This window comes from Amblyomma americanum, chromosome 10 (assembly GCF_052857255.1).
Source record: "Amblyomma americanum isolate KBUSLIRL-KWMA chromosome 10, ASM5285725v1, whole genome shotgun sequence".
Taxonomy (NCBI): domain Eukaryota; kingdom Metazoa; phylum Arthropoda; class Arachnida; order Ixodida; family Ixodidae; genus Amblyomma; species Amblyomma americanum.
Window position 1 is genome coordinate 69,366,237 of NC_135506.1, and position 133,465 is coordinate 69,499,701.

The window sequence follows — 133,465 nt, forward strand, 5'->3', positions numbered from 1 at the left end:
CCTGCAGCATACAACAACTCAACCCAACTTAAGTTGAGTCAGCCAGAAGAGTCAAGAGTTGCTGACCAAACGAAGCGGCTCTCGGAAAACTGATTTGAGCTGCGCCTGAGTGTTTCCTGAGTACATAAACAGTCGCCAAGGCAGCTGTGCTACTGCTGCCACCGAGGATGTCTGCACCACTACAGCTCACTGTATCATTATTCATTTTCACTTTTTCATATTTCTGTCTTTTCCCCTTCCCCTATATATGAATATGAAAATATTCTGAATATGAAAAATTCCCCAAGCTCTCTCTCTCTCGAACGCTAGAGACACTGCTTCGTCCACTGGCGTGGGCACTTTCGATGGAAGACTTGGGATGACAATGCAGCATAAGATATCTTCGTATTATGGTAAGGGGTGGTCCTGCTGACGCTTCTTCTCTGTAGAGAGAAAAACGGTGATATTTTATTACAACTCATACCCGAGTCGCGTTTATCTGCTGTCCACCCAATACAGAGCGCAGTGCGCATTGAGCAAAGTAGTGACTTTGAGCTACTCTCTGAAGCCAGCGTAGTGAGGCTGGACCTGGTAGGGTCTGAGGCATAACTTCACCAGCGAATGTACGAGACCCAAGGAGAAGAAAAAACACGGGACAGCTGGTAATCCAGCGTTGTCCTGTGTTTTTCTTCTCCTGGGGTCTCGTACTTTCGCTGGTGAAGTTATGCCTGAAATACACCAACTAGCCCACATGGTTACCTTGTTGCTGGTAGAGTCTATATTCTTCTAGGCAGAAGCAATTGTACAAGGAACCTTTGAGACGCCTGCAGCTGTAACGGAAGGTAATGGGCTGCTTATTCGGTCTCGAGTCCAATATATATTGGCTGATAGAAGATATGGGCTTTTATGGGAGCTCCCGCAAGAACAGAGGGAAGGCGCGGTAATCTGTCACCAGTGGAAAAAGCAACCAGTGAGAATAAATTCCCCCGCAGCCGGACAAAACGTTTCTATGATGTATTCGCAAGTTGTTTTACTCGAGAACTTGCACGAGTTAGCTTCCACGCCGTGTGTGCAGGCGCGAAAATGCCCTCGTGGCGCCAAACAAGTAAAAACAGCGGCCGCTCGGTCGTGAGCCACCGCCACTGCCGAGCGCTCTGTTCAGCGAGCCGTTTCCCACCGCCGACGTGGCCCCCAAACACAGGCGTAATGGAGAGGCCAAGCTAGAAACGACGAGGTGGCGGCGCCTAGTTTTGGCGGGTCCAGGGAGAAAGGGGCGGAGGGCGATGAATGATTACCGGCGCGGCAAAATACGCAGCTCGCAAAGCAAACAGCTACACCATCCGCAAAAGCCCGCGCGGTTCCAGGAACTGCCGGCGCCGCTTTTCATTGGAGTTGTAGCGCCCTCTCGCTTTCACGTTCGTAACCGCGCTTTGCCTTGCCCGTCCTCCGGGAGTTCGTGTGGTAAACGTCTCGGAGGCTACACTATGCCAAGCCACGACTCTTCCTATTAACAAGTCGAGTATGCGACGATATGTATGATCCCGAAAGAGTTCAAAAGATGGACACGGGATGTCGCGGCGGTATGTTGGCATCTTTCTGGGCGCTAAACTTTTTTGGGTTTTGTATTTGGGACTTGCTCACGTTAGCTTATGCAATATTATTGACGGTTTCCGGGAATGTCGACTCGCTTCTGCGAATTCGAGGGCTTTTGAGGCATCTGCCAGTATTAAAAGGCGCGCAGCGGCAGTGCGCATCTTTAGAGGTTAACAGGCGCCGAAACTTCTTTGCAGGAACACTGCACACTATTCTTTTTGTCGCAGTGTTGTTCGGCGCTTTAATAAAAAGAGAGGAAAAAAAACTTTGCCATTGAGAACATGGGAAAACCCAACTAAAGCTAAGCTAATAATAACAATAAATCAATCTTTATTTCCTTTTTAATACAAGAAAAGGGACCCCAGGCGAAAAGCTGCAAAGCAGAAAATATATTGGACTGTTACATTGGACAAGCTTTTCGCATTGGACAAGAAGGGGGGGGGGGGGGGGAACCACTACCCCTAACCGATAAATTTTTATAGGAAAAATCACTTCAACTCCATTTTTTTTCGACAAAAGGAGTCCAAGAAATATATACTTCACCCCCCGCTTCATCCGCCCGTTCAAAAAGTGACTCATAAAACTGCTCCGCGGATCTAGCCACGGATAGTAGGTATATAACAGGCAAAATTTCATCACCTCAACCGCAGACAGTGAGGCTCCGTTGAAGCTAACAATCGTGAGGCTGCGCGCACTATAACTATGCTTCCCTGATCTTACACCCATACCGTTGCTTCAGGAAAGCGCTCAACTTAACATACTCAGTGAACTCACCGATCAGCAGGAGGCAAACAGAGCTCGCAAACTATTTCTTCAACTTCATCGTGTAAAGGTGCTTTCTCTGTGGTGGTACTGTAAGCTTACTGAGGACGTTCTATAGTTACCCAGCCGGCAACAGCCTCGCATACATCTCACCGAAGCATAATAACGCTGCACTGCACACATCCCAACGGCGAGTTATCGCTGTCTATAGAGTCTCTCCCATCCTTACCTTAACTCTCGCATCACATATAGCGTGTATACATGCACCCGTCTGGCATTAGAACTTCAAGCGATTTATAGCAACATTGCTTCACTACCGCTCATTCCCACATTCTATATAGTTCACCTATTCAGCGATCCCTCGCCACCCTTAAAAAGCTCAGGCCTGTTGGTCTCCCATTAAAAATCCCACAATCCATTCTTCAGCTCTGCACAAAGTTCCTTTGTCATGTGCGCGCCCACAGGATTCGCGCTGATGCTCACGATCCGCATAATATTCAGCTGGATACCACGACACAACATGACACATCAGGATACACGCCACATTCCCCTCTTCCTTCTGACCCGTCCCTGCCCTACGTATCCGAGTAACAAGTTCTGCGCTACCTGTCCTCCGTACCCTTATTAGGGAGGAGGAGGTATCCGCACGCCAAACTCGGCCGGGGCTGGCCCTGAACCTTTTTGTACGTCTCCAGTGGCGTATCCTTCCGTACGTCATCAAACTACTGCCTGCGGCTGACAAGTGCCCTCATTGTGACGCTTTACCAGATCTGAGTGATGTGCGACATATGTGGACCTGGCCAGCCATGGCTTCTATGCGACAAGGCTTCCTCAGGGAGGTGAGCCTGCGGTGGAACCGCGAATGTGGCGAAAAGTAGATCATGGACAATCGCTTCACTGGCAAACTTTGAGAGTATCTGAGCAAAACTGGCCTTCACTCCTTCTTCTAACTTCCTCCTGCAGTCTCTTCCTTCTTTCTCACTATGCCCTATGGCACACTTTTCGCATAAAAAAAAAACAAGCCTCTGGCTGCTTGGATAGAACTATCAATACTGGAAGAAGATTCCTTCTGAAAGTACGGAACGGGGTTTAGGCATGTGTGAAGAAGCAGCTGCGGCATCGCGAGCCGGTTCCTTCACGTAAATCTGACAAGTGGAGACAGGAATTAATGTTTTTAACCTCTCAGCTCCAAAGAATGATTGATCTGACCGACAGGCGTCTTGGCATCCTGGCCCGAATACTGGGGACGTCTGTTTGATAACATGAGAAATTTGTGGTACTTGGCGACCAGTTTGAGAGAAAGGCTGGCTGGACCTTAAAGCACCGAGAGCCATACCAGAGAATTTAGAAGAAAGTGCTCGGAAGAAAACGTACACCTCTGGGCTTCCTGATTACATCTGTTTTGCGAAAATAGTGAGCCAACAGTTGGGACACACTTCAGCCTGTTTCGCAGTTAGCGAAACAGGCGTATAGTCCTGCAGTGCATCAGGACGATATGGTAACGCGGCGTAATAGCTAGGCGATGGCACACGTCCACACAGGGTAAAGAAGGGGAGAGTCACGTGGTAACCTGTATAGGAGTGTTATATGCATACGCAACAAAGGGTAGACCCTCATACCTGGTTCCAGGTGGTGTATATGGACGGCATATAACCAAGCGTGCGATTGAAGCGCTCGGTGAGGCCGTTGGTTTGGCCGTGGGAAGCGCTTGTGGTGCAGCGGAGGGCGTTGGAAGTAGTCAGGATCAACTGAAGACCCTCGGATAGGAAGGCTCGCCTTCTATCGCTCAGATTTTCAAGATGGTCGCCATGACGCAAAACGAAACGTCGTAGAACAAAGGAGGCAAATTTGCTGGCTGCAACGCCTGTAAATGCTGCGGTTTCGACGAGGCGAGTCAGATGGTCGACGGCCGCAAATATACAACGATTCCCAGCAGTTGTGTGTGGAATCAGACCATAAAGATCAATGCCAACATGATCGCAAGGTTGAAACGTTGCTCGGGAACGCAGTAGACGAGACTCCCGCCTTTGGTAGTTGGCACGAGCGAAAGAAACCATGAGTCTTTCTTTGTGCTGCTCTGAAGGCATGTCCTTGATGGACAATGACGACCGCATAGCGTTGTAGGCAGGTGTTGACAGACCGTCAGGTGGTATCGGTGACTGAGGTAAAGCGTCGGCGCTGGAATCCTTGCGTCTAGACGTGCATGTCCCACGGATGTTATACACTGGAAGGTGGGACGACCAGCGAACTGTATAGACAGCCGTATGGGTCTTTGAGGGAAGATAGCCAGCAAAGGGCGTGGTGGTCCGTAACGAAATCGAAGGTGCTGCCGTAAAAGTAAGTACGAAACTTCAGAAGCTCTCAGACGTTGCCCAAAGATCGCTTTTCAGGGACCGAATACTTGGCCTCTGTTTTAGTTAACGTCCTCCTTGTAAAAGCGGTGACGTTCTCGTTCGCTACACATTTGCGCTGCGTGGGCACAGCGCCGATGCCGGCATCACTGGAGTCTGTGAGCATTTCTCTAGGCGCATTCAGGTCAGAATGACGTCATATTGGAGATGAGGAGTGAATTCTGCATAATTTTGCAAACTCTTCATTACAAGCAGCTGACCAAGCAGGCAGATCATTACAACCGAGCATACAGCGCGTAATTTTTATTGTTGTGATGGCGTACTAAATGGAAGAATTACTACGAAAGTGTGATTTCAGACACGTTTATTAATACAAACGCTATATATGAACATGTAATGAGAATATATTTTGCGTAGCTAGGTACTCCTTCCAGGTTAGAAAAGCACCTACAGAGTGTTTCGCATCTATTCTATCTTGAGCCATTTCACAGGTCTGAACACCCTCCTAATTTTAGACAGTGTAGAGCTAAATATATCGCAATGAATCATGGCGTAATCCACATATCCATCGTATTTAATCTCCCTTTCTGCATCTTCGTGTCAGTGCCGGATGCTCGGTACAAAAATTGAGGTAAAAACTGCTTAAAACCGACAGCAAGGTTCATATTTCGTCTGAGTGTTTTCAAGGCCATTTTTACCTTAGCTAGCCATGACGCGTGCAATGAGCCTCACCTGCAAATTCGATTACAGGCTCATCTACTGCTTTTACGTTCCTCGATATGCGCCATGTCATGGAGGCTTCAGCAAGAGTGAAAGCCGAGAAAGACCCGGCATTAAAGGATACTCAGGGCTGGTCCATGCAAAAATTGTTTTCAGTAAAAAATTATTCCTTGGCAGTGCTTGAGTATGATGACGTCTTTCCGGCCGCAAAAAGTCATTTAACGAAAAAAAAATAAGATTTAAAGATTTTGCCGCCAATGGATTGAGTGACGTCTTTACCAAAAAGGAGTGGTTGCCACTGCATTGGAGTGAATGGCGATGTAGCGTAGCCTTTGATGCCCGCTCTAAGATCGATGTCGAAGCATGCATTTTACTTCCAAAATCGGCCGCTAGTGGCGACATCTACGTTTCTTTCTTTTAAATATTTTGTAGCATATAAAACCTCGGCTTACGGTGAGGGTGGTCTGTTTGTGAATAGAACGTGGTACCCCAACGGTGCAGGCTAACTTTAATTTGTCCTCAGTGTTCCTTTAAGTAAAAAATAAACATGAAGAAAGAGTGGCAGATCAAATGAAAGGAACACTTGAAAGGATGAACGTAAAAGTAGAAATGTGACCCGCACATCGCGCTGCACAATCCGGAACGTTGTGCTGAGCGGCAGATGCGTGGAAGACCCACTGAATGACAGTCGGGGACAAAAGTCTCTGGACCGCGTGTTCCTCAAACGAAGCTCATAGCTCTGCTATTAGTCGGCAGGTGGAGACCACACTGGTGGAGATGAAACAACAAAAGATTGCCTTTCACCTCCACAAGTGTGATCTCCAGCCGCAGGATAACAGCAGAGCTTTGGGCTTCGTTGAGAAACACGTGGTCAGGAGACTTTTGACCCCGACTGTACATGCAGCGAAGCCACTGACAAGTCAGCGATAAACACGGAGATAAGCTGAACTCTTTGGTTCCACCGCGTACGTCTTGAGCGTCAGCCACGGGAGGTTCGCAGGCGCTGCCTACAAGTACGGTTTGAAGAACTTCACGAAGACACGCTCGACAGTGTCGGCATCGTGGCCGCTGTCAATGTAGACGGCCCCCGCGACGGATTGGACAAAGTTGTGCAAGAAGCTGCTCTGCCTGCTGTCCGACGAGCTGTGAAGTGGTGCCTGTAAAATAAGAACAGTGTGAGGAAATGTCTTCGGCATCCCTACATGTGATAGCAATAATAATTATCATCATCCTATTCAACGAGCATATTGTGTGGAGTGCAGTGTCAGAGCCACTCCCCTTTCTCTTCAACAGGGTTTTGCCCCAACCATCCTCTGAACTGAACTCTCCTCGAGGTGGTGATTCCTTACGGTTAGTATGAAAAAAAACAAAACATCGAGGATGATTCCTTACGGTTAATATGAAAAAAACATCGAGGATGGTTCTCCAACATGCCTATGCCTTCATACCGGCGGGAGCGCCGCTTGATGCAAGTCCAATTATACCCATAATTTACTGGCAACGTAGGAGGCAATTGTGTATATCCTTGAGGTGACGCGGGCTGCCCGGTGATGCCCTCACGCTTCCAAGCAGTTGAGCTCCTCATGACAGTCATGGTTAGATAACAGATTTCTATCGACGCGCAGTGACTATTAAAATGACATGCTGATAGTTTACGAGGAGAGAACACTAAGAAAGAAGTCTGTGTTGGGTGCTATCAATGCTGCGTTTCACCCCTGGCAATGTGGGCACTTAAGAAATCGAAAATGATAGCTCAGAGGTGTGCGAATTTTAGAAATTTTGAAATAGCGAATTGAACATCCTCTTTCTCGATTCTCTGAACGAATTAAATTATCTGAGTTCAAGAATTATTAGAAAGGAATCGAATATGCTCTGAAGTTCTCGATTAATTGTGACGAAGTTCTAGTAAGGCACGTTGTAGTTTTCTTGGACGGCTCTTTGTTACAAATGGTTAACTCCGACGCCTCATAGCATACTGACGCAATCGGACTGCACGGTATGGATTGTTCAGCATTGCAACGCGGTCAATTCGTGTGGTGGCAGCCGTAATCTTTATATGTGTTCATCAAGATTGAGTGACACGGCAGCACTCATGTAGGTTTAACAAACCATGTTTTCACGCCACATCTTGGAGGTCATGCACCAACCGTAGGTCTCTCCCCTTTCATTTACTGAGTTGTGGTGCTGGTTTATTCGTTGTGGTGTTCATTAGTAAATGATTACTTTTCTGTACGTATGACAAGAGGGTTAGAAGTTATAACGTGAGTTAACTTTACGAAGCCATTAATCGAGATCAGCTTTGTGTCTTTTGACAGACAACTCTTGATTTACCTCGATGTTTTATAGAACTAAACCGCAGCGCCACTGCTAGATCTACTCAGTTTGGCGCGATTCTTCATTTTGTACGAGTATTCTCACGAGTATCTAATATTCGTAAAAATATTCCAGCGTTATTCGCCGCCAGCTCCTCTGTCCAACAGCACTGCCTCACCTGGGACCTCGCTCGATTGGCGAACTGCGTCATGGACAGCTTCTCTGGACCGTCGTTGACGAAGACGTACTTGTCCAGGTCGTTCAGCGCTGCCACGTGGGACAGCGTCTCCTGGCGAAGGAGCCGCGTCTTGGCCTCGTGCATTTCCTTGTTGGTCTTCAGCGTGCCGTTCTTCAGCATGTGCCTTCGAGGAGAGAAGACCCCGTAAGGAGGTGACGCTGACTTCTCTAGAGAATCTTAGAGCACAGACTAAGGATCAGCACTGCTTAGCCTCAATCATTTTCGACGTTTTCTATCCGCACACATCGAGTTGCCCCTTATCTGTGCTGCTATACTTTCACGCCTGTACTGGCCGAAACTGCCTGAACTGAACAGATTATACAATTCGACGACCTTCAGGAATTGAAACACCTGAATGAATGAATAAATAAACAAAAGTTTTCAGAATGTGGTTCTTAAGGATGAAATGCCTAATCCGTCGATAAAATGTCTTTGATGATGACTATGTATTTTTATGACGCAAGGGCATGCATGGCTGAAGAGCGCCACGGCGCAAGGTACTTTCGATTACTCAAGGTGGGGTCAAAGGACAATTTTCCAAGCATTTCGCCCCTGATAAGCCGAGGCCAGGGGAAAGCTTGTACCCATTGTATCACCGGTCGGTACACGGCGGCAGTGTGGGATCGAACCCCGCACCTCCCTCATTCGAGGCGGATGTTCAACCACTAGGCCACCGCAGCGGTGATAAAATGTTTTGCAGACTCCAAAAGATACTAGGTGCATAGCCGAAGTGTGCTTTACAGAAATGGGCAATCAGAATACTGAAATATTTTCTCTAGGACAGCGGCATCATTTTGAGTTATTAGATATGTAACTTGAGCAGATCCTGCACTCATTTGTCTTGGCGCGTGCTCTCAGTGCAATTGCTTGTATGTTACGCGACCACGGGTACCATGAAAATCAATTATTCATCACTGCCATGTCTCTGGCACATTATGCTCTTAGTGTTATTGTTGTTGCTTATTGTTTCTCTTTCATTTATTATACATAGGGAATCGGTATCATTTACTGTGATTAAGATATCGTGCGTGGAATATATGTTCTATGTTACGTTAGCGATTCTGACGTGTGAATTGTATTATCTGCATTGTGAAGGGTTTGCATTGTGACTGTGTTTTGTGGAGCTCTATGTCGCCAGTTGTACTGTGGTTTTCCCCTTATGTGAAAAGGAGTAGGCGACGCCTCTATCAGGCGCCAGCATCTTCTTTTGTGTCCTTGTCAATATTTTCACGTAATGGTGACGGCAGTCGAAGGAGCAATGAAGACTGACAAAGGTTCTTCCGTCCGCCGCGGTGGCTGAGTGGTTGTGGCACTCGGCTGCTGGCCCGAAAGACGCGGGTTCGATCCCGGCCGCGGTGGTCGAATTTCGATGGAGGCGAAATTCTAGAGGCCCGTGTGCTGTGCGATGTCAGTGCACGTTAAAGAACCCCAGGTGGTCGAAATTTCCGGAGCCCTTCACTACGGCGTCTCTCATAGCCTGAGTCGCTTTGGGACGTTAAACAACCATAAACCAAACCATAAAGGTTCTTCCGAAAGAAAACTCTTTATTTGGGCCGACTGGCGCCCACAATGGACTGAATCGCTCGGCGGTGGCGAAGCGACAAGCGTGCTCGGCGGTCGTCGAACAGAATGCCCGCCGCTGTCGGCCGTGCTCAGTTTAAAGCTGACAGCGAACTTTCGAGATAAAGCGTGCCAAGTTACTCGAACATTTCGGAACAACGCACAATCAGCTCTGCCTGGCTGCGATCAATCGAGATAAATCTGGTCGCGTCTTGCATCACAAACAAATCGATAAAGCAGCGTGGCGGCAGATTTGATGAATGAACAAACACTGCAAAGATTCGCGGCAATACACGTCATCAACATGGCGGGCAAGATGGGCGTGTGCGGAACCTGCTCCGCTCCTTTTCGAGGTAAGCAGCAGTTTATTGAGTGTTCATGCGGGTGTACGAGGCGTTTTCATCTTAAATGTGTGAATATCAATGCCGGGGAATATGCGCTGCTTATGGACAACGAAAAAAGTACGTAAAGTCGTGCGCAAAAGTGGTATACAACAGGCAGCCGGTGGCAGAGCTCGGGAAAACTGCGCCGAAACGCCATCTAGCGACAGCGACAGGGACCGGGACAGCTCGAGGGGGACCCATCTTATCTGCAGGCATGCCAGTTGGTTCCTTTCGGTGTGTCGCGCTACTGTTCGGTGAAATATGGAGCGTTTCCGCAGCAAAACCGTACCTGCTAATGTTGAGTTAAAATTGCACGCCACAGACACGGCCTTTTGTTCGTCGACTTAGCGTCACGCGAACGACCATTACGCTAGCGATATCGCAGCGCGGCCAGAGCCGGCCATGTGCCGCCGGATGGCTTGTCGTATTTCCACCATGCAGTGAAAACAAAACTGCGAAGAAAAGAAAAACGCCACCCACGCGCCTTTTATTGCGTCGGAGCATTTAGGCGAGAAGAAGCGCGACGCATCGAGCCGAGCTAGCAGACGTGCTTGTCGATAAAATGGGACACCGCCACGATTGTCTCGATCCGAGATAGCTGCTGCTAGATGGCATTGCAATGCAGTTTCCCCGAGCTCCGCCACCGGCTGCGTGTTGTGTACCACTTTTGCTGACGACTGTATATACAAGACAACGAAGGTAGGCCTATCACCCGCAGTTGTGCAACATCAGGCGAAGACAACGCAAACAGCTCGACAGCTATAGTGAAAACGATGCTGTCCATTTAATCCGCCAACCAATGCTCAAGACTGAGGCTCTGGATGCTATGGTTGAATCGGAAGGAATTGCTACCACCGTGTTGCAAGGCGATAACAGAAAACATAACGCCAACACTTTCCGACTTGCATCGACGCTTCCACTCATTCAGTGGCCCAAGCTCACGGGCCTCCCACCATCCATACGGGAACAACCAACTTGGCAACGTTGTTTGAACAATCGAGAATATCTGCTGGGGTACAAAAATCTACCCTTCAAGCTGCGAACCGCCCACCGTTAGAAGTGCTGCCACCTGTGAAAAAAATTACAAAGCGGAATAACGTAGGCAAAGACGGGTTTCAGGAATTCGCCGCAAACGCCCTGCAGCCAGGTTCGGCACCAGGAAATCGTCGGACTTCGCAATTACGCCACCACCTAGGAAGGCTCTATTGCTTGGAAGATTTCATCCAGACACAATACGACACACTAGTGAGTGAACGACTGCAAACTATGCTCGATAAAAACGCGTTTTGTTGCACATAACTGAAGAGGAAATTTGCTGCTTATGCTTCTTTTTGTGTTGAATTGTATGCTTATAGGTATGAAGAAATCAACAACACCGAGATATGGCCTGATGGATGTCTTTTCCGCCCCTTTTTTCGCTTCTTTGCGAGACAGTGTGAGGCTGGCAAGGCCGAGTGAAAGCAAATACAGAAGAAATGAATAAATGTCACAATACATTAAGCCTCTATACTACCAAAGCGTCCGCGATTTAAAGGGGAAAGCAAATGTTTTGTCGTGAAATGTCACGGCTTGCGATTACGACTGAGACGTGGCTGACATCCCAAGTTGGGAATACTTTGTCTCAATATCACGTTCATCGCAAGGACAAATTATAAGACCTGTAACTACATATATGGGGGCGGTGTTCTTAGCGCCGTTCGTAGATCAATTAGGTCGTTCAGGTGGACGGTCTTCGAATGTCAAGCGGAGTGTGCCTGTGTAGAATTCTTTGTTCAAGGCGGGAGAAAGCATCTACTTGGGAGCTGTTATTTGGATTCCAGACTTCAGCCGTGTCGCGCTTAGAAGCTGTCTAAACCACCTCTACGACAGTGTCGATTTTAACAAATACCAAGTACTAATTGTTGGTATGTTTTTAATTTAACGGTAATCGAGTGACCATGTGGTAACAGTTTCTCTAGCGTTGCAGAAGTGTGAGAAAAAGCGAGAGATTTGCTCGAATTTGCTAGCTTTGCACAGATGAAGCAAAAGCTTACTAAATAATAGAGGTAACCTCTTAGATCTAGTCTTGGCCAACGGCTGTGAATGCGTTATTTCTAAGCCAAAGCTAGCGCTTGTGGGCATGACACCTGCCACCGTCCCTTAATTTGAGGCAGAGTTGTCTACTTGTGTTGCTTTGAAGAAAGAAAAGCCAGCTATCGCACGCTACGATTATAGTAAAGGCGACTATTTAGTTCTTTATCGGCATCTTGAAGCTGTCGACTGGCCGAGCCTACTTTGGCGAAAACTTGCGCCAGCAAGGCGTCACAAACAATCACAAACATTATCGAAACTAGAATACAAAAATCTGTGCCGAAAACGATTCTCAAAACGACTACCTATCCGCACTGGCTCTCGAACGAACTTAGAAAGGCGCTGCATAAGAAACTGCGCTATCACAGACGATCTCCTACAACGCAACTGTCATCGTGGTACGAAAAATACCGCGCATGTAGGAAGAAATGTAAACGCCTTTGCCCCCGTGACCCCATTAATTACACACACACTGTAGAAGAAAAACGTATGTGCCTCGGCTCCCTCATTTGGACAATTTTACCCTCCTTTCATCAAGTAAGGAACTCCTCCGGCGCCGCACACGTGCTCTCATCCCTCCGTGTGCGGTAACCTTGCCCCGCGGTCTTACCCGTGCAGAGGAGGTTGCGCTTAGGAGGATCCGGGTCGGGGTTGCCCTCACACCAGCCGTCACTCGGAAGTGGCCTCAGTACCAAGATTTGTTTCCTCGGCCAGGGTGTCCGATATGTAAATACGAGGACACTGAGGCCGACATTCATCACTTACTGTGGGACTGCCCAGATCTCAAGCCTAAAAGGATTCGGCACCTGATGGTAGCGGGTGTTTCACCAAGCAACCCTGATTCATACATTGCCTGGACGCAGGCAGCGTACCACAGTTCTCTACTGGACTTAATCAAATCAGCCAACCGTTTTCCGTTCTTTTAATCTCTACTACTTCATTAATCACACCTTCAACCATCATTGATGCCCTGGGGCAATAAATTTCGCTTGAGAAAAAAACGTATGCACTCTCCTAATGCAGTTTGGAGCTTTTCAGTGTTTGGACGTCAGTGGATCAAAGGGATCTAGCTTTATCAAAAGTTCTTGATGAAATCTTCGATCCCGAGGCAGTATGCAATGCGCTCGCCGAGCACTTCGCCTCAGCAAGTCCAACCGTTCAAACCACTGCCACTGCCTCCCCTCTTGTCGCTTATATGATTCTTTCCTGAACATGCCAGCCTTTGAAGCTTCCGAGGTAGCGGCAGAGCTATTCGTGCAGTACCACTCAAAAAGAGCTTCGGTGCGAACGAAATTCTAATGTTCGTAATCAAGGGTTGTGCTAATTTACTCACACCTATCTCGACACACGTTTTTAACTTGTCTATACCTATGAAAACGTCTCCATCCCACCGAAAACTATCCCTGATAGTACCAGAGCGCAAAAAATGTGTCAGGACTGACGTCAGAAACTATAACCGATCTCGCTACTGTTATCTCTAACAAAAATTTGCGAGCGTGTATTGAGCATCAATGTTCTCTATTATCTAAAAAATGAAATTAACTATGAACAACATGGCTTCTTTCCTGGCCGTTGTGGCGAGAAAAACCTCTGCTAGCTTTTGAAAGTTTGTTCCCCCAATGAGATGATCTGCTGTTGCGCAAATTGCGGCGATATGGATTCTCACCATCTCTGTTAGAATGGTTTGCAAGTTACCTTTGCGACCACGTAAATATTGTCATGTATACGGTGGATGGCTCTCGTCTGCATATGCGCATAAAACTGGTGTGCCACAGGGGTATAATTTATCGCCTTTACTTTTCATTCTTTTTATTAATGATATTGTAGACTGCGCCAAATACACTGAGATACTACAGTTTGCTGATGGCCTAAAAAAATTCGTTCTGTGGACGCCATAACAGACTACCAAATTACAGTTATGTGAATTCACTATGCGAATGGAGCACACGAGATGGTGTAATGCTCAATGGTAACAACACAGTAGCTATTTCCTTCACTAGATGGAAGCAACAGCATTGTATAACTAAAGTGTAGATGGTAATCTTGTACGCCGTGTTGATGCTGTCCGCAACTTGGGTGTACCCATAGATTCCCAGCTGAAATTTAACGGCCAGGTTAACAACGTCACAAGCTCGATTTTCCGCGTTTTACGCATCATAACACGTGTTACAAGGAATTTCAGGTTGAAAGAGTGCATCTTCCTCCTGTACAAATCGCTTATCTTGTTAAGGTTTGATTTCTACAGTTTAGTACAGAGCTCTCTGACAATGACGCACAGATATGCAGAATACTGCGCTCAATAAAAAGACATGCGTGCAATTAATATTAACAATTCTTCTTTTGAAGCCTTGTAAATGAAGCAGCATCCGCACATTCTTCATCATTATTCAGTTGACTAAATTTGTACCGTCCTGCGAAGTGCTGCAGCTGTGATTGTTGCCGCAGCTGCGAGTGCTGCAGCGCAGTGATGCAGCTGAGAGCTGTTCTGAAAACAAGGAGTATGGTAAATGCTGATTTAAATGGCGGTTTTGCCTGTAGCACACACTAACCATGGAAAAGTCACAAATTTTTATGGGTATGGAGGCGGGAGTGGGACTGTGCAAACTTCTAGAGTGAAGGCAAGGAGGTGGAGGAAACCTTGCTGCATGTAGTACATGACGGATATAATGAATCGGCCATAATTATGCGGAATGAAGGATTTGCTTCTTAATTTCATTTTGCAAGAGAATTATTCCTAAATGATTGACAACTGGCTGTGGACGAAAAGGTATGATTTTAGCTTCAGAGAGTCCATGTTCTTATGGAAATAAAAAAAGAAAGGAAATTTTCCTAAACATGGACAGATCAGATGGAAAAGCCGAAATGTATACACTAAAGTCCCCTTTATCTGGCATATTGGCAAAAAAGAAACAGGCACTTCACCCTTTACTTTTCACATTGCTTTCATTGCAGGAGTTCAATTCACAGTATTCTAGTCATTTCTTTTTCCAAGAAGATTATGGCGGGTTTTCAAGAGAAAAAAAAGCTGTCTGACATCGCCTTTATTCGTCGCCCTCCGTGAATGCGATTTTCTCAGTTTATCGCTTTACTTGTGGAAGGCAAGGATCACTGCGCAGTTACCTTATATAACTACTTACTGGTAACTTTACACCTGCCTCTTCTGCACTATGGTTATGCAATACCTTAATCACTGCGGATGTTTCGACTGAAGCAAACGTTTTCTCGTAATATGTGAAGGATATGACCTATATAAGGGTTGGTTTTAGTGTGTGCATTTGTTTACTACTTGGTTCATGGTGCGAATATATCACCCTTTCCGAAAGCCGGCCTGGTCATTTGGTCGACTGAAGTTCTAAGTTTTAAGTCTAAAACTCAACGAAGCAGCGATAGTGTAGAGGCGGAGTATCCACCTCGCGTGCAAGAGGATCGCAGTTTAATACCCGTCCCGCACAGTTTTCCAAGGGATTAAGAAAAACTGTGTCGATGGATTTGAATAACCAGGCCTAGGGTGCGGTCTCACCCCGGCGACCAGAGCCGACAACACACCTTCTCGCTAGAACAGGACTTGGCTCCCCTGGTGAAGTAATTAGACACAGTCTCCGATATGAATGCACTAACTAACCATCGGTCCTTAGTCGTCAGTCCCCAGTGGCTGCGGCAGTGGTCGAACTTATGACGCAGTGGGGGCTCCTAAGGGTCTCTGGCTCATGACAGGCTGCCATTGAAAAGTGACTTTGACATCACTTAACGTGGGAACCCTATCCGGTGAAGCTAGTCTGATAGTGATGCTCTAGAAACAGGTGAACATTAAATGAGATTTCGTAGGGCTTAGTAAGGTTAGGAGGACGGATGAAACGTACACAGTGCTAATGGGCGGGTACGTATCCTATCGTGGTGTAGCGGACAGAGAATTAGGTGTGGGTTTCGTGATCAATAAGGATATAGCTGGAAGCATGGAAGAACTCTGCAGCATTAACCAGATGGTGGCAATTATTGTAAGCAAGCTTAATAAGAGGCAAAAATTAAAGGTTGCGCAGGCCTACGCGCCCACATCCAGTTATGATGACCAGATAGTCGCACATTTATATGAAGACGAGGAATTGGACCACAGTATACTGTACTGTGTTTTTACTTTACTCACTGCCGATTCCTTCCTCGTCTTCATAGACAGGAGACTTCAATGTCGAGTTTGGCAAGAAGCAGGCTGAAGTCCAAGGAGTGGGTGGCTATGGTAAAGCTTCTAGGAATTGCAGGGGGGGAGTTATTAGTAGAGTTCGAAAAACGATGCAGTTCATGGATCAATACGTTATACCGGAAACGGGAGAAGCGGAAGTGGGCATGGAAGAGCCCGATAGGCGACACTGAAAATGAAACGGACTTCGTATTGGGCGCGCATTCTGGAATCGCGCAGGATATTGAGCTGGTGAGCAAAAATAGATATAGTGAACGTTTGATGGTAAGGTCTCGAATTATACCTATACTTAAGAACGGAGGAGGTTAATAAGGAAGAAGCCCACCAACGAGTTAGCGGTAAGAGGGAAAGTAGAGGCATTCAGGACCTCGCTGCGGAACAGATATTCGGCCATAAATGAGGACGACAACCACAGTGTTAAAGCAATAAACGATAGTCTCACATAGGTTAGTATGCAGTGTTCAATGAAATTACGAGTGAGATTAGCTTGACATGTTAACGGTAAGCTCTCTCAGGAGGCGAAAAATCTGATCAACAAAGCCAAAGCATAAAAACTTCTCATCCCATAGATAGAATAGAACTGGCAGAGCTGACACAGTTAATCAGTAAGCATGTGGTGACCGACAGAAGGAATGATAACATGGAGTAAAGCAGAAATTTGGGCAAGTTGGTACGTATCCATTTTGAAACAGCGCAACAAAGACGGGACGTGGAAACTGAGGTGTAAAGACAAACAAGCGCTGACTAACAACTGGGTTTATTGAAAAAAACACGCAAAATATATACAGAGTTAGGAAAGACTAATCGCCACCATAGTCAACTCATGCCACATGTGACGCCAGATATCCAATCTCCCCTTCGGAAAGGGCGACCGATGGGCAACTAATGCACGTTGCGCCTTTCTCACGTATAAGAAAAGCTTCAAAAACTTCTCGCGTCATCTTATCACAATGGCGAAACACGATATTAGTGTTCTTATAGTCGGGGGTACATTTGCATTTCTTGCAACGGAATGCACCTTTAGTGAGAGGGTCTCCTTCTGTTTTTCTTTTTTCGTACTCTTTTTCGTGTTTACATTTGCACCTTCTGCAGTGGACCGCCACGTGTGACAGGGGGTCTTTTTTTCTGGTGTTCTCATGTTCCATGAGTCGCTTGTTTATGCATCTTCCTGTTTGGCCAATATATGTGGCGCCACACGAGAAGGGAATTTGGTACACTTGTACACTTGTCAGGTGCGCCATGTTTCCCCTTATGTACCTTGCGAGGTAGGGGTAGTGTACCAAATTCCCTTCTCGTGTGGCGCCACATATATTGGCCAAACAGGAAGATGCATAAACAAGCGACTCATGGAACATGAGAACACCAGAAAAAAAGACCCCCTGTCACACGTGGCGGTCCACTGCAGAAGGTGCAAATGTAAACACGAAAAAGAGTACGAAAAAAGAAAAACAGAAGGAGACCCTCTCACTAAAGGTGCATTCCGTTGCAAGAAATGCAAATGTACCCCCGACTATAAGAACACTAATATCGTGTTTCGCCATTGTGATAAGATGACGCGAGAAGTTTTTGAAGCTTTTCTTATACGTGAGAAAGGCGCAACGTGCATTAGTTGCCCATCGGTCGCCCTTTCCGAAGGGGAGATTGGATATCTGGCGTCACATGTGGCATGAGTTGACTATGGTGGCGATTAGTCTTTCCTAACTCTGTATATATTTTGCGTGTTTTTTTCAATAAACCCAGTTGTTAGTCAGCGCTTGTTTGTCTTTACACCTCAGTTTCCACGTCCCGTCTTTGTTGCGCTGTTTCAAAATGATAACATGGAGACGACCGAGCATACCCTAAAGAATGGAGGCAGCCTAAAAGCTATCAGGAGGAAAATAGGCATAGGGTGAAATAAGATGTGTGCGCTACAGACAAGGAGGGCAACGCCTTAACGAATATGGATAAGATAAGGCAGCCGAGGAGGTATACACGGGTCTATACAGTAAACGAAATATTCGGGGCGATAATGGCGGTGGCAGCGGTGCAGAAGAATTCTTCATCCCCCAAGCTACAAAAGAAGATGTAAAGAATACTTGCACGCAAAGCAAAGGTGCACGCAAACTTGCACGCAAAGACTTCCACGAAAAGACTTGCACGCAAAGCAGCTGGTGAGGATGAGGGAGCTGCAGATATGTTGAAGGACGGCGGGGAGATTGTGCTGGAAAAGCTGGCCACTCTGTATATGCAATACCTCATAGCCTGGAGCGTACCGGAATCTTGGAAGAACGCAAAGATAATCTTAATCTATAATAAAGAGGACATCGGGGACTTCAAAAATTAGAGTGATCAGCTTACTATCCGTCGCCTACAATGCATTTACTAAATCAATCGCTAATAAAATCAGAGCAACTTTAGACTTCAATCAACCAAAGCACCAGGCTGGCTTTCATAAAGGCTACTCGACGGTAAACTTTTATATATATATACATTCACACGAACATTCAGGAGGTAGAGAAACGCGCAGAACACAACCGACCCCTATACCACGTGTTTAAGGGAAGCCCGCCCCTATTTCTTTAAAAACAGATTTTCAGGTAAAGCGAAGCTTTAATACAAGCTTTCATTGTAATACCAATATCGACGGACGTCAGAACACAGGCGAATCATGCTAACTTGAAAAGTGACGAACTTAATTTTATTAGTTAACATTCTAAATAATTCTGATAGGCGCCTCATTGCGATTTGAATTATGTAGCCAGGAATTAGTAAATGTAATATAAATTTGTAAAAATTTGCAAACTCGATTAGCCTAGCCGTGTGGCTCAACACATTTGCACCATTTCTCGAGGCATTCGAAAAACGCGGGCCTGCAGAGAGCGCACAGCGACGTCCATGAAATCGCGTCCCTCTGCGGCGCACATATCGCGTCACAATGTCCGTACCGCCCACGCTGCGGTGCTCCCCGCTCCTTGCCAATTCACCGCTCCAGCGATATTGTAGGGTACGGTATTATAGGTCTGGTGCGCTGTGGTATATGGCATATAGGTCCGCTATTTTATGCTATGACATGGTGTAGTATGGTATGATACTGTATTGTATGTAAAGGGGCGCTCACATTAGCGGGAAAACGCGCAACGCCGGGCGTTTCCCGCGTGCTGCTTCCCGCCCAAGCCGGTTTTTCTCCCGCGGACAGCCTGCTCTGCCGTCCCGCGGAGCGATGGGTTCGGTACCTATTTTTCCCGTGCCGGTGACAGAACAGCCAATGGGCGCCGACCGTGAACCGTGACGTCGGTCCCAGTTCAGTGACCCCGTCGGCGGAGGCGGAGGCTGCGCGCGTCCGGCCGGGGCACTCGGCGGCTGCTTTGCCAGGGCGACGGGAGGGGAGCTAGCAGGGTGCGCTTTCCAGTCTTCTCTAGTGTCACGTGACTATCCCTTTCTGCTCGTTCGGGTCCTCCCTCAGCGCCTCCTCTCTCCACATTCCAAGACAACCGCAGCGAGAAAACGCGCGTAGTGTGAGCGTCATTCCGAGGAGCTGCGAGGCAGCGTCGACGTTGACGCTGTGCCGGCGCGGGAAGCTTCCCGCTAGTGTGAGCGCGCCTTTATACCACGGCATGGTCTGGGCGTTTACCGTCCCCGAGCCGCATATGGGTTATACGAGACCCAATAGAGGATGACTCCGAATTAATTTCAACCACGTGGGGTTTCTTTAAGACGTATAGACACCTAACTCGGATTACACCTAACTGTTGGGTGCGGGTATGTTTGTTTGCAATGATGCGTAAGGCATTAATATACATGGATTACCACCTGGTATTCTCCTACGACCGCTAAATAATTTATAATCAAATTTCTTTCACGTGCTGTTCCGGTTTCGGTTTCAACAACCGATTGAGGACTGTGACGTCAACGCGTGCTTACAGGTAACGTGAGACATGAACAAAATGCAATATAATCGCTGCTTCTACATTCGTTGTCATTCCGGCTCTTGGGGAAGGCTGCCTTCTGCACTGCAGTGAAATAAAACGATGAAGCAGTGATTATATGGACGTTTTACATGCTTCACGTGACATAAAAGTACCCTTTGACGTCCTAGCCATCGTTCGGCGGTTGAAACCGAAACATGACAGAAAAAATTCGAATATAAATTATTTAGCGGTCTTATGTGAATATCATATGGTGATTCATACGTAGCAGTGTCTTCCGCATCACTGTAGAGAAGAAAACATACCACCAAAATTAGGCGTCTCTACTCCTGTAACGTGCACTGACATCGCACAGCACACGTGATTTTCCGCATTGCGCGTCCGTCAAAATGTGACTCTGGATTTGATACGACGACGCTGGGCTCGTGATGATTAACGTCTCTTCCTTGGTGGAAGAACCTGAATCAATCGTTTCGCGTGGAATGTACCGTTTCCTTACCGTAAGAGGACGTACTCGAGTGCGAATTGTCCCACGTAGTCCAGAGGGCGATACGAGACAGTCGAGTTGATTTGACGCGCCTTGGACGGATGCAGCAGGGCGCGCAAGAGCAAGTCGCGGTTGCGGAACGAGTACCCCGACAGCTTTTCGTCCACGAAGCGCTGTGGAAACCGCAAGGCCCTGGCAGCCGCGTCCAGGCCTGCGGTGTCACAAGACGGAGAGAGGGTTTGCGGATAAGGATGCTGAGTCGGGTTAGCTGGTAGGCCTGTAGCTCATGGAGAGGGCACCAGGACGAGACACGAGCACAAGAAACATTGATTAAGGATGGAGAGAGGAGATGGAACTACCCGGCCAAGAAATACGACTGGGTGGTATCAGAGCATCTCAGTGTGGCCAACAGAACACGTTACGGGACAATAACTATATAAAAACGAACGCAGCGGTGTCAACCAATATGTTCATAATCCTTCCTGCACTGCCGGATGCAGGTAGAACGGAAAGAAGACAACTTTCTAAGGGGAGGTTTTTGTTTTCTGGAGGCCATTGTTGCAGATCATAATACATGTTGTGAATAACCTGGTATAGGTTATCGGTTGTGAAGGAAGGAAGGACATAGGATACTTCATTTCTCATTTTCGAGCCGCATTGTTCGAATTCCCTGGTTTCTAGGACATATAGAGTGCTGGCAATGCCATTGTCATCAACACAGGTGGTGGTCACGCCTGTGAAGACTCGAAATCACCCTTACAAAAATGGTCTGTAGAAAGTCTATAGACTTTTATAGACTATTATAGATATTTCTTTTTCTCGGTTCAAAGTCTATAGACTGTCTATAGACAAAGGTCTATTAACTGTGTATGGCCATAAATCTATAGATTGTCTGTAGACTGTCTATAGGATTTGTATTGCCTATAGAAAGTTTTTTAGGGTTTGTCTATGCATATTCCATAGACTTTATAGACAGAAGTCTATGAACAGTCTACAGCCTGTCTAAAGAAATTTTTGTAAGGGCAGTCACGGAAGATGGCCATTTCTTCAAGCTCAGTTCAGGAACTGGCATGATCAAAAATTTGTTTTAGCTAATGGTTGTAGGGTTACATGGACGGGGTACGAACCTAGTGAATCATCCGGGCCAGTAGAGGACCGTGGCTCTTGCTGTGAAAAAGAAAGACATGAATGCAGTACATTTGCTTACTCGGGAACCAATTAATTTTAACGCTGCCTCACTACCAATTCCCTGGAATTGATACCCTCACATAGCATGATTTTTAAGGGATAGACCTCCATGACTTAGCCGAAATAATTTTTTTCCTGGACATCCGTATTCCGTGAAGTTTTGCTACCGAGTTCACACCTAAAAAAGGAGGTAAGGATAAATAGCGCATCAACAATGTGCTGTTAGGACATATATTAAAATTGGAATGTTGAAAGATAACATTACTCCCACGCCATATGGACGTAATGTGCAAATGGGATACCTTGCCTTACCCCCCCCCCCCCCCCCCCCCATAAAACAAGTAACTTCTTTCCTCTGTGCCTTTAATTTATAAGTACTACCCTTTCAGTGCAACATATGGTGAACGAGTTTTCTTTCATATGCGCATGTTGGCAACCGCTGCTATGTCTGCCGATCATGTGTAAACAGCTGCTGTGTAAACAGTTTATGCCAAGAAACTGCGCTTAGCTTCGCATTGTCACTCGAGTGATGAGTATTTCCGGCAAAAACAATGAGCAATAATTTTAGAGGTCCCTAACCTTTCCTCGTTTCATTCGTGCCACCAAGCATTGAGACAGTGGCCTGGAGAGTATTCACGCGAAGTAATAGCTTAATTAGGTACCCTTTGTGTTCGCTGCGGAATTGTCCAACCAGGTCTCTTGAAGCCAACGATCTTCAGTGTGCTCCTTGTTGAAGATGCCGCGGATGACCTTTACACGACGAATGAATGAATGGATCAATCAATCAATCAATCAATCAATCAATCAATCAATCAATCAATCAATCAATACACTGTAACGAAACAGCCCCAGTAGAAAAAAAAACAGTTGATACAGCAAGCTAGAGGCTATCTTTTTACAGTTCTTGCCGCGACCAGGAGTTTAGACGTGCAGTGCCCCTTTCAGGCAGGAGTAACTGCAATGTACACAGCTCTACTCAGTGCATGCGATGACGAGCAGCTAACGGAAACGGGAAGCATGTATGAAGCGATCACACAGCCTGCATGACACTGCGAGTACAATGATCACCGTGATGGCTCGTCTACCGCTAATAAGCAGTGTGGGACACCAAAAGCAGCATACGTAGATGACCACATCAACCCCGTTTTCTGCGTTCGTCACTACTGAGAAACACGCCCAGCCAGTCGAAAAACACAAAGAAATTGTCGTCACACAAGATATTCTTGTGGCATTTTAGCACTCCTCGCAACTTCTCCCAACAGTCGGAACAACCGTGGCTTATGAAACTCTCTGCCGGCAGAAGGTGAGCAATGATACAGAATATTCTGTCCCTACGAAAGAACGCCATAAGCCGCCGCGGTGGCTCAGTGTTTATGGCGCTCGGCTGCTGACCCAAAGACGCGGGTTCGATCCTGGCCGGGCGTTTTCGATGGAGGCGAAATTCTAGAGGCCCGTGTACTGTGCGATGTCAGTGCGCGTTAAAGAACCCCAGGTGGTCGAACCTCATATTAGCTTAGACTTGAAGAAGGAACGGATGAAGCTAGTGAAGAGGAAGACTATTAACGAGTTAGCCGTAAGAGGGAAAGCACAGGAGTTTAGGATAGAGCTGCAAAACAGACATTCGGCTTTAACTGAGGAAGACGATCTTGATGTTCATACAGTGCACGATAATCTGACGTCAATAATTACGGAGTGCGCAGTAGAAGTAGGCGGTAGGACAGTTCGACAGGATACCGGAAAGCTATCTCAGGTGACGAAAGATCTGATTAAGAAGCGCCAAAACATGAAGGCATCTAACACTACCGATAGAATAGAACTAACGGAGCTATCAAAGTTAATAAATAAGCGCAAGGTAGCCGACATAAGGAAGTTTAATATGGAGAGAATCGAGCATGCTCTAAAGAGCGGAGGTAGCCTAAACACAGTGAAGAGGAAACTAGGCATAGGTAAAAACCAGATGTATGCATTAAGAGACAAGCAGGGCAATGTCATTAGCAATATGGATAAGATAGTTAACGTATATAGCCGAAGAGTTCTACACAGACCTGTACAGTAGCCAATGTAATCAGAGCGTTAATGAGAAAGACAGCAGTGCACAGCAATGCGTCACCCAGCCAGTAACGAAAGATGAAGTAAAGAAAGCCTTAGAAGCAATGAAAAGGGGGAAAGCAGCTGGGGAGGATCAGGTAACAGCAAATCTGTTGAAGGATTTAGAGGACATCATGCTAGAAAAACTGGCCACCCCGTTTACGCAATACCTTATGACCTCGACTGTACCAGAAGCTTGGAAGAATGCAAATATTATCTTAATTCATAAGAAAGGAGATGCCAAGGACTTGAAAAATTACAGGCCGATCAGCTTACTATTCGTTGCCCACAAAGTATTTACTAAGGTAATCGCTAATAGAGTCAGCGCAACATTAGACTTTAATCAACCAAATGATCAGGCAGGCTTTCGTAAAGGATATTCGACAATAGATCATATTCACACTATCAATCAGGTGATAGAGAAATGCGCAGAATATAACCAACCTCTATATATAGCTTTCATCGATTACGAGAAAGCATTCGACTCAGTGGAAACCTCAGCATTCATACAGGCATTGCGTAATCGGTGGGTAGAAGAGCCTTATGTAAAAATACTGGAAGATATATATAGCAACTGCACAGCTACTATAGTCCCCCATAAAGTCAGCAATAAAATTCCAATAAGGAAGGCCGTCAGGCAAGGAGACATGATCTCGCCAATGCTGTTCACCGCATGTTTACAGGAGGTATTCCGAGGCCTGCATTGGGAACAGTTTGGAATAAGAATAAATGAAGAATACCTAAATAATCTGCGATTCGCTGATGACATTGCCTTGCTGAGTCACTCAGGAGGTGAACTGCAAATCATGATCAACGAGTTAGACAGGCAGAGCAGATCGATGGGTCTAAAAATTAACATGCAGAAAACCAAGGTAATGTTCAACAGCCTAGCAAGAGAACAACAGTTCACAATTGGCAGCGAGAGCCTAGAATTTGTGCCGGAATACGTCTACTTAGGGCAGGTAGTGACAGCTGATCCGGATCATGAGAGGGAGATAACTAGAAGGATAAGAATGGGGTGGAGCGCATATGGCAGGTTCTATCAGATCATGAATGGCAGTTTACCAACATGCCTCAAGAGAGAAGTGCACAACAGCTGTATCTTGCCGGTACTCACCTACGGGGCAGAAACCTGGAGGCTAACGAAAAGAGTTCAGCTTAAGTTAGGAACAACGCAGTGAGCCATGGAAAAAAAATGATAGGTGTAACGTTAAGAGGCCGGAAGTGGGCAGAGTGGGCGAGGAAACAAACGCGTGTTAATGACATCCTAGTCGAAATCAAGAGGAAGTAGGCTTGAGCAGGGCATGTAATGCGAAGACAAGATAACCGCTGGTCCTTAAGGGTAACGGAGTGGATTCCAAGAGAAAGTAAGCGTAGCAGGGGGCGGCATAAGGTTAGGTGGGCGGATGAGATTAAGGAGTTTGCAGGCAAAGGGTGCATGCAGCTGGCAAAGGACACAATTAATTGGAGAGACATGGGAGAGGCCTTTGCCCCGCAGTGGGTGTAGTAAGGCTGCTGATGATGATATTATCGAAATTTCCGAAGCCCTTGACTACGGCGTCCCTCATAGCCTGAGTCGCTTTGGGACGTTAAACCCTCATAAACCAAACCGAAAGAAGGGCAGAAAATTTAAGTCTTGGTTTGAGACCAAGTCTTTCGTCAGTTTGGACCGGGCAGTGTGGCGAAGAATACGCTTTCACGGTGGCGCTTATAGGGTGAGCGAATGCTGCCAACGCACCCGACCACGTCAGCGTCCAGAGTCGCTCCGGAAAAGAGGTCTGAGGCGTTGTCGGCCACGATCAGGCTGAGGTCGCTCAGCGCCAGAGAGTGGCTCTGCAGGGCTCGTGCCAGGGCTGCGCTAGTGGTGAGCGTAGCGCCCCTGGCGGCCAGGGTCCGGACGTTCAACGAATCCAGAGTCGGGACCACAGTGAGTGTCTGGTAGGCACGCCGGAAGTAGTCTTCGTACTGCTGGGCCATTGGTGCTGGGCATCAACAGGGATACAAATAAGGGGCTTGGGGTATCGAGCGTGTGCCGAGCTCTTGCTGCGATGTGAGCACAGCAACAGATTAGCAATTACTAGAAGTTAGATAATGAGCACTCATTATGCACACCTCCGGGAATGGACAGCTGTCCGGGAATGGACAGCTGCATATGTCGCGCCCTCCACGGCCGTACCGCATACCGAGCGTGTCAGGAAAAATGACGGATAATTTAGCGTGGTTGCGCCAGATACGAATTAGGTGCGCTAACACTTCGGTTTTAACTTCGGTCTTGTTTCTAGGCTAGGTTTTCAAGGTCAAGCAGGCTTCAGGCAAAGGTCAGGATTAAGACAAATTGATCAGGTGGCCCACAACCCGATGGGCAGACAAAGATAGTGCTAGCCCACTGAAACGTTATGCGCTGCACGACAGTTTTTTTAGCTCAATTTAACCACGAGACGCACACTTATTACTTGGGTTCATAATTGCAAGTTTATTAAAGAGGAGCTGAGGACAACTGCATATGATTTATGGCTGAGAGAACTGAATTTAAAATTTTTCCTGCCACTCAATTCAAAACTCGTGTCGCCCACCCTGAGGAGACGTTACCGCCGTTTTAGAAGAAAGCTTAGAAAACATAGGACCCCAACTTTGGTGCCCACGCTCCTGTTAATCTGGGCTGTACCACACTATGTTCTTTTCGAAGTATTCCGTAATCTGGAAGATTTCCTACCTGTTCGTTTGTTTGGTCGAAACAGAGTATATAGGGACACGTTACCAAGGTTTAATTATGATCAGCGCAAGTACGTGCCCTAATATATAGGAGCCACGATTTTTATAGGACAATGAGTTTCCTAACCCATTTTCCCCATACACATTTCTGTTATATATTCGTCATCATCATCATCACCATAATCAGCCTGACTACTCCCACTGCAGGGCAAAGGCCTCTCCCATAACTCTGCAACTAACCCTGTCCTTTGCCAGCTGCGGCTACCGTATCCCCGCAAACTTCTGAATCTCATCCGCCCACCTCACTTTCTGGCACCTCCTGCTACGCTTGCCTTCTCTTGGAATCCACTCCGTTACCCTTAAGGACCAGCGCTTACCTTGCCTTCGCATTAGATGCCCTAATAATAATAATAATAATAATAATAATAATAATAATAATAATAATAATAATAATAATAATAATAATAATAATAATAATAATAATAATTGGTTTTGGGGAAAGGAAATGGCGCAGTATCTGTCATATATCGTTGGGCACCTGAGCCGAGCCGTAAGAGAAGGGATAAAGGAGGGAGTGAAAGAAGAAAGGAAGAAAGAGGTGCCGCAGTGGAGGGCTCCGGAATAATTTCAACCACCTGGGGATCTTTAACGTGCACTGACATCGCACAACACACGGGCGCCTTAGCGTTTTGCCTCCATAAAAACGTAGCAGCCGCAGTGGGGTTCGAAGCCGGGCACTCCGGATCAGTAGCCGAGCGCCCCAACCACTGAGCCACCGCGGCGGGTTTAGATGCCCTGCCAAAGCCCCTTTCTTCCTCTTGATTTATTCCCTCCCCCACACTGCCCGCTTCCGGTCTCGTAACGTTACACTTATCATTTTTCTTTCCATGGCTCGCTGTGTTGTCCTTAACTTAAGCTGAACTCTTTTCGTTAGCCTCCACGTTTCTGCCCCTTAGGTGAGTACCGGTAAGATAAAGCTGTTGTACACCTTTCTCTTGAGAGATATTGCTAACCTGCGATTCATGATCTGAGAGAACCTGCCATATGCGCTCCACCTCATTTTTATACTCCTAGTTATTTCCCTCTCATGATCCGGATTAGCTGTCACTACCTGCCCTAAGTAGACTTATTCCCTTGCCACGTCCAGCACCTCGCTGCCAATTGTGAACTGCTGTTCACGGAAAACAGAGAATGCAATACATTTATTATTTCTTGCTCTTCCGATAAAACAATGCAGATAAAGCATGGTATGACTAGAAAACAATGCATTCCAAGTGTTTGGTTTCCAAGCATAACACAGAGATAGGAAGAGGAACAGTAGGAAGGTTAACAAGGACAGTGTTCGGGTGGCCAGCATATATATATATATATATATATATATATATATATATATATATATATATATATATATATATATATATATATATATATATATATATATATATATATATATATATATATATATATATATATATTGGAAGAAAGAAAGAATATATATATATATATTTCTTTCTTCCAATATATATATATATATATATATATATATATATATATATATATATATATATATATATATATATATATATATATATATATATATATATATATATAGGAAGAAAGAAATGGGAGGTGTAAAGAGAGAAACGATTAATGATTCAACGGCTGTAGGTAAGGAAGTGCGTGCTACAATGCTACATCGTCATTAACCTGTCCCGCAAGAACAACGCCTCCAGGAACCAGAACAGCGCCTTGCAAGGCTTCGGGGCTGACCACTGATCTGGTCACCATCCGGGTGTCTCGTTCTCCAGTAACACGCGTAGAGTGAGACAGTCTTGAGTACGGCGCAGTGTTTGTCCTTCAGCTCTGAACACAGGACATTCACAAAGCAAGTCCTCTACTGATATTCAGATAAACCTAGTTGCTGATTTCGCGCAACAGCTGCAATAAAGAGTCCAAAGCAAGGCGCAGCTATAAATTTTTTTAGCGGTTGTGATTTAAAAACTGTTTCTATTGTTCAGGTATACCCATGTCGCTTAGTGTGTAAGCAAGCAAGCGTATTTAATGCACTTGTCTTTTACCTCGGCTGTTTCCATTTTATTAGTACAGACCGCTACACTACACCGCCTGAGCTTGTGTAGCACTGCATGAATTCTGCAGCCATAAAACAATTACATATTTCGACAGGGAACAAATTCAGGCGCTCGATAACTTTTAATGAAATCTGCGCATCTTTGCGGAATCGCGCGCACCAGCTGGTGCCCACTGAGCGTTCGAAGTTCTCACCTCGCCGTCCAGAGGGCGGCAGGTACGATATAGCTTACCTAGATCTCCGCATCAGTGCCTCGTCTCCTTACTTGGCGTATTGTTATGTTCTTGGCTGCTCGGTCAAACGAGCCTAGCGACACCTGTCGCTCAGTAGTTCAGACCAGTTCGCAGTTTCGTAACCATACTGCCCCAGGCAAGCTGTATCTTGGACAAGAGGCGCCGTGGTTGCGTAAGAAACGCCCAACCTGCGCGACCGAGTGACGAGGGAGTCATCTTTTGTAACGACGTCCCAGCAACGAGGAGCTGTGCCACTGGAAATATCGCAGAGAATCTAGGAAAGCTCCGTCCAGAAGACTTCGGTAAGAACGTCTACGTATACGTGTCTCACTTCATCCCTTTCATTTCGCTAACCCTTTTGCGCACCTCTGATTTGGTCAATTCCGTTCGGTGACGAGGCAACAGCGCTCACTTATTTCTTGTTGCCGTGAAAGGGCAGAGCAGACGCTCAGCTTAGTGATAGCCTCTGGCGCAACGGCTCTGTCGCAAGCCACAGTCGTAAGAGGTGCCGACTAATGTCATTTCCTTACTGACCAGAGCGATGACGTGACCTGTTGCAGGCATGTCTAGGCCGAAAATTGCGGGTCAGTTCGATGGCGTGTTACTCTGCACCAAGAGCACAATGTAAAAACTGGATGTAAAGGCACGCACCTTTCGACAGAGATGTAATAAGAGCGTATGTACAAACATACTCTTAGAATTTCCTTTAATCTCTCAACTTACTGGTTATGTCTCTTAAAACAGATAGTCGCGTCAGCGCAGTCATGTTTCCGGAATTCCTCTCGTGGTTTGCCTCAGCATAAGCGTGTTGGCAGCACTGACTGAGAACAGCATTTCAAAGGCTGCCGGTTACGATGCAAAGCAAATGTCGGCGTGTGCTAAACGCGGTGGGAGACTGTGGTTTAATCGAAGCCTCTCATTCGGTTTGTGAGTTTTCCTTCTTCAATGTGACCGAGGGAGGAGGAAAACATTGAGCGTCAAGAAAACAGGCTAGGCGTAAACGTAAACAGAGGCAAGCGCTCTCTACATCCCGTTTACGTCCAATCTACGTCCTATCTACGTCCTGTATTTGTTGGCGCTGTCGACGCACACCAACTCGCCAAAATTTCAGCTTTAATCAAGGAATCAAATGAGAGGGAGGGGGGCGCGTCTTTTGATAGTTAGGAAAATGCCGCAAAATTTTACCCGGCCCTTCTGTCAGCTACACACTTGTAAAAGAAGTAGCATGCCAGGGTAAGTTCACTCACCTACAGTTAAATCTGAGCAGCTCCCGCAAGAAGTTCGTGCCAAACTATTTCAACCAGCTCCCGCTTGAAAGGCAGTATCGCAGGGAACCACTAGGGGGTATAAGGCGCCCAGAGTATGTTAGACCTCACACCGCATCAATATACGCCGCGGCCAGTGTCGATTCTCGGGACTTGCAAGAAGAAAAGGATGAGCAGCCCTTTACGGTTTATCGTGAACTCTGCTACCGGGTCCGACACCTTTTGAAGCTAAAGGCTTGACTACGCTAGTTGAAGCAGTCTTCGGGTAGGCAGCACAATAACCTTCAACTACCTTCAGTCCAAGCAAGGATAGCCGTGTATGACCATATGTGGTACAGTTATGGTGTCGAACCCCTGACCCTTGACATTGACCCATGACGTTCAGTTGACCTTTGACCTTAAGAATATCCGATGGTGTGATGTCAATCCACGGGATGACATCCGATGTGGGTGTCCTAAGATCATGCAATACCACGTCATAGCCACGTGATCGTGTGGATATACATAGAACGGCTGTAGCGAGCGTGTAGCGGAGCTGCCATGGACGAGCCTCAGACGCTTAGCAAGCGTGCATGCTTTTCGCTGAATTCCAAGGTTAGCCAAGTTAAGCCACTGACAATTTTTTACAACTTTCAGCGATAGGACAGAAGTCGCTGGCGCCGCTCATCGAACGAGGTGTGATAGAAGGCAGGAAAAGAGCGGAGCTTGGTAATATAGAAAAGAGAGAGAGAGAGAAAGAGAGAGAGAAACGCTTCCATTTTTTCCAATTAGCGCTCCTCACTCCTTAATGAGAAAAGCGTCGCGAGCTCGAGGCCCGACAGCCGACGGGTCCAAACAGCAATCGCTAACGCGCGGTATAGCTTGGCCAGAGACACGCCGCGCTCGTTGGCGGCAATCAAAGGTTGAACGCGCATGAAAAAAAAAAAAGAAACGTCGCAAGAAAGAGTGAAATAACAAACGAAGTAGTAATAAAAGAGAAAGCTGGACGAAACAAACCTCCTCGCCGGCTTCAAATATGCAAGCCGCAAAGCGCGTCTTCCGGCCCTGCGCCAATAGATCAGCATCACATGCCGCACCGCTCTCTCCTTCGGGTCCAAACAAGCGAGCGCACACAATCACACATTCAGGGCATGCAGGCACGTACACAAGAAGAAGTCAGGGCGCGAGTGATGCAAGATTGAAGGGACGTTGGCTCCCGGCAGTGTTGCGTTGAAGTGCCAGTAGTGTTGCGGGGGAAGGAAAGAGGCGGGAGAGGGGGGGGGGGGCGCAAACACACTCACTGTCGGCGACGAGCACCAGGATGCCCCTGGGAGCCGGCGTCCGCTGTTGCAGCGTCTGTCGAATCAGCGTCGCCGTTCGCAGCATCCTCTGCTCGCTCTCAGGCACCTCCAGGAGGTCTATGCCGGAGCCCTCTTCCGATCTGCCGGCCGCCGCCTGCTCCGAGGATGCGAAGAGAGGGAGGAGATGAGCCGTAAACAGCTACAGAAACACGTGTTTGGTCCACGATGACCGCGGCTCTGCTGCCACAGCAATGATTACACTCTAAACAGAAATGAGCAAAAAGGGAGTAAGCTGTCGTTTACCACATTCCGCTTTATAAAAAGGAGAACTCCCTTTTATACGCCTATATGGGCGTAGAAAGCGAGTGAGCTGTCCTCTAGCGCCCCCACTTTTATAAAACGAAACACTCTAAACACGAATACGGCGGTATGGGAGTGAAAGAAGATAGGAAGAATGAGGTCCCGTAGTGGAGGGCTCCGGAATAATTTCGGCCACCTGGGGATCTTTAACGTGCACTGACATCGCACAGCACACGGGCGCCTTAGCGTTTTTCCTCCATAAAGACCGCGGCGGCTGCGTTTTTATGGAGGAAAAACGCTAAGGCGCCCGTGTGCTGTGCGATGTCAGTGCACGTTAAAGATCCCCAGGTGGTCGAAATTATTCCGGAGCCCTCCACTACGGGACCTCATTCTTCCTATCTTCTTTCACTCCCTCCTTTGTCCCTTCCCTTACGGCGCGGTTCCGGGGTCCAACGATATATGAGACAGATACTGCGCCATTTCCTTTCCACCTAAAACCAATTATTATTATTATTATTATTATTATTATTATTATTATTATTATTATTATTATTATTATTATTATTATGGGAGTAGAAAGGGAGCAAGCTGCCCACTAGTGCGCTAGGGGACAGCCTACTCCATTCCTACTCCCATATAGGCGTGTTTGCGTTCAGAGTGTACGGAGGGTCAGAGACAATACGATGGACAAGTTGGAGTTTTGTTTTTCAATCATGATGTGGCAGCGATCATGATCAGCGGCAGCTGCGGCGACCCGGTTCCGCGAGGTTTCAGCTGCGTGTGCGCAGATCGCCCCAATAAGCATGTACGGGAGCACACGTGCTACTACGCAGGCGCAGTTTGCTCCCTTCGTAAGTGGATCAAGGTAGCTGAGTGCGGATAGCCCTATACCTATACTAAACCTTTGTTGTATTGAAGTCCTCGAGTATGCGGGGACTAAACAGTTTATAAGTGTTTTCTGCACACATACACAAGAGAGGAACTCTCGAAGAGCCTGACGTTTCCAAAGAAAGGCACATAAGTGTATGTTGCTCCTTTTTAGAGCGTTATCTCTACTGGTCGCGTATCGGGTCTCTGAATTATGCTGATTCCATGGATAAAATCCAAGACGCAGCCTTCAAGTGGTTGCCATGGTAAACGAGGTGGTAACATAATGGAATAAAATAATAACAGGCGGCAGCGTGATGCCCGAAAACTACAATTCGAAACAAAGCAATGTTGATTCGGTATATATATCCCTGCCTGGCAGGTGCCGAGCCTTTTTAGTCCTGCAATTCGTGTAAAATTTGCGGGCCAACTGTTTGCCGCAGAATGTTCCGGATGGTGCTATACGATTCAGCGTTTCGCGCAGCATAAGCTTATTTGTTAATTTAGAGCCTAGCTCGCGGCACGGATTCGAACCGGCGACCTATGCTAGGTGTGTTAACGCTCGATATTCGATCGCTGCCTTAGCGTCGGCTCATTTTTTTTTCTTATACTTCTAGACCAGAGTTCTAATTCAGCTTACCTGCTATGCTTGTTTAGCAGGGGCCGTGAAAACTAACAAACTATCGAAGACGATAGAATAGTAGTCCTAACAACGCGCAGCGCCTACGAGGGACGTATGCAGCAGGCATACCACGAGTTCACTACACAAAAAGAAACGAGTTCTCACTCAAAGCCTTATGCCGGCGCCGTTAAAAGAAGCAGGACGTGAATAATAAGGCAGCCAGGCGCGCGTACGGCTAAACGAACTCATCAAAGCAAAGAATACAGGCCCCCTAATGCCGTCGTCGAACTTCCATTACTGCTGGTCGGAAGGACATCCTCCGCCGTATCCGTACACGTGTCCCATGCACCGTCGCTGCGGACGTCGTTCGCATTTTTTCTTCGTCTTTCTCGTCGGGGACGAAGAGTCCTCTTCTGCCAAGACAGGAGAATACGTCGGCATCGATCCGTGATGGCAGCAGCCATCGGGAAGTGTGTCACGAACGCAGCGCGCAATTTCTCTTCATATCCGTCGCCGCGGCGCCACCACTACTGGATTTCCGAGATGTTAGCAGCTAATAGTCCACGGTCCCTTCGCTTCTGCTCAGCCCGACGCCCTGCTCATAATAGAATTTTGAGCAATTCATTCTTCTCTGAGGAAGTGGTGTCATAAGTGCTCGCTGTTGAAGGTACAGAATGGAGTGCAGTGGTAAAATGAGGCCGACCTAATCAACGTCACTGTCATTTTTATACTTCTTTCTTTTCTTCACGGGCTTCTCGATATTCATTTCCCCGCCCGACGCCTGCCGGTGATGGCAAAATGGTAAATCAAGCGGCCATGAACAAGCTACTAGACGAGGGAAAATTTTGCCGAAACGCCCAGCGGCGCGCAATATTGGCAAACTTGTCGTCGATTAATTTCATTCAGCGGTTGGTCGCCCACGTGACACAAAGAGACAAGCACGTTAGACGCTTTTGATGTTTATATTTTAGGCTTTTGCAATCAATCAATCAATCAATCAATCAATCAATCAATCAATCAATCAATCAATCAATCAATCAATCAATCCATGTATCAGCCAATCAATCAATCGATCGATCGACCATTGGATCAGTATATAGGTGAGGGCTGTAGTAGTGCGAGACAAATTAGTGTACACAAGACTGATTATGAGATAATGGGTGGCCGACTGTGAACAATAAAGGCTTCAGAAAAAAAAAAAAGCATCGCGTATGTAGCGCGCATTCTGCCTTTTCTACAATAGCAGTGCTGTCTGAATTGTCTGTGGCTGCTATTCTTAATATGTCCACGCCTGTTATGTCAGAATAAAACAAAATGAACAATAATAGGCGCTTGCTATTATTAAAATAAAAACAAAGTAAACACACAAACGCTTGCCTGGGCGCATCAGTGCATCGATATTGTGCGCCGTCATCTGCACTGCGCCGTGTTTCTCTAGTGTGCGGCAGTGTCCAGGCAGGCACAACATTTACGTACCTTAACTCAGCAACTCAAGACGCTTTGCGTTAAATATTTCTCATGTGCAAAGGAGCTGGAACGGTATTGCGGTCGGCTGCTTCAAAGAGATACTAACGCGAAACCTTTCGCAGAGCCTCACTGAAACCACGGGATGCCATTGGGCTTAGTCTCCTTTCCCAACTATTTTTGCGGATTGCCGTAATGGACATTTCTTATTTGTTATCTGCAGCTCTTGTCCTATAGTGTTCGAAGAAGGAATCATGACGTCGATGCAGTCAATTTCATCTATGGAGAGCAGTTTAAATTCATAACGGAGACTCTGGAAATGTCACCACCGCTCTTCTTATTTTCCTGCCTTCATTGTACGGGTGCTTTCTAATAGTTACAGTGCGTGCCCGGCGATTGCGGCTGATTCCCCAATTGGAACCGAGCACGAAACGCAATGGTGCTGCAACCGGGACACCTGACCTTTTAGTCCTTGTCAAGGCCTCTGGCTTGAGTTTTTATTCATGAGAGGCCCACAGGTACATTGTCAGCTAATTTTAAAACTTTCGAAAGCGCTGCTACAGGGGACACCAAGAGAAAGAAAACGAAGGACAAGCGCTACTATCAAGTGAAGTTTATTGGAAAAAACACACAAGGTTAAATAGCTCACGCAAGGCAGCCAGCAGCGCATGAGCCTACCCCCAGAATGACAAAACAAATCACTCTGTTGAATTAAGATACCGAATTTCACATTCATGGATGACAACAGATAGTGTGCTGACGCACATGTCGGAGTTTCTGTGAATATGAAATGCCTCAGATAATTCCCTTGTTAGCTGATTGGAATGCCTATACAGAATTTTTGTACTATTGAACAGAGGTACACATGCATTTTTTTCCAACGGGTTAAAATTGTTAAGTTCGCAGTCTCTGTAATGCAGGGTCAAATTAGAGGAAGGAGCCCCCTTTAAAGACGAATTATGTTGGCGTAGCCGTGTGTTTATACATTTACCAGTTATTGTCAGCTAAACGCCACGTACTCACGCTACCCAGCCTCTAAATTTGCCATCTCTTATTTTGTGGAAGAGTGGTGTCTTGTCCAGGGACCACTGTTCAAGATTTGAGAGTAAAGGTCACAGTTGATTCGTGTCAACAGTCCTCCGAAAACTTCAGTACAAACAATCTACGCGTACAAGTAATATCCTTTAACTGAAACTACGATTGTAATAGTATGTGGCTAAGCAAAGAAAGTAGAGCGCGGTGCACGTCTGTCCACTGGCACCAACAGGATCACTATCGCAACCCCGTGCCGATAGAAGGCGACGATGGCTGCGCGGAAGACAGGTACCGTTTGCCCAAGAGTCCCGAAACTACTAACAGAAACCCGTTTTTACAGGAGAAAAATAGCATGAAATAAACATGGGAAAGGACGCATATTCCACTTATTGTTATGTGCGTTCCAGGATCGAAAGATTACTAATACCACACAAGACTTAAGGAAACCTTTAGGAAACGAAGAACGGCGTGAAACCCACCCTTAATAATGAATGATGTTGCGAGGAACCGTAAATATGGCCTAGAACGGATTAAATTAAACATACCGCGTGCACTTATCGCCCAATGCCTCACTTCGAAGAACGGCGCTTTAGCCCGCGTCACGTTTGAAGTCTTCGGGGCTCCCGCGATTCAGTATTGCCCGGCGGACTTTTCAGGCGCGCGAAGCCCACGTAAATCTCGACCCTCGCCGTCGACCGCCGCGTTGAATTCTCCTCGAAGACCTACGAGAATAAGACCGGCGAGCGCACGAATACGGCTCCCATGCCGGCCATCCATCGTTGTGCGCCGCACGGTCTGCTGAACGGCTCCCGGCGCCGCCTCGAGAAACACCGGGCACCAGTTAACGATAAGGAGGGGCCGCGGTGGCCACGGCTTGGCTTGGCTCGCCTTGGATCGGCGCGGCCGCCATTGCGCGACTCGGGGGCTCGAGAAGGGACGGAGGGGAGTAGGTGGAGGGAAATAGGGAGGGAAGGGTTAGAGGGGGCGCTCGCCCAGCAGCGGAGTCAGTGAGGCGAATATTCTCCGGGGAGATTAGTAACGCCTGAGCAGGGTCCGGAGAAATACTCGATGAAAAGGGAAGCTGCGCCGTGGGAAACAAGAGTTGCGTGCAACGAGGGACGAAGGTGCGGTGTGCAAACGGGAAAGGTAAAGGCCTGTTCAGCGGGGACTCGACGCGGGGGCTTCGCGTTCTATCGATGTCGTTTAATCAATGCTTCCTTAATAAAAACGTGCTCGTCTCTGCAATGGCAGCCAACAGACAGCGAGGATCGGTTTTTCGGAACATAAGACTTGATTCCGGGCCACAGGGGACACTAAGTCCCAGGCAAAGCTATTATTCGTAACTGAGGCGAGAAACTTCATATGAAAATCGAAGTATCTCTGTATATGCCACAAAGAGAAGAGCATATGAAAGTCTTTAAAATACCGAAGTTGCGCGTTCAGTTTCTTGTTGTAGCTGGCCTCAATTCAATTTGCGTCTGGTCGTAAAACGTTGCACGGTGTCTTGAAAACAGGTTTTGATGTTTTTCATCTTCCTCTTTCTGGTCTCGCATGCGCTGATACACCTAGGCATACATGCATACATGGCCTTGTTGTTACTTGTGAACGTCTCATAAAACACTTTATTTATTTATTTATTTATTTATTTATTTATTTATTTATTTATTTATACATCCTGCAGCCTCTGGCGAGGCTATTGCAGGAGTGGGGTAGAATACAGAAAGCTGCAGGTACTATGTTGTTGCAAAGATCAAACGAGACGGTATCTTAAAGGAAAAGTAAATAGTGAAGGAACACATGAATGTCCGTGGAGATCATGTGTTATTAAGGAAAGAGATGCTTGGACTGCGGAATAAGCCTTCACCACATCGACAAAAAAAAAAATCAAGAAATGCGGATAAAAAAAAAACTAAAGCCTTTCGCGACCATTGACCTCCGTCCGGAAGGTTGCAGTTTGGTTCTTAACTATTAAGGTTCTCAGCGTTGTGGACACGCATGCGCAAGATGCCTCCCTTCGTGTTCCGGAGTCCGCTTCTTCTCTTCGTTTTGTACTCAGGGCGCGTAGAAGTACCTATAATAACGCTTTTCATGTCGAGATCTGTGGTCACGACTGCTGCAATTTAGTCCTAGCTGTGTAGAATTCAACTACCACAGTGTTGTATATGATTGTGAACATTGCTTTACTCTTCCAGGCATTGTTCCTGATTACATTACTTAATTTGCGCCTTTTACTATTGCATGTCGTGCAGTATGCTGCATAGCGAATAAACCGGCGCACCGATAATAGATGGCAGCACTTTGAGTGTACTTGTAACTGCTGTGTAGAGAAAAGTATACAACATCTGTATCTTCTGAACACTGTAGCTCTGGCAGACGACGCACGAAGGGAGGACGAGACACACAGTGCGCTGAACTAACAGCTTTAATTTCAAAGGTGGGCGATCCGCACGTCTTAATACAGTTACCCATGACAAGATTAAGCACTGATTGTAGGGTTCATGCGCAAATCAAAGGATAAAATACAGGAAAAAAGAAACAGGGGAAGCGCGCAAGGGCATTTTTAACTCACACTACGGAGACGCAAAAAGTACCATTCTGGGCAGTTGACCCAATCTGGTCGGCCAGGTATAAAGCGCGCCCCTAAGTACACTAATATCAAGAAGCGGCAGTGAAGGGGAGAGGGGGAAATGAACATAATAACAACTCTTAGTAAAAAGAAAATCTACACGTGCTGGCAGTCCCGTGTGGCTTGGCTATGACAGATATAAAGATAAAAACAATAAAAGGCAAAAGGCAAAGACGCGAAAGGCAAAAATTAAAATCTAGGAGAACGGCGCGAAGATGCAAATAAAGAGAATGAATCAGAATTGACATCTGAGCTAGTTGGTTTTCCCTTTTCAAAAATTATATAAATCGCATTTAGGACAACAGACAACGGAGTGTTGTTTGGTCTCCCTTGTCTGTTGTCCTAAGTGCGCTTTGTATAATTTTTGAAAATAAAGAGAATGAAGCGAAAGGGTAGTTAGAGTGGGGGAACAATTCACAACCTAAAAGCAAGCGATGAAAGCCAACCAGGTACACGGTCTAAAATGATGCGGTGCTAGCCAACAATCAACACGGCCAAAAATGGGGCGATGAGGGCTAACCACGAAACCGACCGAAAATAACAATGATGGCTAAAGCTAAGAGAGCAATGAAAACTTGAATGATGATGAAATAACTTTATTTTAACCCGTCAAGGATTCAGAGGGCGGTGAAAACTTGCATAAAAGAATAGAAGTAGCGTCCCAACAATGTTTACAAAGAGAATTGGCGAATGGGCTGGGGTTGTAAAGCGGGCAGAGTGGGTGAGAGAACAAACGCGGGTTAATGACATCCTAGTCGAAATCAAGAGGAAGAAATGGGCTTGGGCAGGGCATGTAATGCGAAGGGAAGATAACCGCTGGTCCTTAAGGGTAACGAAGTGGATTCCAAGAGAAGGCAAGCGTAGCAGGGGTCGGCGGAAGGTTAGGTGGGCGTATGAGATTAATAAGTTTGCAGGCAAAGGGTGGATGCAGCTGGCACAGGACAGGGTTAATTGGTGAGACATGGGAGAGGCCTTAGCCCTGCAGTGGGCGTACTTAGGCTGATGACGATGGTGATTGCCCACCGCTCTGACAGGAGGAGAAGGTATCACCATCATTCGAGAGTCGAGTGTGTACCTATACTTGCAAATTATACTTTATACCAGCAGGCACACTGTCGCAATAAAAAAATGTTCATAGTGATCTTGTATGCCAGGCACATTATTCTAACAAGCTGTACGCAAATGGGAATGGCTCAAGTCATTATCATGTACTTCGCACTTTATGCCCGGTACATCCGTTCTGCTTGCAGCAGCACGACGAGTCGAGGGCTAGTAAGCGTCTTACAGACAGGGGACGCTACGTTTGTTTAACTACGGAGCAAAGAAACTAGGAGGAACCCTCGGCCAACTTGCTAAGTAATGTTCTGCGAGAGCCGTCCTGGCGATATTTGCCGTCGCATTTACCAAAGTGAGCTTGACGCGTGTGTCCGTGCCGGGTGTAGCAGTGTTACATACAGCTCATTTTACGAAACTGACGTCGCTAAATCTTCTCGGACTCTGGAGTCCTCACTGGTGTTGCAACCCATTGTTAATCTGCTTGCATTCGTGCGACATTGCTATACTTTCCAGTTCATCCTTCAGTCAGCGAACACGCTTAACCCAAGCCATTCTGTGTATACTGACTTCCTTCAACGCGAGGAGCGGGTTTAATTTTACTAATGCGTTAGCATCGGAGGCCCCAGTTAGGAAAAGTGTCCGTTGTTCTCTGAAGGTTCCACCTGCCATGGCTGGCAGGTGGAAAAAGGGGAGAGCGCAAAATCTCCCTCTACACATGTAAGGGAGATGAGGGACAGGTCGAGAGGTGGTTTCCATGGGAAGAATCCAGGGATTGACTGCCGTGGACGGAGCAGGTTCTTATGTGGCGGCCACTTTTCCATTGAAGTGGTTGAATGCGAGCTTCCCTTGACGGCGCTGTGTGGTACTTGTGAGCGGGTCTTACGGAAGCGGGACCTTCAATGAGCAGCTTACAAAGCGTCGACGACGTGTGGAGAGACCGGCAAGCCGATCAGAAGCTCCCTTGGAGAGCGCGCCAGCAAAAGACAGGAGATTTACTCTTGGGGGGGGGGTGGGGGGGGGAGGGGGGGGAAGGTAGAAGCATTTAACTTCAAAGAAGTACAAAGTGCGCAGTAACAGTATGTAAAAAAATATTGTGAAATGTCATGCCATTCAAAAAGGAATGAAAGTCTAATGCTACGCATTTACGTCTGATTGTCCAACCGATCACCTGTCACTGTTGTCGTCACCCTGAGGCAGGCGTCTTTCCTCTTGTTCATTTAAGTACCGGATCGTGCCCTTGCGCAGTTATTTTGCGCTATCGCGGTGCTGCCCCGCATTGTGCTGCATTACAGTGCCCCGTACTGGCTTCGAACTTTGACATGGGTTGACTTTTGCACTCCAGCTGAAGTCCCTGTAACTGGTTTCCACCAATACGTAGAAACTTCTTGTCACACTGCCGCAGGTTATGCGAGACTCAGCGTCACTTTATAAGGCTCCAGGCGGCATTGCGGTATGGGTCGCATGTGAAGCCTTTACAAGTCCTATCACTTTTCTGCTGCTGCTGCGGCTGAAGGAAGACTGAAGAGGAAAATGCGCGGGCCTGTCGACTGGCTCCAGCTGGGCGTTTTTTGAGGAATTTAAATGGATCAGTGCTGTCTCACTTTTCAATGGACACCTCAACCACGTCTTGAGGGATGGGAGGAATGTGGGAGTGACTGAAGAAAGGAAGAAAGAGACGCCGTAGTGGAGGGCTCTGGAATAATTTCGACCGCCTGTGGACCTATCCCGTGAACTGATATCGCACAGCATACGGGCGCCTCTTGCGTTTCGCCTTCCTCGAAACGGGGCCGCCGTGGCTGGGTTCTAACCCGGGTAGTAACCTTGTGATATCAAAGTGTAAATGCACACTAAATATAATAATTTGTTGTTTCAAATATGTTGGCGTTTCTTGTGGTTTGCTGCATGCTTGTGATATGGTGCTTCCAAGCTCATGTTTAATGCTGGTGATGAATGACTGAGGTAAAATGATGGGGGTAGAAAGTGGGAAGGCATAAGGCAGGTCAGAGTTGGACGGGTTCATGTCGAGGCAGCACCGCCGGTCTTTCTTAGCTGCACGCCAGCGGCCTCCTCAGCTGCCCGGATGCCGGCTCTTCCTGTATGGTGTGCGGGTGCCCAGTGGATGCGTACCGAGACCTGGGAGGTCTCCTGCAGGTAGTCGCAGTGCTGTTTGATGTGGTATGCCAGTGATGTCTCGTAAGAACGGCCGCTGGGCGACTTGACCGCCTCCTGACTGTCCGTGTAAATGTGGATGGAAGTACATGGTTATGCGCTGCACAGGTGAGGAGCCTCGTCGATGGCTGTTAGCTTAACCAAGCACTGCATAGAAGCCTGAACACCGACGCTCCTGTATTCGGCGATTACGTCACCATTTCAAACGCTAGCGCCAAAAGATTTCCCATACTTTACCGGCAAGTTTCGCACATTCGGCTCCATTAAACTCTTCGAATTCCAAAACCTCTTCAGCTGCCCTTTAATTTCGATGGTAGACCAGCACGCGCGACCATTGCGGTTAGTGACGTGGAGTGGAAAGTCCTCCTGGTAGCAGCAGGCGATAGCTACAAAGCTGGTGTCTGGGTCGTCTTCGGCATAAATGCGCAGGTCCTCTGTGACAAGTAGCTGACGCTGACAGTGGTCTCTGCCAAACCAATTGGTGTTCGTAGTGAAGGATTTGGGATTAGTTACCCTGGTCTCCTCCCATGGTTCTGTAATGCGATCGATTACGGGCAGGTGAATATGTGGCTCATTAAAGCGAATAAGAAGGCGATGTCCATTGGGGGTGCGTCGCAGGGGAGCTTCATGGATGACCCGATGCGCAGCGATTTGTGCATCCACGAGTGGGAGCTGGGCGATTGAGTGAAGTTCAGTGATGCGCGTGTGCACTTGTATGCCGTTTTTCACCATCAAGGCAGAATTGTAAAATGCGCCGAGCGGGCGCCGTAGCAGAGCTTAGCGAGCAGGACAGCGACGGTTAGGCTTCGAGCCACCTTAGTACATATAGTATGGTGGAGCTGCCATAAAAAGAATGTAAACCAATAAGCTCCTGCCTGCACCACTGACGTATAACAGGCTTGACCCAATCGTAAAATAAATGAAAAGGCCCGAAGGCAATCCATCGTTTTGCCACCCGTAGGTGGAAAAATAAAAGAAAGGGGGGGGGGGGGGGGAATGCTACAAGCGACCCATCGCCGGGGGAACGGGCCCCGGGGAGACTCCCCTGATCTCCCCTAGGACGTAGCGGAGGGGGTGAGATGTAGGGTATGGGAAATTGGAATTGGGAAAGGGTTATGGGAATTGGGATGGGAATGGGGACATCGAGATTTTGCTCTGATCCTTCATTTGACATCGACTCCATTTCTGGCCTGCCTGGCCATGACAGGTAGGGCATCGAGCTTTTCCAATGGTGCGGCTCCTCCACGGGATCCACGACCACCCACTGGCTCCGACCGTCGCAGACAGCAAAGAGAGAAAAAAAAAATTCCTAACTTGGGGTCCGCAGCCACCTGCTCCTCCACGATTTTAAGGGTTGGATCGGACCGGCCGGTTACTAGCCGTCGACTGTGTTTCGCGGTTTTTCAGACTCCGGAAGTGTGTGTGGTGTGGTCCGGCCAACAGAGGCCCAGGTCGTCAGCCTATCGGCGTTTGGCCCTCGGCAGCATAACCCGGTAACCGTGGGGGACCCACCTGTGCTACCTTCCAACCACCATGCACTTATTTCCTCCCCTTGCTTGCTCCACCCCTACTGAGGAGGGAGTATTCAAGGCCGGGCGCTCGGGCCACGAACCAAGAGTCGGGCATAGGGTGAGATAAGCCGGGCCTACTCCACCGGTACTCCACACATCGACGGTTTTCGCACTGGTCCTACTGCACACCCTCTACCTCGGCGTCCCCGGTGGTCCCCAAGGCCGGGTCAGCCTCGGCGTCCGCAATATGCCACCCATCATAAGCGATCCGCAATGAGACTGCTTCCCCGAGGACATCGATTCCGAGGAGCTCGGGCTGTCGGAACCCCCGCGCGGACCTGGCCTCTATGTAGCGAGAAACCGTGCGTCGGCACGCTACCGCGCGGACCTGACCTCTTCGTAGCCAGAAACCGAGCATTAGTAGCCGTGCACGTTCCCGTGAGCGGAGGTTTTTGACTTTTGACATTCCTTTACCGGATTTCGTGGGTCCAACCTGGTCTGCCTCCAGGCCTGCCTCCGCACAGACAACGGACCTCACGATTCGGCTGGCCCTCAAAGCCGTGGGAGTCGCTGCAGCTCCCAAGAGGATGGGCCCCGGACAACCCATCCCCACCGCTGGCGTTGCACCGGAACAAAGCCTAGTAGCCGAAACTACACCGGCCCGTATCCGGCGGCAGGGGGGGGGGGGGGGGGGCACGGGCAGGCCGCACAGTCGGATTTCCCCCCCAGCTACCTTAGTACAGTCGCCATCACTCTTATTAGTAAGCCATGTGATCAGGTGGAGCTTTGGTTTCCGCTTAGATTTAACTATAGAGTCAAAGTTTTAGCCGTTGTTATGAACGGGATGCACACCAGCCGAAGTGGATTAAGGCGCAGACACTCTCGACCGGAGTGACCACGGTGACGGCGACAGCAGCGGCTACTTCGACGGCGTCAAGTGGCCGACAACCCCAAAGAGGGTGCCTCGCTAGGAAAGAGCCTGCGGATTTTTTCTCACGCATCGCTTGATGAAAATTACCTTCCCTTTGCTGCATTCCGGTAAAGAACGCCTGGATGAGGCGACGGACGACGGAAAGACGACAGTGGAATAATAGGAAGGGCGCCGTCAAGTATTAGCCGTATACGTCAGCAGCTGGCCCGACCGGAGAGAGCTCGCCGTGGTTGAGGCCATGGCGTCGCAAGGACCAGATGTGTTTCGATGGGCACGTTGCCGCTTTGAATACTGTTGCACACCTGTAGGAAATAGCAGCGGACTTGCGATTACTCCTCGCCCGTTCCCACGGGTTGACTCTACAACGAGTTACTCTGGTTGCTACGGTGCTGTGAAACTTTTCTCATCTTAGAGAAATGTGCCTCGTGTTGGATTGGCCACAGCCTGATGAAGGGGCGGAATCTTAGGGGATTTAAGAAGCGTGCCGAGTGAGAAAGGACGTTCTTGGCCCTGGCGACAAGGCTCATCCAGTCACTCGACGCATGAAGTCTTAAATTTTGACTGTTAGCTCTTTTTTAAAAATGTAAATAAGTTTCACCAAAGTGCTATTGAACTCGCCTGTTTTCGTTTTCGCAAACTTGAAGTTCCATCTTTCCTCAGCCCGGAGGCTCTGAAACGCTACCCAACGAAGCCCGGGTTCGGTTAGCCTGTGCGCTACGACATCGTACCTAGTCGGTTGATGGGAACATCGAGTGTAAGGAGAAGACCTTTGGGTGATTGGTTGATGTGTTGCCCGCCGTATGAAGATTGACGTCCACTCCACTGGACGGTGAATGGGCGAGCGCAAAGTTTGTCTTTTGAAGACATGGGCATACGCCCGTACAGCGAAGCTCGTTGTCGATTATGTCTGATGCCGTTTCCACCGTTTCCCGTGATTTGCTGCATGCTTGGGAGGTGGCGCTTCCAAGAGCCCTTTTCTGTCTTGAGAAAAACAGGCACGTGTCCAAATTTTGTGTGGCGCCGTATGTGTTTCCGCCAGTCCGGCTGTCACCTTGTCGCACACAGCAACAGCTGTCTGCAGAGCAAGTTTAGCGCACGTGTTTTCTTCATGTTCTTCCTCGTTTGCATGCACTAAATGTTTCGGCATGAATGAAGCATGATGACGGCGACGGCATCCGAAGCACAGCGCGAGAGACTGGAGGTTCAACACGCCGGATAGTAGGCTGCGGCGATGGTGCAGTATATGAAAAAAAAAAGAATTGGTGGGGCTTTAGCTTTGGTTAAACCTGGAGTGACGCGATAGCTACAGCTGGCCGAGTGGAACTCGGTCACGTCACCAACCACGTGACGAACCACGGGATCAGCCACGGCGCCACTCCGCCGGCAGCTGCTCCGCACCACGTGACCAACCACGTGACTCTATGGCGGCGCAGCCACAGGGTGGCAGGGTGGCGGCGACGTCAACGCCCCGGCGCCGCCACGCTGAAGGCTCGAAATGCTGCCGTAATGTAGCTTTCGCTACAAAAAAAAAAGAAAAAGTGGCGATGCAGCGAAGTGTTGCAATGCGACGGCCAGCGAAGCTGATCTTTTGACCCCGTCGTGGTCTCAAAACCCACTCGCGGCCAATCGTGTTTTTTTTTTTTTCGTTTTAAACTCCGACCGAGTGTGACAAGATACGCCGTCAATGCGCGTTTTCGCCACAACAAGCTGCTTTGATAGCGCATAAAAATTTGGGGGACACTTCATCTCCGCGTTTAAGGGCATGACGAGATAGCTTTAGTGGGTCCTGTCAGCCACCTTATTTCAACTGATTAGGACAACACGCCATCACGTGCTCTACTTATTTTGCTAGATCACATGGCGCACCGTTGTAATGTGACCTAAGCATACAGTCGTTCGGGTACACTCACCTCTCACCGACATGCACATTGCTATTCGCTTAATCACTACTACCTTAATTAGAGCCTTTCTAATCACACACATGCTCATTGGCGTACAGCCGTAAGCTACTACATTATGCAAAACATCACACGACATACATATGAAACCCCGCTTTAGCGAAGCCGTACGAAAGTTCCTGCGTGTCGCTTAGAGGTATAACGTGTCTTACTCTAAATTCAGGGTTCAGGGGTTCAATTCCCCACTGATCACCCCAATTTTTTTTCAGCGCTGTTAGTTTGTCTCATATGCACCTTCATGTCATAATGACTCATGCTGGAGGTAGCGCAAACAACGAGGTCGAAAGGAAGAAGCAAGATATAAGACACGAATGACGTTTGAGTTGTGAATTGCGACCCTTGTATTCACAATTTATGTAATGATTTCCTCCCTCTTCAAGTCCGCCGCTGCAACGTGTGACGTCAGAAATTTTCGACCAATCCGGAGTTTTGCGACACAACAACCGATGCCGATTTTTCTGGAGCCTAAAGCCTAAAGGCTCTCGTGTCCTGTGAAATTTCAGTAAGTGTTTAAGATCCCCAAGTGGTCAAAATTATTCCGGAGCCCAGGGGCTGACAGCGCAGGCGGCTAGGAAATGGAGGTGACTCCAAACAAACACCTTCCCAAATTTACCTAAATACGGCATAATATTCCCTGAAAGACGCATGCCCGTGATGCGACGAGAGACACACAGCATACACACAGGGGCAACAAACGAGACAGCCTACAAACTCCTCCGGAATAATTTGGACCATCCGGGGATCTTCAACGTGCACTGACATCGCAACATGGGCGCCTTTTGCGTTTCGCCTCCATCGAAACGCAGCCGCCGCGGTCGGGTTAATATATTAATTGGTTTTGGGGGGAAAGTAAATGGCGCAGTATCTGTCTCATATATCGTTGGACACCTGAACCGCGCCGTAAGGGTAGGGTAAAGAGGGAGTGAAAGAAGAAAGGAAGAGAGAGGTGCCGTAGTGGAGGGCTCCGGAATAATTTCGACCACCTGGGGATCTTTAACGTGCACTGACATCGCACAGCACACGGGCGCCTTAGCGTTTTTACTCCATAAAAACGCAGCCGCCGCGGTCGGGTTCGAACCCGGGAACTCCGGATCAGTAGCCGGGCGCCCTAACCACTGAGCCACCGCGGCGGGGCGCTGTCGGGTTCGAACCTCGAGTATTACGCGTTAGCGTATACAGCTCGCTCGGTCGAAAAGCCGTCGGCGTAGTATAGTAGTCAGCACCGCGTGTCGGAAATAATCGGGGCTGCGTAAAAAAATCGTATGATGGTAATTTGTGGTTCTAGTGATTGATGATCGATTGGTGTGTGATAGGCAATGACGAGTTAATGAAATCATTGTAATTATGTGACTAATTAAAGAAACGAAAAAAATTAGAAGGGGCTTCAAAGGCATTAAAATGCTCCGAATGAGCTAAACAAGCTTGCTGATGTTATTTAAAAATTAGAGTTTTTAAAGGATCAATTATTAATTTAAATAATTGAAAAAGAAATTCAAATGCGTTCAAAGGTGTCAAACTGCTCAGAATGGAAAGCCTAAACCACTACGCTATACCACTACCACTACCACTACATACATACATACATACATACATACATACATACATACATACATACATACATGCATACATACATACATACATACATACATACATACATACATACATACATACATACATACATACATACATACATACATACATACATACATACATACATACATACATACATACATACATACATACATACATACATAAATACATACATACATACATACATACATACATACATACATACATACATACATACATACATACATACATACATACATACATATATATATATATACACTGACTCGAATAATGTTTACAAATGAGAACACTGAAACGGTCATACACATGTTGAAAGAAAAATACATTAACACTCAAGCAAACGTTAAAAAATCAACAAGTGGAGACATAGAATGGCATTTGACCAAAATATTTCCGCAGCTCAGCTGTTGTATATCCCGTTGTATTTTGATATGTGTTTAAAACATGATGCAGATTAAAAGACAACATTTGTAATTTATAATTGGTGCGAAAACGTGGTATGTTTCATGAGTTAGTATTTCTTGTATGTATGTTAGCACGACGCGTGTCCAAATATGTTAGGGTAGAGTAAAAATTGAAAATTGATGCCGTGGAAAAATACATTTTTGTAATAATTTAACGTGCACTGACATCGCACAGCACACGGGCGCCATAGCGTTTTTCCTCCATAAAAACGCTATGGCGCCCGTGTGCTGTGCGATGTCAGTGCACGTAAAGGTCCCCAGGTGGTCGAAAATATTCCGCCCTCCACTACGGCACCGCTTTCTTCCTTTCTTCTTTCACTCCCTCCTTTATCCCTTCCCTTACGGCGCGGTTCAGGTGTCCAACGATACATGAGACAGATACTGCGCCATTTCCTTTCCTCAAAAACCAAATATTATTATTATTCGTACTACAAAACTACAGAGGCAGAAGAATCCGATATCCGTCGCCGGACAAATCTCTGAACATAGAGGAAGCTGTGACTTGGGGACAATTACAGACAGGTTCTTACCCGAAACCTACACATACTAAAGAAAATGTACCCTACGTTATACGCGGACAACTGTCCCTGGTGCGACGAAAATCCCACACTATATCACATCACATGGGCCAGTCAGAACATGGACGTGGTCTTCAAAATACATAACCCGAGTGCGGAGCAATTGGAGAGACTTCTGTGCAGCGACCGCTGTGAAGACCAACAATGTCTGGTACAGCGAGCTCAACGGGCGGCAGTGGCCAGCGGAGCCCTGGACTGAGTAGAACCGACCATCGAATAAAATTGGACGCCCTCGACGGAGAATTAAGACTCCTGGTGGTGGTGGTGGTGAAAAACTTTTTTAATGCTTAAAAAGAGAGTTTGGGATCAGAAGACCCCGCTGCATGTTCGGTATCCATAGTCCGGGACACTGAACGACGATGCCCCGTCTCGCACCCGGTTTACCAGAGCCCTCTTGGGACTCGAGCGTGGAGCAGTTGCGGAGAGCAGCCTCCCATACCTCTCGGGTAAGGGTAGGGGAAGGGGCAGGTGAGGATTCGGAGTACATGCCCACACCATGTGAAAGATATCGCAGATCTCTCCACAGTGCGGGGAACGCCCATCTATGTTGGCATCAAAGTGTTTTACTACGGCAGGACAGACAAGAGTTCCTGTCTGCAGGCGCCGCAGAGTTCACTCCTCCGCCTTACTCTGCCCCTTGGCAGGGGACGGGCAGAGGCGGTGGTTGTCGCAATAATCAATTAAAACTTCGCGGAAGCGCAAAAGTAGTTGGTGAGTTTTTGAGCCAGACGAGCTAAGATGAGGAGCCCGGTGTGTAAGCGCTCGGGCGGCCGCATCAGTGGCCTCATTGCCTCGTAGACCCTGGAGGCCAGGATCCCAAATTATGTTTGTGTGAGCTGGATCGGCGGCGGCCAGTCTTAGAATTTAGGAGACAAGAGGTGGTATCTCCCCTGCCAGATAGTGCTCGCAGGCCCGGCAAGAGTCTGTGATAACTGTTCTCGATTTTGGATCCGCGAGCAGCGAGAGGTATTGCGACTGCCTCCGCTCGCGTTGAATTTGGGGCCCGAAAGGATAGCCCATCGATATTCATTCCTCGGTGGACTACAGCAGCCACGTAGAATCACGTGTGCGAAAGCCCTGTGATGTCCACGTTGTAGACGTCCTTTTTAGATCCATATTTCCTCACAAGCGAGCGAGCCCACGCTTGTCGTCTGCCTTCGTGTGAAGTCGTGTCCATGTTACGTGGGAGCGGAGCCATCCAGAGTATACTGCGCCACAGCACCGGGATGTTATCCGTCCCCTCTGGTATGCATGTGTGTTGGATGTGTAAGCGGTTGGGGATACAACCAGGGAGAGAACATCTCTGAAGATGCCCCAAAACCGCAGAGTAGAATAATGTGCTTCCCCTCCTCCTCCTCCTTCTACTCCTCCTTCAGAAACCTCTACTAAGACACTTTCTTTCAGCCGCCGCGGTGGCTGAGTGGTTATGGCGCTCGGCTGCCGGCCCGAAAGACGCGGGTTCGATTCCGGCCGCGGTGTTCGAATTTCGATGGAGGCGAAATTCTAGAGGCCCGTGTACTGTGCGACGTCAGTGCACGTTAAAGAACCCCAGGTGGTCGAAATTTCCGGAGCCCTTCACTGCGGCGTCTCTCACAGCCTGAGTTGCTTTGGGGCGTTAAACCTCTATATACCAAACCAAACTTCTTTCTTCCTTTCTTCTTTCACACCCTCTTTTATCCCTTTCCTTACGACGCGGCTCGGCTGTCCACGGAGATGTCAGACAATTACTGCGCTGTTTGCTTTTCTCAGAAATCATTTTCAATTTATTTAGGAATACTAATGTACGTTTCCGTAGTTCGTCTCCGGCAGCTAATATTTTTGTGTTGCTGAGTTCGTATTTCCGTTATCCCGCTCACACTTTATGCAACGCTTTTAGTACATACTAGGCATTGTCGGCACATAGAATTCCTGGCCGGTAGTGGCCTTTCCGCTGCCTTTATTACATTTTGTGCATTGCTAATCGTCATCATATTGAACGCGGAGAACCGTTCAGTACCAGTGCAAATTCTTCCAAGCACAGAGTGCAACATATCGCGGCACTTTTTTGTCTTCCGACTCGTATAAGCCGAGTATGTGGCCGTGCTTTCACCATAGTGTACGCAACTATTTGAAGGAGAGATGCGTTCAGATCAAATGAAGGGCAAAAAGAAGAAAGGAAGCGCGCGGAGAAAAGATTCGCTGGCGCGGCTATGGACGGCGAAGCAAGGAGAGCATTATTAATTAAAGGCGTCTTAGATTAACAGCTTTCTCCTAACGACGTGCATTCAGCTTTCGGAGGGCGCATTTTCTTTTTCTTTATCCTTTTTCTTCTCTTCTGTCTTTTCTTGCTTTTCCGGAAGCCTTGATCGCGCTCCATCCCCTACAAGTTTGAAAGTTATTGTTTGGAAGACTTGGGGCACTAAATTCCTCCCTTTTTCCGTATGATAAAAGTTCGATACATAATGCAGACGCTCAATAATCCGTCCAACGGTGGTGGCTCCTACTGAGAGATAGTATCCCACATTTTTTTTATTTTCACGCTTAACGCTATACGCAAGGCAATCGGCTTATGCGCTGGTGCCGTAATCCCATTGCACTTGGGAGCCGTGGTCATTTTATGGCGCAGTGCACTAATTGGCATTTTGTCCGGTTTCATTCGGGCATAAATTTGTTCCCGGGATCGAGCCTGTGTGTGGGCGCCCTTGGGTGGACCGGCCGAATGCTGTTCTTACGTCCGCGTTGAAAACAGTGGAAGTGCCGACTGGAGCGAGTGGAAAAAGCTGAGTGTGCAAATTTCGCACAGGGAGCGACTGTTTCCCGGCATTGAGAACAGTTGGTTTCACTTAATTTATTGCGTGAACTGAACTGCAACAGATAGCATATGCTGACGATGCCCGTGGGAGATGCAGATGTTTTGTTGTGCGCATGCGGAAGCGATGTTCTCTTTCCTAGCCGTGAGGAGTCGATTAGGCTGGCTGTTGGACACTACGGCGTCTCTGATAGCCCGAGTTGCTTTGTGACATTAAACCCCATAAGCCAAACCAAACCAAAAGTTGTTTGCCTATCACTTGACAGCAATGATGAAAATATGCAGCTTCTACAGCTGTATATCCGAGATCTTCTTTTCATGAACGGAAAGCCGCGTCGAATGCTGTGAGATTCGGCAGCTACAATGGACGTCGTCCACGACTCGTATTTAGTTCCAGGCCGGTTCACGGGGGTGTGCGCTTGGATTAAACAAGCGGTGGAAGCCCCCTGTGTGTGCCTTCCTACCGCTGGCATAAGCGTTAAAGGTTCCTTTGGTGTACTTCATATGGAGGCTGCCGTGTTAGCGAGGCCGCCGATGCAGTATATATCTTTTTTCCAGCAGATCACATCACTAGCTGTAGGGCCTTGTGTTCGGGAATGGTACCATCTGCGTGCTCACTCACTCGAAAGCACGGAAACTCGCGACTAAAGCCAGCCCACTGGTGACACATCGAAAGTGAGCCTATAGACGCAACGGGGAAAGTACCCGGGCCAAGCACTGAGGAAGTAACCATTGCAGACCCGCCCAGAAACAACGAGAATTGTCTTGAAGTTAAAGAGGCCTCTGGTGAACTTCTGGTAACCCCGGCATCTGATACTTTGCCAAGGTTGCTAGACGTGAACCGAGAGATCCTGATAGCCGAACAACGGGCAGACTCCACACTGTAAACTCTTGAGTGTGTGGAGACTGAAGACGTCGCTGAGAAAAACGTGATAATCCAAGAGAGGTCCGGGGTACTCTATTGAAGATATCTTGATCGCAGAGCGGTACCATTGGCCGAATTAGTCGTGTTTCAGGGCTATCAATATGATCTTTCGCACTTGGTTCACTGTAGCTCGTGTTCAGGTCATTTAGGGCTCAGGAAAACGAAGGACCGCTTAGTGCAGGAGTACCAGTGGCCGGGATGCTTCCAGGAAGTTTCAAATTTTGTCAAGACCTGCGACACGTGCCAGCGAGGGGGCAAGCCGGGAGATAATGCGAGAGCCCCAATGAATCTCGCGCCGTTGATCACGGAGTCATTTCGAGGGCTCGCGACTGACACACCGCAGCCGTGGCCTCGTGGTAGAGCAACCGCCTCGGCTTCGGGAGGTGGTGGGTTCGACTCCCGCTGCCGGCCGGGTACCCACCGGTTTCCTCAAAAATGGGTACAAGCTGTGACCCGGCCTGGTGCTCGGCTTAGTTGGGTACATGGCTTGGAAAAGGAGCCTGCGGCTTCAAATCCCGTCATTGTGAGCTTCGTTCAAAACATAGTCTTGTTTCCGTCACATTTTTGATAGTAACCTGCCCCGCCACTATGTTTCCTCAGGTAGTGCCCCCCTGAAAGAGCTAAACGCAGTGGAAATTGTAAACATACTCCTGTCTAATATAGTCTGATCAGGGAACTGTTTTCACTAGCGCTGTAACTACAACCTTCCTTGACAAAGGTGGGATTAAGTAAATCCATAGTTCAGTGTACCACCCGGATTACAATCCAGAGGAAACGATGCATCCAGTAATGAAACGTGCACTGAGGGCGCTGTGCCTTGCACCCAAAGCAAACTGGGATGCCTGCTTGACGGCAATAGTCTTTGCTCTCGGGACCGTGTCTCATGAGTGCACAGGATTTGCGGCAGCCGAACTGATCTACGACTGCTCCCGGCGATCTCCACTCCGCATTCTTCGGGAACCATGGGAGCGCCGGGGAGAGGACCCCACGGTGGTTGGGCATGTGCTGGCACTGCTTGAAAGGCTGCACGAACCCATGAGGTGGCTGGACACGAAATTAGTAAAGCGAAGGTGAGGGCCAAGCAGAACTATGACCGAACGGCGAGATCGCTCCGTTTTGAAGCAGATGACGAGGTAGTGCTGCTGAGACATTCACAAACATATAAGCAGGAAGTTCAATGCGAGCGCTCAGCGGAAATCATTCATAGACTGTCCGACATGAACTACCCAATAAGCCTACCAGAAAGGCGAAAAGTGTCGAAAATCTACCCCAGCAACCTACTCAAACCGTGCAGGGAAAGATAAAAGATCGTAAACAGGTCGCTGAATCTCCCCGAAGAAACACCATTAGATTTCCCGTAACGAGGCGAAGAGAAAAATGAGGACCGCACAGACCAAGCGATCAAGGCCATGGTCGAGGCCACTGAGCTCACTGCTGATCAAAAGATAGATTTACAGCAACTCTTGCGCAAATAACAATACAGGTTTTTGGAGAAGCCAGGCAGATCTAATGTAATAGTTCATGACATCGAGTTTACTTCCTCTCAGCCATACGTTCGAAAGCTTACGGGCGTCGGCGCACCAGCGAGACCTTATGGAGTCCGAAATTAAAAGAATGCCGTTTACTATCTGATATGTAACGTGCTAAGCTAACTGAAAGCTCTGGGTATTCTGCTACTTGTCTTTTGTTAATGACTGACAACTGCAGCAAAGTCGAAGACCTACATACTACGCGGCAATCCTAGGCCACCACAGCGGTTGCAAAGGGCGCTTGGCCACACGCCTGTAGCTGGTAATGTGATGACCCGTAACCTCAGCATGGTCCCGACACCGTCAATATTCGGTCACATGACCGAATGTTGACGGCCTACGCTCTTAATCCACCGGGGAGGGCTCCGTATAACAGCTTTCGCTGTAAAACAAAAGCATACTAAAGCCCCGAGCAGGATTCGAACCATCCACGGCACAAACACAAAAGCTCAATCCGTTTCCCGATACCTTGGGCCACTCGGCCATCTCCGCATAGCCTCTCGCTCTATGTGTTCTTAACGGTAGCCTCTCACTCGATGCATTCTATATCTTCGTCTTCTTCTACTTTCATTCATTCGTTCTGCGACGCGATCGTTTACTAAGACCACTGAAGAACGGACAAACTCATAGCGAGTGAACAATGGAAACCATCTATAGAGCCGCTAAGCGTGCTGCTAAGCAATAAAATAAAATGGGTTTTGACGTAGTTAAACCGAGAAGATGTTCGAAGGACTGTGTTTAGCCTGGCTGGGTCATGGTTTTGCTTTACTGGGTCGTCGGCACGTCTGGCGACGATATTAGACTAAGGTGAAGCTCTGATCGAGATTAAACTGATCTCATCTCTTCGCGCCGCAAATGGGAGTAGAAGAAGACGGTGCGCAATGCACAGCGCGACAGTGCGCTTTTTTTTCTACAAATTATTACATTTTGACTAAATCATTATTACTTAATACCTCTCTTTATTATTATTCTTATAATTTTGAAATCAAAACTCTCATCTCTTTACTGCCCATGAGGAAGAATTCACCGGTGTTGCGCTCCCACGTGCTTTTCCTGCGTTCAGGTGACTAATAGCCACCCGATTCTTGGCCGATCCCCCAGTGTGGGTATGTGCCATCTTTTGGTAGGCTAACAACAACAACAACGTGATGCATTTGAATACGAGGCGTGGTCGGCTGCAGCGATAGCATAGTGCTTTGGTGCAGTGGCCAGAGAAGCTGATCTGTTCGTGCCGCCACGGGTTCTACACTCAGTCGCGGAAATATTTACTAATATTTATTTCATTTCTGGATAGGTCTAGGTCACTTTCAAGGTCAAGCTTCATACAAACTAGGTGAGCTAGTTACACCTTGCGCAGTACTGTTTTCGCACTAAAATTCGGCCTAATCCGATATTCGAACCCGGAAACATCAACAGTTCGGGACAGTCGCTTCATCTGCTAAGCTGACCAACTTACTTTAACGAAGTTTCTTTGAAAGCTGTATAGTTTTCCTTTGTAGCCGTATAATTGGGCTTGTGCGGATACTAACGAGCAATTGCTCTTTCATTTCTACGTTGGCGACTACTTATATTTTGAACATTTCTCTGTGACAAGATTGATGATGCGCATGTCATCTGTTGTCGGGTGTCCTTTCCCAAAACTTCCCTGGCCTTCTGGTCGGTTCAACTCTAAGGCTTCTATGATTCTCTCAGCGGTTACCTTCGCTCATACCATGTAAGGAGGAGCAGTGAGCTAATTGGTTGTCAAAAATTTTTGATCTTTTAACAACCACCTTGTACTTAAATAGTATGATTTTTGCATATTTTGTCGCTTCCGGTACGCTTGAGGCCATGAGGCACTTAATACACAGGGTGCCAATCGTTTTCCCCAGCACGATATCTCCAACGTATTTTCCCTCTAGTTTCCGCAGAAATACCCGTTGGCACCTTTCGAGCTCATGGAAGCAATTTCCAGCTTTTTAAAATTGCCCTGCTCTTATTCGGCTTTACGCTGTAGGAACTTCCAGTGAAATTTCATTTACTCATCCAGAGCATAAAAGTGGTTTAATAAATCCATTAGTTGCACGACTACTACTCGCACGACGGTCTTTCAGGAAATTTAGAATTAATGTGTACATACGCAGTCAACTAAATTTTTGCTCTTTATTGTCCCACATGAGGTGAAACGCTGTTGTATAAAAAGTATATTTACGTTAATTACTCCTCACTTCCACAAATATTTGTTCCAACTGACGGAACATTGTTATTTACAACTTGTAGGCATATCGCAAATATTATTAATACCCTTATTTGGCAATTCTTTCGGATAAGTTAATCCAGATGCAAACGGAACTGACAGATTCAGGGATTGCAAATTCATGACATTACCAACACATGCACTTAAACAAAGAAAAATGATCCTGTACTGGTTGCTTGAAAAAAAAAAGAAAATTGGCATGCGTTGCGCTGCTTTGTTGTTTCAGCCTTTCATTCCCGTCTTACATCAGTATTTAATAGCCTGATTCACGTTTTATCCTGACACAGCTGTTTTCTAAAGCCGTTTTTAAAGAGGCAACGAAACAAAAAATTGCGAAGAAAATGCTGCTCTATTTTTCAGTACGCAGTAACATATTAAGCTAACAAAAATTCTTTAGTTTTTTGAAACAGCGGTTCTCGTCGGGAATTCTTAAACATTTTACCGTGGACGATTAATAACTGGACGCCCCACTCCAGTTGTAACCAACAGAGTGCTGTGCGCGTGTGTGATTTAACTCCTCTAAAATGAACTAATCACGCGCACAACCTGGACACATTTCTTATTGTGTAAATAGTTTGTACATATTACTTCTCCCCCTGTTCTCTATTCCTGTCCCCTCACCTCTTTCATTTAATTTCTCCATTCTGCCTGCTATCCTTTATTTCCGCTTCCCCAGCTCAGGTTCTTCAGTATCGATGGCAGATGCCGGGCTAACAGAAATTTTTTCCTTCCTTTTTACTATTATTTTTAATAAAACCACTACCACCACCACCACCGCGGACAGGGCATTCAAGTCGGCTAAACCAAAACATCTCGCATGAACTGAATTTTGAACTGTTTAGTTTGCATACTTACGTCACACGGAAAATGAAACAGAGTTGACTGCAAAATTTATCCGCATTAAAATTTTTTTGATCCCGAACCCGTTTGACCCAGTTTGAATGTTTCTCTGGAGACGAACCCGCAGCTGAATCGAATTAGATTGTGTGTATCCAAACCGGCGGCAGAAGCCGAAAACATTTCGGTTCGGTACCCTCGTACAAAGAAGTGAAATTTAGTCTAGCGGTCTAAAGTTCTACAGGATTAATTGCATGCTTCTGCAGAACTACGAAGGTTCAAGCGAATAATTTTTCGCCGTATGAATTTTGCTGTACCAGCGTTCTACTGCACTTCTTACCTGGCCACGTCTTGCATAGGTCGGCGCCAATAAGGCCAGCAGCACACTTAACTGGAAACAAAAATAAACACTATTAGTACTGGTTATCGCAGTGCATGGTACTAAAAATATAAAAACTGGGAGCAATGGGTGAAACTATTATTATACAGTGTGCCCCAAAACAAATGCACGTGAAACAGCCCTATAAACGCCGGCTTAGCTGTTCGACTGTCTAGCTCACGAATATCTTTACCATACCAAGTGCTCCCATTGGTTGAATTGCCTGCATGACAACTCTTGAGAGAAAAATTTCGACATCAAAGCTCTTCGCGATGTTAAATAATGTCCATAATAGGATAGGCTTTGGTTAAAACGCCTGTTCTTGTTCACCGGAGACAATCTGCAACAGGTCACCTTCTTTGTTCTATGAGCCGGAAGTTTCAGGGGAAAGTCTTCCTTTCAAACACGATTTATAATTCAGAATAAAAAAACTATTTCTCTCTCCAAAAGAACACACCAGTGGCCAATTATTTACACGATTGTACAAATTCCTTACGAACCGCCAAAATAGATCAAAACGAATTTTGAAATACCAAGATTGCGAAACTAACCCCTTCGGAATCGTGGATTATCGTTTCCTATTTCGAACATGCACGTGACGCTAGAAATTGAGCGAAAAAACATAATTTTTACTGCCCGACCGCGGCGGCTGCGTTTTTATGGAGGAAAAACGCTAAGGCGCTCGTGTGCTGTGCGATGTCAGTGCACGTTAAAGATCCCCAGGTGGTCGAAATTATTCCGGAGCCCTCCACTACGGCACCTCCTTCTTCCTTTCTTCTTTCACTCCCTCCTTTATCCCTTCCCTTAAGGCGCGGTTCAGGTGTCCAAAGATATATGAGACAGATACTGCGCCATTTTCCTTTCGACAAAAACCAATTATTATTATTATTACTGGTGTCAAAATCTGTCCGCAAGGAAATGGCAGCAGACGTGCTACGCACCTACTGTTTTCAGAAATATTGTCTGCTGCGTTCGCTAGTTGGCCCAGAAAAGCCCCCTATTAGCCTTACGAAGGACGCTAAATTCGCTTAGAACATAGAGATCAGTGCTAGGGAAAGCATACTCCGAGAAAACGCAGCCAATTCGGAATACGAATATAGGAGGTTATGCTCCCGGGATGATTAGTGGTCCGTCATTCCGTATATAGCTCTAGTTGCAGTCGTAGCTGATCGGTTGCCGCATAACGAACAGACAACAATGCTGTGCGAATTGGCGCGGCTGCATCTTTAAAACAGCTCTTCAACGAACAAGAAACATGCAATCAACCGAGCTGTGTTTCTTTCCAGCGACTCGCATGGCCTGAGCGGCTTTTTTAAACACGATGTGTCAGTGTAACCGGAGACTCCCATTGGCCGCCGAGTGCAATCTGCGTTGAGCTTGTGTCAGTCATTTTGAGCCGATCAAAGAAACTACTCTTCACCATTGCAGAGTACGAGCCACTATTGCAGGGACCTTCAATGACATGCTGACGCTGTGCGCTCTCGATTTCGATAGAGGCAAGATTCAAAACGCCCCTGTGCTGTGAGGTGTCAGTAAACGTTGAAGAACACGAGGTCGTCAAAGTGAATCCGTCGCATTCCACTACAGCGCCTCCCACGTGAAGCTTCGGGACGTTAAACCCCACGTAGAGTTCCCATTGTTTAAGCTACCAGTTGTTTTTACGACAAAATTTTGCTTTCTGTGAGGTAGCTTTCCCAGACTGTACTACATACGGAATCATCAAAGCCTGAGGGGATTCCCGCAGGCCACACAGGAAGCTTAAAATCCTGTCTTTGCAAAGATATATAAAAACTGGAAACCACGCGGACGCCGCCGTTAGGTAAAGCGTTTCATGACGCCGCTTCACACTAAGTTTGCGGGTAGCTAGGAAGATTTTCACCGTTAGGGCGCGTTATATGACGGCGCCACAGGCTCGGCTAAGGAGTGTATGCCGAAATGATAAGTGAATAATACGCGTGGCAATATGCGTACTCACCAGAAAAAAGCCACAGAGGGTCCGCTTTGCCATGACGCCGTTCTCCAGGCTAGACTTCGCAAACCTCGTTTGCCGCACACAAAGTTTCGAAATGGGTCCAGTTTCACGTGCGCCGTTTCGGGGTTGCGCATGCGCGTTGGAGCCAAGGCCACGGTCCAATACACGAGCCTGTCACGGAGCCGACGACGTCATCCGAATCTGGAGTCACGTGACCAGAGTTGAAAAAAAAAAAGTGGAGAAGTCAGTGGCAGCCGGCGTCACAGAGGCGACGCCTCAGACGGCAGTCGCTTTGGGTGTTGCTCTTCGGCGGGGCGCATCACGCATAGCATTTCGAATGTTACGTGCAGTACGCTGAAGGCTGTGGGAAATTTGCTGCAGTGCGCGCGTGCGGAGTGAGAGCGTTGCAACAGTTTGAGGTTCCAGCACTGCCGCACAGAATTGTGCTGACTTTGTGCGTGAGTGTGTGTGTGTGTGAGTGAGAGAGAGTGCAAGTCCATGTGTGTTTTTGCGCAATGATGATCTTTCCCTTCTTTTTTTGTTTTGCTTAACCTCCCTTTCTTTGGCGACGGAAAAGCTTTCGTAGTAATCTGGAAGGAAAATGGCGTGAGGTCTAACGAGGGGGCGCCCTTTCCGAGAAAGAAGAAACTGTAATACAAACATAAAATCTCCAACCCCCACCCACTTAACCCTCATCCCCCCCCCCCCCCCACACACACACACACAGAGCGAGCACATAGCTGAAGAAAATGACGTCTTATAAAACTAAGTTAAGCAGCGTGACAAAAAGCGACAGCCGCTCTTGATAGGCGCAAAAGGGAGCACATGCATTTACAGAACATTACTCATTCGCCCTTGACGATGTCAGCAGGACCGGCTAGTCCTCCGGCATGACGGAGGCAGCAGGCCAAGCTCTCCATGCGCTAAACGACAAGAACGCAGAAACGAGCGCATCACTAAGATTAGGGTCTAAAATTAAAAAAAAAAGCAAAACGAGATTCGCATAATACGAGATTGTGCGAGATACACGTGAAAAGCTAGGCAGCCAAAGCTATAGACTCACCCAAGAAGCCGACAACATATCACAGCGCTCCGATGGGGATGGGGTCTCTTCGCTGGAAGCGTTCACGATGTCGAAGTACTGCACCCAACAAGAAAGAAGAGACGGGATGAGTCAGGCGGGGACAGCAATCTGTCGCGCCCTTAACTGTCTCTTTCGGGCCAACCCGAGAGATGCCTGGCGAGCCTTTTTTCTCTGTTCGTTCTCACGAGCGACGCCTCGCCGTCGTCTTTCCGAGCGGGCAGACGAACCGCGTCGCTTGGTTATCTGAGACGGCGCGACAAGTCTAAGCCCCACATGACAACGCGTGCTTTCTTTTCGCCTTCTTTCCTTTTTTCTTTTTGTTTTTGGAGAGTGATACCAGAAAGGAGAGGAAACGAGGCGTCGAATTCCCTGAATCTGGAAGGGGGGGGGGGGGGGTCAGCTGACAGTTCTAGGCTGGAACGAATAGACGTCCAGCGCGTGGTAAAAGGCACAAGCCCCCATCTCATCCATATCGCTTTCTTACGGCCAAGAAACTGTTTATCTAACGCTTTAGACGTTTAAGCCTCTGAGCGTTCCTCTGGACGTTTGTGACTCAAAGTTGGAAACAACCACGTGCACTGCTTTGTTTTTTAAAAGCAGCTCGAGGTCACCTCTTGTAAGATTTAATGAACTTACCGAATTATTCGTGATTGCAGTAACTATACATGTTCGTGTTCGAGCTTACTATTGTAGACATGTGATTCGTATTCGCCTGAACCTTGATTATGCAGCATTATTTCATTGCTTGCTCTCGCGCAGTATCTTTTTTTTTCTTTTCGTGGTATAATTAATACATCTCCTACCTTGAGCAAGGATACCTATACATGGATCGGGAATTACGTGAGATGTTAGAACTTTATAGATTATCACCGTGAAATCATTTTTTTTTATCATGAAATACATTAAAACGCGATTTACGGGCCCAAGTACGACCTTTTCAAATATCTCTTCCTCGGCCGGGATACAATAAGCTCCCAAATTGCGAGGATCGAATTTTTAATCACCCTGAGTACCGATTTTCGTAGCATGATGGCTGCCTTTCACCTTTTAGGCCAATTGACTGAAGAACTCATCATGTGTATTGTACGTATCGGACCTGACCGGCGAGCAAACCTTTCTATTTCATTCGCTGAGAGGAGGGGGGGGGGGGGGGGTGCACCGTCAGCGACAGGGGCCGGTTCATTGTAACGGTCGCAGCGGCTGCATTTCGATGGAGACGAAATGCTAGAGACTCGTGTACTGGGTGATGGCAGTGCACGTTAAAGAACCCTAGGAGATGGAATTTATCCGAAGCCCTCCACTACGGCGTCCCTCATAGCCCGAGTCTCTATGGGACGTAAAATCTCATAATCCAAACCAGACCAAACCAAACCTCTTTGTACATGCCTGCTTGCAGTGCATTGTACACGTTCTCCTTTAAATATATTTCGCTTTCCTATTAGCAGTTCCGTGCCAGCTCTGAACACTATCCGTACAGCAGTTCATCTTCATAGCACCACGTACACTTTTGTCTTTTCAGCTAACGATACTAAAAATTACGAACTCACGGCCTGGCTGGAAATGCGAGATATTGTTTGTGTGTTAACTGATTACACGCCCTTAGTGCGTATTAGATGCACCTCTGGTGGTGTTTTGCTTCTGAGATAGGAACGAGTAGGTTACTATGAAATGATTTTGCCACACCTGCTTGGAGCCTGCAGGTGTATTTCAGGTGTCACAGAATGTACGAGCGCGGAGATCTGAGCTCAGTGCCGCATTTTCTGTAAGAAAACCGAGCTCAAGTTCACAGGAAGAAGACAAGACCCAACATTACAGCGCTTGTTCCGTCGTGTCGTCTCTTAGACTTGTTAAGCAGCGTTCGGTGTTCCTAGACACAGAAGATGAAGCACACCCAGTTTTAAGCCGACCGGTGTGACTGTATATTCTTCTGAAAAGAAGACTAAACGAGTTGGCGCTTGGAAGAAGTGCGTACCATAAGCGAGGAAATATCAGGCATAACTTCATCAGCGAAAATACAAGAACACAAGGAGAAGAACACTGGACAACGTTGTCGTGTGTTTTTCTTGTTCTAGTGTTCTCGTACTTTTCGTAGTTTTCAGTCGCTGGCATCAAGCAGTTAAGGATGCCATAGGAAACCAACAGGTAAAGTTTGGACGTTAACAAAAACGTTAATAGGAAGAAAAAATGCAAGCCTGCTGATGGGAGGGCCCCGCCGCGGTGGCTCAGTGGTTAGGGCGCTCGACTACTGATCCGTAGCTCCCGGGTTCGAACCCGACCGCGGCGGCTGCGTTTTTATGGAGGAAAAACGCTAAGGCGCCCGTGTTCTGTGCGATGTCAGTGCACGTTAAAGATCCCCAGGTGGTCGAAATTATTCCGGAGCCCTCCACTACGGCACCTCTTCTTCCTTTCTTCTTTCACTCCCTCCTTTATCCCTTCCCTTACGGCGCGGTTCAGGTGTCCAACGATATATGAGACAGATACTGCGCCATTTCCTTTCCCCCAAAAACCAATTATGATGGGAGGTCTGCGAAAGCACTGGTTTTAATATTTAAATCTTACAATATACCACAAAATTGTGTTCATAATTCGTTTCTCATTGAAAAATGCCAGTCCAGAATTGCTCGGTAGGCAGCATTGAAAAATTTGAAAATTTGGGTAAAGTGAGACACTTTCTGTCCTTAACATTTTTCGAAACTTCACAAAAAACTCCCTTTTCGCCAAATTCTACTCCTAAAATTCTCTGAAAAAGAGAAAATTAGCCGAATGGAATAATATTGATGGGCGTAGCTTAGGCTACAGGGCACGTTCCCTCGCTCCGAAAAATGCGGCAATTATGTCATCACCGTTTCACTAGCGTATAGAATCCTGCATCGCCTTTAGAACAAACACGCAGTCGCCTGTTTATGCTTTGCAAAGCATTGGTATAAACTGCAAGTAGTTAAAGCACAACATTTATACTATCTACATTTGCACTCCAGCTAAAAATGCAATGGGAAGTCCAGTTTCAGTTGAGACAATGGGGAAACGACGGGCCTATAGTGTCGTCCGCAGCCGTCGCCTCCACATTGAGGCGTTAAATGGACATTCAGGACAGCTTAATCGAATTTTTATTTATTAAAAAACTCAATTTTCTGTCTTTATCTCTACGCTGACGCTTGTCCCGAAGCAAAAGACGCATTTATCACCGAATAAATTAGTTTAAAATATTGTTGACGTTTTAGCATGGCTAAGCGCGGAATATCGTGCTGTATCCCGTTACGGTGGGTATTTGACCTAAAGGCCTTTACGATATTGACTTTTACCAAGAAGAAATTTACGATAAATGCCTTCTACCTAAAGGCCTCTACAATAAATGTATTTGGCGTAAAGGCATTTGACCTAAATGTCCTTTATAACGGCCTTTACCGTGAAGGCATCTACGTGGAAGGCCTTCAGATAAGTGTACCCCTCCCGCCTGACAGGCGTACGCACCTGGCAGGATGCCCACAACCGGCAGGTGGGCCTCATGCCACAAAGCAGGCCTCAGAGACGCACGTACGCCTGAAATCGAAAAACGCGCCTAGTAGTGCTACCGCACTGAAGTATGCCCACCAATAGATTCAACTCAGACACGCTTACCGAAAAGGGCGGTTGCCAACCTTTTTAAGCGAATAGCGATATATCTAGCCTGCGAGATCCGCGTTTCTGTTTTTAAAATGGGACCGTCTACGCATAAACACTATTTGTAAAAGTAGTCGGTGATGGCGACACCTGTACTCAGTTTTGTGCTCTTTTCCAGCTTACAAAAGCTCCGTTTTCAATGAGAGTAATCTGTTTGTGATTCGAAACACGGCACTCTCTTGGTACACATGAACTTCGGTTTATCATCAGCTTCGTTTGGTTTAGCTAAAAAGCGACTCAGGCTATGAGGGACGCTGTAGTGGAGGGCTCCGGAATAATTTCCTCGCTTTTCGTCGAGAAACATTTCACTTTGCTAGTTCGAAAGAACCATGTAGGTCGGCACATGACCTATGGTAGGAAAAAGACAGCAGTTGGCATCAACCGACCATAGTCGTCGGCGTCCTGTAATCCTCCGATGAACAATCCCAGGAGTAAATAAAATCACCTTCTCAATATTTGTCAATATGAACCAAATCCGAGGCATCAGATTTCTTGAGCTTATTATAATCTATCCTTGTTTGGTTTGGTTCATGGGGGGTTTAACGTCCCAAATCGACTCAGGCTATGAGAGACGCCGTAGTGAAGGGCTCCGGGAATTTCGACCACCTGGGGTTCTTTAAGTGCACTGACCTCGCACAGTACACGGGCCTCTAGAATTTCGCCTCCATCGAAATTCGACCGCCGCGGCCGGGATCGAACCCGCGTCTTTCGGGCCAGCCGCCGAGCGCCGTAACCACTCAGCCACCGCGGCATCCAATCTAGCCTTGTGATTACCTGCTCGTTTAGGTAACAATAACAGCATTAACAGGGTACCACGTTTTTGTCGGTGTGGAATTCTATGCGGTGGTCTTGAGTGTGGGTGAAGCTTCATTTCAGACTTGGGTTGCATCCTACTGTAGCGACTAAACAAAGTTCCCTTTCAAACAAGCATATTTCCATGACATCAAATTTTTTGTGTTTAGTACTTTCCGAAGGCCACCTCGATGATAACCGTCGGGAAATCCTGTCACTGTCTGGTTTGTTAAAACAAGCCATCTTTGGCTGTTTTACTCATCAGCCCTTATTACCGTGTCGACGGCGTCCTTATCAAGTGTTCTCAGTGTTTTGCGGTATCGCATCTCTAGCATTAACTTAGAAGATAAGTTATGGGCCATCTGTTATCTGAATCAAGTATGCGCACCTCGGCATGCCCGTGTAGAAGAAGCTAATCTGTCTTTTCACTGATGTCCACGCTGAATATGTAGTACTTCGCTATTATATTTTAGTTCCCTTTAGCCCAATTACAAATCCCTCTCACAGTTTGCGAGGTCACCACAGAATCTAATTTGAGGAAATAACCAGCCCCGCCGCGGTGGCTCAGTGGTTAGGGCGCTCGACTACTGATCCGGAGTTCCCGGGTTCGAAACCGACCGCGGCGGCTGCGTTTTTATGGAGGAAAAACGCTAAGGCGCCCGTGTGCTGTGCGATGTCAGTGCACGTTAAAGATCCCCAGGTGGTCGAAATTATTCCGGAGCCCTCCACTACGGCACCTATTCTTCCTTTCTTCTTTCACTCCCTCCTTTATACCTTCCCTTACGGCGCGGTTCAGGTGTCCAAAGTTATATGAGACAGATACTGCGCCATTTCCTTTCCCCAAAAAACCAATTATCAATTATCAATTATCAAATAACCATGTTACCATTAGGGCCACTCAAGATGTTCTGGAGTGATACGGTTGTGACTTTATGCTTCCATTTGCATTCTGTGTAATAATGGCGCCACTGACGGCGTGGGTATTTCCAGGTACTTACGAAGTCTTCCGTTCTTGCCAAGGCCGTCTTGCAACCAACTGTCGTCCTTATACCATTAAAAAAAATTCGCTAGTTTTCTGATGTAAAAAAGAAGTGGTTGTCGCATGTGCCGAATCATTTTGACCGGGAGTAGCCCAATGACTAGTGTTTTCTAGCACTGTTCGCTGGCATTTTTAAGAGCGTTAGCTCCTACTCCTCAGGTTTCGAGATTTTGTGGGGTCTGTTACCACCCTGAGATCGCAGCGCCATCTGTGGCAGCAACTACTCATCACGTTTGGTGATTTCATGGGGTCTGCTACCACCCTGAGGTCACAGCGCCATCTGTGGCATCAACCAGAAAGCAGCACACCTCGCATTGAGACTTCTAGCGCCATATACAATAGCATTGTAGAAAGAACCATCTAACGCGCGCCAATGATGACGTCATGGTCCAGTATGGTGGAACTATGTGAGTGTGACGTCAGGGAATTAAATAAACCTGCCGCGGTGGCTGAGTGGTTACGGTAATCGGCTACTGACCCGAAAGACGCGGGTTCGACTCCGGCCACGGCGGTGAATTTCGATGGAGGCGAAATTCTAGAGGCCTGTGTGCAGCGCGATGTCAGTGAACGTTAATGAACCCCAGGTGGTCGAATTTTCCGGGGCCCTTCACTACGGCGTCCCTCATAGCCTGAGTCGCTTTGAGACGTTAAACCCCCACAAACCCGTCAGAGGACGAAATGGTGGCATAGTTTCTTTTTCTCGAATCCAAGCTGGTGACCATTAAACTTGGCTGTGCCCTCCCATTCTCCCCCCCCCCCCCCCCCCCCAATATGACGTCAGGAGACGAAACGGCGACATAGTTTTGGTTTCTCAAATTCAAGACGGCGGCCATTAAAATTGGTTCTTCCCTTCCGCATCGGAACACTTCGTTCTTGTAACGGCTGGTACGATTCGCTGTTCTGGGAAATGCCGGGAAACTTGTGTGGTCGAAAATCCCGAAACTATATTATGCTATGAGGTCGTTGGTTTGGAAGACTTAAGATTCATTTTTATGAGGGAAACACCAATTAATATTTGTTCTTAGTAAAAATCGACTGTTCGGCTTTGTCTCTGAAAAATTTGGTTTAAAAATGGAACAATTTTCTTCTGCTTTTCGTCTCGAACTCGTGACGTCAGTACCGAAAAGAACTCAGTGGTCACCGTTTGAGAGTAAATGGTTGCATAGGCAAGCTTCAGAGATCTGCGCCAGGAAATATATTGATGTATTTACCACTGAAAGCGTCCTGTTTCGATGAAACATTTCTTTTTTTCCCGCTTTTAGACCTTGTAAAATCTTAGTTTTCAATGAAAGTAGCCTATTTGTCATTATAACGCGCTTGTATCTAAGAATACAAGCCAACCTATTTTTGTTTTTGATGTCTCTATAACATGCACTTGCATCGCATAGCACACGCGCATTTTTGCATTGCGCCCCTTTCGACATGCGGCGGCCTCGGCGGGTATTCGAAACCCGCTTCCTTGAGCTTAGTAGCAGAACGCCTTACCCGCTGTGCCAACGTGTGGTCACCATCTCGAACTGCTATCTTGTGTGGTCAATTCACGAGGCACCGTTCAGAAAACGCGTGGCTGAAGCCACGGTTTAAGACATTGATGTGTTAGGCATTTATTTCCATCCAAACACATTCTTTTGTATCAAAGAGGACTTCTACGAAAAAGCAGCAGTAGAAAATAAAGACGCATCCTCGCTACCTTTCGGCCGTGGCAGGCAGTATTTAGCAGTACAACTAGCAAGCAGCAACCACAATCTAACATAAACTTAATTCATTCATCGATTTGCATTAGAAATTGCGTTAAAAAGAAATATTCTCCCGAAACTGCGGTCTAGCATGGCTTCACCGCAGCATCCTGTTATGCTCCGTCAGCCTAATGCTGTTGCTGAAGAAAAAAAAAAAGAAGACTGGCATTCATATAGATAAGCAACAATTAATCGTTAAACTGTGCGTTCGCCATCATCAGGTGCGCTGCCACTCGACACAACTTATTCGTTTTCACACATGAAAAAAAAAACCGTAGTCAAAAACAAAATTCAGAATCACTTTATTTCAAGGAGTATCATCGGCAGGTTATACATCGCGTAGCGAGAGAGAAGGAGAGGGCAAAGGGAGGTCCTTTGGAGGAACACCAGTAAGGTCGAGACGCCAGCAGCTCGACGGCGAGTTCCTCAAACAGAACCACGCAGCGACTTGCGCACACGGAGACGATGGTATGACCGATGTTGGGCGAGCATTGAAGATTTGTGAAAAAGGCTTTGTTTAAAGTGGGCTGCGGCATTAATTCAAGGCCCTCGTTTGCTCAATAATGCACTCTTAAGTACACTTATGTCGACAATCGACGTCTTGTACAAAGCTTCTACGCAAAATGGTACGCAACGCTGTCCCACAGCTACATGTGAAAATGTGGATAGTATTGAATGCAGCGACGCAGCCTAATTTGTCCCTCGGTGATCCTTTAATAAATGTGAGGACATATCTTCTGTTAATTTGATAATGGGGCTACCAAGCTGAAGCAACAGAAACTAATAGAAGCACTTGTCTAGTATAGATGATTCAAGGACTGCTAATAACCTGCCACGCAATGTAGAAGTTCGGTATGTCGACTCTATGTCTAATCTGAGACTTCGCACTAGCTGTGCTTTAAGCGTCGCGGCCACGGATAGACCAGCCTCCACAAAATCCTCATGAAACCAGATATAAATGGAGGTTCATGGGTTCTTGGTGAAATTATGCGAGCACTGATTACTATCATGAAAATATAGCCATCACTGCTCGTAATCTAATAGCGGATCTTGCTTTGAATACTTTAGTCAATTTTTCAAGGAGATGCGATGAAAAAGTCCGTTAAGTGACACAAGTCAAAGAAGTTGCAATGAGCCTGTTCTGTGCATATTCACTAAACACGGCGTCGCGACCAGTCGTGTTCAATTGGTGGACAAAACACAAGATGTAAAATCCAATTTTACAGGAGCCCATATTGTTTTAACAAACACATGTGATCTATGACGAGCGCCTTAGCAAATGGCTCCGAATTGGTTTTGGCTACCTGTGATTCTTTAAAGCGCATAGAAATCTCAGTACACAGCCGTTTTGGCATTCCGCTCCGATCGTGATTCGGCTGCCGCGGCCGGGATTCATCCCAAGAACTCGTGTTCAGCATCTGAAAGCCATAGTGTTAAGCCGCCGCGGCAGACATAGGACCACTATAGAATTTTGTTACTAATCATACTCTACGGAGGAATGTTGTTATTATTGTTGGCGAGCTTTCGAGCTCTTCGTTCAGCTTAACAACCCATTGGGCACTAAAACTGCCTTGGACGTCCTCTGGACGTTTAGGATGTCCTTGGGACGTCCAGGGGAGTTTAAATGCCCATTGGGAAGATGCTTAATTTTCAACCTGCTCCTGTTTGCGAGCGATGTATTCGTTGGGCGTGGAGATCCCAGCGCATGGGTGTAGCACAAAGCCTCCTAAAGCAGATCAACTACACATTTCTTTTTTTTTTTCTTGGGTCTACCCGAAGACCCTTCCCATCCATAACTACAAAGCAAGTAAAACTGGTGTGCACCTGCATCCACTTTATCAGAACCTTGCTCATAATTCGCGCCCATATATAATTAAAATAAAAGTCCATTTTGCAAGAGTAATAGGGTTAGACTTGATTGTATGAGATGAAGAATGTTTTTAAATGTAAATAGGAGGGTGCGAGCTTCGCAGAGCGCGGTGCCTGTCGCTTGGATCGTGCAACTACAGCAGTAGGTCCAGGTCACGCTTGATCATCTTAAGGAGGATTGGTTCGACCACGTCGGAGCTGTAGCCGCTGTCTACGAAGATGGCGCCCATGACGGACTTGAAGAACTTGTATACGAAGCTGCGCTTCTTCTTGGCGTACTTCAGGTCTCCTAGAGCCTGTGGGCAGTGATCAGGAAAGCGAAAGACAAGGTATGAGGGCACTAGAATCGACATGGGCGCAACGAACAACGAATCAGTGCTGGAACGTATCAGAGAGTAATTTGTGGGTACTATCATCATAACAGAGTGCACTAATTGCAGAAATTGGTGCAACTTCCGAGAGAAGTTGTTGCTTTTCTCTAACAATGAAGAAGGTGTTCATGCGTGAAATTAAGACGAACACTTCTTAAATACTGCTAATTTCTTAAATAAGCCAATGATTCTTCAAAAATCTGGGCATACTGAGAAGTTTACGAAGTGTATATAATGTGCGAGCTACAAATAACTGCATGCCATGCTTTGTCACATTTACATGTAATTTGAGAGCATCGCCTCCGCATGGAAAACCCTAACAAGCATTACTTCTTATAGCTGTGAAAGGTCAGCACAAAATCAACAGAACAAGCCATTAATTAGTTTGACATGCGTACTTTCTGGTTTTATTACAAAAGCTGCCGTTGGGTTTCTGATGAAAGAATGCGGGATTCTGAGAGCCTGCTTTTTACAAGGCTATTACAAGAATTCACACGCACCAACATTATAATGGGAGGAATACTTTAGCGACAGCCCATGACATCTTTTCTTTGTCAAGCTATTTTTTACATACGTGATCGCAACTAGTAGGGGTATCCCCTGAAGTGCTTAAGCACAGGAATGTCTTATGAAATGCATGGAGAGATGAAGTGGTCTTCAGCCTCAAGGCTTCAGTTTGTCACGCCGCAACAAAATAGAGCATGACCAAGGTGCAACAACGCCTGTGTCAGCACTGCCGCTATCAACACATCCTGGCAGCAAATGGGGTCAGTGCCTCGGGTATAAAGCGAGCATTTGGGCTTCTGCGTTTTTTTTTTCGTTTTTGGTGCATCCGTGCAAGTTCCTCTTTCAGCCTTTTTCTTTTGTTGACTACTACAATTGCAGGATTTTTTGTAGGCAGATCTTTAAAGCAACCATCCTAACGCCTTCTACTTTGTCTCCGCAGCAGAAGATTCCAGCCAGTACTTTTTAAGACGTCACTGTTTTGAAGACTTAGCATTTTGTGGTGCAACTTCTAAAACGACACGAGAGTACAAAAGAAAGCTAACTTGGCTGGAACCGCCAAAATTAATTTATGGCCGGTACCAAGAATCAAACTTTTACAAAATGAGAAACATCGTTAAAAAAACCTGAAATGCAGAAGACGTGCACTTCATACTAAATCACCACAGAAAACTGAAACACAAATACGCCATGGTGGGTGATTCATCTACATGAGTATAGTGAAGAACTGATACCTGCATTCGTTTTCTTCTTCGACTTCGCTGACTGTACAGTCAATGAGAACAAGCACCCTAAACGAGTGGTCATACACGCTTCCTATCCCCCGAAGGAAAGTTTGCCTTTTAATGAACGTGAAATAGTCGGAGAGTGTTTCTTTCTAGGCGAATTTCTAGAAACACGCTTCATTCAAAGGGGTTGTATTTCTGCCTGACGTGTTCTTCCTATGCATGCAGATTAATCAATTTATTTCTCGTAGTGGTGACTTTGCTTCAAGTGTCGAATGCATAGCACTAGTAAAGCGTCTTCACAACAAAAACGAACTGCTTTACCAAAACTTCCCAACGTTATTGGAACTACAGAGCTAAATTTAAAGCTTGTTTTGTGCATGCTGGGTCGTTACGGCGTGTCGTACTACACTGAGGCCTATATGGTCGTCACCGTACCTGGACGTTGCGGAGTCCCTCGGCGAATTCCCTGAGCGAAGCCTTCTCGACGGGACGGTCGACGAAGACGTACTTGTGGAAGTTGTTCTTGACGGCGAAGTAGGCGAGCGAGTCCTGCCGAAGAACCGACGCCTTCGCCTCCGCCATATGGTGCTGGGACTTATTTCGAGCGTTCATCAGCACGTACCTGCGTACAGAGGACACACTCACAATTATCCTTAATGAATTACGTGGTGTTCGCTGTTGGTGACCGGCAGATGGCGCTACCTGGTGACGTCTAGGCATTGAGTTCCTTACTTTTACCTAGAGGTAAAGCTGGCGCCCCGTCTATGGGTGTTGGTATCGAGCTTTCTCGAGACCACCTGTACCAACATGGGCGCTCTAAGCACCATGGGGCGGACAGCTACCGAATGCGCAACAACTTTTGGCCAAAAAAGAAGGAAAAAATAAACGCTGTTCAGCATTCAAGAATGACCTAACATTCAATACCCTGTCTATAAATTGCAACAAATGAGCAGGAAAGCATGTAAATATAAAGTTGGCCCGAAATTAGAGATGCCTTGCTCTCCTATAGGCCAAATATTGTACCCCACAAAATAATATTTACATACATACATACATACATACATACATACATACATACATACATACATACATACATACATACATACATACATACATGCATACATACATACATACATACATACATACATACATACATACATACATACATACATACATACATACATACATACATACATACATACATACATACATACATACATACATACATACATACATACATACATACATACATACATACATACATACATACATACATACAAGTTTTATTCTCCACAAAGAAGTGCTTAACAGGCGCGGTTTTAAAAAGAAATAAGTTTAAAAAAAATGTTGTTGCTAGAACATTTTAAGAGGTTTTTTAAGGGCACTTTGGAAAACAGAAACCTTTTATTGGCGTCTTATGCTGTTGCATTTTCGCTACTATGGCTTTTGGGCACTATGTTCACGCCAAAGTTGTCTGCGCGCGGGGCGCGCCGTGAACGGAATGGGCCATCTCAGTAACGCCACTCTGTGTCCCCGAAAAAACCGACTGTCCAGCACCAAGTACCGGCAAGTACTGTCCAGCACCGGCCCATGCCGCTTTGAGCGCCCATAGTGGCTGAGGTGCAGAGCCGCCAGCTTTCCCTCTAGTTAATAGTAAGAAACTCTATGCGTCCAGGAAAGCTGTTTATGTAAATCACCTACTTGAACCGTACTCGTAACGTACTAGGTACTTCTGGTTCGAAGCAAAGTAAACGAAAGCAAATTATTAACATGCATAGAGTAGATACTACGCAGGAATGTGTGAGACGCATATTTTCTGTTAATTTTTTAAACCAGTTTTCCTCTAGAGATCCGCTTACTTCATCCTTTCACTGTATTTTAAAGCTCGATGCAGACGCAAAAACAATCATTTCTTGAGCTCGAAATCCGTGCTCCTTTTTGTAGTGCTCGCGCCTGTAAAATGACCGCTGGATCGAAGAGGAGCTTTCAAGATTCACAATCCCCGCTGTCAAATAGTCCTTCTTTATTTTGCAAAATTTAGTTCGTTCGTTTGAAAGCTGCAATAAAAAATTGCAAACCATATCAATATAGCGTCCTGCGTGAAATCGACCTCCGAATAGTGTCGTGCGGGACTATCGGCCTCTGTCAGTATGAGCTGGCTAGCAGTGCTTTTTTCTCTTTTTTTGCTTTGTTTAACGGCCTAATCGAACTGCGCAGTAATTACGCCAAATTTGTGGGGGCAGCGCCATGAGCCGTGCCGTTTTCATTTGGCATGCTGTCTTTATCAATGCACAACAAATATCTTCACTAAAGATTCACCTCACGAAGACCTATTTAATAAAGACCTGGGCGACAAAATAGCGACAAATTCAAGAGCGGTAGGCTCGAGTTAGACTAGAGACGAGGGTCCCTGGCGTTCGCGTAGCTTTTGGCTAAAGACCTTGGAGAAAACACCGACGACCATCTTAAGATGACTTAATACCGCCACTGGTGAGTATCAATGGTGTCACGCATTGCAAAAGCAATTTTCTCTCAAATATCGATAAAACTCTGCAGGCTGATATGTAACTCTGCAAGGCTTGTTCGCATGTCGCGGCGCTGTTGCCAAAGACTGGACCGGGTACGTGGCGTAACTTAACGAGCGAAAAAGTTACTAAAGATTTCTAGCATGGAACGAGAATTGCATGACAGAGATGACGGGATAAGTTGTGGCATTGCAGCCGCATCGAGGATACGAAAACGGTACTAAGAGATTTCTGATCATCATCACTACATGAACTAGTCCCAACTGAAAGCAAATACATCTCAATGATGAATTCATAATAGGTCCACTATTATTAGAGGTCCATAGGTGTCTCTACGTGTGATCATTCTATCCTCACCCCTCATTCTAGATCTCTTGAAGCTCCAACCCATTTCTGCTTCCTTATCATCCATATTGATGCTCTGGTAGAACAGCGGTTATCTGCTCTGAGAATCGCATGCCCTGCTCGAAAGTATTTACAGAGCAGGGTAGGATGGAGTTCTTGGCAGCAAAAACAGGAAAAGACGGGAGGAGAAGAAGCCTAAATCTGCTGACATTGTTTTCGACAAAAGAGCTTATTCAGACAAAGACGAGCCCTTCTGCCGAAACGTCGGTGGGCAGACCGAGGCATCCCTCTACCGCTCAGCAATTCCGGGTAGCGAGATAAGCTCACCTTCCCAGCTGTCTGGAGGTCAGGGCAGATATAGAACACACTCTGTAGTCACGGGATTATGCCATTAAGTCCCCTCATTTCATTTACCTTTCCCCCTTCCTCCTGGAGTGCTCGACTTTATTCGGGTTCTGTTAATAACTCACAGAAAAATTCTTGGAAAAGTGGATCTTTGACTCCACCTTGAGTAGTCAAAAATACCTTGTACCAAGGCGCTCTTTGGCCATAGATGCCCTTGCGCGATAAAAATGGATGATCATCATCAATAACTCGCAGGCCTTGGCAGTGAAAGAGGTCGCTTTAAAGAGGCCCTTGGCCTCAAATAAAGTTTTCCTCCTCCTCCTGCTCCTCCTCTAACTTCTCTCCCTCTTTGCTCAAGTTTCTGATGCCCCTCTAAAGACACGCGCAGGCAGGCAATTACGAACTGCTTACAACTCGCTCGTACAAATTCCCCCACGATGTGCTGACCTGGACACGATGTAATCCATGACAAACGAACCGACGTAGTCGAGTGGCTCGAACGAGTCATGGCGGTCCTTGCGGTCGCGTGTCTTGTAGGTCGGGTGCAGCAGGGCCTTGAGGAAGATGTTGGGGTTCTGGAAGCGGTAGTCTCCCAGGTGTTCGCGCAGGAACTCTTGCGGCACCCGCAGCGATAGCGCCTGCTTCAGGTCAGGCGCTACCTGGAAATGCTCCTGGCCCAGGCCACCCGACGAACCCTGCGGCGCTGAACTGACGCTTCCTGCGACGTGTCAGACCAAGCGAAGACACAGTGACTGGTTTGCCGAATGTTTCGAAACGTTTTGACAGCCTGAATGGGCTTGGTCACTGGCGCCAGAGCATAGATAGGCAAAGGGTGCCAGTGCCCACGTTGTGGTATGGGCGGACAATGATGATGACAATGATAGATTTTAATGGTTCAAGGGCAGCTTGACCAAAAAGCACTATGGCTAATGCAGTTTGATTGGAGGTTGGACCAAAGGCCCATTTTCTCAAGCGTTTCAGCCCACAGATACCGAGAACCATCAGTCACCGGGCCATATCGCTGTGGTTGGCCTTAAACGGCTCAGATTCTATACACTCATATTAGATGAATCGAACTTAATTTTTTAGATAATGTTAATCGAGAAAAGAATTGACAATGTACGCCGAGCTCAGTTTTATGCACGTAAACACAGGAGGCAAAGATTAGGTACAATTTTTTCCATACCCCAACGCCAAAAAAAAAAGAAGCAAATAGCACTAAAGTTTGCGGATAGAGATAAGCACAAAAAACGCTTTAGAATAGTAGTTGTAATTGTGGGCAATTTCTACAGATGGCGCAAACAAGAAGGGATTCATAAATGTGATCGGTGCTTTAAGGCGATGAGAAGAACAAATGAAGTTATTTTTCATGGTCTGAAAAGTACCTTAGCAGCTCGATAGACTGTTTAACCTAAAGAGAGTAATAAACTATAGTTAATTATAATTAAAGAAAGTTCTGCTGAGCATTGTGGAACTAATGGCCAACAGTTAACGCGCGCCTAAATAAACTTGCTGTGAAGTTGGTTTCAGCGATTTCACAGTTCCAAGTGGCAGTGCAAATCATGTTCACTTATCACGAACAAGATTTGCTAGTGGGAGCAATAGAGTGCACGTAATGCACGCCTAATGGCCCTGCCGGAATGTTCGTGAGCGACAAGAGAGTATCATGAGTTACGAGCTAATGCCGCGAAAACGCTCATATTTAAAAGAAAATCAGAGGCATTACTAGTCACTCATAGACACAATAGGCATGAGCAGCGATCTATTGTTGCAACGGCAAATAAACATTTTGCGCCTCCTTAAGTTTCCAAGGTGTGATGGAAAGGCATACATCCAGTATTTCAATCTCTTCGATACACATTGTTTTAAAAGCAGTTAAAGATACACCGGTGCGGTTTATGCAGGTAGATTTTTCACTGCAAAGCAGGCATTATTTACGTAACAGAGTCCAAACACAAGACGACCGATTAAATAAAATGAACTAATACCCTTTTTACACTCGGTTTCAGGGAAAACGAAGGTGTTGCAAAACTGAGAGCATGAACGCCGGAACTGACCACATATATATAAATTGCCTAATCAATAACGAGGATCGCCTTCGAACGCTCCTTAGGTTGGCTCGCCCACGTTGCACATTCTATAAATGACGTTGGTGAAGGTGGTGTCGTCACGGAGACAATGTCAACATCTTACACGTCATAAAACACGTAAAGTGAATAAGTGTTTTCGGTGTTAGATATTCAAGTGGCGCCATCTGATCAATGAACAACACTGGAAAGGCAATATAACAATCAACGTGTTTTTATAAGCTTATTTTAACGTTCTCTTATCATGAACATAAATGCAGATTTTGAGATTTTAAAGATATAGCTCTGCTTCGATTTTGGCGCCCTTCAATTCCGCAGTATAACTTTGCACCTTAAAACCAAGAATTAAAATGTTTATTAGCTTATTTTAGTTCAACAATTTCACTTTAACCATGATGTTAAATCAATAATATTCTTGCCGCGAAATTCACCTGCACGCAATCTTTCACGGCTTTTAAAAGCACAAATTGTGTCAAATAATCTGACAGAGCCGCTACTGGACGGTAATCAGTTTCAGGAGCATCCCAGTCTTGCTCCCTTGATACACAAGAAGAGAAACATCCTGTAAGCTAGAAAATGTTTGTTACATTTATGAAATATTAAGTTGGGAATTGTGACGCCTGGACAGCTCTGATGTGGTTAAATACAACCGTCCGGTATGTGCGGAAAAGTGAGACCAGAGTTGGTTTACTTCTTCATAACAAGGATTTTAAAAAGAAGGAACTTTTAGCCCTTGTACTACAAATTTGCCCTTGCACAAGGCATAGCGTTTCAAACAGTTACGAACATGAAAAAGTTCTGCTGAAATCATTTGCCACCAAGAAATTGCGCGAAAATTAACTTGATATTTCGATTTGGCTTCTGGTGGATTGAAAACAGAGACTTACAAGCAGAAAGTTGACTTCTCGAGCAGAGCTAAAAAAATGCCTTAACTGGCGCGAAATGTATTGAAACACAGAAGAACGCAACGTGCGGAAGAATATATAGCAGATCGTGGGGTGCATAGCGCCTGATTTCTCTGTGAAATTAAAAAGAGAAAGCGTTGACGAATATTTTAACGACTGGGATTGTGGGCATGCAAACTTTGCGTCTCAGTTCAAATTGTTGAATATATGCATATGAGAACCTGAATCGCGGTCGGCCTATGTTTTCGAATCCGGATAACCCACGTCATCGGTCAGACGCTAGTCAAGCCAATACACAGTTTGCAATGCCCTTATTTCCGTTGTGGATGTAGCGCTCTTCAGCCTATTCACACAGACAGTGGCGCCCTTTTTTCATTCAAGTATTTATCGGAAATCATGTTTGTAGACTGTCGCCGAACGGAGTAATTTCAAGGGGTGGGGCGTTTTTAATTCGCTTTAATAAGTTCCTCTAGTAATAAGGTGACTAGGCGACTCACCACCAACTGAGAACGGCGCCGCTGCGTTCCGCTGACCCTGCAAAAAATAATAAAAATGGAAATAATTAAAAATCCACGCGGCCACGAATAAAAAGAAAGTGGCCCTGACATTAACTTCCACTCAAACGAAGAGGGCCTGAGCGACTGCACCAAGTAGCAAAAAAGCTCACCTGCTGTCCGACGGCAAACCCGCACGATGCGACGAGGAGCACCTGCGGGAAGAAATGCCGGTGCAAATCCCAGTGGATATGAACACTTGAATCACGCGGCGCATCGACAACTCATCGCCTCACTACAAACACTGCTTGCTACACCCTGGCACGAAATAAAGTTTCGCATGTATAGGCTAATGCTTCCGCGATGTTGAGGCAAGCACTCTCGAATTTGTAAACAAAGCTTGAAAAGAAACAACGCTGAAAACGAAACAATGCTTTCTTCTGGGTGACGAATTAGCCGCATAAAAGCTTTTACAATTTGTTGTCAAAGTTCGCGGAAGAGAAAGCGATGTACGGTGCACTTACCACAGGTACCAGGATCCTGGAGGACGCCATGACGCAGGCGCTAATAGGCTGACTCTGTCGAGCCCTGATCCTATTTGGGGCACCTCAAAAGGCTACGGAACGGCAAACCTGTGATGCTGAGCACAGAAACAAAGCGAGACGTGTAAGACCCCAAACAAGACTGTGGCGCGGGTGCCAAGGGAAGGCGCCGGACAACTCAGCTCGGTTGCAACATCCAGCGCCACCGAGTCGCGAAGGCCGCGGGAGGGGAGTTCTCACGTGCCGCGACAACCTCCTCCCCCTCTCTGCTTCAGAGACGCCCTCACCTTTTTGTCGTTACGCTCTCGCCAATGCGTCACACTCGCTGAGGGCGAAACACCCTCCTTCGTGCCAAACACTTCCCCCCCTCTTTCTTATTGCATTTTTACTTTTACGCAGCAGCTCCAAGCATATGAGGCGTCGTTTTCGTTCTTCCTCCTATCTGGTTTCCACGATTCCGAAACTATGCGGTGCAGCCCTGTGGTTGGTTGACGCCTGCGAACGTCACACTCTCGCGACGCAGGACTCTTCTCTAGATTGGAGATCATGAGTGGAGCTCGCTCACGAAGGAAATGGTGGGAGTGGCGCGAATCATAGAGTTTCTAAGATAGATTAGTAAACTGCATGGCGTGTATAGGGAATCGATGGGCAAAGTTGCCAGGTTTGGCTAATTTGCGCTAAATTGGATGATTTTGGGACTTCTTGGCCGTAAAAAATTGACTTTGGCTTATTGGATACCTTTCGGCTACTTTTGAAATCTAAGACAGGACGGAATAACGAAATAATTCCTTTTTTTTCGCCAGTGGCTAGAGTTTATTGAGTACTGCAGAACAATATATAGATATACATCGTTATCCTGCCCTCGAAAAGTCAGCCTTAGTCAATGCTGGCTTAGTAGCTGCACTGTAACCCCATTTTCGATTGTGTTTTTGCATTGTTTATTTTGTGGCATCTATATTGTTCGGTACTATCGTACTTGCTTTGCTTTTCCCCTGTAAGTATTTTCCTCTCCTACTTGGGCGTACAGGGTGTCCGCAGTATTGAATAATAAATAAATAAATAAATAAATAAATAAATAAATAAATAAATAAATAAGTAAATAAATAAATCGTTTACGTGACTCGAGTGTGCAAAAAAATAGTTATTTCGCCAAGTCACGTAATTCAGTCCCTTCAAATGCCTGCATTTCGGAGGGGACGTCCTCTTGGCCCGCTGGTATCATTGCTCGACAAATGGGTTTTGAGGAAGCGCTGAAATGGATTTGTTTCCCAGTAAGCGGATCCCACAGACTTTAGGTGCCGACTCTGCATTGCCCATCGGAAAGATTGGAATGCAAAGGGAGGGGAACTGTTGCATTTTCGCAGAGCAAAACTAAGGGTGCACGTTTTAGTGTGCTTACGCTTACTAAGAATTAGGTTGTGCGAATAGTACTTTTCAAAACCCATTCGAATACGAATAGTGTAGCTAGAAACCGAACCGAATACGAATCAAATAGTGAATTGAATATTTCAATTGAATAGTGAATATTGAATATTTTTACGAATACTCGCACCAGTGGCGAATATCAGTACTGTACCGTGGATCGTACTAACTAGCGAAGAGCTGACGCTACTGTATGACGCTGTAACTTATAGAATTGTAACTAGGGAATATTCAGTGGCGTCACAGCGGCTGCAGTTTTGTTGTCTGTGGAATAGTGCGAACGGCCACCGGCGTGTCTCTTTAAAGAGATTATCGCCGCCTGCTCCGGCCGTTAATGCTGAACATATGGGCTGGACAACAAAATGATGCCCATGACGTTGCAAAAATACCCATCAGTAGAGATCAGACGCAGCGCTGATCTCTACTAGAATGCGCAACACGAAGTTAGTATATTAACTTAATGACCGTCATTTTACATGCTGACGGAGGATACACTTGGTACTGATGACGAAAGCGCATGAACAGCTCCGCATCTGGTTTGATGAGAGGGACGAGAGTGCGTATGCATTGCCTCCGAAATGGGCCATTAAGGCAGGTTTTGCGGAACCTGCCTGGGCCCTGCCGGGTCGCCCAATCTCGAAGGCCACGTATGAGCATTATGAACGGCGCAACATGAATGGACCGTGTCGTAGCGATGATCCATACATCCCGTGCATAACGATCGCGGCCGCATGCTGTGCACTCTAAAACAGAAAGGAGTAAAGAGAGGAGTAAGCTGTCCCCTAGCGCATTCCCTTTTATGAAAGGGGAGTATGTGAGAGGACACCTTACTCCTTTCTTACTCCCATATAGACGAATTCGTGCTTAGACTGTGTGGTGTCAGTGTGGAGCCTGTTTTTGAAACAACCGTCGAAGGAAACTCTGGCGTGTCTTACTTGGACTTCGTGCCAATGATTGCAAAAGCCTTCGAGAACTAACATCTCCGATTCGTTTCCAATAAAACCGATTAGGATTATAATTATTTCACTTTTCGAAAATTCCGAATATTTGCACACTCCTACTGACAGCTTCTGGAACCGAGTAATGTTTTCTAGTGGCAACTATTTTAATCACCACCAGATTCCATGAGCACACCCCGCATATCGTATAGCATCTCGACGATCAATTCCGGTGTTTTTGGCAGAACCCATTCTGGTACTTGGAGCCAATTTTATTACACCCGAAATCGTACGGCATGTTTTTGCACCCATATCCTGGAATTAGGGACGTGCAGAGCGATCCGCCCGTGCAGATTTTAAAAGCGACATTGAATCTTCAAGATAAGGTGCCTTAAAGATCAACAACCATCTCGAACAACACGGAAACTGCCGCGCGCGGTCAGGATGTTTTAATGGTGCTCTGATTTCTTCTCGCGTATTAAACGCTAGGATGCACAGAGTGGCCCCATGAACTCCACACACCAACGAAGAGGTACAGCCCAAAAACAGCTGCTAGTGAGAGAAAAGACACACCCGCCACCGTCACTCACAACGAGGTCGTGGGTTTGAGTACCGGTTGCGTCGGCTACACTTCGAAGGAAGCGAAATGAAATGGCTGTCGTGTGCCGTGCGATGTAGTGCACATTATAAAACACCAGGTGGTCGAAGTTAATCCCTACGATTCTGCAGCTGGGTCCCTCATTGCTCGCATAAGCATCGCGACATTAAGGACAAGGAGGTAGCACCACTGACAAAAGAGTGCGCGGCTGTCGAGTGGTCAAAGAATCTACGACTTTCTGAGTGAACTAATGAGAGAATAAGTTCCCTGAGGCAATAAGCGTAATGCAGCACTTTGTCAGCTTATAACACAACGAGCTTGAAAACATGCGCTGACGCCGCAGCCAGTATATAATCGAATAGGCGTTCCTATGCTGCGAAGACGACATCAACACCACTCCCTGAGAAAAAATTTCGTTAGTCAGTGCACAGACTGCCTGCAAGTTGTCCATAAAATTTCTAAACAAAAATTTATCTGGGACTGAGTGGAAAGAGCGCCTGTGCAGCAACGGACGTCATCGGTTCATTCCTCCATGACCGGTGTTTTAGTTATGGATGTCACTTGGTCAGATACCGCGAAAATCGAGCCGGTAAAATGTTAAAGCGTTGTACAGGCGCGCGCAAAAAAAAATTAGGACAAGTGCCTCCATTGAAGCGGCCATATCGCACGGCGCGGCTGGCGCGGCGCCGCAGTTTGCTAATACGTGTTGTTATTTATTTTTCAAACATTTTTTCTTTATTTTAATACATTTTATTATTTTATTATCTTTATTATATCTTTATTTAAAGATTTATTTATTTTTCAAAATTGGCGTGCTCGTGACAGCAGCGCCGAGCGCTGGCTGCCATCTGCTGCTGTCGTGGAACGTCACTTGTGCTAATCATTTTTGCTCCCGACTGTACGTTCGAAGCATCCCGTTATATCGTTCCGCACGAGGGCCATCATTGGAACGATCTCCTTCTGATCGATCTCTTCTTTCTTTCTGCCTCGCCACGTGTCTTCACTGCGCGCTAATAATCGACTCGCAGCGTCCGCTTGTGACAGCTGTTCACGTAGTCGACAGGCTGTGGACAATGGAGACAAAACAGGAACTCCTCTAAGGAATAATGGTGAAGGTAGCGAGAAAGACGAGGACGTCTCCGCAGCCCTGTTGCAGCTTTCTCCTCATTTTATTTTTCTGTCGTGCTCACCCAGTACCGATAAGTGATAGGCAAAGCGCAAGGACACGCAAACCCGAACGCGCCCAGTGCTTGTTATATAAAGCTGGACCAAGTTCTTGCATGATCAAGGGCCGAAAACATCGATGCAAAAGGCCTCTCTCCCCAGTCAGCAGGGTTCTATGTTGGCACACGCGGGAGCTGCACGTGGGAAGAGACAGGCGGCCTTTCAGTCAGTCACGCCCACGCATGCCACTTGTCGCCACAGTATCCTGTTGGGTGTTGGAGAGCCGCTGCCGCTGCTTTCAGCAACCCACTCGCCAGACAGTGTATGTATATACAATTGTAGCCTTGATATACACGGTATTTCCTTTTTGGTCCGTGCTGATCTTTTATTCAGACGTGATAAAACTGGAGAGGACCGCTGCTGAGGTTGAGTTGCCTATCGGTGCGGATACCTAATTCGTGGTTATTCGTAAACGTTAACTGGTTAAATATCTTTAATATTCTAGAAATTCTGCCATCAAGCATTACTGATTTCACCTGTATTAAAGAAATGAAACACCCTGAGTATCATTGTTGTAGGCACCGGCGCGAAGCTTAAGCAATTTATCTGTATGCCACACGCCTTGTTATCGCGCGCACCATACCATTGTACTTAGGCACTAAAAATAATAAAGTAACGAACCTGAAACTTCTGCTGTAGACCTTGCCGAAAGTTGCACAGCTGCTAATGTTTTGTGTAGGTACGGCGAGAAAAATGTGCGAGATGAATGATAAACGATATTTCGCGTTGTAGTTGCATTATGTGGAATCTTTTAAGAGCGTGCTCTCGTTTACATGCTAAAGCGACTAAGTTCCGAGGCGGCCGTAACGTCTGCAACCCAGGCTGATTTGTCTGCCCAGGATTGCACTTACGTATTTCGCATTATTATTAGGAAGCGGAGGGCTGTTCACTGGCAGGCTTATCAGCAGCACGCTGCGACAACTGTTTTGTGACGGTGACGAAATCTATAGAAACGCCAGTGGGCAGATTTGGAGGCTAAATTAAGCAACTTTCCTAGTGCACCTCGCGTTAATTCACTGAGTATCTACGCGGTATCTTGAAGGAACACACCGAAGAATCGAGCATTCGCAATCTCTGGCTGTACTTAGAGAACGCTGCGATCAGGAACAGGAAGTCGAACCCATGACGTCGGTGTTGGTAGCGCATTACGTTGCCTGTTATTTGACGCGGAGCGTTGCGAACAGAAATCCATTCATTTTCGTTCAAAATAGCCCAGCTTATGTTGTGTAGCCTACTTCTCTCTGTAATCTAATCTCAAAAGCAAACTTCAGAGCTAGCCTCTGATAGTTTGCATTTTATCCGCTAAAGGCTGAAATGAAAAGCGCAGATGGTGATTGTTGGACCTGGCACCAAACATACAAAAGAGTGTAGTTTTTGCGATACCTTTAACTTCCCTATAGCATATGTACTGAGCGCTTGCTGACGATAAGAGGGCCCTGTTTATCTATAGGAGTTGTTCAAGAGCAGGGGGTTGTGATACCGTCACTAGCACATAAGACCTTCAGTGTCGATAATTATTTGGCTAGCACTCAGTATGTGGGCACTTAGATATGTTATATGTGAAGTTATCATTAGCGATTTCATAAATTTTGAAGAGGAATCACTGAAATATAATGAAGCCGATATAAATACAGAAAAGAACAGGATGATTTGCTTGAGCTAAAATTCCCAACAGAGTGCAAAACGCCACAACACTCTCGAATACTTTGCCGAGCATACATGTATTTATTCTTTGTGCGAAGCACTGTGTCAATCAGCACAGCTGGCACTTAGAAATCTGATACAATGATACATATACACACTTCACTTCACAGTATAGATTACATTGGCTTTTAGTTCCATATCTGGCGAGGTGACTCCCGAAGATGCCAAAGGAGAGAAAGGCTATAAAAAAGCTCTGACCAGGGCGATGAAGCATGTCTGAAGCGATACTTGCAAGGTTTCAATCAGATGTGAAACACTGGCTGCTTACAAATAGCCACGAACTCATAAGCAATTGGGTTGTTACATGTCTAGTGCGAGTTTGGTTAAGATGCGTTGCTTATCGCTTGGCGAACAATTCTTGCCTTCGCGTGGCACCCGATTGGTTTTACAACTATACTCTAGCACATATGTTTCGCAACAACCCCCGGCTGCTCTGGCAAGACAAACTGCTCAAAGGCTGGAACAGTGACTGTGAGAACGGGACTAAGGTTTTTTTTTTCTGTGGTGAAGAACGTTCTTCGCGCTTTTTCTTGCCTGGTTTTTGGGACTACGCGGCGTTACTAAACCTTTCATCTATAAATGTTTGGTTAGGATGGATGGGATGCGATGGTTACGATGCCATGTTCATCTAATAGTGTTGAGCGCTTCGAAATTGGTAAAGTTATTGACTGAACTTTTTTCTTCCGCCGGCGTCGACAGCATGAACTACAAAATTCTGAAGTGTACTTCAATGTACTTAGCCACTGTCTTGTCTAAAATTTTTGAGCAATCGCTAAATTCTACTTCACTGCCTGACGATTGCAGAATACTGTTGTTGGTGTCATAAAGAAATACCGTTATAAAACCAACTTCTAGATATCATTCTGTGCCCTCAACAAGACTTTCGTGTAAAATTCTAGAAAGCGCAACGTCTTCTCAACCGCATGCCGCATATCTTGTTTCATATTCATAATTTCGCAGTTCTCAACAAAACTTCTGGAAGAATTTTTTCCTGTGAAAATCACGAGTTTCGGCCATATTTTCCGAATACTATAAATCTAGGCTACATGGCCGAGTGTGTACTATTCAATATTTCTAAAGACTTCGACAAGGCGTTGTTGCATTATCTACAGCCTATTAAACAAAACTCACTTATCTTGGGCCACAACCCAGTCTGATGGTTGCACACTCTCCTCGCTGACCGGTCGCATTTTGTTAAAGAACAATAGACTCTATTCACTCCATGTTACTCAAGCGTTCCGAGGGGTCTGTGCTCGGACTATTATTCCCACTTAAATTAACGACCTCCCCGCGTGTCTTCGATTAAACTTTTTTTCTGTCCGAAGAAATGTAATTTACTGGGAAATACCTGGTGCTGACAACATTTGTTTACCTAAGCCTAATCGTGATTCATTAACGGCGCAGTCCGATCAATGGTTGATAAGCTTTAATACATGTAAACTAATGCGCGAATTATTAATGTCTTCCAATTAAATATGCACTGGATGCTAATCCCCTCGATACTGTAAGCGCGCAAAGGTACGTAGAAGAAATCACCTGACACCATGGAAGCACGTATTAAAACAATCTCCGTTACCTATAGACGAAATTTCTCTAACGCGTCCGCACTCGTCTAATGGCAGCTATGCGAATCCCTAATCAGAACTAAAGAGGACCGCACAGCATCTGCGTGGAACATTTGTCATGAATACCTCACGTAAAATTGTAATGTATGCGGAATCGCTGTGGTTGCTTTAATATTTTTGCCATGCCCATAGTACCGCATGTGTGACGGTCATGAAATCTGATCTGCTCCTTGGCGGATTATCATTGTACTAAAGGTGACACGGCATGACCAGCATAACCATGTCTGGTTTAGTGTCACAATTCTTCTCTGGTCATGGTAAAAAAAATTGTACAGTTTGAATACAGAGAGAAAATTTCAATATTTCGGTTGCACACAGTTATGATTGCAACTGTTGTTTGTACATAGGTTCTTTTCTGGTTTGTTCAAGGAATTTAATCTCTTTACTCTTGCTTACTCTTTGGAATTTAGTCTTGCTTTATTTTTTCTGTAACTATTCAAACTACCGAATTTCCCGTAGCTGGTGTATAGTCCGCGGGGACGAATTTTGGCTGAAAATAAGTTTTTTAGATTGCCCGCTGATCTTTCAGAGAAGCAGCTGAGATTTCCTCCCGGTCTTTGAGGGGAGCAGCCGACATTCTTGCACTTTATTAATCGACGTCAAATTCTTTCTCTCCTGCTCTGGTCGACTTTACTGCTTGAGCACACTCCACTACACTGAGCTTCAATGCCGCCGGGAAGACTTTTCATCCTTCTGTAGCTGCCGCAACCGTTATTAGGCTTTTCGTATGTGCTAACGAATCCAGGCTTTGAAAACCAGCCACTCTATGTATACCGCCCGCTGCATTTTCTGGCACATAGAAGCAGATTGCGGGCCCATCAATTCTTGACAAAAGCATTTTACAAAGGCAAGGAGTTTATGAACGCAATTTCTTCATATATTGAAGAATTCACTATGACAATCGATATATCCGCAGATCTCCCCTAGACAGGTTTGTATTTTTTTCCTATTAACGTTCTTGCTATTATTAAAAACGTCTCACAATGGTTTTCTATGGGTGTCTTATCTACTTAATGCGAGCGATGGAAAAACTTTAAAAGATTTTGCTACGCATAAGAATGGACAGTTACTATCCATATTTCCATAACAGTACATTACAATATTGCAATATGCAAGATCTTTGTCCCAGAAATTCGGACATGCATATCAGCGCTAATTTCGTCGCAACCGCAGTCGGATGCCGTTGCTTTTTTTATTTCTAAAGCCACGCTAGCCTTCTTAGGAGGGGATAATTATCTTAAATAGTTATCATGTATAGTGCGCACCCATAGATATAGTCGGCGGACTATATGTCTTAAACATGTATAGTCTGTGTACTACAGTTCGGAAAATACGGTGTAGCATAACTAACTACACTCTGTAATATCCTTTCAGGGCCTTTTAAGCAAATAAACAAGCAAACGAACCAATACATTCTGCTTACGTTTACTGGTACCTCCGGCTTATTACAGAAAAACGCTGGGTAGTTGTATTGTCGTTAAATCTTCGACTAAGTGATTTAACCCAGAAAGTGTAAAAGTTTGTTTGTTCACTCGATTAGAGCACGCCCTCACTGCCGTCACGTGACTAAGCGGTATTTAAAGGGACACTGAGAAAAACCGCGTGCGATTATTGTTTTCAATAAAAACTAATTCCCTCGCTATTTCTGGCTGTGTTTACGATCTTCCGGCCGCAAAGGACGCATTTATCGCAGAGAAAAATCAATTTAAAAATCCGCCCAACGATCGAATCAAACTCATGACGTGCTTACCTAAAAGGACGGGTTGCCTCCGTTTTGACGTAAATGGTGGTGTAGCGTGCCTCCGGGATCCGCGACAAAAGGAACTTGTGACAACGCACATCTATTTGCGAAATTGGTTGGCGATGGCTTCACGCGTATTTAGTTTTTTGCTCTTTTATACCTTTTAAAAGCTCCATTTTCAGTGAGGCTGGGCTCTTCTGGCCTGATTTAGTCTCTGGTGTGGTCTCTTTTGAGGTTTCTGATCTAGTCTCTAGCCGGGTCTCTAGACTGGCCTCTAGTCTGGTTTCTAGTCTGGTCTCTAGTCTGGTCTTTTTTGAGGTTTCTGATCTAGTCTCTAGACTGGTCTCTGGTCTGATCTCTGGTCTGGTCTTTGGCCTGGTCCCTAGTCTGGTCTCTTTTGAGGTCTCTGGTCTGGTCTCTTTTGAGGTTTCTGATCTAGTCTCTAGCCTGGTCTCTAGTCTGGTTTCTAGTCTGGTCTCTTTTTAGGTTTCTGATCTAGTCTCTAGCCTGGTCTCTTTTGAGGTCTGGTCTGATCTCTGGTCTGGTCTTTGGCCTGGTTTCTAGTCTGGTGTCGGGTCATGTCTCTGGTTTGGTCTGTTTTGAGGTCTCTGGTCTGGTCTCTGGTGATTTCAGTGTGGCACCCTATCGATTCCGACTGACTTCTATTTGTCGTCAATGTCCCTTTAATACCGCTGAGGAGAGCGTTTCATCCGAAGTGGAGGTTCTCATCACGCTCTATGAACGCTGTTGACGCGTGCGTTTACGACGGTCTCAAAGATTACGACATGAATGGCAACGAACGATAACAGCACGGAGACTGGATTTAAATTTAAAACATACTAAAATGCTTTGGGATCACGTCTAACCAATATGGCTTGAAGATTTTTGTCATATTAGTTATTATCCACTCTACTCTCGTTCAAGTTGTCCTCGGATATAAATAAATACAATCATGACGTCAGCCTTAAGCTTACGAAATGAAAAAAGAAACAATAAAAACATTCAGGGCAATTTTGTTACGAAAACTTAAAGCAAGTTCATGAAGAAACCGCTGTCTGTAGATCTATGACGCTATCATAATATAGGAATTCAGAACGTTAATTACTGCGCAAGAAAGCGTGCAACCAGTGGGACGTTTCAACAACCGCATTACTGCCACGTCTATAGAAGCTGTCAAATAAGGCAGCCCGGTCCGACGGCGGGAGCCTTTCACATATCCGCACGCAAGAGACATTTGAATCGTTCTTTTAAAGTTTACAAGCATCTATGCTTTCCCCCGCTTCATCAGTGGCAACTGTGCGTGTCCGCGTGCAACTTCTTTTTGGCGGCAAACAACCTTGGCAGGACGCGCGAAAGAACCGCCTTGTTTAAGTGTAGTCAACTGCATGCACTGTGCGTTCCCTAGAATATCCCCGAAATTAAAAGTGACAAGCGCCACGGAGGCTCGAGAATGAGCTATGTCGCGTTATTCGGGTGCTTTTGCGCGTCATGACTTTGTCGTGTGCAAATGACTACTCAGTCTAACTATCACTTCATAACGAGAATAGACGCAGTCAGCGAGGACAGCATACTCGTGTTGCTAACGCAGCATTCCTACGCTAGGATGTCCAAGCCAAAAAATCGCGTAAGTCTTAAAAAATGTATTTAGAAGGTCTATAGACTGTCCATGGACTTCTGGCTATAAATTTTACAGACTGTCTATAGACAAACCACAGAGGGAAGTCTATAGGAAATACAAATCCTATACGCTCTATATAATTGCGTAGCCCTTACAAAAATTTATTTAGACGGTCTATATATAGACTGTCCATGGACTTCTGTCTGTAAATTCTGCAGACTCTCTATAGACAAACCGCAAAGATTCAATGCATAGGAAATACAAATCCTAGACACTCTGTAGACAATCAATATATTTATGACTATACACTTTTAGTAAACTTTTATCTATAGACAGTCTATAGACTGTGAATAGACAAAAATATCCACAGGAAGGCAATAGAATTTATATGAAGTCTATAGACTGCCTATAGACCATTTTTGTAAGGGAGGCTTCAGCAGTCGTACTCGCGCCGAAAACAACACCCCAGATGGCTGAGAATGTTGCAGTGGACAGCTGGGTATTAGATGTACCCAAGCAGGAAGGTTTCGAACTAAACAGCATCCTTGTTGCACAGGCCATCTCGTGGCAATAAAAGGGGGAAGTTTAGTACCTCTGATGTGTGACGTATTTTTACGTTGGTGGTGCTGTTGAAGAGGCACAAAACGTGTCCCTGCAGCGTCTTTTATGAGCCGCTGGCATTTGATACGCACCAGAAACTGCTCTTAAACGTCCAAGGCTTGTTCGATTCCTCTCCACTTACTTAAGAAGGCAACACGCTATGAGGCTGTGATCGAACTACAGTTAAATGAGAAGCATTTTTAATGATTCTTAATTTTGATATTTGAGTATTAAATAGCACGTCAACCTCAGAACCAGCGCTGAATGAGCAATTGCCAATGGCCAACACAAATGCTAATATTCTTAAGCGGACAAGGCATGACAATCAAAACTGCCGACAGAAGCTAGAGGTTAACGGCGTAGGCACTATTTAACAATGCTGTCTGGTGCTTCTAGCAGTTCGCTGGCCGATTCACCCGTCTCCAGGGCGCAGTCATCGCAGCATGTAAGTGTGGATACCCGTGAGACATAAGTGACGTTGAACGCCTTCGGCAATTTTAACTGCAAGAGAGATGGGATGCTCAGGAGTGACGTCAGTTTTAGGGTCCCTACAATGAAACTACCTAAGGCACACAACTAAGGATCTCGACTACGAATGAAGCTTCATGAAAACCATGGTAGGAGGCAGGCACCATGCGGACGTGCAAATAATGTCACAATTTGTGCAGAATCCATTCACAAAGAATGAAAGAAGCAGGGGCTAAGCAAGTTGGGCGCTGTCCTGGCAGCAGGGCGGATAAGTTGACCGTGAAACCGCGAAAGACGCGGCCCGTGAGGCGCAAATAACGGCAACGAAGAACGCATAAAAGGGGCCGGGCCAACCTTGTTCGCCATAAGTGGGACGCGTGGAGGGTGCAACCGTTCGTATGGAGAAAAAAAACAAAAACAAAAACGAACCAGCAAAGACACACGAAGAACACGCGGGTTATAGAAGCAGACGCATCGCAGGCCGCAAACGGCGGTGCTTACCGGGGATGATGCGTTCGCAGCGGCCTCTTCACCGGCGTGTTCTCGGGCGCACCACCGACCGACCGGCTTGCACGCTGAGCAGAGACTGATGTAGCAGCAGCAGCGACGGCGATGGCTCGTTCGCACCTCCCCCCCCCCCCCCCCCCCCCCCCCCCCTCTTGTGCCCTCCGCGCTCTTCCTCTCCACAACGCGGTGCAGGGATAAGATTAAGTGGCCAGAAAGTTGGCGGCCGCAGAGAGCGGATCCCTCGCTCACTCGGGCCGCGGCGGATGGCCCGGTCAGGACAGCCGCGATGATGACGGCACGGCTTCCCCGTTGCGAGCGCTGCAGTGGCGGCTGAGTCTCTCCTTCTCAAGAGCAACAAGTCCCGGCGACGCCACGGAAGGGAGGGAAAGGGTGTAAACCAGCGCCTCGCTCGTCGATGCGTATTGCGTACCCCAAATACACCCGTAGATGTCATGCAGCTTCTTAGCGACCTGAGCGTTCGTTCATTTCTCTGCAAACTAAACATTTTGACAGATTTGCCTGTCTGGTTGGGTTCGAAGACTTGCAATAAACTGCACATCTCCAACCAAAAAACTAATTTTTTACCTAATGTTTCGTTTATCCGGAGTTACCGGGTTCGAACCCGACCGCGGCGGCTGCGTTTTTATGGAGGAAAAACGCTATGGCGCCCGTGTGCTGTGCGATGTCAGTGCACGTTAAAGATCCCCAGGTGGTCGAAATTATTCCGGAGCCCTCCACTACGGCACCCCTTTGTTCCTTTCTTCTTTCAATCCCTCCTTTATCTCTTCTTTTACGGCGCAGTTCAGGTGTCCAACGATATATGAGACAGATACTGCGCCATTTCGTTTCCCCCAAAACCAATTATTATTATTACCTAATGTTTCGAAGCCGACTCGGCTCCTTCATCAGAGGTGACTGAAGGCAGTAGCTAGCGTCTTTAAGTATGGAGGGGAGGAGGGGGTCAAAGGAACGAAAGCTCTGATGCGAAAGGCGTGGGGGAGGCGGAGGAAGGTGGGGGGGGGGGGGGGGGGGGGCTAAGGCTGTTAGTCACCATTGATGAAGGAGCCGAGTCGGCTTCGAAATGTTGGGTTAAAATTAAAGTTTTTGGTTGGAGATGTGCAGTTTATTATAAAAATTCATTTTCCTACTCCGCCTCCATCAAAAACCAGGTGGGCCCTTAGGTTTTTTAGCCAACCCGGGAAAAATACGTTTTAAATATGCGTTATTTTTTTTTCATTATTTATCAAAATGATGAGAAGTGTTCAATGTAGGCCAAACTGGAAAAGAACTGGCTACCTTCCCGGCGGATTTGGTTCACACACCAGCAATGACGCAACCGAGAGCGATGAGACAATGAAGCTTTACCGCCAGCATCAGTGATACCATCGTGACAGCAGCGATCGCCAGCTCGACGAGTTGAATTCCCCACGACGCTCGTCTCCTTGCGAGTTGGCGTGGCATGCATGGCTGATAACCCGCCGGTACATTAGTGGCCAGCGCCAGCAAGCACCTACGAAACAGCTTGCATCTCGATACGCGGACTTCGATTTCTGGAAATTGAAGCGCGTGACGGTATGAAGACTCGGTGAGTGGGGGACAAGAAAGCCTTTGGTTAGAAAAAAAAAAACTGCACCATTAAGAATTTCTTTGCACAAAAGACTCTTCAGTTAGCATGTCTCCGGATGTTCGAAGCTTTGTTAGCAGATTTAGGCGATTTGCTCCAGCCGCATGAGCTTTGTTTAAAAGTCAAACGAACTCTGCTTTTTTGGTGACGTTGCCCCGCAAACGCTGCAAATTTACGTTAAAAGAAAACACCAGGTCGCTGCTCATAATCTTTCGTTATCATCGTTGTTTCATTATAGCCGTAAAATATGCTAGCTGCCATCTACAGGTGCGCGGGTTTCTTTGCGTTCTTCAACACTTAAACATTCTTTTCTTTCTGCGATTAGCCTTAATTCTTAATTTGGCAGCGACGAATGGACTTGCCTAATTATAATTCCCAGCCAACCCAACTGCGGTGCTTGTGCATTTTGCAGAGCCGCTTACACCCGAGCACGTGCCACTGCAGATGCGCTATCCTTCCCAAGCACTTAATGCTTTCAACACCAGTTGCATGCAGAATGCAGGGTAAACGTGTGGTATCGCACCCGCGACGCTGCTCTCAACCGTACTGGGCATGCGCAGTACGTCACCCCCCTACGAAAGGGTTACCTGCGTCCACTCGGGAAAGGTCGGCCACTGATTAGAGCTTTTTCTCATTTTTTTTCTTTTCTTGAGCCTAAACGAGTGCGTGCTCAGATGCAACGGATGCCCGCGTGGTGGGGCTTGTTTTTCGCCTGAGCGGCGCAAGTAATGGCTGCAGCTGTCCGAATAATTGTCGGGTTCTGCTGTTGCCGCTATATGCCAGGCGATGAAGACTTGATTGCGGTAACAAGCGTGCCGCCAGCGTTTGGGCAAAACTAACATAAGCCAAAATGATCCATGCGCGAAACAAAACACCTCCTCCGGGTCCGTGAGACGGGAGCGGACAACAACTTCTGTCTCGCGCACTTGTATCTACCTCCCCTGAGTTTTTTTTTTCTCTAATTGTTGCCCTTTTCTGTCTCCTTTTTTTCTTCTTATGAACTTTTTCTTTTCTCTGGCTACCGCAACTATGGATGTTTTTTCTCCGCCGGTTGCTTCTGCTGCTACATTGATCGCACTTTTACCTCACTTGTGGCCAGTATAGTCCGTGCGCAAGACCGGCATTCAGCGAGGCTTGTTCAGTTGTGCGTGAGGTGTTCATATGGAGCGCTTACGTTCACATTTTTTTTTTGCTTGCAGCGCGAGCAGCTTGTGTGTGCGTGTGTGTGTGTTGTGCGTGAGCACGCGCGCGCAGAGTTGCTCCATGCGGGTTTGTTTAAGCGTGTGTGAGCCAATGCGTCTTCGCCGGCGTGCAAAACATCGTGTGTGTCGCGCCCACCTGCCTACTGTGAAACTCAGCATGATGATTATGACGATGACAGTGTGCATAGTGTTACACCTACCCCCGTCCTTTCTTTCTGTCACTCCCCTCTTCCTTTCTTTAAGTTTCGATAGCATATGCCACGGCTAGAGAGCTCTTCTCCTTCTGTTTTTATATTGTTTTGAGCAAACTACCACTACTACTACTGCTGCTACTACTGCTACTTGTACTACTTCTACTACTAGTACTACTACTACTGATAATAATAGTACAATATGAATAAGACGAACAAAAAATGATATTATTATTCTATTCGCTACAGTCAGAATGGTGCGCGTGGACTCTGGTGCAGCCTTCCTTCAAAGAGCACGTCATGGGTATGTGCCATGTGACCAAGGCAACAACAACAACAACAACAGCACGTCACGTGTTATCGAAAGAACGTCTATGCGCGGCGCGCAGTAAGGCTAGTGGGGGAGTCTGCGCATCTGTGAGTGAATCTGTGCGAGTGAGGAGGCGCTCTTTTGAGCACGCGTGAGAGATATGAGCTTTTTGTTTTCAAATCGACAAAATCCACCTAAGCTGGAACTGAGAAAAACGCGAAAGTTCTCTCAGATCATGAATGGCAGTTTACCAATATCCCTGAAGAGAAAAGTGTACAACAGCTGTATCTTGCCGGTACTCACCTACGGGGCAAAAACCTGGAGGCTAACGAAAAGAGTTCAGCTTAAGTTAGGAACAACACAGTGAGCCATTGAAAGGAAAATGATAGGTGTCACGTTAAGAGACCGGAAGTGGGCAGAGTGGGCGAGGAAACAAACGCGTGTTAATGACAACCTAGTCGAAATCAAGAGGAAGAAGTAGGCTTGGGCAGGACATGTAATGCGGAGACAAGATAACAGCTGGTCCTTAAGGGTAACGGAGTGGATTCCAAGAGAGGGCAAGCGTAGCAGGGGTGGCAGAAGGTTATCTGGGCGGATGAGATTAAGAAGTTTGCAGGCAAAGGGCGGATGCAGCTGGCAAAGAAAAGGGTTAATTGAGGAGACATGGGAGAGGCCTTTGCCCTGCAGTGGGCGTAGTAAGGCTGCTGCTGAAGATGATGATTACAAATCTACTCCACCTTGAGGGATTCCCCTAAATATTTAACCAACACTGTTCCCACTTCGAGTTATTGATCCATTCGCTCTCGCCCTACCATATGCTTGCCGTCCCAGTTAGCTCAGTTGGTAGAGTGACTGTTCCGGTGAAGCAATGGGCTCCGGTTCGAACCCCGGACCGTGACAGGACGAATTTTTATTTAACTACGAAGTTTCTGTGGAAGCTGTATAGCTTTCCTTTGTAGTCATTGGCTGTGCTTGGGTGGATTCCAACGTGTAATTACTCCCTTATTACAAATCTACAACACCTTGCGAGATTCTCGTAAACATTTGACCAACCGTATATTAATTATTATTGCTGCAAATGTCATAGTTCGCCGCCCCTGCATCAACGCTTTCATCAGTCACAACCAACACCACTGGTAGAACTAGGACTTCTCGGGCTGACAGATAGTGGCAAATTAAGTTTCGACTTCAGTTTTCACTGTTTGCGCAGTCTTCATCATATAGTCGCCACAGCGAATACGAAGCGGCCTGTACTGCATCCTGTGCGACAAGATAATGAAACTAAATAGAGAAAGGAAAATGAAAACCGAGGAGAAAAACAAACGAACAAAAAACAAACAAACAAACAAAAAACCACTCGCCGCGAGACATCTCCATCGCTAGCCGCGCTCGAGTGTAAAGCGATTTCCTCCGCTCAGCGAAAATTGTCGCGGGGAAGAAAGCCTTTATGCGCCGAATTGAAAGCTCGCGCTTTTCCGCCTCGCGCGGGCCCGCGTGGCGCTAAACTTCTTGGGCTCGAAAAGCGCCAGCGCAAGTCTACGTTTCGGCATTTCCGGTATTGCCGCACGGCCCGCGCAGCAATCAACTGCGACTGCGGCGAAGGAACGAAGAAGGAAGAGGAAGAAAAAAGCTGAGTTACGTGAAAACAAAAAGAAAATAGGGCGACGACAACAGCAAGCAGCGAGAGATAGATCGAAGAACAGAAAGCATAGAAGGACAGGATGGAGGGGATTGCGCACATAACGACTGTGCGCGTTGCGCCGTTCGGTGGGCGGGCGGGCAGGACTCGGAGGTGTTTGCCTAAGCCGCTCGCTTGCGAGCCGGCACTGCGAGCGTTTGGGCACTACCCCCCCCCCTCCCCCCCACCCCTCCATTGTTCGCGGCGCCGAGCGATTCCGTTTAAGCGGCTCCCCAGCCGTCGACCGACGACGACTGCGGGAACGACAATAGACGGTCGTCAGCGCACGTCACACGAGAGGCGGCGATGGGCTCCAACTCTTGAAGCTAGGTAAGAAAGCAGGGATTTGGAGAGGAGGAAAGGGCCACGAGGAACCAGCTTAAACGCTTCGCGAGACCCATTGTTTTGACCCCCCCCCTCCCCTCATGCTGTCACCTCTTTCTCCACCGTAGCAGAGGATCTAATGCTACGGGACGGCGGGAACATTGTCAACCGGCGCTCGCTGATGGCTCGTCCGGGGGCGCACCTTATGGGAATTTATGGAATCTGGCGCGCGGCAGCCATTACGGGAAAGGAAGTTGGTTACGTGGGCGCACTTATTCGAGTGCATAAACTCGAGAGTTCATTTTAGAGCTGCTATCCCAGCAAAACGAGGCATACGCCAAGTACTCCTGCTGGCACTGAAACTTCAAATTGCGTTCAGCGACTTCGGTTGCACCTAGTTATAGCGACACTGGAAAATCTTCTTGGTGATTGTGCAGGACAAACGGCAACCCTTCGTGAAGTGACCCCCGGGATGCACTACGGAGGGAAAGCAATGGTGGAACTCAAAGTCCGTTAGTAGGCTGTTAGAAAGAGGGAGAGACAGGAAAAAAGAGGAAATAACCACGTGACGTGCAAGCCAGAGGTGGGGTTGCAGGTGAGACAGTTCACGTTCAGCGCATTTCGTCTCGCATGGTTTCGCAAGAAAATGAACATGCCGAAATGCTCGCGACCAACCTCAGCTCAGCATCTTTAGCAAGTGGGCCTCACAATCTCTAAGCTGGCGTTGTATTACAGCGTTATCTGAGGAGGAGCATCACCCGTGAGAGCTGACACGAAACCTCGAACAGAATGTACAACCGACTAGTTTGTTTCGATTTTCTGCTTTGCTGCCACTATAAAGTTTCACTGAGAAAACCAAAATCGACCCTCATCAGTAACGGGAACAGTACTCTGCAACCACCACCAATAATAAAAGTGGAAGTTGTCGTAAATAAGCTTAAAAAGTGGTACAGATTGAAGGTTGTACAGGCACATGCATCGGTATCCAGTCATGATGAAGACAGGGATGAAAGGTTCTCCGAAGATCTACAATCGGCAATGCATGAAGCAAAAAAGCAGTGACCACAAAGCCGACGTATACAAGAAGCCGACGGACTAACAGGCAGTGGATCACTATGGCATTAGTTCCTTCATTTTGTAATAGCAGCGGGGAGCGATTAGTAGAGTTTATATAAGGAAAGAGTTTATGAACCATGAATACCTTCTTCAGCCAACGGTACAAGAACCCCTACTAAAATATTTTATGAGTTTCAATTTTCGTTTAATTCAGTTTGCTCAATATAACTTTTTGATAATAAATTGACTTGCTGTTCAGGTTTTGTATTCGGTTATGGTAACAAACTGCCCTTCGCGTTTAAATTCAAACCAATACACAGTGTATTTTCTAGCACTGTGTAAAAGCACTCTGTATAAAAAAGCGGTTCACGCAACGAATAAACACCAGTTGAAAGTTAGCGCACGTGTTGTCTTCATGTTCGTCCTCGTCCGCAAGCGCCAAAAGTTTCATCATGATATACCAACTCGCCCGAGGAGCTGCTCTGACATTTTATATAGCCTTCGTTGATTATGAGAAAGCATTTGATTAAGTCGAAACATCCGCAGTCATCCGAGGCATTGAGTAACCAGGGTGTAGAAGAGGCACTTGTAAAGGTTTTAGGAAATATATGGGGGGTGCACAGCAGTCATAGCCATCCAAACGAAAGTGCTAAAGCGCCGCTCAGGAAGGATGTCAGGAAGGTAAGCCCGATTTTCACTTTGCCGCTCACTACGCGGTTGCAGAAAGCATTCAGACATTTCGGAAAGGAACAGTTTTGGGATAAAAATTTAATGGAGAACATCTTAGTGATCTCTGATTTGCTCATGAGACTGCCGTGATAAACAACACGGGGGATGAATTGCAGAACATGATTGAGGACCTAGGCAGGTAAATCAGAATGTTGGTTTTAAATATTAACATTTATAAGTCTAAATTAATGTTCCAAAGTGTCGGAAGGGCTAACAGCTTATTATAGGCAGCAAATGGATGGAAGTGACGAGGGAATATATTTACTGAGGGCGCGCAGCGACCGTTTATCCAGACCACGAAAGTGAAATAGATAGGGTGATAATAATGAGGTGCAATGGATTTCGCAGGTAATCTCAGATAATAAAGAAAAACTTACCAGTATCCCTGAAGAGGAAAGTATAAAACAGCTGTATCTTAGCGGTACTCACTTATGGGGCAGAAATGTGGATGCTAACGAAAAGGCTTTAAATTAAATTGAGGACAATGAAACGAGTTACGGAAAGAAATATGACAGGTGTTACGCTAGGAGACAGGAAGAGAGCAGAGTGGGTGAAATCAAGGAGAAGAAACGGGCATGGGTAAGGTATGCACTGCGCAGGCAAGGTGACCAATGGTCTCTCTGTGTTACCGTTCAGAATGGAAGCGAAGGCAAACGTAACATGGGCCTGCACGGAGGGAAGCGGGCAGATGAGATTATTAAGTTTGCAAAGATAACGTCGATTGTAGAGGGCTTTGTCCCGCAGTGGAAGTAGTTATGCTGATGATCGTCATCAGTACCGTTAGAGTAGCTGGAATTAAAACGGTGGTATAAGGGAGCCATGTCGCATTCTCCCGCTTGTTACGCCATCTGTTACCTTATTTCCTCCATTGTGTACGGTCATCCTGTGTTTCGCAGATGCCCAAGTTGAGCTCAAAAGCTTCAACCAAAGCCCGCAGGGCTGGTTAAATTACGAATCGAGAGAGGGCGCCCCTTGCCCGTTGATGCGTTGCGTTTAGACGCTAACTTTGCCGCAGCGCACGTCTGACGTGCAGCGAAGCTTATGAACAATATACCGAGAATCGTACGTCTACAATGTTGCTTACTTTTTTCTTTCCATCCCGAAGTATGCCGGCAAGTAGTCGCTGAGTAAAACCAGCTGTTGTCCAATTCTAACCGCGAAAGTAAGCGGTCCACTGTTCTGCATAAACAGACAGCCGAGTCACGGGGGCCAAATGGCTGGCAAGTACGCGGTCAGTACATCACCAAGAATTCAGGACAGTTATCTAGTTCACTTGTTTTGCCACCGCGCGGTGCGCCTCAAGAAAAGCGTCGGCAGATATTGCTAAATGCACAGCAGAAGGGATAGACGAAATTCTAATCAATTTGTTCGAAGAAGCAAGAAGCTAAAAGCATTAGAAACAGTCATAGCAAATAAGCGAATCGCGGACAGCGGGCGGCAAAGTAGAATGAATTTCATTTACGAAGGGAAAGGCGATGAACATAAAATACTTCCAACCGATTGCGATAACATCTGTTATATACAGGCTGGCAGAGCTAGCGGCATTATTAAAAATGCGACCATAGAGACAAAGTAATAAGGTACACAGGGATCTTCAGAACGGGTTCAGAAGCGGTATGCGCTTAAATGAAAGCCTGCTCGATCTTACCTAATGCATAGAAATAGCTAGGACGAAAACATAGCTCTATATTTAGTTTTCCTGCACATAGGCAGGGCAACGTGAGTAGTAAAGGTCTGTGGAAGAACCCTGAAAAACAAAGGTATGGGAAATGAATTAATTGATTTGATAAAGAAAATATACCGAGGAAATAAATTTGAAATTACATGGGAAGGGATATGAAGCACGAGAACTGCCTAGGTACGCAAACTCGCAAAGGATTAAGGCATGGTTTTTCTCTATCATCGCTGTTTTTTATGGTTCATAGGATAAATGTGGAGAAAAAAAAAAGGCCACAAGAAAGTAATCAAGGTTACAATCTGTAGTACAGATTTGTCTGATCAGGTACCTACAATACAAAGCCATGAAATGCACCGACTGGCAGAATGTAAATATCTCGGGAAAAGAGTAAACGAAGTACAGAGATACAAGGAAAAGCACGTACAGGCTGTTAGGTATAAATTGCGAAGAAATGCCGCGACGACGAAAGGAAGCACGTTTTGCGGTTACAACGACTATAAAGTACTGACGGGTATTTGGAAAAGAAATGATGGTGCCAGGACTCACTTTTGGGGATACGATTTTGTGCCTAAGAGCAGAAGTTCAGTCTGCACTAGGAAATAATCAGAGAGCATTGGAAGATTAGCGCTAGGTGCCCGCGGCAAATGCACAATCAAGGCAGTACGGGAGACATGGGCTGGGAATCGTTCGAAGCACGGGGAGCTCAGAGTAAAATACTATACGAAGAACGCCTGAGGAAATTGGAGGATAACAGGTGGGCAGCTAAGTTGTTTGAGTGGAAATAGCTTTTACTCAAAGCGGCGGAAAATGGATAAGAAAATGAACTAGTAAGTATGCAGGAGCCAAGAACGGAGAAATAAAGGTCCTTAAGTGACAGATAAAAAAAAACGCAGAAGGTATAAACTGGATTAATTCAATGGAAAAGAAGCAGTCTGTAGAACTATATAGAAATTAGAAAACGCAGATCAAGAAGGAATCGTTCTACGAGAACTCTTGAGGCAGTGCCCTACTCTTTGAAGCAAGGTCAGGGTGTCTTAGAATGCGAAGCTAAAAAATAAAGGAAAAGACACATGTGCAATGTGTATTGACTTTGTAGAAACAATTGAACGTTTTTTACTAGAATGTGGCGGCATCCATCCGGATGTTGATGCAGACACAGTCATTCTCCATGAGGCTCTAGGGTTTATAAATAACTATGTCATGTGAACGAATCTATGGTAGAAGTTAGCAAAATGAGATTGGCAGATTGATGGCTCGAAAGCAGGGAGGTGACGTAAGGTTGCAAGTGCAGGATTAAAAATTGGATTTAAAGAAAATGGCGAATTTATAGACCTATTTATTACACCGATAACACTGTGGTAGAAATGTAAAGAAAAAAACGAGTATGCAGGAACTGCCATCACACTGTTTCAAAAGGGACGCTCCAATCTTTTATTCGTCCATCCATGCACACATGTGTATTTTTCATTTGAAATTAAATTCAATAACGACTACGAATATTTGGTCTGAAAACGTTTTCATCTGTGGTGCCTAGCGTCAGATTACTCTACTACGGCTCAATGCATACATGCGTTCGGACGCGTTGGCATTCATCCCTGCAGCGTGAGGTAGGTCAAGCGTGTTGTGAAAATGTATATTGTGGAGAGTTTTTTTGTTTATTGCGAAGACCAGTGCACTGAATAATAGAAATCCCAGTCCCTGTTCTATTTGAAGCCGTTGAAAACATGCTATTGGAGCTGTAGATTCTTTAGAAACCGTGTTTTCGTCAGCTGAAAGGGCTCTAAATTTTCGTCATTTCCGTAGGCGCCAATTTTTTAAAGTTTGAGTGGTTTTGGAAAAAAGCACACTGCCAGGAATTCAGAATGCGCTTTCTTTGACGCGTGCGGGAAATGATCTGGAACATACATCCTGTGAAAAAATGCAGTCCGTTTAGTTACACCAAAAAAGCGGGACTTCATCAATTAAAGTAACATAGGGCACAATGCTTTGTGGGTTAGCTGTAGCGGGTGTCTCAACTGCCTGATAATGTTAGCTTCGAAATAGCACCAGATATTCAGAAAAAAAAGACACTAAATATTTATACCAATCACAAGGACTTTAATGAACAAAACGTGACCATTATGAGTGCTACCCGTTGTTCTGAAACTATGAAATACAGCTCGCATAAATTTCCTGCCTGAATAGCAGTTGCGAATGTAAAAATTGACGCTCAAAGTGTTCAAATGGCATCGTTTACATCCTTGGAGAATTTTTGTAGGGTATTTTCAGGCTGTTATAAGTTTTTATGTGGTAAAAACATTCTCTTCGGTGCAGTAGTTCCAAACAAAAGTGGTTGTGGAGCCGTTTTGAACAAGAAGACTGACACTAAAGCTATGATAGTACGCATAGTACCATCGCGATCAATTTAGTTTTTTCGGCCGAAGTAGGAACTGAGCGAATAATCAGGTGGCTGCGGCCGGCATCGCCAATTAGTTTAACTAGGAGAATAAAATTCACAGAGACACCTAACTGCATTATTCACAATGCAACAGCATTAGAAGCTGTTGAAGCTTTTACGATAAGTGATACCACATCTGGTCCGGTGACGTCACTTCCACCCCCCCCCCCCCCCCCACAGCGAATGGACGAATGATTTTCTCAACAACGCATTGTTTTTTTTTTCATGAGGCTTCAGTCTTTAATCCATCTTTTCCAATTGTGTTTAGACTACCATGCTGTCCTTCCACTCTGGTCATTCGTGGTACTGAGATCCGAAACTTCGCAGATATCATGCGACCATCACAAAGCGGGAAAATAGTTTGCCATCGGTAAGCCCTGAATCTGTGAGCATGCATTTGTTGCACTGATCGAATCACGCAAGCAATAAGCAATTAGAGTTCGTTTAGGGAAACTCTTTGTCCTCCAAAGGACTACACATGGATGAGGATGTGGTTTTACTGATGACGATAATTAATGATCAATTTATAGAGAAAACATAAGCTATGGAAAGGTGTGAGGAGTACCTGACAGTAGTTGCTTGGTTTGAGAGGCGATGCTGGCGCTGAAGCCAAGTTACACCAGCACAAAACCCACATAAACCCTTTTGTAGTGATGAAACAGGAAGCTTTGCTCCCTGAAAGAAGACAAAGGGTTCTAAAGCGCGGCTACATCTAATCAAACTTTTTTATGTGCGCGCTAAAATAAACTTACAAATACGCGCTGTTGAGCAGGTGTGTTGCACCACGGCCGAACTGGCGCCGCTCCAGTCCGGCTGTGGTTGCACTCATAGAGTTTCTCAGTATTACCAAAAGGTAATAGTGCTGCTACAGTCTACGCTAGTTCCTTAAAGAGGACACGCCGCGTATACGCCGGGAAGATGAGGTTGCGTATTTGTCTAGCGAGTGTCGGGCTGTAAACGAAACGTGAGTTTTGCCTTGGAATCGGTAGCTGCAGTGGGATGTTTTCCTCTGTGCGCATATAAAATTTTTGCAATATTGCATTTTTGATTTCTTCGATAAATTTAACGTAAGTGATAGGTAGGTGTTAGGCTGATATAGAAGATATAAAACCATCTATTCGGTGTTCCCCGAGAATAAACTTAATTTTATGGCTGAACCCACGTTTTACGCCCAAATATAGCGAAGTCAAATACGAAACCTCACTTCCGGCTTTACCGCGTTTCTCTATGGTGTACGAACCTCGCAGCGCCACTTTTGCCTCTCGCTAAAAATTAGAAACTCTACGGTTGCACTGAGCCCTTTCCTCTTCTTCACTATGGTAATGGTCGTCCTCGCAGAGCAGGTTTGATAAGGAGTACTCTGATGATGTCGCACTTTGTTCAAAGACCAACGAGGTTGTGGAAGCAAAGGTGGAAGCCTGGAGGAAAACACTGCAAGAGCGATGTCTGAGAAATATCCGAAGGGAGATAAAGTGCATCGTTTGTAATCTAGGACATCGCACGTGCGGAGAACTAAGGCTAGAGGGCACCATATGCAAGAGGACAACGCATTTGAAGTGCCTTGGCTGCACACCTGGTGGAGAGGAAGATACGGAAGAAGAAATGACCCGTAGAATCTAACAGGGATGGAAACATTGGAAGGTGTTTCAGGTGTCTTTTGTGAAAAGAAAATCTCTGCTGAGCTGAAGGCTCAAGTCTACAGGCCAGTGGAGAAGTAAGCAATTCTGTTCGGAACCTTATCGTTGCGCCTAAAGAAGGCCAGCGCGCCAAAGATGAAAATTATAGAAATGAGGATGCTAACACAAATGTGTAGAGTGAGAAAAAAGGAACAGAGTGAACAACAAACACACACAAAAAGGGGTCGAAGTTAGTGACTTTGAACGAAAAATTGGTCATGCAATGGTTTGGTGAAGTAATGATGAAATTTGGCGAATACTTTGTAATGGTTATGAAACCTTAAATTTTCCGGAAAAGGCCTAGGGGAAAACGCATGAAGAGATGGAAGGACGAATAGGAGGAAAATATAAGGGTGAAGAAAGTCAAGACAGAATTTTTAACGATAGAGAAAGTGGAGAAGCCTCAGGAAAGATCGCTACAGCTTATGAAAATCAGACAAAGCTCCAAGGAATAAGTTTGTGTTTCTGTGCTTCCATAAACTAATGTGCTGCTATTTTCGTATAATAAAACAAATATATAATAATATAATCACTGATAGAGCAGCATCTATAAACTAACGTAGTTAATATCTATTTATTTTAATCAACTGTCGCTTTTTCATCGCCAAGTTTCCTGTCAGCACGCCACATCAGCCAACGCCAATTCTGTACCGACGTAGAGAACAGTTCCAAGTGTTAGTAGCAGTTTTGAGGGGATGTAGCCAGTTTCGACAAGTGATGAAATCTGGAGTATTAACATCTAGAAATACGCAGCCACAAACCCAGGATAAATTTCTTGCCGTATTTTTAACGACAGTTATTAAAATAAACACTTAAAATAGACAGCCAATAAAGGGGATTTAAGAGCAGCAGCAAAGAACACTTACCAGGTAATGGAGGTCTACAATTCCTGGGTGCTTCCGTCTGATTACGTGGACTCTTACTCCTTGGATGAACTGAATTCAAATGGTGCTAGAGCATAGCAAGCACATCTACCCACCAAACGAACTCAGTGGCCCAAGGATGGGTTTTGGAAGCACTCATTTTTATCCTCGTGTCGTCCTGTAGGAATGGACACACCTTAGCTGTCAATATCCACTTCAGCGCAGCCTGAAGAAAAAAAGAGAGCATATAGAAGAGAAATTGCTCAGTGGCAGCAAACACAAGTTAACACAAACAATGTTTACAAATGTGAGATGGCTCGCTGAATACGTTTAACGCGATTGAATCCCTCCTTTAGCGCGTATAGAATATGCGGTGGTAAATCTACCTGGGAAGAGAGCAGCACTGGGGCTTGGCTGACGGATAATTTAGCAAATTCGGCACACATTGGATAGAATACGTAACCTTAGAGGACAGCTTTCTGCATCGGCTGGGTTGTGTCTCAGAATCCCGACGAGAAAGAAAGGAAAACAAAATACCAAGTCAGTTTTGAAAGGTAAAGAGAGCAGTGACACGTGAGAGGCTAAAAACAGGTGGTGGCGTTCAGTTTTCAAACACCATGCCACAATGCAGTACAACCTGCCGCTGGCGGTATTCAAACCCACGACTTCAGCATGTGGCTCCCTATAGTCTACTAAAAAGAGCAAACATCTTCAGTAATCATTTAAGTGTGCCTCCTCCTACCAACAGAGCTATGGAGCCGACTGTCTGGCATATTATTTTCTAAGGTATGCTATATCTTTTGTTATCACTTTTTCCCCACTGAGCGTCCATATTCTCAGCCAGCAGTATCTGTGGTAGGTGTCACCTTCCAACCCACTGAAAACGAAATTTTATTTTATTTTTTCTACAGTGCAGGCCTTGCGGCCCAAGCAGGAGGTGCATAAGAGTTATTCAAATACAACTGACAAATAATATTGGCAAATACAATTGGCAAGTACAAATGGCAAATGCATTTGACAAATGCAATTGATCAATACAAATGGCAAATACAAATAGGAAATACAATTGTTCCGGAGAGAGAATAACAAAAAAAACTAACACAATTCTGATCGTATCTGAGCAAAGGATGTGGAGAATGCTTAAAGAACGAATTGCAAACATACCTAAAGGCTACACAAAGAGCATTGCCACAGGAAAAAAACATAGAAAATGAGTAGTAATATAAAACGTAAAAGATTTAATAGTATAAAAGATTCAATAATAATATTAATACAAGGTGTAAGCGATATGAATAATACCAACTAGAATCCCCAAGAACGTTGCCATGCGGCTATGAAGGATTAAGTCTACGACAGGTTTCCCAAAGCTGTACCGCTAATTTCCCGCAGATTACGATGCTTCTGAACAGCAGTCAAAGTTGTCGTTTACAAGGCTGTTCTGCACTGCAACGGAGCTTCCTCAGTAAGGAACAGTATGCCACCACGAGAAAGGCCGGCTCGGCTCGCGCCTGCGCACTACATATTCGGAGAGCGCGAACTGTCTAGGATGAGCAGCACCGTGCCTAAATGATGATGCGCTTGCCAACTGCACCTCCGAGCGCAAGGCGTTTTCCGGTATAGTCAAGACGCGCGAATACGGGAACATTAGTTCCGAGTAAATTACATGCCTCTGCTTGCACGCTTAAAGAAAATGACAGTTCTTGCGCACGCAACAAGAACATGCCGGATTATGTCGCACAGGAATATATTTGTGGTATATAGTTCTTCGTTCTACACGTATTATATGCAATACGATAGCAAGGCGGGCGAGTTGGTGATACATGTTTGGAAAATTACTGCGCGGAAAACGGGGATTTTAAGGGTATAAAGCACAGGACAAGAGCTGACTCTCAACTATAGTTTAATCACAGCAAACAGGCAAATATGAGCGAACAGGCAATAACCAAACATTAAAACCACAAGGCACGTGCACTATGTTGGGTCAAGATAGGCAACCTCACTGTCACGCAGGAGCAGGGATGGTTTGCTGACGCAAAATCATGATTTTTTTCTCATCTTGTATGCTTCTACGATTTTTCTGGTCAATCTGACTAGAGAAATCGTAGAAAAATCAAGATTTTGCGTCCCTGCTCCTGCGTGACAGTGAGGTTGCCTATCTTGACCCAACATAGTGCACGTGCCTTGTAGTTTTAATGTTTGGTTGTTGCCTGTTCGCTTATATTTGCCTGTTTGCTGTGATTAAACTTTAATTGAGAGTCAGCGCTTGTCCTGTGTTTTCTACCCTTAATGTCCCCGTTTTTCGCGCCGCAATTTTTCAAATACGTATTATATGACCTCTGAAAGGTTCGGCTAGGAACTGTATTCCTCAAACGTACTTTATTTATTTACAGAATACCTGCGTCGCCTGGAAGGCATTATCGCAGGGGAGACAGTTTGAAAACAACGTGTTAATTTTCACAGAAAAAGCAACAGGAACATTAAGCGAAGTTAACATCAGAGTAAAACAAAACAATAAGTGAACATTATTAAAAGTAACAGAAAGCTTGGACAAAAATACGGCAGGAGTAGATTCTCAGGAATACAGTCGACAATAAAAATCGTGCTTATCAAACACTGAAACATACTCTTCCGGCCACAAGTTCCAGTCTTTTATAGTTTATGGAAGGAATGATTAGAAAAAAAACTGTTTGTATAACAATTGTATTCGCGCACCTTCTTGGAGTGGTCGTGCCGAGTCGAGACGAAAGTTGGCTCCCGTAAGGTAGTTACGGCTATCAATTCCTCAAATTTCTTCTGATGTTTAATGGTTCCCAGCCCAGCAATGATTTTATCTCAGTGATGCTTAGGAAGGGGTTATAATTTTTATATACGCTGCGTGCAACCGGATTTTGGAGTTTTTCTATTGCTTCGATCAAATATGCCTGATATGGGTCCCAAATAATGGAGGCGTAATCGAGGATGGATCTGACGTGCAAGAAATAAAGTGTTTCTTTAACATCTTTCGATGCTGATTTGAAATTTATACGAATAAAGAACAACATTTTCCTTGCTTTAGATATAGACTGCTGGATGTGTCATTCCATTTAAGAGTCTGCATGAAATAAACAGCAAGGTACTTGCACTTTGAGACGCTTTTTATGGCTATGGTTTCAACAGTGTATTGTGCACGAAGTTCGAATTTTTTATTTGAAAAATCGACGTGATTACATTCATTAATATTCAGATTTATCTGCCAACGCTGACACCTATATACTATTTTATCAAGGTCGCTCTGCAAGATAGATACATCTGATGGTGAATTTATTTCCCTGTAAACAACGCAGTCATCCACAAATAGTTTTATGGGGGACTGTATGCCATCTACAATGTCATTTATATAGACCAGGAATAAGAGTGGCCCCAGGACACTGCCCTGGGGCGCTCTTGAAGATACGGTTATGTATGCTGAGCTACATCCATTCAGAACAACACACTGTTTACGACTGTTTAAGTAATTACATATCCAGTTATGGGCTTTATTATGTTTGTTCAAAGAGGTTAACTTGATACATAACAAGGGATGCGAAACTGTCTCTAACGCTTTCTTGAAGTCCAGGAATATTGCATTTACATGTTTATTCTTGTCGAGGGAGTTACCTACAAAGTCCTGAAATTCAACTAATTGTGTATTGCATGTGTGTCCCTTACGAAAACCATGCTGTGAAGCAGTAAAACAGTTACTGAATTCAAGGTATCTAAATAACTGACGGTACAATATATGCTCAAAAATTTTAACAGGAACTTGAAGTCAAGGATATAGGCCTATAATTCTCCACCAGTTTCTTGTCACCTGATTTGAAGGGCGGATTGACAGCTGCGACTTTCCGGTACTGTAGAACCAACCCGAATTCGAGCGAGGCTTTAAATATGATACAGAGATACTGTGCTATAATGCTGTGACATTTTTTTAGAATGTAGGATGGGATTCTATCAGGACCCATAGATTTAGAGGGGTCCAGTTCTTGTAAAAGACAGTCAATACCATGCGCATCGATGTTTATTTAAGCATTGAGCGGTCGGAGGCACAGTTAAGAAGCAAGTGATGAGGTTGCGGCAGGCATCAGTTCCTCAGAAAACACTGATTTAAAGTACTGATTAAACATTTCAACTTTTTCACCGTCTGTTTTTGTAGTGGTATCATTAGATTTTAGTGCAGGAATGGAAGTGTCATCGGTTCTACTTGTCTTTATATATTTCCAGAAGGCTTTAGGGTTTTATTTCAGATTTGTGTTTAACCGCGCAAAAAATAACCGCTTCGCGTTCTTGAAACCTAGTTTTACCATCCAGTTCGCATCCTTTAAATAGCTGCTGAATGAAGTGTTACATTTAGAGCACTTTTTGTACGCGTTCTAGCTTTCCGTATCAACATACTTACATCCGAATTAAACCATGGTTTATGTTTTTTTCTTACCCACAGGAATTTTTTAGGGACAAATTTCTCTAGGAGTTCCAATACTCTCATGCGAAACGCGGACCATAAATGCTCAGCGTCACGACTTTCTGACAGACGCTGAAAGATTGGCAAGTACGATACTAATTCTCCATGGATGACGTCAATATTACCTTTCTCGTATGTAAATACCTGCCGTGGGGGTTGCAGGCGTGTCGGTACCACTGAAATTGTTAAGTTCGTAATCACCGCGTCATGATCACTGAGGCCAGGTTGCGTAGGCACTTTGATCACAACGTTGGGGTCGTTACAAAGTACAAGGTCAAATGTAGCCTTTTGTCTAGTGGGAACTATACATAATGGATTGAATTATTTAATATAATCAGTTCACGAAAAGTTGTATTAATTCGTGCTTTATTAGTAATTGCACCTTTAGAAGACCATGTTATCTCCGGGAGATTAAAATCACCGTCCAGAAAAACAGCATCAGAAAGCACTGATCAAATGACAGCAAGATTATGAATTGGAGTTTTATTATTGTCGGGTGGGCGGTAGAAGGATGTATGTACCAGGTGAAGTGTTTAAAAATAAAGCTTTTTTTTAAGTTAAGTTTTGTAATAATCAGTAGAGCTATCATCAACGTAAACCAAGCGGCGTGGCTGAAATGCAGTACAGATCACCTTCAAGGCAATGATTAATGGTAACAAACATTCGCAAATTTTTACCCGCGATATATTTGTTAATATTATTTAAGGAAAATTCTTCTTCATGGGGCGAGCATAAAATCCACACCGCGTCGTGAAAGAATGGAAAGAGACAACACTTAACGGAGTTTGTGAGTGAAAGAACACTCATAGCATGCCTGCATAGCGCTGCAACTTCTGAGTTAACGTTAACTGTTCGTAAAAGAAGTGTCAGGAAAAGCAGGCAAGTAGGACTTAAAGCATAGCATGGCAGGAGCAAAAACTGAGCGCAGACGCATATAACATTTAGGGGGACAGCTTAATGGCGTGATGAGGGAAAGAAATAGACATCCTCGCTAAAAGAGGCGACAGCTAAGAGTAATAGTTCGGATGAGCGCAATATCACCCAATAAACAAAACAAAACAAAACAAAAAAGACGAGCTCGCTAAACTGTTAAAAGGTTGGCGCTAGAAAAAGCAAAAAGAGAAAGAAGAGCTAGACAGCGGTTGTGCCAGTGAAGAAATACCGAACAACGCCACCGCCAGTAAAGCGCCTAACGGGAAAGCCGGCAGGCGTTAAATTGTGGTGGAAAGGGGCCGGAGGTTCAATTCTGGTTATGGTAGCGGGAAGACGCCGGAACATCACTCGAAAGGAACACGAAAGTAATAGGGTGCTTAAAAGCTCGGCGTAGACTTGATGTCAAAGTGCAAGGTGCGAAGAAGTAGGAGAGGAGAGGGGGGGGGGGGTGCGTAAGGAAGACAAAAACTGATGCTACACGCCAGACAGAGGCACCCAAAGCCCACATAACAAAGCACAAATAACTAGGGAGGAAAACCCGAGGGACTTGGCTTGCCACTTACTCTCCCTCTCTCGCACTTGGCCCGTCTACCTTCCCTCCAGCTTTTTCCCTCACCCTTCTTCAGTTGTGCTAACGCGGCGGCGCCGTTCTTTGCCCGAAGAGCAGTGCTGTCTGTCTATTTGTCCTCTTTTAGCTTCCCTAGCCTTCCCTCGTTTTCCCTACCGCTCCTTCCCCGTCTCCCTGACTTTCCCGTCGCTTGCCTACCGAGCTCACGGTTGGCCGACGGCGCAAGCGGTGATGATGCGATTACTTCGTCAACGAGGAAATAGGTTCTCCACGCATGCATGCCTAGAATGTGGTGCGCGTGTGTGAGCGAGGGGAAAAAGAAAGGGATGACTCGGGTGCGGAGAAACGCGGCGAAGAGCTTTAGGGATGTTGGCGCAAACGAGGGAGGGAGGGAAAGGATAGGGAGAAAGCGGGGGTGTCTGCGGCGGTCGCGGGAGCATTGGAGCATCAACTCGGCTTCCGGCTGCTGGCGCTGGCTGGGGAAACGCCTGGAGCGATGAGCGCTGTGGGGAAAGGCTCGAGGCGGGAGATTAAGGAATCGCAAGAACAATCCGCTTCCCGTGAGCGAACAAAAGTGCACTCTGCACCGCCAGCAGAGGGAGCCATCTTCTGTACGTATAGTCGACCAGTTTTGCTATAGCTTTTGTTAATCCTGGACGTACGTTCTTAAACAAGCTTTTCGCATCCTCATTTACTCGTTTTTGTTCTCTTCTTCCCTCCATGAAGCCTTAAGCGTGGCGCACAGAAGGGATTAACTAGGATTCTTTTTTCGCCGAGCGCGCCACGACGCTGCATCAATTCCACGCGAGTGAATGCGCAAGCGCGTGCTGGAAAAGATGAAGTTCTAGTTTTAGGCAATTTAAGTTTAGCTGACAGCAGTGAACCCACAGTGCAGTGCGGTTGAAGCGAAATTTATGCACCAAAGGATGAAGTGTACAATGTTTGCTAATACGCGCAGGTGTCGAGGTCTGCAGAGGCCATTGTGAGCTTCTGCAAAGCTTCCCTGTCATTTTTCATAGCCGGTTGCACAATTTTTTTCTCTTTCGTTTTACGCAGGGGCGGCAGCTAGAGAATCGGCTCTCTACTTAATTTTCTCTTCCGTCTTTTTTCTCCTTTCTGTTTATTTACACATTGACACATTGCAATCAGTAAGAGTTTGCTTGAATGTCTCTACTTCAAGTCGCCTAATCATAAAAATACCATCGCTGCGGATTCTGCTTTGACCAACGTATCTAAGCGTGCACAAAAGTCCAAATTAAGGTCTGCTAAGAACCAGTCTGAAAATTTTTGTGATGATAGACAGAACGGTTGTGCAGCAGTTTTTTTTTTACAGCGATAGCTGTTAGGTGCCCTTCTCTGGCTTGCGCGTCGCAGTCGTCCGGCGTCGTCACCGTCGGCGTAATCGATGGGTGCGTTACTATGGTTACCATGGTTACCATCCATGGTTACCACGGCAACCCCGGTATGGTTAACGTCCCGCATGACACCACGTAGGATGCTTTAAAACCTTTATTAATTATGTGCGTCTGTTTGTGTCTCGTCGTCTGATGTCACCTTGCGTCACAGTCAATCTGGGTCGCATAAGCCTACGGTTGGCTCTGTTTGGAACAGCCGCTTGCCAAACTAAATGCTTACACAGCTATCGCTGATTCTCGTGTTGGATAGTAGTAACTATCCTGTGAATTTTTTTTTAAGCAGCGATAGCTGTTACTCGCAAGTTCTCCCGGTTTCGCGTTGTCTCTATCCGTGGGGTCCGCATCGGTTTGTGCCAATCACACGACAACCACTCTTCTTCCTTCCTCGCTATGTGCTAGCCCGTTTTTACATGCCTTAATTTAATTACAAACGCATTTGCTACAATAACGAGGGTGGCTTTTCGATTTAGTGAAATTGTTAGCTGTGAGCAACGAATTTCACCACGCACGCAGGTAAGAGATTGTCACTGTTATGCGATCAATGTAGATAAATCATATTAAACAGCATGTAGTTTGGTTATTTATTTCTCTTGGTATGTCAAAAAGTTAGACATTTTAGTAATTTTCCAATTATACGAGTATGTACAAACAAACTTATATCCAATCTTTATTCGCAAGTAAGTAATTTAGTAGATTGCTTTAGGTATACAGGAAAGGAAACGGCGCAATAGCTCTCACATATCTCGATGGACTCCCGGACCGCACCGTAAGGAAGAGATAAATGGAGGGAGTGAAAGAAGAAAGGAAGAAAGGGGTGCCGTAGGGGAGGGATCCGGAATAATTTAGGCCGTGTGGGGAGTTTTAACGGGCACTGACATCGAACAGCACACGGGCACCTTTTGCGTTTTGCCTCCATCGGAACGCGGCCGCTGCTATCGGGTTCGAACCCGGGTACTCCAGCTCAGTAGCCGAGCGCCCTAACCACTGAGCCACCGCAGCGGGTAAGGTATACAGGCGGAACTCCAGAACTCGTGCAAGAGATATGACTGGAGTTCGTATTGCTAATAATGATATAAAAGCAATAAAGCAAAACAAAAATATAACTTTAAGAACATCAGGGAACCGCAATAGCAGTTTCAAAATCAACAAAATGTGCTGTTTTAGTAGTATTAGTTATTTCTTCTTCTAATGTGTGGTGATGGTGCGCTCCAATGCTTTATGGCAGCATATGTGAATGAATAAACGCCCTAATTAGGTCTAAAAGGGGGGGGGGGGGTGCTGTACAGCAGCTTTAGATGAGCGATTACAGTAAGTAGTGCTACGCTTCAGAACTGCTACTATCGGAAAAATTACTACATTCTTCAGAATTTGAAACATTAAATTGGTTACCCAGTACGGGATGCTTTTGTTGACGTTTAGAATAATAAGTAGATGAAAGCTGAAAGCAACCGAATATCGCTTGCGTAAGAATATTATTATGCGCAAAGCAGTATTTTGGGCTAGCTGTAATGAATGAAGTGTTCAACGATGCTTTAAGTTTTACACAGCAAGTGCAGAAATGTAATGGGAATGTACGACAGTTGTAAAGCCACAGTTATTATCGGGAAAAGATGTCATTTTGAATAATGGCTATATTTCTGTAATCTTTTAAAATTCTTGTTTCACGTGTGAGTGCCACGTTAACTGATTCTAAGTCAGAACTCTAAGGAATTTCGCTGCAAAGGCAATTGCAAAGGAAGTAACTTTCTACCAACCCTGTATAAACCTTTCACACAGCAGCAGCGGCTGAGTGGTTTGAGCACCAGCCTCGCATGCGGGAGGTGCAGGGTTCGATCTCCAGCGCCACCGGGTACCCACCAGTGACACAATGGGTACAAGCTTTCCCCTGGTCCGGCTTATTTAGGGTTACTTTCTTGAGAAAGGGGTCCTTGGTTTGGTTTGGTTTATGGGGGCTTAACGTCCCAAAGCGACTCTGGCTATGAGGGATGCCGTAGTGAAGGGCTCAGGAAATTTAGACCACCTGGGGTTCTTAACGTGCACTCACATCGCACAGTACACGGGCTTCTAGAATTTCGCCCCCACCGAAATTCGACCGCCGTGGCCGGGATCGAACCCGCGTCTTTCGGGCCAGCAGCCGAGCACCATTACCACTCATCCACCGCGGCGGCTGAAAGGGGTCTTTGACCCCACCTTGAGTTGACGAAAACACCTTGTGCCATGGCGCTCTTTGGCTCCAGATGCCCTTGTCCCGTAGAGAATTTATCATCATCATCGTCTTTGAACAAAGGTTCATAGAATGTAAAATTTAATACATTGTTATTAGAGTCAATAGAAAGTCAATAAAAATTCCAAAGAAAATCAACAACCGTTTTTGTGAGGAAGTGACCGTGGCCCTCGATCAACCTCAGGTACTTGTCGGCGCACAAAACGTACCTCAGCCACAATTACATCTTGAAAACCTCGATGTTGTGGCTTTCAGAGACGTGGACGAGACCGGCCAATCCACGGGAAATCCCCGGGTATTGCTTCGTCGCCGACAGGGAACGCCCCTGTCAGATTATCTGCGAGTGTCACCATTTGCGGTGCAAGTGTACTGCCCACCAGCCCAATAGATAAGGTTGGCAATCGGAGCCTACGAGAAGTGGCTGACGTATGTAGAGCCAGATTCCAAAGCAGTATCGTCCTCTTGCGGTGCACACGACTCCTAACACTTCGTGGGAAAACATTGTAGAATTCAACACGGCCGAATCCTGCTTAACCTGTACAACGACCTGGTGTTGAAACGGCTATGCAGTATTATAATACTCACGAACATTACGACTATCTTCTCCCACAACAAACCGGCCATCATCATGCCTAAGTAAGATGTGGTCGCCGTCAAGCATTGAAAACGCAAACTTGCGATGACATTCGCCACATCGACGAATGAGCATTCATGATTTTTGAAGCGAAAAGCTTCACTACGCTAGGTCACTACGACCTTCAGCCCAACTGCCTTAGTCGTGTATGACCAGATGTGGTACAGTTATGATGTCGAACCTTTGACCGCTGACCTTGACCCATGGCCTTTAGTTGACCTTTTACCGTTGATCTCTGACCTTTTACATTGGGCGACCTTTGGGTTGACCTTTTACCTTAATAAATTCTGATGGGGTGATGTGAAGCCACGTGATGACATCCGATGAGGGTGTCGTAAGACCATGCGATTCCACCTCATAGCCACGTGTTTGTGTGGGTATACGTATGTAGAACTGCTGTCGCGAGCGTGTAGCGCGGCGGCTGCGTTTCGATGGAGGCGAAACGCCAAGGCGCCCGTGTGCTGTGCGATGTCAGTGCACGGTAAAGATCCCCAGGTGGTCGAAATTATTCCGGAGCCCTCCACTACGGCAACTATCTCTTCCTTTCTTCTTTCACTCCCTCCTTTATCCATTCCCTTACGGCGCGGTTCAGGTGTCCAACGATATATGAGACAGATGCTGCGCCATTTCCTTTCCCCCCAAAAAAACAATTACCAATTACAGCGTGTAGCGGAGCTGCCATGGACGAGCCTCAGACGCTTTGCAAGCGTGCTTGCTTTTCGCTGAATTCCAGGGTTAGCCAAGTTAAGCCACTGTCAATTTTTTTTTTCAATGTAAAATCCACCAGCGGCGAAGTTCTTGAGCGTCTTCTCAACAGGCAGTGAAGGTTCGGACACCAAGACGAGTAAAAGAGAGCACTCTCTATGAGTCATTATTGAGACCCTTTTTCGTTCTTATAGACGCAGTACGACCGAGACGTATCACGTATAAAAGCGTTTACATTCAACCGCTTCCTGTGCGAAGTGATTTTGCACATTCTAATGATGATCTGACCGGCGGCGAATGACAAATCTATCGTGCTGAGTAAGATCTTACCCTAGGTATGCCTTAAGGCTTGAATATCAAGTGCTCGATCGATGAGATACCTACGAGGAGCCAGACCGTTTATCCTGTTCTTGCTGAACATAAAACAGTATCTATGCTTAGAACTAACAAAAAGCAAACATTGTCTGTTTCGGTTTATGTTTGCTGCAAGCTTTGTCTCCAAACTGAACTAAACGCCACAATTCCGTCGAGACATGAGTTTCTGCAGGTTCAGCAGATGTGCTTGAACTGTACTCTTTATGGTTGCTGGCTGGCGGCCGCTGTATTTTTTAGTTCAGTGTCAACATGCAGTTTGTGAGGCAAGCTGGCGTGGCCCATCAACTAGTATGACTTTCTCTTATCTTCAATGGCAAGCTACTGCGGGTATTATGACGCAAACGTCGTCTTCATAATGCACTTCTATTAGGATCCCAAGTCTAGTTTGTCGACGCATTGCGGCTGATAAGTTATGCAGATTGTCGAAAAGAGGTAGTCTTTCAAATACCGGCGGCCAAACATTGCCCCCTAAGGCAGCATGGAATCATACACGCTGCTCTAAGCGGCGTGTACCGTATTGTTGAGGCTAACACATGGAGTTGCACGAAGAATTCCGTGTTTGACAGGTACACTGGTAAGCTGGTACAACTTTTTGTTGCCTTATGTTGGTGTGATGCATTGAGGATCTGAAATAAGATACCCTCACGTAGTCGTGGAACGAGAAAATGAGAAAGCGTACGCCTGGAGGGATATGCACCAGGGAGTTGAGGAAGCGAAAGAGGAAAGGCAACTCAGCATCTGGAAGTCGCCGCACGTGTCTTTGCCAATCTCCCGCAGTGGGCAGGGACCATTTCTCACTTGAAGACAACAGCATCCACAAGTTACGTGCGCGACAGGCTAGCGATGGCAAGGCGGGGAGACCAAGGACGATATAGACCGCGACATTGTGTCTGAGCCTTCCTGAAGTCTGCAGAAGGCGAGCCAGCATGGACGATATGCTGCGCCTAAACAGGAAAACTTGGACAATGTAATGAGCAGCTGTGGTAGTAGATGCCTGAATCCTCCAGAAGACTGCTATTAGAGTGAGGACGTCTCTGTTCTTGGTTAGCTTTACAGAACTCTGAACTATGGCAACATATAGGATGAAACCGATGTAATGCCGCGGGGAGACCTTTAGACACCTTTGTGACAGCAAATTACGGGCGAAGCCGAACAATAAGCATAAATATTCAAACGGTTAAAGCGGGAAGTAAGTGAAAGGTCGCACAAACAAGTGACAAACGAAAGAGTCCGCACGGCGAAATCCTCTTCTCAACAGCGTTCATAACATCGGAGTACACGCGCAAAGGAGTTCACGCGTCGCCAACGTTTGGAATAGTTGTGCACAGTTCGCAAAGAGGTAGTCATAGAGGCTTGTTCCAGCAGTTCGCTCGTTTTTGAATATTCGCCTCTTAGTTCAGTAGTTCACTCCAAAACTACTACATTCACTTACAGGGTGAATAGTGAACGTTGGATTCAAAACTTTGTCTGGAGTCAAGAGCTGTAGTCAAGGAAATTCTGCCTGTCGATTCTAGAGACCGAAGTGGGATCTTTCGCAACCTCATGCGACCACCGCGAGTTGTGGCGAAGAAACAAGAATATGTTTGCCATGGAAAACTGTACAAAAGGCAAACAACTTTGCACCGGAATAGCTACATGTCGGCCGGCGAAATATTCATGCTTCTGATAATTCTGCACTGATGTGTAAATGAAGAGTGAGCGGTTATTCAAAGAAGTACAGTAAGGTGACCAAAGTAAAAAACATGTAGAAAACTCCTTATGCGCACTAAGTGCCCGAAAAGTCTAAGGTAATTACTGTGTAACGAATTAAGGGAGCAAAGAATGCTTCCCTCTTCAGTGCATTCATTACTACTTTCGTTCTCAACCTTGCTTGCAAATACACAGCGCAGCTGGTGCCTGAACCGACATCCGGGACATGAAAGAGAAAGTCAGGTACAAAGACATTTTTTAAACGAAAAAAACTGTTTTCTCCTGCTACAAATTCAAACGCTTCTGCTACACCTTTAACAACAAATGAAGTCCGCAGAGATTGTTCTCAAGGCCGTCTGCAGTCAGCGAACTCTTCGACCGACCCACACCCATATTGGCCATGAATGCAGGGCACAGCGATAGCGACAGACCAGCTTGAAAGGAGCGCTTCACCTCCAACAAAGAGAAAGGCCGGGGAGGAGCAACGACGTGATAAAACGGACCACGCAGAGTAGACTCGACGGGAGAACCGACTCATAAAACGTGCCAAACTAGGAGGCCAGCGGGATGATTATGGCGCGGGGCAAAGTAAGACAACCAAACTAAAAGGAGAAGAGGGCGTGAAAAAAAAAGGAATTTAAGGAAGCGAAGGCGAAAGACTGAAGGCGTAAGGAGCAAGAAGGCGGCGGATGAAGACAGGAATAAATGTCAAATAAACAAGACGATAGGAGAAGGGGAGAGAGAGTGTGTGTGCAGTTGGAGAAAGGAGGGTGTCATACGACGATCCTTTTGTCCCGGTAATTGCGAAAGGCCCGCAAAAAAGCTGCTGTCCCGTCGCTCCAGGAAGCAGGCTAGCGAGTCCGTAAAGGAGGAAAGGGAGAATGGGGAGTCAGCTGAGATGTGAACCGAAGGGAGAGACACGCACTGTTCGCACACCGACGGCTCGCATGGGTAGGGAGCAAGGCGCGCGGGAAGCGGGGGAGAGTGGGGGGGGGGGAGCGAGTTTTTCGCGACGAGCGAGACAAAAGGTTATTAGAATCGACGACGACGGCGCACGAGGAAGAGAGAGAGAGAGAGAGAGAGAGGAGGAGGAGGAGGAGGAGGCGGAGGAGGAGGAGGAGGAGGAGGAGGAGGAGGAAAAGGGCAAGCGTGAGGTGAGGAATGGTGTGAGGACGGCCTAGAGGGTGACGAAAGGAGGTCCCGACGGGAAGAAAGGAATGGACGTCGGGAAGGTCGCTGGGAAAGGAGGAAGGAAGGAAGGCCAGAGGCTAGGGACTGTGACCCAGGCCGTGGGAGGACGCCCCCCTCCCCCCCCCCCCCCCCCCCCGCGATAAGCCGGGGGCAAGTGCTGGTCGTCCTGCTGCGAGGTTCTATAGAAGCCGAACCGCCGGAGTTCCCTAACTCCGCTGTAATGAGCCCTCGGGGCGAAAGGGCACACGCTGGCCCGCGGATGCCCCGTCGGCACAGCGGCGTCCCGCCTATGCAGCAATGCACAGTAGTGGCACGTGCAGCCTCCTCCCCCGGTCACTCTCTTCCTTCTCTCTCTCTCTGTCTTCTTGCATCCGGTCTTCATCCCTGGTTTTGTTCGGTGGTTTTTTTCCCCAGCGGCGTGTGTTGCAACGGGTTCCATACATCGCATTGTGCTTTGCGCGCGCGCTCAGCAAATAGCATGTTAGTTGGGCCGCAGGCTTTGGCTGTGTGGTAGGTGCAGGTGTCTAACACACGCATAATGCAATGACTGCTTTGAGTCTGTGCGTGCGTGTGCTCGTTCACTTACGCATGCTGACGTGTTTGTTACTTTGCTCCGATAGTGGACATCTTTCATAAGTTTGTGCCTTTTCGTAAATTGGGCAGGGGTGCTCTACGGTAACGCACCTCGTCGTTTTCGCGGGGCAGTGGACGCGTGGACGGGAAGCCCTTTCTACTCCGCCCCTATGCAAATGCTTCGCCCGACAGCATCTGCGCGAGTATTCGACCCTGGCGCGAAGATTGCTTCAAAGGGGGACGATACGGGGTGGCATGAAAATGAAGGCCCAAGGGACGGGGAATGAAAGTTAGTTGAATAGCGTGCGCTTTCATTCGATGAACCCTTGGTCACACGAATGAGGTTTCCCGCACAGGGTCCGTCATTGGCGCCTGACGCCCCGAGGCTAGAAATATGAGAGAGTGAGAGTGCGAAAAAGGGAAGGATGATGAGTTTCACCTTCAGCGCTGTGAGTTATGCACCAGAAAGAAATTTGGGTGCATTTTAACCTCAACTGGAAGCTTGTTTTTGTTAAAGGAGGGGCGCACAATTATCGGCTGGGTCTGTTCTGGTTATGCACTCGAATCTTATTAGTTAGAAACCGCTTAATTGGAAATTAATTTGAAATTCCGGTTATTTCGAACTCGCACTTAGGGTTTGTCAACGTCACCCGTATTAAGAAGACTTCCCTTAATGCGAACTTCGCATAATAGAGAGAGTTATGGCTTACTTGCAGTTCGAAACGTTTGGTGTTGTCACCAACGTATTTAAAACGTCAGAAGCGGAACACGATCTCCCTGCATGGGATCACATGGATTCTCGCAAGGAGTCGACATGGCACAGCCGTACCTGTCGCAGCTTTCCCCAGGATGACGACAAAAACGTGGAAATGTTTCCCAAACCCTTGGCCACCTTTAGTCTACGTAGACACGCTGTTCATATCGAGACAGCTGGCACATGACGTTCTTTTTAAGCGGTAAGCAGCTGTTACTTGTTCACTAGTTCATTGGATCACTTGTTTACATGTTCACCTTAATTTGATGCCGGCAGCCTCTCTTTCGACAAACATGAGTGATGCATTTGCATAGGTGGTGCGTAAGGAAAAAAGAAGGACGCAATGTTTCAAGCAGGGCTCTTGCTCTTTTCATTTACCGCGAGCATGGCCTAAATTGAAAACGTCGACCTTTACTTTCTCTCTTTCCTCTTTATTTCCCCTTTCCCCGATGCTGGATGTTTTAACGGGAAGCCTCAGGCTAACCTGGCCGTCTGTCCTCTATCTCTGTTTCCCTTGCCCTGTTCGCCGGATGGTTCACTAAGTTCGACGTATCTGAAAAGGTCTTAAAATATCAAAGCATATATTCGGTTGTAGTTTTTTGCTCTTAAGTGCGCACTGAAGCAACCAAGTAATTTTATTTCCCTGTTACACTGCTTAAACCTGTCACACTGTGTAATGCGTTTTGTGGCCACAGTGTAATTTCGTGACAGTTGTCTACACCACTGACTTTCAATCCCTTACTAATGCCTAACTCGGTTCCGGAAATTCGAACCTCTACCAAGTGTCCTAAGAAGGTGCCCTGGCAACCAGTTGAACATGGTCAATTATTTAATCGTTCGAGTGCCTCGCCAGGATGTAAAAGTACCTGCACAGTACTTTGCACTTACAAACGAAACAGTCTTCTTTCATTGATTTTCTACCTGCTTTCCGGATGTTGTTGTTACATGTGTTTTCGAAAAGCTTGCAGGCAAAGCGACCTCTCCAGTGCACCTAACTCGTCGAAATAGTTAAACTTTGTTGGCCCACAGCACCGAGGGTAACCGCGTTCTCGAAATTCTAAAAAAAATAATATGAATATTCCTTGCGATGGATATTTCTTACACGCACCTCAATCATTAAGGAGCCTAACAGTTATAGTTAAAGGGTTAACTATTCAATTCTAGCTAACCAGACTACTAGTTAGCACGTGTTAGCTGTATTCTGATGTACTACACCAGTCTCGAATTCAAAATTCGAATTCAGCAGTTTTCGAATTCAAAAAGACTAAAGATTGCGTAAAATCTTAGGTTAAGCACCCTGTATATACGGTAGAGAAAGGTCAGGAAGATGGGATTCTTGAGCACAAAAAACAAACTGAGCAGGGCTTGAGAAGGAAGCGTCAGTCTGCTTAGCCAACGTTTTGACGACATGACAACAAGATGTCAAAGACAAAGGCTTTTCTTATTCATCTAGAAAACAAAAGCTTCCTCTTCGTAAAGATTTAATTTTCGGCGAGTCAAAAATAGACATAATGCGTGTTTTCAAAACTCCTGGCGTTGCTATCGATGAGAACTTGACATGGGATGATCGGAACATGTTTCCAAGATTTCAAGTGCTGTAGGGCTTACATACATTTCAGTATTGACTGTGAACGTAGAGGGGCAGGTTATTTGTAATAATGGTTTTATTCTCACAAATAATTACGCACGTTTAGTTTGGGCACCTACATCAGGTATACCGGACAATTTACTTTAACGTTTACAGATATTTATTTTTAAAACATAGAGAGGCGCAGCCCCTGTCAAGTGCACAGTCCAAAGGGTTCACTTCTAAGCCTTTTAGCGGGGCTCCCTAGCACATCTAGCCTTCCAAATCTTGGGAGGATTGAGGACGCGATGTCATTCCTCTCTCGAGAGATTACGGTAGCTAAGGATGCTTAACGAGACATGCAGCAGGTCTCGCAAGCAAACCCTTTGGGCTGTATGCTTTTGAAAGCGGAGAGAGAGAGAGGGGGGGGGGGGGTGTCGCGTCGGCGTGGTCTACGTAGGCGATTGTGCCCCAATGCGGATATTACGCACTTGATAGAGCTCAATTAATCGACGAATGAATAACTAGACGTAAATAATTAACTGTTTATTTTAGAGCGCGAGATGTTATTTCTAAATTGAAGGCCATCAACATCGAAAGAGACTACAGTTTATAAAATTTCGGAATCGGCATTGTGGTTCGAAACATCTATCTTCGGATATACTCTTTCTAAAGTTCCATTAGTTGGCTTTCCCACGTTGCAAATACGCAAAATGGCGTCGCTGCGAGTGGTGTGGCCACCGAAATCGCGTTAACTTCTCCTGTATCAGTAAATGCATGCGTCTGCATTAAAAATGCGAGCAACATTTTTTTCACGTCCGCCATTCATCTATAAAAAAATTTAATGGAATATTCTAAGGTACGGTTATGGAAATGTTGGAGTTAATGACCCATTCTTCCGATGCCTGACAATATCTTTCTTTTAAAGTATTCCCATCGCTCGTATCCAGCAGTTAAGACTGCCACTGAAAATCAATGGGAACGTTTTTGCTAATAGCAAGAAAAAAAAATGCAAGTCTGCCGACGTGAGATATGCGGATATTTGAAGTGGTATAGTGAAAACTTACAATATATGAAAACACTGCGTTCATAAACTGTTTCCTCTTGAAAAATTCTTTTTTCCAGAATTGCTGGCTATGTATGTAATGTGGGAAAAACAACTCAACGTGCTTTGAAATGCATATTTTTGTCGTTTGACATTGAGAACCACAAAGCCGATTCTAAGATTTAAAAACTGGGCTCGCCTTTCATGTTGATGGCTTCGATTTCACCATGTAATGTAGCGTCCTAAAATAAAAAAGACAAGTTGATTACAATTGTTAATTATAGTTTATTAATAGTCTGTTAATCAAACTCTCACGTACACCCGGAGTAAAAGTTTTCGGACCTCACGTGCCGTCGAAGAACGCTATTTTCGTGTAGCCTGGGCCTTAGAGTGGCAGGCGCTCTGCAGAGTTCCCACTTTAAATCACCGGTTGGAGGTTTTCATTTCAAGGTGCACTTCCGCTAAATTCCGATTGCAGCTCGTGTGTCCTGTAAATTTTTAACGCCGGGTGTACATATTGTTCGCATTAGTGTACAGTACACCTGTACAGACCGCATAAACGCGTCGTTCTCGGTTTTCAAATAAAAAATCTGTGAAGGTAAAAAAATAACCGTGTATAAGTGAAATTCTTACATTAAATAAGAGAATGCTGCTACAGTGTTCCACGTGATTACCGATCTCAGAATTTATTTGAAAAGTTGAGGATTATAAAAATCCTCGATATTGATTCATACCGCCTGTGCCTATGTTCTCGCTGGCTTAGCCTTTTTACTACGAAGACACCTTCTTATTCATTCATTCAGTCTTTATTTTTCTCTTGGACAGAGAAGGAGACAGGACTAAAAGCTCGTATGCTTGACAGAGGTCCTGCCCCCTTTTTCAACTTGGCAGTACAGTACACAGGCAGAGATTTTCAATTTTCCAAATAAACACTGAAACAAAATAACAAAACATTTTGCAAAAAAGCAGCGCTATGCATTGCAGCACAAACATAGGTATTAGAAAAACTAATAACTGGTCATGGGGAAACGAAAAAAAATAATAACAGGTATAGGTTTAAACTGAGTGCAATATTACGTAATCTTGCTAAGAAAAAATCGCTTAATAACATCACTTGAATGGTGAAAGGGGTCAAACAATTCTTTGTTTAATTTATTTAATCTTGCGCGTAGTACGGAAATCTGGAATATACAGACGTATAGATCGATATGTCGGCCGGAGATTGGAATACTAAAAGTGCCAGAAGTATTAATCTTCGGTGTAGACACGGGATGTATGCAGAAAATAAAAAAGAAAAGCCATCAAAACAGTAGAATTTTTTTTTCATTGCAGATGTACTCTCATGCACACCCTCCGTGTCAATTTGCATCGAGTTCTTAAACTTCGGATTGCATTTTCTGTGCGCGGTGCAGTAATTCTCGAATTTTTTTTTATAATGACAATGTTTTGAATCAGATATACCCTTCGTTTGTGTAAGTATGGCTTTGATTTTGAGCTAATATTTTGTACAAGGGATATGTCCTTTTAATATTTCTGGAATATCATAATGCAAATAAGTCCAAATGTTTCTTTTTCATGCCGTGCTTGGTATTGTTTATGTTTTGTTCCATGTACACTTGTTTTTTATGGCATATGCTTAATATCGTCACAGCGAGTGAAATGAAAACAATACATTTTTAGTTTTTATGCAATGCCAAGAAATTAAAATGCCTCTTCTTTTTTTCTTTTTTTCCAGTCACGCGCTGGTTCCCCCTTCCTTGATCGTGAGTACTTTCTTTTCGAGAGGGAAGAACTAGGGAGGCTGTTTGTTCAACTTATTTTTTTCTTGCGCAACCTCCTTCATCACCGTGGATAAAATAAATCTCATTATTTGGTTATTATTGCCATCTTGCTACTTTAACCGTTTGTCTAGATGGTCATCGCTAACTGCTGTCGTTATTCTTAAATCAGTATCTATAGCCAATTCATCAGCCTTCTTTTTTCCTAACTAAAACGCACAGCATTGTTTGAAATTATCTTACAATGCTCTAAAACGCACAGCTTTGTTTGAATCTATTTTACAATGCCTCTTTTTATCTGAGCCAGTGTTGTTGTCGTGGAGGTGAGTAAAAAAAAAATAAAAGAAAACGTATATATCCAACTTCAAACCAAATTTGCAACTCTCACTGAGCCCTAGAGAGCTATAAGTGAATTTCACGGCTGGAAACGAAAAGTTAAATGATTTTTTTAGAAATACGAATTTAAATTGTTTTAAAAAAAAAAGTGAATGATAAGTAGTATTCCAACCACTCAATAGTAGAGGAATTGCTAAATCGCCAGCTTCACTTGTTCGCCTTTGAGTTTCGTCCTCAGCGTTCTTTCAAGAACAGTACGCTTTGGCCACAAACACGGCAATATGGGGCGAAATCCAAGAAAAAAAAGAAAGCCGGTGTGCTGTGCGATGCCACTGTACTTCAAAAAACCCCAGGTGGTCGAAATAAACCCAGAGCCCTCCCTGATGGCGTTCATCATAGCCCGTGTATACATTACCGGAGGTTAAAAACCACATGCTTGAAAACTGCGCAAGACATGGAAGTAACCGAAGGAAAAATGTGGTCTGAGTGTCACGAATGCGACTGGGTCGTTAACTAAATGACTATGGTTTGCGCCAGCCGCACGAGCCTCCGAGACTCGTGTTCTTAGCGCTGGTAGATTACGACGACTCAGAATGGCAAAACCGGTCTCTACTAGAAAAACAACACAAAAAAAAAACATCCCGCAGAAAACGCAGCTGCGAAAACAAACTAAACCTAACCCTGGCACTAACCGCTGCCCACGAACAAGCGGCGTGACAAGTTTCTCACCTGTCACGTGGCACACGTCCAGAGCACTGCCGCGGTGTCACCACTCCGGCGGACGCGCACAGCGTCCAAAGCCAACAAACAGCACGCGGTCCCCGCGTGCGGTGGCTGCGGGGTCCGTCCATTTCCGGCGCCCACTTCTGGAAGGGTGAGGGGCGAGGAAAACATTTCCGCCGCACACACACATCCGCGGACGCGAGCGCACTCCTACTTGCCGTTGAGGGCGACGGGGGAGCGGGCGGGGGGAAAAGGTGAGGTCAGCGAGCAGCGCCGAAAAGGTGGGCGACGACTGACGACGAGCTTGAGGAGGGTGAAGGAGGAGGGGGAGGAGGAACCCGTTACAAGTCCCAACGAGGGGAGCATACGCTCCTGCGCTGCCTCCCCCAAGCTCCCGCGACGGGTGCCCGCGGTTGCCATGGCGACTGACTCCTCGCTGTCTTGGCGCGACGAGCCGCTCGGTGGGTGCGACTACGGCAGGAGCAGGGGGCGCTACAGGAGCAGGGGACGCTGCCTTTGGGTGACCGAATGGACGAGGGTCGCGGAAGCGGCGTCTGCGACATGTCGAGGACTTCATTGCAGGTTCTTTGCCGATTGACTATACTCCCGTTTCAAACATCTTGTGCAACGCTGTCAAAGCTAGCGCTCTTCTTTGCTCTGCCTGCATCTGCGACCGAAAAGCATTGCGATATTTGTGGTGAGCGAAACATAGTAAATGATTACCCTGTAGGCTTACCACATGACACATTTGTCATTATCTTGATTAAATGCACTCCTATAGCTGGCAATACGCTGTCGCTTCCTCGTGCCGTAGACCACTCGGGCACAGAACAAGCGCGGAGTAACACGCCTCCCTTTATTTTCCCGTCCGGACTATTTCCGTCTCTTTCACAGCGTTACACCTGATGTATGAAACGGAGTATAGCTGCCGCACAAACCTAAAACACGTTTTAACCAATGTATGCGCACGGTCCACAAGACATATTTTGCGTGTTCATGCTGTGGCTGGTGGGCGGGTTTCTACGACCTTTGTCCGTAAAGTTTCGAAACTGATTTATTTTCTTCTCTACAAATGATTCCCCAAACAAATGTTGGTGCGTTGTGTATGTGTAGCGCAATCTTTTCGGGCTAACTTGAACTATTTATGTTAATTACTGTGGCAGCCGCTAGATGGCACTACATGTAGAAGAATACGTTGTCACTAGTCGTCTGCGCGTTCTACGGCGAGTGAATGTGGACAGATGGACGCCCACCTCGAACAGCGTGTAAACATAAAATTGTATGTGAAGCTTGGCCAGACAGCCACACAGACATATAAGCTCCTTCGTGATGGTTTACGGCAACGAGACTTTATCGCGGGAGCGAGTTTTTGAGGGGCACAAGAGGTTCGTTTCGGTGAGAACGTCGGTGGAAAACGACACAAAGCAGGGGCGCCCTTCAACCTCAAGGAATGAAAACAACGTGGCTCGAATCAAGGAAATGATCCAGCAAGACCACACCACTACAGTCCGCATGCTAACAGATGTTCTCGACAATAGCAAGCCAACATACCACCAAATTTTGCGTAAGAACTTGGGGAAACGGAAGCTGAATGCCAGACTTGTGCCGCACTCCCTGACACAGACTAGAAGGACACGCGAGCATCAGTGAGCGCTGATTTGCTCTCCGGGGCAGAGAAGGATGCAGCATTCGTCGACAGCATCATTGCTGAAGACGAAACATGTTGTTTTCAACACGATCCTAAAGCAAAGAGGCAGAGCGCTGAATGGCGGTCCATAAGCTCTCGGCGTCGAGAAAGGTGCTCGGCGGCAGAAGACCAAACCAAAGACGATGCTGATAGTTTTTTTTCGATGCAGAGGTGTCATACACCACGAGTTCGTCCCACAAAAGCAGACGGTGAATCAGGAGTTTTATATCCGCGTCCTCCAACACATGCATGATGCACTGCGAAGCCGTCGCCACTGACTTAAGGGCATTCTGGACAATGGAGCTTTCTCCACGATAACGCAAGGCCGCACACTGCTTTCAGCGTGACAAAATTTCTCGCCAAGCACAGCATTACTGTACTTCCCCATCCGCCATACTCGCCTGACCTCTCCCCATGCGATTTTTTCCTGTTTCCTCGCGTGAAAGAGAGCCCTAAGATCGCTGGATGGGGGAGCGTGGAGGCCATTCAAGACATCACGACAAAGGAGCTGACAGCCCTGCCAAAAGAAGCGTTTTCCAACTGTTTTCAAGACCTCAAGAAGCGTTGGAAGCTGTGAATAGACTGCAAGGGAGACTATTTCGAACGGGTGCTGCATAAAGGATTACTATGTTAAACGCATTTTTTTTAATGAACTCAGCCTCGGAACTTTACGGACAAAGGGTGTAGTTGCCAAGTATTATTGTATCGGCAAGACGGAGTTTTCGAAACCGCGTATATTATCCCTGGATCGTGACCTGAAGCTACGCTTCCATTCGGCCTACCACGACGTGAGGCAACTTCGCTGTGTCGCCTGTGGCTTGGTGTCGTGTCGCATTCACGAACCATTACTCTACAGTGATCGGCATGGCCGATAACCCTCATGTGACATCTGTGCCTGCGATGAGACCGTATCTCATATTCTTTGTGAATGCCCAGCGCACATTCTCTACGCCGTGCGCTAAAACACACCGATTCACGCCCGCTAATGGAGTTCAAGATTCTTGGACAATGACCGCGATGACCATCGGCGATGAGGGCCTGCACGACAGGCTGTGACTTTGCCGAAGCCTTTTTGCCTTTTTCTTTCTCTTATCACTCCATTTTTTCCCTCACCATTATATCTCTTCATCTCATTCCACGAGTGCAGCATAGCAAACTGGTTTCATTTACCGGCTAACCTCCCCGCCTTTCCCCCTCCTCTTCTTCCTTCTCCCTAATCCTGAAAATCGACAATTTTGTCCAGAAGTTTTTTTTTTTCTGGGGAGGGGGGAGAGAGCATAGTTGCAGGCAAATTGATGGAACATTTTGAAGGTGGGACATTGTCGCCTGCCTCTGTCCTGTCTTTCAGCAGCTCTCATAGCGCAAACAATTGCAGAGAAAAAGCAAAAGTGACATGCAGGTGAACAAAAATGAGCTATGAATGACTCAGTAGCCACCTATTTGCTGAAGATGTTTGCCGAGTAAGAAACTGAAATAATTAGTGACAGCGAATGATTTATGACAAGGACAAAGTGCAAAATAGGTAGCGTAAACAATTATGCGAAATAATCGTTTCATTTTTTACCGCAATGTGACCCGAAGTTCAGCGAAAGCTAGTGGACGACTGGAATATAGTAGAGTCAGCGGTCGGAGACGCCTCTCGCACAGTTTGCTGGATAGTCGATGATAATGACGCTGGCTAGGTCATTGAAGAACCACACGCAGTAACACACAGAGAAACTCTAACTAAACTGGTTACACCGGAATTGCCTTTGAAATGCCTTCATGGTTCCTTCGGCTCTCGCATGTCTCCGACGCTTACTTGCTTCAGCACGTACCGCAGGCACATTGAAGTGTTGAAACTGAAGCCGTAATACCGCGGCTTCACAAGGCCAGCTTCGCAGGGACAGCTTCGCAGCGTCAGCTTCGCGGGGTCATCACGCAACATCTTTGCTGCGGATACGACGAAATGCACGTCGGGGTGTTGGAACCCATGCATTCTGCAGCAGGAAAGGCGGAGTCTTGCGCCACTGAAATCAGATATCTATTATCATGATCATCAACATAATCATGACCATGTTTGCACTTATCCATACAGTTTTGTTTACTTACGAAAATGAATTACTGAACGAGCGAATGAATGAATGAATGAATGAATGAATGAATGAATGAATGAATGAATGAATGAATGAATGAATGAATGAATGAATGAATGACCGCATTTCAGCTACTTTGAAACGACAGTTTGCACGCCACCTTGGGTGAGTAGCTCACCGTACGTTGGCTTGGGCAGCGGGCCGACCCGCTTTAGGGTGGTTGACCAGGGGAAAAAGGAGGCCGGTGTTAGACAAGCCCCCTCCTCATTTTTATCCTCTTTGCTCGTCTCTTCACCCATACTTTGTTGCCTTGGCCCCTGGAACAGGAAGACAAAAAAGGTTAAATATTAGGAAACAGTCAATGCATCCGTCAGAAAGTAGCCAGGTGAACAAAAGTGTTCAAGCATGATAGTACTGAGAAGAAATGCAAGTGACGCTGCAATTGTTTACATACAGGGTGTATATTGGAACGGGGAAGTGCCGACATGCGCAGCCATAGTCAGAATACGATCAGGCTGACGCCTGAAAAAGAACTGGTATTGGTGGCGCCAACAACAAGTGCATTCACTCGATGCTCGTTGGTTTAAGAATAGCCAGCGCTCTCAGCCACGTTCTACTCAGAAGATAACAGAGAACATGTGCGATAAGGCGCCTGAAACGCCGTTCATGGCAGCGCTACCACGGCAGCAATAAACAGAACATAAAAAAGAAAAAAAGAGATACAAAAATGCTTGGCGGGAATATACATTGCGCTTCTTCTAGCCTACACATCTTTTTCTTTTTAATGGGTTAAAAAATGTATCACTGTGGTCCGCATGGTGCACATGGAATTCATGCAAGGTGATCTTAATGCACGTCATAGAGGGGAATTAAACCATGAGTTATGAACAGAAATCAACTAATATGAGTCTTGATTTTGTTTTAGAAGGAGATATTATATTGTGATACTGAAGGCGGTCAGCTCTGCAAGCGAATTTTGCTTTTAAGATTAATGAATCAGCATAGCGGTTGGACCTAAACGCGAAACAGACCCTTAAAAAGCATCTTTATAAAAGAAAAAATCTGTAAACAAAAAAGAAAACTTTGCATACATTAAAGAAAAGCTCCAGAAAACACGTACCCCCCTTTGCCAAAAGGAACCGAGGTGCAGGTTTTTGCTTCTCAATCGTATAACAGAGCCTTTAGGGCACCCATAAAGATTGAAAGGTGCCAAAACGTGAGGACCAAGGTTCACCATGCTACACAGTTTCACAGCTTAAGGGCTGTCATAAGTACTTCGCTACACGGCTAAGAAACAAACCACCATTGCTCGGTTACTTGTGGCAAAGATGCTACATGCACATACGTACACCCTGGGTCAAATCGGCATCACAAGATGAATGACGGTGTACATGCATAGATACAAATGCTGCAGCATACGAAAGCAGTTCAGACGTCAAAATTGCAGCGGCAACTGGTGTTCAGACGCCAACATTCCTGCTGTGCATGCACTGTTAGTTACTGAGCCCGAAATAATGCATCAGTGGTTCTCAAAAACACCTGTTTTTATTACGCTAAATTCATTACCGCTCATTGCTTCACTAGCTCGCTCTCTTTGTGGCAGTTGTCTAAACGAAACAACGCGTGGTCATGTAAGAACACACCGACCACACACATTCGCGACGCACATTGCTCCGAATTTTTGTGTCTTAGGGGACTGTGTTGCTGTCCGTCTACAGGTTAGGCCCCAGATCAAACTAACTGATTCAGATGTAAGGAGAGTCACCAACTCCCGAACAATCAAAGCGTAAACAAAGGCTGGACATGAGTTGTAAAGAATCCCAGTAAACAGACTCTCACAAACTATCCAGCTTCTCTGTGTTTCAGGCCTTCGGGCCCGTCAGGTCCGGCGGGAGCATCGTTTCAGCCTGTCTGTATACCCCTCTCGACTCTCTAACCTGCCCAACTTCAGAACCGCCGACAGGACAAAATTCGCCTGTCGGCCTTCAAAGGGCCGCTCTCGCTGTCCGACGAGTTTCGCTAAGAGCCTGCTCGCGTTCGGCGCGGTTTAGACCCCGCGCGTCCAGAGTGGCCGCACCGGGAATGCCCCCTCGCTCTCAGCCGGAGCTCGACTATTTGCCTTTGGGCGAAGCGCGCGTGCAATATTGATGAGTTGCGAAGAGAGCGGCGCGCGTTTCAGTCCGGTATCAAGAGGATGGGGACTCTGCTCGACGCGTGGCTCGACTGAAAAGGGTGAGGGCAAAAACGAAGGGGGAGAGGGTATGTAACGAGCGGGAGGAAGCGAACCGCTTTTGAACAGTGAAGGAGGGAGCTCAAATAGGGCCCGGGATAGGTAATTCGTCGGGAAATCTGGCGACCGGTTTGTAACGAGAATGAACACCGTTCACTCCCAATCCTCTCGACGTCCAAACTTTTCCCGATTTTCTTCGTGAGAGTTTGTCTGAGGTGGGCTTGTTGATTGCAGTGCACTGAGAGAGGTGCCTTTGGAGGGTGTCTTCTTTCGAAGTATCGGGCTACGCCCTTCCAAAAATTACCCATAGACCGTCTATAGACTTATTATAGACTCTATTGCCTTCCTATAGATATTTATTTTTGTCAATTCACACTCTATAGACTGCCTGTAGAAAAAGTCTACTAAAAGTGTATGGCCATGAATTTACAGATTGTCTATAACCTGTCTATATGATTTGTATTGCCTATAGACTGTTCTCTAGGGTTTATACTTGAGAGTCTCTAGACTTCATAGACAGAAATCTACGGACAGTCTATAGACTGTCTAAAGAAATTTTTGTAAGGGCGGCGTCGTTGAAAATGCGGTTTATTGAGCAGACACCCTTTTCCGGCTTAAGTATGTTGCCACGCTAGGGTGTCTGCTAGACATCTCAAGTGGGAAAGCCAAGTCTTGGAGTCCGTCTTGGAGTCCGACTATAAGCAGTCTCATATTTTGCAGCCAACTATCCCGACAGTCCTTGACGCCAGGAACGCGTGTTAGAAAGGCTGATGTTAGGAAATGTCGACAGGAGAGTCGGCTCTGAGCTGGACGTGATGTTGCATAGAACGCATATCACTGGTCTCTTAGACTGACAAAGCGAGCACCAGGGATAGGAGAAAAGAGTGTATGATGGCAGATGATCACATGCATGGCTATTTATTGATAGTAAGGGTAAAAACGGTTATCTTTATTTACGGTTGGTCGGTATATTAAAGCAGTTGCTCGGCCTGGGGACCACCAAGGGCCCTGCTGATGACGTCATTCTCTTCAGCCAGGTTAGAGCCGAGTTTCGAGCAAGGGCTCATATTCTCTTGGGAGTGTCATTTTATAATGTGTAATAGATTAGAGTATTGTTGCCGCATATTCGGCATTAATGGTATCTTCGCTTCAAAACATGACTAGCCCGTGGCCGCTTCGCAGAAGTTGCCTGATTGAAGCGCCAACTGGGGGCGACAAATAAAAACGGTCACCGTTCGTCGCCATGAATCTCAGAAAGGCTGAAATATATTGCCTATTTTAACGCACTAGCGTTAAGGAGACTGCGTCACAGAAAATCCGGCGATGTCGTCAGCGTTGTTGACCGCGAACGAAAAATCAACAAAAAATCCCCAGAGAAGCAACCTAGGAGACAGGTGGGCTACCTAGGTCACGTGACCTTGTGGCGTCATCACAACCTACCGACAGGATTGTAAGCAAACTTCTACCCCCCCCCCCCCCCCTCATGTCAAATTGGCAGTTCAATTAATGACTGACCACTGGCGAAGAGCAACCCCGATTGCACAAGCACTCCAGGTGGCAGCACCTGCCGTCGCAGGGCAGTGACGCATCGCTTAACCGCTGCACCACTGCGCCAGTAATGGCACGTATTAGGACTTCTATGGATCTATCAATGTAAAGTCGAGAATGACCAATCCCGCATGTGTGGACTTGGTTTGGTTCGGTTTACGGGGGTTTAACGTCCCAAAGCAACTTAGGCTATGTCGTAGTGAGGGGCTCCGGATAATGTACACCACCTGGGGTTCCTTAACGTGCACTGACATCGCACAGTACACGAGCCTCTAGTATTTCGCCTCCATCGAAATTCGACCACCGCGGCCGGGATCGAACCCGCGTCTTTTGGGTCAGCAACTGAGCCCCATAACCACTGAGCCACCGCGGCGGCTTCCCTGCTATGCCTGCCCTCCCTTGGAATTCACTCTGTTGCCTATAATGGAACATTGGTATATATCGGCTTAAACCA

General features: G+C 46.2%; 2 protein-coding genes across 3 annotated transcripts; both read right to left on the reverse strand.

The window, feature by feature from the left end:
• Window positions 1-4,981: 4,981 nt before the first annotated feature.
• LOC144106542 (uncharacterized) lies at window positions 4,982-60,531 on the reverse strand. Of its 2 annotated transcripts, XM_077639388.1 has the most exons (11): window positions 60,309-60,531; window positions 60,091-60,168; window positions 59,249-59,446; window positions 57,235-57,285; window positions 31,409-31,562; window positions 25,568-25,811; window positions 22,404-22,491; window positions 21,681-21,720; window positions 20,566-20,764; window positions 7,897-8,080; window positions 4,982-6,562 (listed from the first exon to the last, which is right to left on the reverse strand). In XM_077639388.1, the coding sequence occupies exons 3-11, from the start codon at window positions 59,279-59,281 to the stop codon at window positions 6,413-6,415; spliced, it is 1,143 nt and encodes a 380-aa protein (XP_077495514.1). In that variant the 5' UTR covers window positions 59,282-59,446; window positions 60,091-60,168; window positions 60,309-60,531; the 3' UTR covers window positions 4,982-6,412. The 2 variants fall into 2 exon arrangements, with proteins under 2 accessions (XP_077495514.1, XP_077495515.1); XM_077639389.1 differs by lacking the exon at window positions 60,091-60,168.
• Window positions 60,532-67,841: 7,310 nt separating this feature from the next.
• LOC144108382 (ribonuclease 3-like) lies at window positions 67,842-77,989 on the reverse strand (the record flags this gene model as incomplete). Its single annotated transcript, XM_077641630.1, has 5 exons — window positions 67,842-69,721; window positions 71,464-71,650; window positions 74,691-74,961; window positions 77,733-77,769; window positions 77,903-77,989. Coding segments are annotated over 5 exons (744 nt in total), but the record flags the coding sequence as incomplete, so codon positions are not given.
• Window positions 77,990-133,465: the final 55,476 nt, after the last annotated feature.

What these genes read in the sequence shown, in the direction of transcription:
- LOC144106542 (XM_077639389.1), bottom strand. Translation starts at nt 59,281, where the DNA reads ATGGCAAAGCGGACCCTCTGTGGCTTTTTTCTG. An exon ending in TGGCCCGGATGATTCACTAG is followed by an intron (nt 20,765 to 21,680) that starts GTTCGTACCCCG and finishes GTGACACCGCAG; the next exon opens with GCCTGGACGCGGCTGCCAGG. An exon ending in CCAATCGAGCGAGGTCCCAG is followed by an intron (nt 6,563 to 7,896) that starts GTGAGGCAGTGC and finishes CTTATTTTACAG; the next exon opens with GCACCACTTCACAGCTCGTC.